Here is a 144179-nt window from a genome sequence, read left to right on the forward strand (position 1 = left end):
TCAAGCCCAAAAATCTGTGCATTTTTCAAAAGAGAGAGTCACTTTTAATAGTGTTCTGCTTCAAAGATGTCGTTTACAACTGCCAAAATGATACTTAATATTTCAATATTTAGATTTTTATTTTTTCTCTCTTTTTTAAATGCTACAGCTAATGTTTTATGGTTTTAGTATAAAGCAGGTGAAGTTGAAACAAGACATGTATGGTTGAGGTTTGCAGTTGACCTTTCTAACATTTTTAATTTGCAGAAATTCTATGTTGAATTTTATCACCAACATGTGATGGGAAAAAATACCAGAATTTCAACAATCAGTTACAAGATAGGAAAAACATCTAACCTGGCAGACTGTGCATTGAGCTGACAAGGTTGAAAGCTAAGAAAGTTGGCTGAGTGGTGTTTGCTGATTAAACATGAAAGGACAATAAATGTGTAATATTATAATGGTGATTTTATATACTCCATTTTAAAGGAGAACAGTATTTTAATGAAATCTTAATTTAAACAACAAAGAATTAATTTCTTGCCTTTTTCTTCCCTTCCTAAATTTACAGGAGCCAAATAAAATTAGAGCCTTTCTTTGAACATTTTAAAGATTTTACTACTTTTGGACTGCCTGGATACTTGCTTTTATTAATATTTTATCCTCCCTCTTCCCTTGAATTGCATTTTTCGTGGCAATGCTTTAATTAAAGGGAGCTGAGAAGCAGAAGAATTGTTCTTCAAATCTTCAATTGAAATAAAATGGGGTTTGGTGCTGTCAATGTGAGACTGAATGGTTTACTCTTGAGGTTTCATTTATATCAATTATAATTGACCATCTTGCAATTATAACATGGATAAATGTTACGGACATGTAACTGTTGTGATTTTTCATATCCAGGACTGTAGTTTGCAGAGTCTTTAATGTGGAGCTAAATAGGTATTAATATGGTGTGGTAACAGCCACCTATCCAACTCAGATTGCAACATGCCATCCTCACTAACTCCTGTATGTCCTTCTTGCAGGGGAGTTAAATGAAGGGAGCATAAATACATGTGACAAAGTCATCAGGGATTAGAAAACAGAATCCAGCAATAAATATGGTAATTAGGCAATTTGAGACTTAAAGCACAGGGTTCTTTGAAAATGCAATTTTGGGACTGAGAACCAGCACTGAAATTTTTACCATTAAGGAGAATTATGATAGAACTGAAACTTTTTAATGACATTTAAACATTTTTATTGGGAATTTAATAACTTTTCTGCTCATGCTAGGGAAATTATAATGATGAAGCTACGTATAGAGAGCTTTCTGTGCACACCCATCCTCCCTACTCTATCTAATCTCCAGCAGCTGAATTTAGACTCCTCCAACATTCTTTCTATTGCAGCATGATGATGGGGGACTGCTTAGCTAGCAATGAGAACATGGAGTTTCATGATTAACAGTAATTTTGGACAGATAACACAAACTAATTTCATGTACTTGATAATCCTCAGTAAGCTTTGCCATTTTTCAGTATTATCTTCCTCATTAATGTCTACATACATTTTTGTGGCCAGTGTTTCCCATTATGATAACATGGTAACAAAGCTAATATCTTGAAGCTTTGTAAGTAGGTGGTTCCTATTAAAGGCGGCTTGATGACTTTTTAAAGTGGAATTCGAATAAACAAAGATGCCAAGTCTAAATGCATGACAACATTAAAATTTCTTTACATCCATGAGATTTTTCTGCCATATCACTCTACTCCTCCCCACTCTCCAGTCTGCCATGAGCTGCTTAACTGCTCCTCAGCCCATGGGGAAATCTCTTGGTCTTTCAAGCAATGGCAAAGCTCAAATAAGGAATCTGTGCATGGCACCTTGGGGGAATGTATGATGTTAATTCAGTTGTGGTGATGAACCATAAATTCTATGTCACACTTGTGGAGACCTAACCAAGAAATTTGAAGACTTGCACTCTTTCAATATTTCAGAGTATGAAGGGGTGGTAGAACCTTTTTCAACTGTATCTGCAGCAGTGTTATGTTTAATTAGGGACCATTACTGATCACTAATAAAAGAATAATGAAGCAAGTCTCACTGTAACTTGCAAAATTATTAAAACTAGCCTTGAAAGCTGAGGCAGATGGAGGCAGCTGAGGCAGAGGTAGATAATGATCTATGCTGGGCATCAATTGCATTTCCCCTGGGCTTGGCTAAGCAGAATGTGAGGTGCTCCATCCTGGGGAGCTCCCCCTTTCATCATGGCAGGGCAGCTGTAGTGCCAAACATCCTTATTGTTGCAGGAACAGTAAATGCAAGTGTGATGGTATAAAATCTGTATGTGCAGGTGAGGTGTGCTGTGCTGCTTTTGAAACTGTGCAATTAAGGATGAACACTCTGAGCTGCTTCCTAGACCCTAAATCTGTGCACAGAAGGTATACAAGTACTGAAACAAAAAGGTCAGGAAGTTTTGAACCCTTTTGCCAGAGCCAGGGTAACTAGAATATCTGCCACCCTAAAATATTTCCCATGTGGTTGCAGTGTAGGAGACAGGGGGGAGAGAATTACATGCTGATAAAAGTTAATGAATACTTTGTGTATGCCTCAGAGAACAAGCCCCCTTGATTTTTAAATCTCTTCTGTGTCACTTCAGCTCCCCAGACTGATCAGTATCTCTCAGACAAGGCTTTGTCATTGGAGTGCAGCCAAAGCATATTTTGGCATAGGCAATACTAACAATCTGTTACTCTGTGGATAAATAAACATTTGCATCATTGTGTGTTTAAAAACTAATCCTGAAAGGCATTAAGTTGCATTTGCAAATGTCCTCAGTGTCAGTCTAAGTATTCCTGATGTCCTCAAGAGCATTTTCCTCAAGAGCTCCCTTTCCTGCATTGTGTGATTTCTGTCTGAGCACTGGGGGATATTCACTCTTCCTTAGCTATCTTTTTTTCTTTTTAATGTAAAAATTCCCAAACTGAGCCACGTCAGTGTCACTCAGCTATCTTTGTTGTCACTGCTTTTGTGCAAAGTTCACACAAAGCTAACAATGATCTAACTGGACAGCAAATCTACAGCTCACCTGATATTTTTGGATTTCCCTTTCACACAAGTAGTGCAGCCCAAAGCAGATGGAACAATACAGAGATAAGAAGAAATACTCATGTTGTGTATATATCTTCTGCAGCTTTACAGTGTCCAAAGGGGCAGACCAGGCTTTTCCATTAAAAAGGACCATTGACCTTAACACCTCAACACATTTCAAAGCACTAAGTAAACCCATTCATTTCTATCCTGAGTCCATGTATTGCCTTGAAATCATGGTGCCTTTTTTGATGTTTTATACTTATAGGTAAATATTTTACAGTAAGGATAACAAACCCAGAAAGACGTGAAACAACATCAATCCTGGAGCACATTTGGTTTCCTGGAATAAATCCTTGTAAGCTGGTACACTCTGATCTTGTGCTGCATTTTGTCCCTCAGTTTTAGCAGCACTGCAGTTTGGATTTCTATATCCTACTGTCTCTGTGGGACTTCAGGTTCATAAACCAGTGAATGAATTATATTCATCCATTTGTTTAGTTTTATCATCTGTGGCAGATAGGATAAGGAAAATAACTTTGTGTAATAAGGAATCTGTTACTGATGCTGTGTAAGTTTGAAATATATAAGTCATGGCTGGCCTTGTGTTCAGCTGAGCCCAGTTTGGTGTAAAGAAATCATAGAAATGCACTGATTTGTGGCATTTCTGCAGCCTGTAACTACGACCACACTTTAGGACTATTTCCTTCTTCTCAGTGCTTTCTAAAGCTTCTCCACTCTCTCTGGTGTTGTTTGCTCCCACTCAGCCACACATCTGCACCTCCTTTCTGACTGTAGAAGAGGGCAGGAGCTGCTGCAGGACCCAAGTCCCCACATGTCCCCAGGACACATGTCCCCAGCCACGTGTCTCTTGTCCCAGCTTTCCAGTGGAGCTGGATCCAGGTTGTTTTTTCCATGAGCAGCTGCACTCATCCCCCATTTGAGAAAAGGTTCTGCTTTGGAGAACAGCAGGAATGGACACAGCTAGTCCCTAGAGAGACCCTGGAGCCCAGGGAGGGCCCCATGCCATAGCAGGAGGGTATTTCTTGCAGGAACTGCGACCATGGAGAGTCCTGGCAGGATCAGCTGTCCATGAAGAGCTGTAGCCTGGGGAAGGGCTTGTACTGGAGCTCTCTTCCCTCTTGCATGCCACAGATTAATTCTTTGTGTTCGGTACCATGACAGTTATCAGTGGTGACAGGTTACTGTAGGGACCATGATGTCTCCAGTGGGAACCCCAGTGGCATTTGGGAAAAGTCTAAGGGATATTTTGAAGTTTAAATTTGGAGCCTTTTCATTCTACTTAATATTACTTAATTACCTAAAAACAGTTTTGTCACCACAGAGACCAGCTGAGCCAGAGATATAGCAAAGCGATGTTGGGGTTTGGCTATGATGCACTGAGAATTTGTAAGTGCATTGGGAACATTTGGACTGGCTTGTTAACACAGTTTTGACTCCCTGAATGAGATTTAAAGTGAACACAAGATGAGATGTTCCCATTTGACTCTACATACTGACAGAAGGTTTATTTATTTATTGATTCTAATCTATAGTTCTAGGATTCTGTGACACTGTGCCATGACTTTGCTATTGAAGGCTGGCTCATTGCTGGAAAGTCAAACCTCAAACTCCAAAACTCTAGCTCTAAAGAAGTGAAAAATGTATGTGCTAATACAATGTATTTTATAGCAATTCCTGGAATATGAGAGCTTGGAAGCACAGTGGTCTGCCTGGAGGCCAATATCCCTTCTAGTTCATATAATACAATTAATCCTGTGCTTTTACCTTGATCTCCAGGCATTACTCCAGCTACTTGTCATGAGGAGAGTAACACAATCCCTTCTAACCAAGCCCAAATCACCCAAGATTTTATAGGCTAAGACAAACACCTTGGTTGCTAACTGGAAGGTAAATGGGAAGAAGCAAGGACTGTGGGTTTCTGACTTTACCACATCTCCAATAAACCACTTCATTCAATAACCAAGCTGCATCCTGCCTTTGCTCCAGTCCCCAAGCAGTCCCAGAGCAGGGTCCCCAGTGGAGCAGATTTCAGCAGCCTCACTACTTTAGTTAAACTGGAGGAGGAGCTGGTCAGTTAAAATTAAAAAAAAAAACAACACCCACATCACATATTGCTGTGTATGACTTAGATGTTAAGGATGGGATTAGAATTTGCAAGAGCTAAGACTCTTCAATATATTTGCATATATTATGTAAATGTCCTTGAAAATATATTGACATATATTAAACATTTGAACTCTGTAATTTGTGGTGCAATCTCTTACACTGAGAGTGGTTCTGCACGAAAGCTAGTGAAGTTTAGATTGAAAATATGCATGGTAAATGTTTATATAATTAGCCAGACACAAAAAGTATAAGGCTAATTCTTTTAATTGATTAATTTCAGTTGTGTAGACCAATTCTTAGAGTAATTACTTGACAATCTTAATTGATTAGTTTACTTTTTTGAAGGCAATATTAAAGCTACCATTCCCTGGGGGATCTTCATTTCCAAGAGAAATATATAACATTTATAGCTAATGTCCTGGACATTGGCACAGCACTTGCTGTTCAGGGACAAAGCACTGCCAGCCCTGGAGGTTTTCTCACCAGCCAGTATTAAAGGTGTTCAGATGAACAGTGTGGAAAACAGCTGCCCCTGCAGAGAGTAATCCTCTAATATCCAAGTACTTGTCTGAGCCTGGAAATGGCTGAGGAAAGAGCAGGAGCTGCTGCTGCAGTGGCATGTGTGCAGAGGATGTGGAAGCATGGAAGGCAAAAGCTGTATTTTCTGCGTAGGAGCAGTCTGAGCTGCATAACTTTACTTAAAATGTAAGGTTTCAGGGAGCTTCACCAAGGAAACAACACTTTTCTCAGCGAAGTCATCAGGAAAATATTCCAACTATTTTGATGGTAGCAGCATTTTGCCTAAAATCTTTGGGTCACAGCTGCATATCTTCAAATATCAAGGCTGTGATCTGCTCCATGGGTATTTGTGTGTGTGTGTGACTATGTACTAGCTAAAGAGGCAGGATAATAAATTTCCGTTTTGCTTTTGCTGTGATTGTGTTAGGTCAAAGTTTTTTATGTCTTTAAACTAATGTTTCTGAAAACACAGAGTTCAAAAGCCAGTTCTACACAGGAAGGTTGATACTTTGTTCACAGTGGTTTTATTATTAGTGAGATTAACTCATGGATTAGAAATAGTGAACCTGCTAATTTAACTCCCCACACCACAATCTTCCTATCAAAATGCAACACTCTTGTCCCAAATACAAAGACCTTACAAGAAAGAAATTAACTTGGGAAATGTATTTATTTCAAGGAGGGGTGGGGGGGTGGTGCTTTTTTGTTTGTTTTTGGTTTGGTTTGTTTTGGTTGTTGTTTTGGTTTTTGTTTTGTTGGGGTTTTTTTTGGTTTTTTGTGGTTTTTTCATTCTCATAAGTAACAGAATAATGTACTGAAAACCAGGGAAGAAAAATCAATCCGAGGCAAAAAGCAAGCATGAAATGCTGTAGCCCAAGTGGATAAAATGAGATATAAGCAACTGAAAACAGAGACTTAGCATGGGAACCGTTAAGCAACCTTATCTCTCTGTGTTGCTAGCAGCTCCATCTGTTACACACAGTAAAAATACTGAAACCAGAAAAGCAAACACAGCAACGATCAACTTTATTTATTGAAATAAAGATGCATAAAACAACACTCCTATATCAAAATGTCCTAGAGGAAGAAAACCAATCTCACCAACATGGTTTCCCAGTACTGGAAGAACTATGAAGGGAATTGCTGGAGGCAGAGAGCTGCTTTTTGTAGGTAGTGATACACCCTGAGATACAGAGGACAGAAGGGTTTCTAACACAACAGAGGTTTTATATAATTTTTTTCAATTTGTATTTTCTATAGCTATATTAGAGACCCTGGTTATTCTGTTCTCTTTTTTTGAAATTAATTGTTCCTAAAGTATACTGGTCAAAGTGATTTACTGTTTCCCTAGGAGATTATAAAGAGAGAATCTATTTTGATGGTTAATCATTAAATGGAGTCCTTTCCACTTCCAGGAACAGAACAGCTCCTAAAAGAAACAGTGACTGAAGTGAAATGCTCTGTATTCATGCAACCTTGACTTGTAAATAAGCTGAAAGTCGTGCAAGCAATGGCAAATGAGAGTTAGGTACTCTGAATAAGCAACTGGAACCATTCTGTTTGCAAATGGTCAATTGGCCCAAATGACACCTTAGGGAACAGGATGTTATCATCTGAATGATCTAAAATATGTTTTCTGCTATACTTGCTGCAGATGACAACATTTTTTGTTCTGTGCATTCCTAGATAACTTACCTAAATTGAAAATTAATTTATGATGTCAATAATAATACAAAAGTATAATTTTTGTTGGTTTCTTTTTTCTGTAAAGAAGGAGTCAACACTGCAGTTAAATGACTGATCTAGCTCCCTTCTCCAGCAGTGTTGAAATGAGGATGCAGAAACTGTAATAAGCATTGATACTTCCATTTGCAACACCTACTGAAGATTCCTTCAATCAAGGATTTAAATCAAATGAAATCTTTGCCCAAAGCAAAAAGCTGTCCTACAAAGACAAATCTATCATTGCATTTGATTCAGGCAACTGCCCATCTTCTGATCAAACAAAAAAAACATTTTCCTTTTAACCAGTTACTTTCTCACCCAGATGTTGTTGGTGTTTGTATAACATACCACATATAATTATGCTAAATTTTATGGCATCTCCTAATCTGAAGCAATTCTAGTAATTTTTTCACAGAAATATGCATTCAAAGAAATGTATGTGACTTAAATGTTTGCAGGACTAATGCTTATGTGCTGATGTATGTATCCTTTTCCAGAGAGTTTTTAAATAGAGCCTCTGAAAAGGTCTCTGAGTTCCAGTATAACACACCAGAATATGCTGAATTACTCAGCTGCATCACCATGCATGGCAAGTGTGTGTGGATATGTATGTGTTTGTGTAATTTCCATCAAATTAAAAACAGGAAGTAAAAGGGGCGAGGCTCTGCTACACGAACAGATGCCTGACTGTGATAACCCTGCTGACCACTTCACTGACCTTTCCATGTAGAGCCCAGGTGCAGTCTTGCCATGAGTCCAGATCTCCACACCTCTGAGATGTTGCTCTGAAGGCACTCCATGCTCCTTTCAGCTCCTGGCACTGGCTCCTACTCATCACAAAACAGCTCAGATATCGTGCTGCGACTGAACCTCAGCCTGATGCCCCTGGAATGTGTTCCCAGCCTGATTCCCCTGGAATGTGTTCCCAGCCTGATGGGCTTTGAAGCTGCCTGGATGCTCACAGACAGAGCAGTGCCATGGCACATGGCCAAGCTCTGCCCACAGGGGCCCCTTCTGTTCCATGATGAGCACAGTCCTTGGTGTGGAGTTGGCCCACACCAGGGAGACGTTGCCCACAGATTGCCCTGGCAATGGTTTGGGGCCAGCACAGAGCAGCTGTTGTGGGCTTGAGCATCTTGTGCTGAGGACAGGGGCTTGGAGAGGGGGAATTAGATGTAAAATCCATATTATCTCTTTGCTTACTAGGACCAGAAGAATAGTCTCTAGAAGGTTTTATCTAGACACACAATCTGAAAGATATGAGCTCAGCTCTTTTTACATGCAGATTCTGAATCATTAAATTACAAAGCCCACTGAAAAATGAAAGTTGAGACTTTGCTTCTATAGTATGTTCCCTTCTCAGCAGCATGAATAAATGCAAACTCAGTTTTACTTTCTATTACATCATCAGCGTTTAGCTGTGCTTGCTCCTGTCATAATTCCTGCTCTGTATTTTGGAGGGAACACAGCTAATTAATGATCTTTGTTGCCAGGGCTTCACTAATCATTTTCTGCTCCAGGAAGCTGCTGGGAAATGTGAATGTGCCATGTTGCTCAGAAAGTCTTTATGCTCATGTACTGTTTGTGTTAAGTACAGTGGTTGGTCTCCAGCAGCAAAGATCTGTCTGAGCTTACATGGCTTGTGGCAGTTGCTAAAACTATTACTTTTTCTCCCCATTTCAGGTATGAAGGCGTACCTTTCTCCTGTCTTCCCATTGTGCCTGAGCTCTACAGATGACTCTACATCCCTGCTTTAAGAGTTTGTGCTATTTGTTTGATGGGGTTTTGTTTTCTTTTCCCAGATATCAGTGATGCCTGGTCACTATAAAAATGTGAGGTGTTCCTACAAATCTTCCAGGTATTCATTTAATAGAATGATTTACATAATTTCCTGCACTCACCTATGTATGGCCTGCTCCAGTTTTGTAGGGATTGGTGGGATTGGTTTAAATTTGTCTTGTGCATCCATATCAGAGAAAATGTCCCACCAGATGCTGATGAATCTATGGTGTAACTTTGATGTGATAGGAGGGAGGCAAGCAGAAAAATGATGCCTGTGACTTTGACTCCTTGTTGAACCTGTGGTGCCTGAGGGGAGACATCTCCAGTGCTGAGAAGTGCATGGGATCTGAGATGAGGTTAATCTCAACCCAAGTAAAATTTTAATTAATATTTCCTGATTTACTGCAAAATTTCAGGGTGTATGAACCCCACTTTGCATTTGCACAGACAGGCTCCTTCTCCTCAGCTGTCACATACACCACACTACATTTTACAGAACTTTTGGCCTCTACCTTCCATTTCTGTGACATCTTCAATCTGGGGACTGCCATGCTTATCAGATTTGTGGTCTTCTACCTTTATAATTCTCAGAGAGATAAAGGGTCTTTAGTTGCTCTCTTCATGAACTTGCCAGGCTTAGTGCATGGAAAAGGTTTGTAAATTGGTTTCTTTTCCACTGAGTTTGTTTTCCCGAGGACACCATTAACAGATACAGTACAATTTTTCCTTTTCTTTTATGGTGGGACAGATACCAATACAGCCACATGGATAACATCCACCTGAGTAGGAACAAGCCCATCTCTGCAGATGCCAGGTCAGCCTGGTGCTGCTGGTATGAATGGCTACTGATGAGTGAAATGCAGCACCTTTAGAGCCTCCATTACAGCTAATTAGTTTCACCACTGCTTTATTGATTGTGGTTGCTTTAATTTACAATATAGGGTACATTGACTCCTCTGCCTTTCTTTCTCAAAACAAAAAATTACCTTTTCTCCTTCCCTGTGTTATCTGAATGTAGGGACCACCCTTAGGGCAGATGCCAGTTGATGTCTGACACCTAAGGTTCTGCCCTTGATATTGATGTGATACTTGAAGAGAATTCACTTGTACAAATTCATATCAAATGAACCCTTACACAAGAGACAGAAGAACCTGGGGCATGACTCATGATTTTCAGAGCTGGTTTTATGTTTTACTTTGTTTATTGAGTCACTTTGTGTGTCCCTGAATTCTGACTGCTGCTTCTGGCATTACATACAGCATGTTTTGGTCAAGTTCTGTTTCCCTTAGTCACATAAAGCCTTTGAAGTCTTTCATCACTAACACAGTCCAGCTGCACTGAAGCATGGTCTTCAAGTAATTTCAAAATACTGATTCATGTTGGTTTTTTTGCTGTGGTATTATTCTTCTGTTTAACTTCCTCATTCTATTGTAAAATTTGACGATATCTTCAATGCTGCCCAGCTTTGGGCATACATTGCTCTGCTGAGAACTTTTACAGGTCTTGTGGACAGATGGTTCCTGGTTTCTGGGATTCCAACAAGGCACTTCATAGGGCGTTAACATTTACTGCCACAGATAGTGAGAAAATTGCTTTCTGTTTATCTTTATATATAATCTTATTTGTGAGAAAATAGTGGCTCAACCTTTTTAACCTTCTGAACTTCCGTATGCTTTCAGACAGCTGCTATATTTCACTGTCTTTCTTTTTTATAATCAACATGTTCATGAAGTGTTATCTTCTGCTCCCAAACACAATTTCATTCCTCAGACTACTGTGACTAAGTTCAAAATAGATAATATTTAATCTCTGCCCATATGAGTAACAAACAGAGTATTCATCTATCTCTGGTCACAGTGAGTGCTGGATATACAACATGAGGATTTCTTTTAAACAATGGATTCAGTTTGAGGAATGTGAAGTATCTGTTATATTCTTTTCACTCTGAAGTTCTGCTTAGGATCAGGGTAAGTAAATCATCTTTAGATTAAATGACAGAAATACTAGTAAAATGAAAAAAAAATTGAAAAGGAAAAGCATTGCTGCACAGATACAGAATTTATAGTAGGCTAGTCTTAGACTAGTCTTTTTTTTAGTGTCCAGCATTTTTTATTCTGTTTTGCCTCTCTGTATGTTTATCAAATTATACCTAAAATGTTAAGTAATGCTGCACCATAATATTGTGGCTTGTGTACACCACAGTGTGTCACAAACCAGATGCTCTACAGATGTAAATCAAGAGGGATTCAGTGACATCTGCAGAGCAGTATTGGTTTATTAATCAATATTTCAACTGGAGATCTGTCACTTCATATGTAGAGATGCATTCATACATAAAAGAACTATAGAAAGTATGTTCATTGAGTTGTCAAGTTCCTGACACTTGAAAAGGAGAGATGATAGATGAGGTATGAGTGTCCAGATGATTTCATGGAACAGCACTTTTATTTTACAATTGACAGCAGCGAGAAACAAATTCAGCAAAGATGACTTCTGCTCCATAGGTTTAATCCTGACAAGAAATGTGTGAATATGTTATATTGTGTGTGCATGCATGCAAATGTGTCTTTAGAGTGAGGATATGCATGTGCATACATGTGTGTTGTGCAATGTATATATAATATCAATTACAGTATCTGCTTCCCTTACAGCTGAACTGGGAACATGAACAGGAGCAGAAAATGTGTGAAAACAGCTGTCTCCAAAGAATCCCTCTCCTCTCCTGACTGCAGGTTGCCAGTGTTTCCTAGAGACTGCACAAGCTACAAAGTTTTGCATTATTTAAGAGAAAGGCACAAAAATCCCTCATGAGGATTCAACCTGAATGTGTTCTTTAAAGAGAGAGGTTGATGATGCTGATGCTTGATTGTACTATAAAGCTGTGCATTTTTCCATGCCAGCAGAGTATGTGCACGGAGCAGTCATTCAGTGCCTCAAAAACATCTGTGGAAAGACACCTGATTCAATTTAATCCCTAACCTTGCCTGGACTTTTGCAAGGCTTTTCATGTTGAATACAATGGGCTCTTCAACTTCTTTCCTGAAACCCTTGGCAGCTCTACCAAATACTCTATTGCCCATATCTACTGGGGGATATCAGTTACAACAAAGAATACAAAATGTACTGAAGTATTGCTACTCATCCACAAAAAGCAAACAGGGACTTGGTCTATCAGGATTCTTTAGCATTTGCTATATGCCAGGATATTCATGGTACCTCCTGGGTGGAGAGTGGAGATGGAGGAGGTGACACTGCAGCACCAAGGTAAGGATGCCCAGCACAGCACACCCACCACAGCTGCTACAGGTGCAGCTCCAGCCTAGCAGCCCTCTTATGTGTGGTGTGGTTTGACACGCTGCTGAGAAAACTGCACAGACCATTTTGGGGCTGCCAGAACCCAAACTTTACCTTGGGTGCTGAGAAGTCTCTTGGTGTCCAGGGTCTGTTTGAGGTGACTGTCACTGTCACATGTGGGTGCAGTGATGGGGTGTGTTCTGCATGGCTGTCTCCAAGACAGTGGTTCTGCTGACTAATCAGTGAGTTTCTGAAATGGTTGTTTTTGTACATTTTCTGCTTGGAGATTAAGCTGAGCAGAATGACAGCCCTTGATCTGCTCTCTGCTCAACATGAGGGAGGCAAATTAACACAGACGTGGGTGGAAGAATCAAGAACTGAAGTCTAAATCAAGAGGAAAGACAAGTTTTGAGATGGGCTGATAAGTGATACAGCAGGTTATGAGCAGCTAGGAAAGGAGGATGAAGGAGCACAAGAAAGGCCATCTTAGAATGATTAATGAGTGCTCACTTTTTTTGAGTGGGGTGGTTTTTTTGGCTTATTTGTTTGTTTGCTTGCTTGTCCCCTTTCTGCTGCATTGCTAGGACATCTCAGAACAGATGTCCAGTTCACCATGTCTGCTACTAGATTTGATGTACTAAAGTCACTGAGCACCAATGCATGACAGATCCTGTTTATGTGCTGGACTAAATATGTCCATACTTCCTAGAAACTGATTCACCCACGTGGAGAAGAAAAAACATTCACCAATACAGCAAGGATTCAAATGGGCTACAAAACTAAATTAATATCAATAGAGTGAAAGTGGCTCAGTTTGGAAAAACTGAAATACTCCAACAATCAGTTTGAAACATTAATAAAGACAGACATATGAAACCATCTTTATGGAGTAAGGGAATAAACAGAGAAGTAACTCACTAGTGACACAGAGATAAGCCACTTGCCTATCAGCTCATGATGTATTCATCAAGCCATCTCAGCTTAGATATGCTCAGTAAACCTTTTTCATCATAGAGCTTTACAACCTATGCTGTCTCTTTTGGCTGTTTTTTCAGCACCTCCTGATTTCTGAGGAGTTACAGGGAAGAATCGACTCCAGCCTGTGACCTGGCTGTTTAGATTGTAGCTAGAGGTCACCTCTATGCTTGAACAGAATCCATATCAAGTTAAATGCTCATTTTTCCCTCAGGCATCAAAGTTTTGGCATTGTAAGATAACCTGAGTTGAAAGTTCATATTGATATGAACTCATATGAGTTCATATTCATATAATAGGCAGCAAGAAAAATAAGTTTTCCCTCTACTAGAATCCCATGTTGTTTATGGACACTGGAAGTAACCACTCCACTTAGCGATAATAGCTGTGATGGCTCTTCTAACATTTAACCATAGCTAGAGTGTAAATCTAAGTTATATACACCAGGGTGAAAATTGTTGTGGTCTTCATAGATTTCCACAGCAGATACAGGCTTACTCAGCAGTAAAACAAAGCAAATAATTAATAACCTAGAGCAATCTCCTCCTGTTGGACTATATTAAAAGAATGAGGAGAACTGCAACTACTATTAGTGGAAATAGTATCTACCCATATTCCGATATTTACTCCTTGTTCTTTAGGTGACTCTGAATGCAGGATTGGACATAATCTCTGAGGCTCAGCAGCCTCCTTTGCATGAGAGGTGCGGGAATTGATTTTGGCCAGTGCTGCTTAAAAAATCACTGCCACATGGAAATTAGGGACTACGATCAGGATGTGGAGCTGACACTGCAGAGAGGATGTGTGCCACCCAAAGTTTGGTGTTCTCCTTTAGCCAACTTGCTTTGAATTTTTTGCTAGAAGATGAGGGAAGACAGGAATCATTGTAATGTAATATTAACCACATGTATAGAGATAACATGTTCAGCTACAGAGCTTTTTACTCAAGACTCTCAGCCATCACAATTTAAGGAATTCCCTTAAATCCTGTGAGCTACATTAGGTAACTGGACAACTATTTGCAGTAAGATAAGCCTGGCACTCCTGATGTTCGTGGTATTTCTTATGCAGGCAAAGACTGCAAACACAGAGTTTACCGTTTATCTCTGGTTATATTTAGTAATCTTAAAAGATGGTGAAACTCAATGATAACAGTCACACTATCAAACCATATTGTTACTAAAAGGTAAAATGTTTTGTGTTTATCTGATTGAGATGCAACAGCTCCAGCCCAAGCTTGTCTGTGACTGGAATTTACTTTCTGTGGTAAGCTTTGTAGTGACCTGCAAACAAGAGTCAAAATGCTGTTCTCCTGCATGTGGGAGGTTAAGCCTTCTTCCCTGAGCACTGTGCAGGGAGCATGCAGCTCAGTAATGCTCATGCATTTTACATTGGTATCAGCAGGGTTTCCTTTCTCCACCATGCTCAAACCAGAGCTGAAATGGCACCTCTGGGTCAGAGAGAACCAAGGGCACAGCCCAGGCTGCAAGGAAGGGATCTGCCTGCAATAAGGGCATTGCAGAAGAAAACCTGAGGCAAAATGATCCCACAGGGACGCGTAGGGAAATCCAAATGCTGATCAAGGGAAGCTCTGACCAGTCCCTTAACTGGTCTGTGGAGGGCTAGGGTCTTTGGCTCATTTCCATGAGCTAAAGATGTGACTGTGACCTGACACATCTCTCAGGTATGATATTTAGTTTGCTGAACCATGTGTTAACTACTTAACTACCACCTTCTATTCTAAACAATATAAATATTATTATAAGATGATCCTTTTGTGCCCCTTCCAAGTCAGAATATTCTGTGATTCCACGAGTCTGTGACATTATCTGATATGGTTTATTTTCAAAGCCTTTTACTAATATGAAGTAAATCAGAGTAAGTCAGACGAAACTCCTCTATGCAGTATAGTCATAAAAACAGTGAAAGAGCAGAATCATAATTTGCTCTGTCAAACTCCCATGATTGGATTTATCCAGTATAAGTATGGGTGGCAGCCTTGGATTCAGAGTGCAGCTTTCAGGGGACTGTTAGCACATGCACACAAAAATGTGAGTGCAACACTTATACTCACACAGATGTGTATACACACAGATAAATCTTTCCTTGTGTGTGTGTGACTGTGTGTCTGTGTACAGATACATATCTATAAAGAGAAAAGGAAAGAAACTGAGTACATTGAGGAAATAATTCAGCTCTCCTAAGATCCAAAATGCCCTCTGGATGTGTTTGCCTCTCTTTGCTAAGTACTGAGAAAATCTAGGCAGGCTGAAAAAAGTCTATTTTTAGTAGCACATTTCCTAGCTTCTGCTACTAATTCTAGTTAATTTACTACACTGAAAGGTGTTTGGGATTTAATTAACTTGGCTTTTAATTCTGATTGTTTGCTTTGTTCTTTCTTCCACTGTGGGAAGGGAAAACGAACTGTGGACTCTCACCTTTATTACCAATCAGTGCCCAATCACTTCCACTTTTGCATTCTCAGACACGTACACAGAGCTTCTGTGCAAGAATACAGACATTTCTCCTGAATTCAAAACTCTTTTTGTTAGCAGAAAGAACTGAATAAACAACAATTCAGGGAACCTTGTCTGCTTTGAAAAACAATATATTTTATACTGTGCCTGTTGCTTACATTTCAAACTATTCCACTTCAATTCTGCCTTTAAAACTTATTGCTTAACATATTTCTGATCTTAGTCTGGGGGATCTGCTAGTCTGAGGTCCATGCAGAACACTTCATTATTTCTACATAAAAATGGTTCTCAGTGCTGCAAGGCTGAGCCCATCAAGGGAATTCACACCGCCCAAACCTCCTTTCAACTCCAGCCAGTCCAGACTCGTTTTTACATACTTTGGCAAGACCCAAATGCAGAAGATGGTTTGTCTTTCCACAATAGGCACAGTGACACTGAGTACACAACAGGGCACCTTCTCAATCTTCTTTCTATTTCATGAATTGTTGACATTTTAACCTCTTAATTTAAAGCCTTCATCTGAGATGACTTCTTCAGGAAGGAGGAATGTTTGCCTAGTTCTGCCAAAGGCTGTTGATATTTAATACAGAAAAATTGTGTTGATAAAACATTGCTTAAAGCAGTATATACCTGTTGATAAAACTGTTGTAGTAGTACCTCTCAAAAGAACAGGAGAAACATGATTGCATTTAGTGAATATTTGACACATGAAAAAAAGAGGTGTTTAGTTGCCCCTTTTCCTAGTCTCAGGGCAGAATCAGTCACAGGAGGGCAGTGCAAGAGGCTGAAGAAAGAATTTAACCCTCTTGTTCCTTATTCATAGCACTCAGCTTGTTATTCAGAACCTGGTATGTTGGTGAGAATACATATTGAATATTTCAGTTTTGTGGAGTTTTAGCCAGGTAAATTATGTTGAATTGTATAACTGTTAATGTTTAACTGAAAAAGTCCAATATCATCCAAATCTGAGTGCTGGAATCACTCCCTGATCTCACATCAACTTTCTGTGTACAAATGGAATAATGCTGCTCACATTATCCATGGTGACACTTCCATGCAGCCACTGGACAAGACTGACTTTTCCTCAAGCCAAAATTTTAGTTCTTTGTACAGATCTGCAACTTATTTACTCCTCATTCCACTTCCCAATTTGCAGACGATCCTTCAGCAAGGGACTTGAAAGAAGAAAACCTTAATTTCAAGATTGCACTGGATTTAGTTCACATCAATATAGGATCTTTGACTCAAAGAGATTAAATACTGGGCACTGCTGTCAATAAATAATCATATCTTCCACATGCCCTTTCCTTGCCCTTCCGTTTGGCCTCTATCAGAACATACCCCTGTCTTTGGCTATGCTGTATTTTTGTTTTTCCACCAGAGATATTGAAGTGTACCTGAACAGAAATCGCTCTCAGCATTGCTTGAAACAGGTTCTGCTTGCTAAGTAAACAGTTTGTACTAGTTACCACTAGCCTAAAATGATAACAGACTTTTGAAAACTTATCTAAAGCAAAAATGGCTGCTTGAGATCAAAGTCCAGATCATGAACTTCATTCATTTTACTTTTATATACCAGGAATAATGACTCATATTCTCTGTCTCTGTTTCTTTTCATGCACCACAGTAGGATGTCTCATTTGCAGCCAAAAGGAGAATAAAGACCACTGAATGGCAAATTAAATTATTGAAATTCAGTTTCTCCGCCTTTCCTCAAATTTGCAAAACATTTTTGCTAACATAACACTTTAAAATCTACAGTATATATTTTGCCCCATTTGTAGGTGGGCTTCTTTATTAAGTCACAAAACATTAACTGCAGTATCCTATAATAATGGTCTTAAGGTTGGCAGTAAATTGGCAGGAAATTATTGTAATTTCCCTTTTTGAAAAAAAACAGGCAAAACCATCCACAAATTTGTGTTTGTGTGAAAATACCCAAATTCCTTTTTTTTTTCCCCATTTAAGGTCTCTATTTCCCACTCTAACATTACACACCACTTATTTGCATTACACATCTTGTTTTTCAGAAGCTACATATAACATTATAGTTTAAAAATATGAACCAAAAGCTTTTTACAAAATTATTAAACTCCCTCTAGAATTGCATGTCATGACACAATGTAATCAACCACCCTATTTTCATCTTTCAAAACAACATTCCAGCCTGGCACAACATTAGCCTGCAGGAAATGTATAGGACATCAGCAGAGCTGGCAGCCTGTTGGGACCATGCTTCCTCAGTTTGCTCAGTTTGCAGCTTTAACCTTTGTACTTTTGCACAAGTGCACGAGGGATTTGAAACCTCTCACGCCTTCCACAACCACATATTGTCAACCCACTGAAGTCTTTGCCTCCCTGCCTGCCAAGCCAATGGAAGAGGAAATGTAGAATGAGGAGTGGGTAAATGAGCTCAGATTTGGATGACAGGGAAGAGGAAAATGCCCTGCCTTGGGCAGGGTTAATCCTGCCTAGCCCAGCCTAGCATGACGAGCTGCGTCACGGTGACTTCCCTTGCAGCACTGAGGAGTTTGACAGCGCTGTTTGTTTAGGGCAGTGTCCAGCAGCACAGTCACACCCTGTCAGCAGCTGCAAGAGTCAGCTTTCCTTCAGTGCCAGCTCTCTGTGCAGTCCCAGGGACCAACAGTGAGAGAATCCCCTGGTGAGACAGAGCTGGAGCAACAGCAAACACTGAGATGAGGCTTTATCACCTAATAGTTCATTTTCAGACTCTTGATTCAGAAGCATTTTTTTGGGTGTAGGCTTACAAAGAAGCAGGACCTTCCACTGAGCGTCAGAGCGTTCTTTCAAGTGCACTTCCCTCCCTAAGAGACTTAACAAGTTTCCCATCAGCTCGGGGCTTACTTAGCTCTAAAACATGTTTTGCTGTAACAAAGTGGAAAACCTGAATTTGTCAAAAATGCAGTGCTTCCAGGCCTACCCACATTTCTAAGTAAGGTCTCTATTCTGTCATGGCTCTCCTGTTGCAATTTACCTTTATGTGCACGTTTTGATGCTTGCAGAGATGAATTCTGTGTCTCCAAGTGGCCTGTTTTTCAAAGGCATGCTGTGGAGACAAAGGTTGAAACCCAAAACTCTTCACAGCAGTCTGCAAGTCTGCCCCTCTCTTCAGAAGCTGTAAATGTGTCTAAAGCAAAGAGCAACAGTTCTCCCATCTGTAAATAATGGGCTTGGGTGGAATAGCTCAAATACCTGAAAAAATCCTTATTTAAAACAGAAAAGGAAATTCTGGTTCTGAGCAGTAGCCTGGAATACTTTAGGGCTGGATTAGTATGCAGGAAGCAAAGAAATGAAAAGGCAAGGGTGGTTTAAAAATGTCATTGCACAAACATGCATGCATATTCTCTCAGGCCTTGCTTGGTAGTCCAGTAATGCAGCAGGCAATCATAATGATACAATTTCATAGCTCCTCTAATCCCAGAGGATGCACAAAATGCTTGACAAACTGATGTTCTTTATAAGCAATAGTCTGTGCCTCTCCTTCTCATCTGCAAAGGAGTGGAAAAGATTACAGTACAAATATAGCAAAATCTGGTAAGCTCAGAAATATGGGGGAACAAAATATATTCCATTCAATGAATATACTAAAATTTGTATAATAAAGACATTAAGACAACTTTACACATAATTAACAGACAATCTAGAACTGTTCCATTTTGGTTTTGGGAAAGCATGTTGGTAATAGAAAACAGAAATCACCTAGAAGACACACAGGCCATTTGTACACATAAATTTCTGATTCAGAAGAGAATATGGAGGTCTCTGATCTCATTATATGGCAGAGAGAGAAAGATACATCCCTGGTAAACTTTATTTATGAACCTTGTCATTTCCCCTACTATTGACTTTGCTTTCTGCAATTTGCTTATTATCTTCTAAGTAGATTTTATTAATTAAATGACACCTTATTAGAATAATGTAAAAATTCTCCTGAAGAAGGAGTCACCACATGTGAATGATAGTTTTTATTTGGGTGGGAAAGTGAGGTTCAGCAAATTGCGTGTTGTTTCTTGTTGACACCTCTAAAGACAGGCTGCCTTTAAAGGTTTCTCATTTGGGTGATGGGATTAACTCCAAGAGTAGTCTGTCTTTTTTCATAGATAGGGAACCATGTCAGACCAAATGCATCATTTGCTTGTCTGACATCTCAGACTCACAAAGTGCTCTTCTGCAACACAAATGACCAAATCCAGTGAGCTTCTTGATTTGTATTAGAAAAATCTTAGTGCAATTCTACCAGGCCAAAAGCAGTGTTCATAAGCTTAATATGTTGATATACCTCAAAATCTTTCAGAGAACTTCTTCCAACCCTTTACAGTCTCTGGAGCAAAGCAGTCCAAAAGTCCAAGAAAGAACATCTTTTGCTTTGAAGATCTTTACACAGAACACACATCTGCTTTGCAATGTCATCATCTGTTGTTTCTGTGTGGCATATTTAGGCAAGTATCTTCAAAAGGTGTTTGCAATCTCAGTGACAATTTCTTGTGAGAAAAGAAAAAAGAACTCTTAACATGTTTTTATTGTCAGGTTAACCAGTCTATTCCAGGAATGTGAAGTAGAAGCTGAAGAGCAGTGGGTATTTCACACAGGGAGAGTGCAGGGGTGGGATGCTGGCACAGATCCCCATGCCCAAGGAGTGATGTCCGTGCAGAGGAACCTGCAAGACTGTGAGGCTGAGAGTGCTCAGCTGAGCAGTGAGCAGTGCTGGTGCCTGTGCTGGGTGGTGATTCCTCACCTAGCCCTCTCCCAGAGAAGGGCTGGGATCCCAGGTAGAGCACACACACAACAGTACAGCTCGTCAGTGGCTTAGGCTCACACCCCTAAGAAATCAGGCTAAATATATTCATCACGGGACCACCTGTGGCAGCTGCAATGTCATTTATAATTCAAGGTCTATCAGATGGTGAAGGCACAGATGCTGTGGGCATCCTCAGCACTGACAGACTGTTCATCAGTGTTAGGAATTTATAGATCTCCTACAGGTTCCGCTATCAGTTGTGTTCCTGGTTAAATGGATCAGGCAAGAAAGTACATTTCCTAAAGGAATTGCAGTTTCCTATACCTCAAAAAATTCAGTCACAGAGAAAATATCCTATTTTGATGTGGTTCCAGAAGGTGGCAGGGAGAGGAGTAGAAACTTTATAGCATAACTAGCTTGACTCAGAAGAGGGACTGTGTGCTATGTATTCAAGACTCTTTGGGGTGAAAAAACCCTAGAGAACAGCGAGGAAATGTTCTCACTCTACATGTAGAAATTGTTAAAGGTGTATAGAGTGAGACATTCTGATAATCGGTGTATTATTTGAAGAATGGTTCTTTTTATAATGCCTTTATTCCCACAACAATGCTACTGTTCCAATAGCTCTGTCAGAATTACTGAGTGGTGAATTAACCCTGATGCTGCCCTGAGAGAAGTGGAAGCTGCTGAGCTAAAGCAAAGAATGTGGAGAGACCTTTTCAAGCTGGAGAAACATCCGCTTAGTAGAGAGAAAGTGACTGAAAAAACAGGGTACGGGAGACCTAATAACAATTCCCTAAGGAAAACTGCTGGTAAGAATAATTAGCTATGAATCTAGGAAAAGCCATAACTGAACAGAGAACAGAGGATTTATTTTAGTTGTCTGGGAGGATTTTGGATGTGAACTAAAAGAATACTTTCCCTTTTTAAGCAGGTCCCTAAAAAGAGGTGGCCAGGGCTGCCTCCCAGCTCCCACTCTTCACTCTTCATAGTGGCACATTATGGGACAATTGGAGCAGTGAGTATGGAGCAGTCATTATACCAGTCACAGCTATGCTCTGCAAAGGTGACTCATGGAATATCTGGTTTCTAACACAGGCTGTGAAGGGATGTCCTTTTTTACCACGGTCAGGGAGGAGCTGACAGGCTCACCAGAGACTTCAAAAAACCTCAGCCTTTCAGTTAGCAAGGAGCTCAGTGCTCTCATGTACTCAATTTTCTCAAGGGGAATGCTATGCAATATTGCATAGAGTAGTTATAAGGCATTAGCTACCATCTCATTTACAAAAAAAAATCACTCTTTTCTCTGCTGCAGTTCACCAGTGATCAGCTACACACAATACATCCTTGATCACGTCTCAATGGAAACATATTTTTTTCATTTTGCTAGGCTATATATATAGCTTGTAGGAGGTCAGGCCAGTTAACAGCGTAATGTACTTTAAAAAGGAATGTGATTACTAGTAACTATTTTTCTCCATTAAAATCAGCAGAGAAGTTTACTTAATTCTTTGTCCTTTAATCAAAGCAGTAAAGAATTTCAACAACCTGTAAATCTGGCCACATAGAGTTACAAAATAGGGAAAATTCACAATAGTGTCATTTTTCTTTGAAACTCCTTAATCTCAGCGAAAGATATTTGAGCAAACCCGTCACAACATGCAGTGCTGTACAACTGACTGATGTTCCTGTTAGGAATTCTTGCCACAGGTTTTGCAGCAGAGGGTAAGGGCAGAGCACAATTGTGTTGAAAAGCATTGGTGCTGGTGGTTTTAAAAATCACTGCTCTTTTTTTAAAAATCCAACTTGAGTCTTTACTAGGCTGTACCATGTGACACATACAAGCTGTGTAACATTAAAATGATTAATTAGAAATATGAGTTATGCCTTGCATAGTAAAAAGAAACCACCATAAAATAATGTATACTCAGTCTGAGACTATCACAGCAGTCATGCATAAGTTCAAATCCTTTTCAGTGGGACATTGATTAATTCATTCTTTGATGAATCTAGGCCCAGGCACTCAGCAGCTTCTTCCCTTTCTCAGCATGAGTTTAGTTATGTGAAGCCAGAAATGGCCTTTGTATGTTTAGACTTTGAGAGCACATTCAGCTGGAATCCTGCCTCACACCTAGGGCTAGACCTCTGCAATAATGCAGCTCTGCTTGTTCCAGCTCTGAACAAAGACAAGTGGAACTATGGAGTTATGTTACTCACTACAAGTTGAGGAATCAGCTTTCCATGTGGCTTTATCCTCCCACCCCCTTTCCCACAGGAATAACACAATGTGAGTTAAGCTTGTGCCTTTGCCATTATCTTGCTTTAGTGGCTCAGTTCCAACACACAGCCATGTACCACCTCATTATTTATATCCTGCTAGCATCTTATTTAGTACCACAGCTTCCATCACAAATGTATAGAGATAACTGGATAAGAGATTCATTATAATTGCAGCTTCTCCGCAGGGGTCAGCACCCCCTCCCCATGAATATGATAAGGTGCTCCAAGTGCCACCTCACCTGCAAATGGTGTCTTTCCCTGAAGACTCACTTCCCACAGGCTACAAGCTGCTATTGAATTTCTGAAGTAATATTTTAATAACTTAATTTAAGATTTAACAGCTTTCTTTCCTGTGCTTTGTTGTATAATTAATCCATGTGATGGGAACTCATTAGACTTGGGGATTTGAGATGCATTTGGACACGCAAGGGCTGTAAACAGCCCTAAAACCTGTGTTAGGTGCTATCAAGGTGGGCAAATGCAGAGCTGCGTGTGGAAAAAATAAATTATTTTATCCTTAGGGGTAATCAGAAACTACTTTTTGATAGTTGGATGTGTCTTTCAATCATATCTGTAGTTTGTTATAATAGTAGTAAAACCAATTTTTGTCCACTGACATTTAAGGTGGAATCCTTGACTTCTTTGGCTGAGAACATCTTTCACAACACCTCCAAACATCTTGCATGCCTGTGTGCATGCCCATGAGCATGGGCTCTTCTGCCTCCTGAAAATATACTGCAAGCAGATACTAGAGAGACCCTCTGAGCTTGACATGGAACAGTCCACCATTGGATCTTGTCTCTTTTGCTTGCTTACTGCTGTGCTGCTGTGTTTACCACATGGAAGAGATGAGATCTGTCACTGCTATCCTGAATTGCTGAAACAACTGAAGCCTCGGCATCCCACTTCTCCAGAGTTGCTTCTCTGTAACTGCAAGACTTCCATGAGGTTTCTTGTTTCCTGCTGGTAGTGCTATTCTGCTTTGAAATGACCCAGAGAATGCAAACGGGTCTGGCCCTAAGCACAGGTTAGAGTATTTGCTCAAGTTTAACATCCAAGACCATGCTCTGGATTAGGCAGAGCAGAGGTTTGAAATCACTTTCCAGGAAAACATGGCCAGCGAGGTGCTCATTTACCTCTACGCGTGGGTGTGGGTATCTCATTCCTCCAGGTTGCAGTGAGAGCTGTGGAAGCAGCTCCAGGGGAAAGGCTGTAGCAGAGAACACCATGGCTAAGTGTGCACACCAGTCTGCCCCACTGCTGAGTATTTCCCTCTTCTGCACATCCCTTTCAAGGGTGCACTGCTTTCTTGAGAAGCTGTGGAACAAAATCATAGAAAACACAAAGACAAAACAGCAGCATGAAAGGAGTAACACCTTTGGGCATCAGGGATGTGCTCCTCACTGTGTGCAATGCTGAGCTTCCCAGCAGAGCACCTTTTCCCCACTGGACATGAGCAACAGCTCTAATGAAAGGAGAGTGCTGCCAGCTGCCTTCTTTGGGACCTGGATGAGTTGTGTGCAGAAACCTGTTTTCCACAAAGAGGATTTACATAAGTGCTGCACACATTTCCCTGCGTGCTGTCAGCGTGCCTTGATCCTTTTTTCTCTCAAGGTTCGTCTTCCTCTGTACAATTTCTGTGGTGAGCCAGGTACACTTATGTACCTCTTTTGCTCAATTAAACCTTTTCCATGCATGTGAGTCATCTATTTCATGGTCCAGAACGTACCCATTTCATTTCCTCTGCCCTCCGGTTATTGAGTTAATTAATACTTTGTAAACACCTGGAGACCTCATCACACTAACTACTGTACAAAGAACAGGGCTTGTCCCAGAATGATTCTTCTGAATAGGACAGGACAGAAGAAGCTCGGGAGAAAGGAAAAATTAGAGAGCATAGACTTTTATATGGTGCTCAATTCTTATTAGTCCCAGTTAATTTCTGCTGACTGACTAAATGCAGGCAACGAATTCTGGTTTCAACATAGGAACTGCCCACAATTCTCAGTGACCTGAGGTGACACAAATGGGCCTCACTGATCATTCCAGTTTCTAGCAAGCTCCAGACCCTTCAACAAGCTCTACCAGATCTTTCTGACCAAGGGCTGCTTCGAGTTCTTCATTTCCAATGGGCTTTGGATCCCATGTTTGGGAGAGATCTATGTGGTGGCTGGCCCTGGCACACATCCAGCAGCATGTTGTGGCTAACAGGGGCTTTCCCTTGCCCAGAAGGGGCCAGGAATTCCATTGACAGCAACAGAGATGCTCAGCAATGGTGATGTGTCACTGGCATGCAAGGAGGGAGCAGCTGCAGAGGGACCCCAAAGAGGAGGTCTGGAGGATGAGGAGGGCAGAGGTCCCCCTCAGGCAGCTGGAGCTACACTCCAGTAGTCCAGGAAAGGACCTGTGCCAGGACAGGGAGAAGGGGAAGGAGGGTGGAGTGGCCAGGAGGGGCTGGGAGGGACTCACCACAGCCCATCTCCACCCCTACATACCTTTGTGTCATGGAGAAAAGGGAGGAAAGGTTTGTTTTGATTTCTTTCTTTCTTTCTCTCCATTCAAACCTATTTTAATTGACAATACGTGTAATTTTCACCATTGTGTGTCTGGTTTGCCTGTGACAGTCATGGGTCACTAATGTCCCTGTACCAATCTCAATCCATGAGACTCTTCTCTTGCTCAGTAAGAGTGAGAGAGCAACTGGAGGATTGGGGCCCTTGCTACAGGGAGGACCCAGCAGTGCAATCTCAGGCTGCAGGGTGTTCCTGGGGCTCCTTTTCTGCAGGTCTGTGCTGATGAAGCACCTCTGTGACCAAGGGAAGGAGCTGCAGCAGGAGGTCAGCATCCTTTGGAGCTACACAGTGATGAAAAGGAGGCTGACTGGATGTTCTGGATACAAGGGGAGCCAGCTCCAGCTGAAGGAGAAAACAAATAATGGTCCATTCCTGTGTGCAAGAAGCCAAGCAGAGGTATCATAGATGATCAAGGGGTCCTTAGCAAAACTCAAATACAAAAAGCCTTCACCACGTAAGTGGTGAAAGGCTGCATTAAGAAATCTGTCTCCATAATTGGAGTTATGAAAAATAGGACTGGATTCAGCCCTGAGGGACCTGCTGTAGTTGCATGTGTCTTGAGCAAACAGGCAGATTACAGTATCTCGAGGTCTCTTCCACCACTATGGATTTGCCATTATTGTGCAAGTCTGCTGTTCTCTCTTCCCATCCCTTCCCCTCTAGCCCTTGGGCACCTTGCCTTTGGCCACAGGCACTGCCTCCTGTCTCAATGCAGAGACATTTGGAAAAAAGCACAAGGCAACCATTCTCAAACTGAAACTTGGGCATCTTCCTTTAAAACGACAATGGCAATGTTAGTGGTGGCAGCAGGATTTTATAGTGTCCTAGAGACCTGAGCAGAATTTCAGGACAGATGAAGGCTGTAAACTGATTTCCTTTTCTGCCTAGGGATGATGGGGATTCAATCTTCCCATCACTCCCAGATTTTTGTGGGGTAGACCTTCATGAGTGTTGTACTGGAAATGATCCACAGTGCACTGAAGAGGGAACTGAAGAGAAAAACTCTCTGTGTAAGTCCAGTGCTCAGAGCAACCAGCCAGGAGCACAGAGACCTCATCATAATCATATCTCAGTACTTGCATTTTATATCACCCTATTTCTAGCTCAGGTGCATTCTGACATAAAAGGGCAATGCAAATGCCCTTTTCAAGACGTTTCTTTTTGGTATCTGATGTCACATACATTCTGGAAGCAGCCATTGGGAGGGAGATCCAGCAAGCAGAATCTCCCTCTCTATGAGCACAGGCTATGAGAGAAAACATGAACTGCTTTGCTTTATGCACCTGGAGAAACTTCAGGGAAAAAAAAAAAAAAATAAAAAGGCCCATAGCCTCAAGAAAACACTATGGTGACTAAATAAACACACATGCACAAAAAACAGGTCAGCTATGAAGCTTCAGAATTCAGTGGCCTCCAGTGCTAAGTGATAACTGAGCAGGGATATTCACTTATTGATCCAGCCAATCAAATCACATTTTTTGGTTCTTCATGTTTTCAAATCTAGTATCAGACACCTGAAAATTCAGGCACTCTTGCAGTCACATAGAGCACAGCTGGGTACCTTATACATCTTTGTTACATTGCACTAAGCAACATCTTGTTCAAAGTCACTTAAGTCCACACCAGAGCTACAAATTTGATGTTATGGTAGATTCACACCTGCAGCCTTGACCCTTGAAAGCTGCTGTCTCTGATATAAAAATTTGTCTCAATTTCTCACACCTATAAGACAGCTGTCACAGAGAGCTACCACCTGCAGAAGACTAAATCTCCACCAATACTTTCAGCCAAAGTCCCACCTTGTTACAGCTAGATTTCCTCAGGATGGTTTCATTCAAAGAATTCTGTCCAGAGCTGACTCAGTCCTTTTGGTGAGATTCAAATAGCTCCTTGTGGTCAGGGTCTTGAGGACAAGTACGATTTGTAGCTCATACCAGTTTTTGCCATTGTGAATACGCATCCAGAAGGCTTTAATGGATTAAGAATTGTTACCCTATGGGTGCAGTATTTCCCCACAGCACACAACCCTTGTCACCTTGATTAAGAAATGTTCCAAAGGCTGGTGTGGGTAGAAAAATGATCTCACACCAGCCATGGATCTGCCATGAGACAAAACACACAAACTGAACAGTTGTACAGATTTCCCCAAAAACTCCCTGTGAGTTCTGTTCCCTCGTTTCTCCCTCTAGCAGACACTACATCTGTTCCTTAGCAGTTGCTGGCAGAAAAGACAAGCCCTGCTGCCAGCTAATACTATATGATCTGCTGCTGAATTAATTTTCCATTTAAAAATTAAATTATGGGCCAGATCTTCATTGGATTTAATACAGCTATCACCTTTTAGGCATCTGATGGTCTGGCCTTATACGGAGATTATTCTTCCTCTTTCTTTGAAGCAAGAACCCAACCAAATAGTTGGATTTTGATCTGATGTGTGAAGGCAGTGGAAATATTGACTGTTCTGTGTCTGATGCATCCATCATGAGAAATTACAACTTTTTTCAAAAAGCTGGAGAAAAACACACTACTCAAAAAAAACAAAGAAAAGAAAGAAAGGTTGTAAAAGACACTATAAATCTTTTATTTCTTTTGAGTTACTATGAAATGCCCTTCATTTTGAAGGAAATGGTACAATCAATGATGTATACTTCTTTCTCAGGAAAAGAAGATATTTGCACTAACAATTCAACATTTACTGACAAAAGACAGCTTACAGAAAATGCACGTGGTGGAAAAAAAAATCCTATTTGTGATTACACTTCTTATTGTGGATGATTTCATGAAGCGTTACAATGTTAAGAATTTCAAGTGTGCATTTAAAAAAAGCTTCTAATCCAGTATTAATGCAAAGGAATTTAAACCCTCTAAACCACTGGTGTTCAAAATCACCCTGATTTCTTCCTATTCACAGTTAAAGAAAAAGCCTAATCTGAAAGTCTAAGACCATGATACAATACTCCTTGCTTTATCACTGCACACTGATTTTTAAGAGTAGTCAAGCATACTCAATTAATATTCAATTTCTTACAAGTAGAAACTGCTGTTGGAAACAATGTATTTCTTACCTCTACTTAGTTACTAGTCTCTGATCTCTTATACAAAATTAAAATTTTGCTTTCAAAAATATTTGTTCCTACATGGCTGTTAGCTTTATGGTTGGTGCTGTTAATTGTCAGAAAAGCAGATGTGGGAAACCACTCGACAACACACTTCACATACCCGAGGACAGACCTTTGGTACAACTTAAGCAAAGGAGAAGAGAAAAAGAAAACCACCATTACATTCAAAATCTGAAACAGATTAATCACACAATATCACCTATTACAGTACTGAGTGGAATAGTGAAATCATATGAACAAAAGGAGTTTGCCTATGGTTTCATTTGTACAACACAATTTAAAGTTTACTTCCATAGTCTAGGGTCCTTCAGTCTGAAGAATGTATTTTTCCAAGTAAGAAAGTACAGTTTTTGAAGTAGCTTTTGGGAATTTTCCCTGCCTACTTGGCAACTGCCTACCACATTGGCCAGAGGAGTTCTAGAGTTGCTGTAATTAATACTTTGCATTCACACAGAATCAGGGATAACAAAGTAGTCTTCAGTTTATGTCTTTGTTCACTGCCACAGAAGGTGAATGTCTAAATTCTGTTTTTAAAATTACTCAATCAACAGATAATTGTACGTTTTACTACTACGCCTTTTCCAAGGCATTATTTGCATCAACCACACCAATACTCCAGGGAAATAAGAGTGCTCGTCTACATTTCCTAGCTGGAGCTACATTTACACATCTGGGGCTAAGCCTTGCCAGCTTTCACATGTGCATATTGATATTCATAGCAGTAGATATGCCCAAATGAGTAAATTTATATAGATTAATGTTTGCACAATCAAAGGGTTTTTAAAACAAATGATATTAGCTTTAAATGTTAAAAAAGCAAGGGAAAGTTCAAGCACGATGAGACAAAGATACCGGAGGAATCTGCAGATCACCAGCTTAGCTTACAACTGCTGTGTAACACACCTCTCACCAAATCAGTGCAGCTCCTGCATTTCCAGAGAGATACTGAGGCCAAAGTTTGGGCTGGGTTCTACCAGCTCTGCTTGGACAAGAGGCCCTTTGAGAAACAGCTTTCACTGCACTACTTATTCTCCCCTGTTGATTATGCAACCTCAGCAGTTCCACGCTCCCACCAGAGACATCATATTGAAATTCCAGACCCTCATTCATAAAGAAATTTAAAGATACACTTAATTCCAAGCATAAGAATAGGCTTACTGATTCTCAAGTGGCCTCAAGTAGGCATGGTCTACTCAAAACTTGAAACTCAATATAGACTCAAGTCCTTTGCTGAAGCACAAGCTCTGCAGAAGGATCACACCTGCATTTCTCTATGTTAAAGCAGATGCAGAGAAGAGCACTTTATCTATCTATTCCTCTTCTGTCTCTTTTGTGATCTATGTAAAAGTCCTGCAGTAGACATACAAAAGAGTCAGTTTTCCTGGGAGATCTTTTTTTTTTTTTCAAAATCAAGCTCCAGAAATCCCAGCTTACTCTGCAGACAGTAACCGAGCAAAGTACAGCAAAGACAAGAAACCAAGCAGTTGGGATGTGCTTCTACAGCAATTTCTGTTCTCACATCCAGGTCATTACAGGTCCATGGCTTCAAAAGCAGACTGCTTAGAAATGTGTGCAGTGGTGTTTAGTAGCACCTATTAAATAACACTGCCTAATCAACAGGTAGGGGAAAAGGACCTGCTTGTTAAAGATTCAACAGTTGCATCTTTATCTGCTGGAATAAGAAATCCCTGTAGGAAGCTAGCCTTCTTTCAGACAAAATTTTTAAAAATTCCAAGCTTTCCACCCTCTTCTATTTTTACACATAATAGAATGTCAGGGGACAATAAATTCCCAAACATAGCTTGCAGGGAAACTTTATGATTCCAAATATCAAACATCAGTATGGCAGGTGTCAGAGGAGCACAGAGGTTTTATAACACAGCAGAATGTATGCCAAACTCTGCTGTGAGGCAAGCTCCTCCTTCACTCTCTCTCCTAGCAAAGCACTGTAAGCTCTGGAATTCTTTACTAAGGCCTTGTGCCTGTGGGGGAATTTATCCCAAAAGGCATGACCGGTACAGAGAAGCACCAAGACCAGCACAAGACAAGATTTCAGTTGGTCAAAGAAGCTTTGCTCTCTATTGCCAAGCAGATTTGGTCCTTTTTTAATTAAAATTTTAAAAAAACCAAACAAACCACAAAATACAAAATAAACAAGAAAAAAAAAAGGGGGGGGTGGGGGGAAAAGAATATAAAACAAAGCCAGACTATTCAGGATATCTCAGAAAGAAAGAAATGGCTAAGTGTCATAGTTCTGATGTTTCAGACACAAAGGAAAAATATTTTCACAACTAGTTTACTGTTTAGTACCCTGTAGATACATAATATTTGACATTTATAGCAGTTTCTATACTTTATGACCTAGAATATACTTTAGATCATGAATGAAAAATAAACCCATTCAGAGAACTGGAAAATAACGTGCATAACAATTTACTTTCAAATGCAAGGTTATGAAGGTTTTTTTTTTTTAATTTCCAAAAATATCTCTAGGAAAATATTATTTTACATAGCTATATTACACAGTGAAATAAACTTTGTTATATACAAGGTTTCAGTATGAAAGAAACCACAGCTAGACATTTGCTCATGGTCTAGATAATCTGTTGTCTCATATCATTCAGAAGTACAACAGAGAAACTCTCCTTCACTCTATTTCAGACTGTCTCAATGAGCATTTCAGCTTTCAGTAGTTACTAGTAGTTGTATAAAACCTGTGTGCAGACTTCCACATATTAACCCTATCACAATCAGATGTGGGTAGATATGCTTTCAAAATAAGATTAGACATCTGCTTAACAACCACAGTAACCTGAGTATACCTCAATTGCATATTGGTGAAAAAAGCCACACTTAGTGTAGGCACCTGAGCTATAGCATTCTAAGGGAGCTTGCTATTAAACTCTGCCCTGGATTTGTGTTTCACAGGCCAAATCCTAGCTTACATATTTTAGGCAGAAAACAGGACAACACAATCCACTTGGCTTAAGTTGGCAAAGTTGCTTCATATAGTCTTAACTAATCAAAAGCTTTTATCTACCTGTTTTTAAAAAACAAACTTTGCTCCTGTCACACAGGTGGAAAGGACATGGAGTACTTTGCTATTTGTTGTATAACTGTAAACAGCTTTGGGGAAGACCATATTAGTTATGCTTCAAGTTTACATCACACTGTTAGTTTCCATTACTTAAATGAACTCAAGCTTATCTTCAAGTTCACATCATCATATTGGGTTTAAAGGGGAAGAACTTTTGAATTAGAAACTGCCTCCAAATCAGTGCTTGTTCACACACCCCAGATGCCAGGACAAAGTTCTGACAGGGCTGCCTGTGTGGGAGATCAGTTCAACAGCTGAATAAAAAAAGTTCAGGGAATATTCAGGGCAGGCAGTGCCACACTCCCCCTTCATGAGGGACTTGCATAACTTTGGAGGCATGTCCTCTCCTCTAATGCTATAGCTCAGCTGCATACCATAGAAATTAGCAAAAAAAAGGAACATGAAATCCCTAATGAAGAGGAAACTGCTTTGGAACACCCAAGCCCCTCTGCCTGTAATGTCTTCCAGCCTGTACTCCCTTCCATCACAGCTGCATTCACTGTGTTGCTGAACCTGTGGCATGCTCACAGCCAGAAGCATCCAACCAAGAGGTCACCCTCTTGAGGGACAGCTTACTCAAGACATACTCTTACACATAAGCAACCTGCCTCTACTGCCTCTGTGTGTATTACAGACATACTCAGGAGCTTTGCCACTTGCTTTAGGAGAAGTCAAGGCAGCCTGTAACGAGCCCTGGCAAGGCTCAGCACCTGCCTGTAGGAGTCCCAACACACACCAGTGTACAGAGTGTAACTGGGGTGGCAAAATTCCTTCCCTGGGACCTATCATCAACAAACACATCTTCTGTCCCCAAAGCCACATGCTGACAGCAAAGGAGAAGGTCCCCCAGCCCACCTGCAACCTCCTATCAATTAAGAAGGCACTAGGCACATCAAACCCATTTCATCAAAGTCGGTGGAGGTTTCTGCCTTACACTTTCTGGGGAACTGGTTACCAAACCCACAAAGCCTTGAACCAGGCGAGAAACAGCTCCTTGCAATACCAACAGAAGCCTCAACTGAAGAGAAACAATAGCAGAGAAGGGAAAACAATATCCTCATGTTCAGAGCTACACGGTCATGTCATGGAAGTTGTTGCCTACTTCTTAATGGCATTGAATACTATTAACTTCTGCTGATAAGCAGATGTCAAAGGCATTTAGCAGCTTGTAGGGTCAGGCCTACTGGCAGATGGTTGAGGAAAAGGCTATGTGTGAACATGGCAGAGAGGAAGGGAAAGAAGTGAGAGAGGAGAGGGGTAGAATTGCCCTGAGTTTTATCCTCTACAAATAAGTCAGGTGTTTTATCATCAAGCACTGAAGGAGTTAAGCACTAAAGCACAGACACTTAAGCAGCTTTCTCCCTTCCTTTCACATGTGATTGGAATGAAGCTGCACCGAAGCAGCCCAAAGGGCTTATAACAGCTCAATTTCGAAGCCTTCAGTTTTAATCCCCATCACCCAGGCTAAGCAGAATGGTGGTGCTGAGGCTGCTACTCCACAGCAGTCTGAGCACCTGGATGATGATGGTCTTCCTCCTCTTCTTCCTCTGCAGCCTGCAGGTGGCTGGAGAGCTCCTGGATCACAGCAGCCTTACCAATCTGGTCATTTCTCCTCTTTTCCATGATCAGATCCTCCAGGCTCTGAAACTCCAGCGTGTGGCTGCGCTTGTCCCCCAGCCGGATCTGCAGACGGTAGGGCTGCTTGCCTATGCGCAGCTCCCCGCCGATTTTAAACTCTCGCTTGCCGTATCGGCACCAGGCAGCAAAACACTCCGAGTTTCTCCAGCTCAAGTCCCGATCCTTGCAACCCACCTGCTCCAGGGCATTGCGCACCACCACGGCCGGGCTGAGGGGTTTGTAGCGGTACAGCTGGTTGGCAATGCGGCCGCGTCTGCCCTGGCTGGCATCGGTGAGGAAGCTGTTCACCACCTCCAGCCGATGGAGGTGCACAACTTGAAAATCCCCCACATAGACCACCCAGTGCGGATACTGGGCTTGGCACACAAACTCCACCAGGTCACCTGGCTTACACCTATTCAGCAGGTTCTCCGGGGTGTAGGTGCTCAGATGCCCCCCACCTCCTTCATCACCCTCCTCTAGCTGCGTATCCTCCTCTGAAAAGCTCTTCTGGTAAATACACTCATCCCGGTAATAGACTGAGCACTCCACCTCGTGCAGCTGGGGATCGTAGGGCTGCAGGGCAGGGTTCTCACCCCCCAGGTCATGCACGGAATCCTGCTGCTGCTCCAGGTCATCATCGTCATTCGAAAAGATGTAGGAGACCCCGATCCTGGGCCCTTCATCTCTGTCCATACCTGTCGGGTCGGCCGTGGGAACTTCCTTGTAGTTGAGATGGGTCAGCTTCTCCACCTGGTTCCCCATGCCCGCTGCAACGACAGACACCCGGCGGGGCCATGAGGGCGGGCGCGGCTGAGCGGCTCCCAGAGAAGCAGCGCGGGCACAGCGCGGCTCCCCCCTCCGCGGGCGTCCCGGCTCTCCCCGCTCAGCGCAGTCTCTCGCAGCGCCCCGGGGCCGCGGGAACCCGTCGGGGACGGGGGGAAGGGGAACACGAGACTTCCCTACCTGTACGGAGGAAGGCGCGGCGGCACCACCACCTGTTAGGCGGCGGCGAGCAGGAGAGAGGCGCAGGAGCCGCCGGGGAGCGGGGCAGGCGCCGAGCCACCTGTTAGAGAGGGGCTGCGAGCGCCTGGGGAGGTGGGGAGGTCCGAGCTGGGCACGGCAGGGAGCGCACCCCCCTCGCCGCCCAGGTGAGCCGCGCCGGGCCGCCGGCCAGGTGCGCCTCCCCGCCCTCCCCGGCACCGGGCGGCCGCGAACTTACCCCGGGGGCCGGCGGCTGCGCGGCGCCGGGAGCGGCTCAGGGCGAGCGGCGCGCCCGGATCATGGCCCCGGCGCGGCTGCTGCTCCCCGCGCAGCGGCAGCGCCCGAGCGCCGCGCCGCCGGCTCCGCGGCTGGGCATGAGCGCCGGAGAGGCACGGCCGAGGGGAGGGAGGGAGGCTGGATCCGCCACAGACGCCCCGGCAAGCGCTCAGCCCCCGGCATTTAAAGAGGCAGCTCTTTTTTTTTTTTTCTTCTTCTTCTTCTTTTTTTCCTTCCTTCCTTCCTCCCACACCCCCCCATCCCACCACACCCCCCAGCTTCCTCCCCCTCACCTCCCTCCGCCCCGCACCTTTTCCGTCTCTTCGCTCCTACATGCCAAGCGCTTCGCTGCCCGCCGAGGCTGGTGGCAGCGGAGGTCGGGCGCGGGGCTGTCGGCGCCGCGCAGCTCTGCGCGGGCAGCGGCGTGCAGCGCGCTCAGCCCGAATCGCACGGGCGCGGCGCCTTTAAGGGAGCGGTGCCACCGCAGCCCAGCCCGCCGGGCGTTCGGGGGGAGGCTCCGCAGCCGGAGTTTGCCCGGGACGGCGCCGAGAGGCGAAGCGGAGCCTGGGCGTGCGGCCGTGCGGACGCGCGGTGCCCGCGCAGAGGCGCGGAGCTGCCCCGGGGGAGCGCCCGCCCCGCGCAGCCCCCGCGGGAGCGCCGGGAGTGCCTCCCTGGGGCCGCGCACAGTGACGGGGAAGTTGTTAAGTGAGCACAATCAAAGCGCCCGGTGCTCCTGGGCTGACTTAACGCCTTCGAGTCCTCCATGCGCGGAGTGTGTAATTAGGTTTATTAATTTATTTTCTTTCCGACTCCAAGAGCTCTGTCTCTTTTTCAATATAGAAGATTATGATTCTTTCTCCCCTGGAAAGGCATTATGAGATCTGGTGGGAATATTTTGCTTTCTATGTTTTGGAGAACACAAAATAATATTTTGCTTTTTCATTAATGCCTAGTTAGTGTGCTAGGTGGGTTTATTTTTCATACTGTTCTAACAGACGCTGGTAAATTCACGCTGTTAAAATAGACTACAGAGATAATTTATGGGATGTAGGAGTAATGTCTTTAATTTTGTCTCATTTATTCCCTTTGTCTGTTGTCTTGTAATTTATAAGCCCAACTGCAACTGCTGTTCTGAGTATCCACTAAATAGCGGCAAATGAAGGAACAATTGTTGTGTTATCAGGGCCCTGGGCACTGCCCACAGGCTGAAAGAATACAATTTCCATCAGATTCTACATCTCTGTGGTTTCACCGACCTGCCCTCTGGGGTAAGAAGAATTGCTCCATCTGGGACTGGGGAGTCAAGCACTGCTTGGGATGGTAGGGCAAGGCAAGCAATTGCAGCAGTGACAGACAGCCAGATCAGGATCTTTTTGTTTTGGATTCTGCTGGTGGCTATGCCCATGGGAGCATTTTTTAAAATGAACCTCCCAAACACCTAGCCCTGACACAGGTTCGCTTTGGTTTGCATCCAGTGTGTTTTCAAACAGTGCACATTTATTTCACATCCCACCAAACTAGATGTACCCTGCATGGCAGGGTTGGATCAAGGCTAGTTGAACAAATGTCCAAAATGTATTGAATGTAAATGTGATGTCTGGGCACTGCATATTTCTCTCTGCAGTTCATGCCTCTATAGCTGCTGTTGGACAAAAGAGGGCCCTGCTTCATAGTTAGAACGTTGTAAAATTCCTTCACTAATTAAAGATGGGCATGTGTGAAAGTTAGAGTATCCTAAAAGGAGGAGCTAAACTGAACATAAAAGTGATTTTTTTATGTTCTCCCATTTTCATTGGCAGTGTCTCAGCACTGTATCTTACTATCTCTGGACCAGTTATACTTCATTAAATTGTTTGGCAGCCCTGTGTGCAAGGCCAAGTTTCTTTTGGAATCTTCTGCAGTGTATGGAAAGATGTGTCTCAGCAATGAGTGCATGAGTGGAAACTCAGTATGGCCCAGGCAGCCACTTGTGTGTTCGTGCACATCCACAAAGATTTGCAGCTCTCCATCACATTTTCTCTTTTTCTTGTTTGCTTCATTTCAGCTCAGTGCTTAATTTTCTGCACCTTGTCTGCTGCTTTAATCTCTTTGATATCTTTGAGTTTCCTTGCTATGGCTGCTTCATGGAATCCATACTGTCTGTTCAATCTGCTGCTTTCTAGGGTAAGAAGCCATTGGTAAGTAATTTTTGTATTGTTATCCACATCCGGTAATGGCTTACTGCACACATAGGTAAGGAACTGGGTGGAAAATCCATAAAGAATTTACAGTGCCTATATATCACTTTGACTAGTGCCTAAATTACAATGATTAAAACTTCTTCACGCATAATCTCTAAGCCTAAACGCAGCCGTGCTTGTACACATACTGAAGTCAACAGGGAAGCCCACACTGTTGAGTACGATACTTCCCTGGATTCACTCCCAGGTTCCAGTAGTTTGCTTGTTCAGATTGCAGAAGTATTTCTTCTTTGTAAATTCTCTTTTGGAGAGAAAGCTCTGCTCTAGGCAAAACACAGCTTTGCTTCTGCAGTGGGCTCATTCCAGCAGCTCCCTTATCTGAGTCCCCACGCAGACTGCAAGGAAGCAGGGTTGAGTCTACATGAGACCTGTCTCACTCAGTTCTACAAGAGCCCTCCAACATTTTCACAGCTGAATTTCACATCCATATGCTCTCAATCTATTGTTGAATTCAGCAACACATCTACAGGTTCCTGACATAAAAATACTGTTCTGATGGGTCTTAATATGGCTTGTGTGGTATTTGGTATGCCTGAAACTTTGATAGCCTCTTTTAAGGCAAAAATATCTGCCATGCTGGAGGGCTCTCTGGGAAGCCAAGGCTGCTTGGCCATATTGATGCATACAGAGGGGACCGCACCTCTTGGCTTGGAGACTGGAGGACATCTATGGAGTAAGTGACTTCCGTTAATCTATGTAGCTGCTCTTATCCAGGGGCCTTTGTAGTGCTCGTTGTGGTTGCTTTAAAATAAAGATAATTTTGAGGATTAGATGTAATTGTTATTTTGTTGTCCCAACAGTATATCATTTTGTTATTCCAACTGCAACCTTACACATATTTTACATCCAGAGATTGAAAAGGTAATATTGATTTGAAATCACAATTCATCCTTACTTAATATGAAGTGCTATGGTCACACTGTTGTTGTTATTAAAAGATATCCAGGATGAGAAAAAAAAGTCTTGATATGTGTTTATTTTTTTTCTTAGCAGTGCTTCAAGACAAGGTTTAGTGTCATATTTGGTAAGCACATTCTGTTTCACAGGCATTCAGCCAGCTGATGGCTATGACACCCTTGAATTATTTAATAGCTTCCATTTCTTTTTTGCAGTAGAGTTTTATGAGAATTGAGATAAACTATGCTCTATTGGCTTGTAAGCACTCTACATCATAGACCTAGTGAACCAGAGTGCTTAAACATGGTGGAATTAGGGACACTGGAAAAATAAACCACTTCCTAGTGAAGTCCATGGAAGTTATTCCATGGAGTTCTGTAGAAATCAATCATGTCCTTAACTGAGGTCCTTACCTGAGAGTCACTTGATGGATCGTGTCCTTCCATGACACCCATAGCTAAGTCCTCCAAGGATATTTGGGTTCAGAATAGTAACATTTCTTTTGTGACCTCTTTGTCCTCCAGTGGAAGCTGCATCCCTGAGTCAGGCAGCAAGTTCTGTAGAGCCAGGAATGCCACCTAAAATAGGATTCATCAAACCTGGCATGCCAGCACTAGATGGTAGTGAATGGGACAGAGAGTTAGGGTCCTGACAGCTGCTGGAGTATGGTGCTTCCTTTCACTTGTGTCACCCACACTCTCCCAAGGTTAAGTGCTTTAATGAGGTTGGATTTGCTCACACACAAGAGGAAACAGTGCCACGTCAATTAATAAAAAGCATTAATATTTAAGATTGCTTCATTGGGGTATGAAAGATCAAGGTTGAAGTCTCTTATCTCACTAAAGGAATTTGAACTGATATCTCCTAGGAGGGTACTGGAAGCCACCAGACTATAAGCTCTTTTTGAGCAAGTCTTGCTTTCTCTGTCCCACTGAAGCTGTTCAGTTTTGTATGGGCTCATTAAATACCCATTCAATCTGTCTGAAAGAAAAGAAAAGAATGACAACATCTCTTAGATCAGATGCAAGAAGGGGATGAGAGTGCTTTGAGGTTCTCTCCAATGAATATTCAGATGTCTCACAATCATGCAGTATCTTCATCAAAAGCCATTCAGACAGACCCACCAGAAAGATCTGAAAGTTTTGGATTTAGGATGTGGTCATCGGAGAGTTTTTTTTCATGTCTGCACTGAAGCGATTGGACCTCTGGGTCTCACATATCCTGCATGACTGATGTAACCCAGATGCTATTAGATATCAGCTCCTCTTGGTTTCAGTTGTATCAGAGCCCTGCCATACTGCTGTCTCTGCTGGGCCAGGCCTCATGAATGCAGAAGAAAGAGTTTGTGACGTGAGTTTGGGGCTTCTGTGGGAAATGTGCTGGCACTACCCAGTGGTTCTGCTTCTGTCTCCAGGGGAAATGTCAGGAATTTTGAGAACAAGAAAATTTATGTACCTCAAAATATTGAGAAATATTGTAGAATGTTGGTGTTTCCGAATCTTGAGTTTCATATTTGACATGAGACACATAATCAGCCTCTGGTGTGAGGAAGGTTTTATCTGCATTTAGCCTATAAATCTTTGATTACATTGTAGAGAGTTTGACATCTATGTGCTTCTACACATATGATCTTTGCTATTCCTTATAGTGTAGCATGGATTACCATATATTCAAGAAATGAAAGACAAACTGCATATAGGGGAGAGACCCACATCAGAGGGAAAATTCTGTTTTTTTCTAAAACTCTTACTGGAAACTTATGCCTCTGTTATCTACTTCCAACACTGTAATTTGTGACTAAATGTGTTCTGTGGCAAAATAAATTGCTGAAATTGCCAAAGCTACAGAGTTTTTAACTGAGGCATCCAAGCTGTATCTCAGAAGCTCTTCCACTGTGAGTTTTTAATTGGTGCATTTCAGCAAATGAAAATGAAGTAATTCATATGTCAGTAGGGGCCTGGATTCATAGGAATTGCTATCAAACCAACTTGAGCAGCAGGAAAAGCTTAATTAAAATGTAGTCCATTTTTGGGTTTTTTTAAACCAGAAAATAGCAACTATATTTCAAACATAAACTTAACAAGGAAGGAGGTACAGCACACACATCCTTCCAGCATGACAACTTGCAACTCTCATCTGTCTCATGCTGAGCTTCTGCCCTGGAAGCTCCTCCTGTGATGTGTCTTTTAGCAGGTCACAGGACTGCTGGCTGCCTTGGTAGCACAGTGTGTCCCTGCAGCTGGGAAGGGGTGGGACTTCTGGTGGGAGAAACTTCTGATGGTTGCTCCTGGTGTGCAGTACCTAAGCAGAAGCCATTAGTAAAGGGAAGGAGTCTTTTCTTTGGCTGTTGCCATACTGCTGATAAAACATGAAAGTATTATTGTGAGGTAAACACATCACTCTTTCCAGCAAATCTGTGATGTGACTGCAGGTAATTCAGAGAAACTGTGGTTGCCCTATCCCTGGAAGGGTTCAGGCCAGACCAGATGGGACTTCAAGCAGCCTGATCTAGTGGAAAGTGTCCCAGCCATGGCATGGGGTTGTAGCTTTAAGGTCTGTTCCAGCACAAAGCATTCTATGATTCTGTGACTGGGCTGTGTGTAAATGGAGTGGAACAGAGGAAACACGAGCAAAGCCTCCCATGGGTGGTGTCTGTGCCAGAATGTGAGGCTGGAGAGGTCAGACCGTGTGACCATACACAAGGTGGCAACACAGCTGGAAATGTGTGGGGTCTGCTCTCCAGCCCAGCTCTGGATGCTTGCTAACTTGACCCAGAAATACTGGGCATGGCTGCTCCCCACAACTGCAGATCCATGGCAAAGTACAGGAGCAATAGCTGAGAACATAATCCACCTTGTCATTCACCCATTAGACTGAGAAACAAGTTAATACTTTTTCTTCCATAGCCAATGGAAAGCAGCAGAGATGCAAAGCCTCAAACCATCTGTGAAGATGATGTTCAGGGCTTTCTGCTGGACTTGTCCCAAATCCAGCAGAGCCGGACCCAGCCCCTGGCTGGTCTCAGTGGCAGAGGCTGCAGTGCTGCAGGGGTAGCAGCTGTGGGGTTGTGCACAGCCACCTGCACAAGGAAGGCCTTGGGCTAACATGGCTCATGGTGTGTGTGTGCAGGGTGGGAAGGGGCTGGAGCACAGCTTGCCCTCCATGCAGGCCTCTCAGAAGCCTCCTGTCACATTGCTTATCTCCCACAGCCCTCACCACAGGTGGATGCACAGAATGAACCTGCATCAGCCCCAGCTGTGTTATGGATGTATGCCTGTGGAAGGAGGATTTGCTGAGCAAAACAAGGAGGGAACAGACAGCTGAAGGATCTGCTCTGGGGCATTAGTGTTGAGGCAGAGCTGGGGGGAGCTCATGGACTTCAGTTTCCATCAGCCTGAGGCAGTTTTGCACGCACCCTCATCAGAGTGAGGCACAGCAAAGCTGGATGTGAGCAGCAAGACACCCTTGAGAGCACCAAGTGTGCTTTAGCAATGAATTTGGACCTCTAATGAAATGAAATGGAAAGATCAATGCTTTCAGGGCTCTGTTCTCCATTTGTGAATAGCAGCTACTCCTGCTTGTTGCACTGAAATGCTGCAGTGATTAATAAAACCATTAGGGTCCTGAGGAGCTCAGAGTGCCTGCTAACAAGGCCCGTGGAGGGAGAGGGAGATTGCTAGGTAGGTGTCATGTTTTTCCAAGGAACAGGAGTATCCAAATTTGAATCAGCCTGCTGATGTCCACAGTGCTTGGGGTGCTTACCTGGGCCTACCTCTGGAAATGATGTACAGGAAATTCCCTGCAGCACACGCACCAAACACCTTCCAGGGAGGAGGTTTTCAGTCAGCTGCAAGCGTCCCTCTCCTGTAAATCAATCATGATGCTGCTGAGTTGTAGGCTGCAGGGGATCAGCCAAGCCCAGGCAGGCTGGAGTGACTCCTGTGGGTTCATTCATGACTGCCTGCTATCACAAACCATTTTCTACCTTACTTAAATGCACATCTTGTGACAACATCCTCGGCTTGTAGACAAATAGCAGGTACAGAGTCTGCTGTGTTAAACAATTGCTGCCCCTTGGTGGAAGGTGCATAAGCATGAGGAAATGCTGCTGTGCTTCTTCTTAAGAAAGCATCAGTATTATCCTTATCTTCCACTAAGCCCTTTCTGATAGTGCCTGTGGGAGGAAAGCAAGGAGCAGATGGTTGTTCTTTCAGTCCTGTGAACTAGTTAGATGAAAACCATATTCCTAGTAGAATCTACTGTCAAGGAAGCTTCTGGCCTGCTGGATGGCAGTGCTGGATTGGATTTATAAAGTGGTCTCTGGATAATAATGTGTGTGATAGTAATAATGACTTTCATACTTGTTAGGACTGACAGCCCTATGTGTTTGTCTTTCCCGGAGACAGATGTTCTCCCGCCTGGTTATGTGGGTTGATTCCAACTGGGGAAAGAGGACAGCATGAGCAACGTTCTGTTCATTGTTATTTCATTCTTTTTTATTATTATTTTCCCTCCTTTCCTCCCTCTTTCCTTCCCTGGGCTGTCTTTTGGGCAGGAGCCTGACAGATCTTATCAGCTGCTGCAGGGAAGCCCCTTGGCCATCTGAGTTCATCTTTCTCTGCCATCTCTCAGAGCACAGGAGGCGGCTCGGGCAGGGTTCTGAATTCATCTCAGCTCAGCAGCACTTCAAGCAGTTTGATGATGCTTTCCATCCTCACATGTGGTACCAGCTGAAGACTGGGCTTGATGCTCATGCTTACAGGCAGTGCTTCATCTCAGACAGCCTCTGTATAAGTTAAAGTTGTCAGCTCGACACCAAATCCCTTTTCTTGGCTTTTTCTATGTAACATGGTGTTCTCTTGCTCTGATTCAAGTGTTATGTGGTTCCACATGAAGGAGATAACAGCATGAGCAAAGCTGTGGGTAAAGATAAATCATCTGTAGGAGAAGATAGAAATGTTGTTTTTTGGAAGGCAGCAAGGCCACAATGCCAAGGGACCAAAACACTTACTGTAGCAAATGTCTGCAACAATCAGCTTCAATCTCTACTGCCTTAAATTCAAAGTGATTTCAATGCAAAGCCATTTTTCAGTGTACTTTTTTATCCAAATGAGCTGTATTAAAAACATTCCTCTATGGAAGACTCAGATTCTCATTTTTCACCTGACAAGTCCCTCGTTTGTTGCCATAAATTAAATCCAACTCATGGTTAACTTGAGGGGAAAATTCCAAATTACTTCAAGGGAAGAAAAATTGTGTGCATTGTGCTCTTTCAGGGATACACTAATTCAATGGTCTAATTCTACTGGGTGTCCTCTCTTTTTAACATTTACAATCTACTGATCCTAAGAGTAATCACAAAGAAGACTGTTATTTTGCTGCTATAGAATAGATCAAGCAAAACAATTCCTACAGTCTATGCCACTTCCTTGTTCAAAGTAACAGCAAAATACACATGAAGGTCATGTCTTTGGGATAGATTAATGAACTGGATCTTGGTTACAACAGAAAAAATGACAAATTAGTCTGATTTTGGGTCCTCTAAAGAAGTGCCTTCATGACTGTGCCACACAGAATAATTTTGTGTATTGATGAAACTTAGCAAGACTCACCAATCTAGTGAATATGAGTTTTTTTGTTGGATTTTGTTGTTTTTGTTGTTGTTGTTGTTGTTGTTTGATTTGGTTTGGGGTCTTTGGTTTGGTTTTGGTTTTGATTTGCCTTTTTTTTTTTTTTTCATTTCACTTTTCATCCTTGAGAAACTAAACAATTTGTGGCCTGAGTCACAGTCTCTGTTGCACTTTCTTTTATAAGTGCAGATAGGAAACATTGCCAGTTCTAGGTTTCCAGTACAGACTAATTAAAGCCATATAACAGCCAGATCTCAAGCATGTCCTTCCACGGCAGACTGTGTCCTGGGCTGTATTAATAAGTGTACCCAGAAGGTCCAGCAAAGTGGTCTTTCCCCTCTGTTCAACACTTATGAAATTGCATCTGGAGTGCTGCTTCAGTTCTGGGCGCCCAGCAGAAGGACAATGACAGAGCCAACAGACAAAAGGTGAAATCTGGAAAATTCCATTTTAAGTATTTGGTGGTTTTAGGTTTTAGTTTGTTTGTTTAATTTGTTTTGGTGTTACTTTTTTACCAAGGAAGTGGTCAAATATTTTGCCCAGAGACACTGCTTAGTCTTCATCTATGAAAGTGTTAGACTCATCTGGATCCATCCCAGAACAACCTGATCTAAGCAGACCTTGTTTGCAAAGGGTTGAATTAGATGACCTCTGCAGGTCTCTTTCAGGGCAAATTATGATTCTATGATTCTCACAGGTCACAATAAATCTGCTTATTAATAATTCCTACTGGATCCAGTGAGTATAATTTACAGCTTCTTTCAATTCCATCCCAGAGTCTGATTCAGTAAGAACTAGATAAAATCTTCTGCTCAGTTTGAAACTCTGTGAAGAGAAAAGAAATCCTTGAGGTTCTCCTTGTCTAAATATTTAAGTTCTGAATTTCCTGGACCTCAAAGGCAGAAACACTCTTCTGCTAGGAGATGTCTCTTTCTGTGGATGCCTGAGAATATAATTTTCCTTATCCTTGCAGATACACTGGGTCACCTGACCAAATGACCCCAAACTGCTCCCCTGATTCTCCCCCAGCTGTTTGGGTGTTGTAGAGCTGTGTGTGCACCCTATCCATGGTGAACAGGTGCCCAGGGGACCTTGTCACTGCCCATGGGGCTGACAGGCTGCAGCAGTCAGGGGTTCATACAGTCACAGGTTTCAATTCTTGCCCATCAGAAATTTTGGCATATTGGTACTAATGGATTTAAATCCGAAATCCGAGCTCAACACAGTACTGAAGTGTCTGCAGTGCCAGGTCTTACGAAAGACAGGCATTACAAATCCCAAATAAATGCATGCTTTAAGGCACGAGGTTGCTTCCATTCTTCACTGATCTGAAGAGGCTTGTGGGAAGGTGCTACTCCTGCAGGCAGGGCCGTGGGAGCTTGGCTCTCTAGGCTGTGGTCTCCTTGGTACTGCTGTGTTCAGTGCTTGTGATGGACAGCTGGGTGGCATCTGGGGTGAAGCCACTGAGAGCTCTGCATGTCTGGGCTCCTCTGGCTTGAAGCTGGCCTTATTCACTCCACAAAAGAGGCTTTGAAAAGTTGATTGCTTAGGTTTTAACTTTTCCAAAAAGGTTTCTCTGTTAAAAGCTTCTAGTTAGAAATACCAAACCCTGTTGTTGCTAAGATTAAGGTATTTGTTTCTTAGAAATGGTTTATAAGCAGAGACCAGCACATGGATTATTGCTCCTTCTTTAGCCAAGTGGAGCGAAGGTGCTTCAAGTAAATTTGGCTTCCAGAAGGATCAGTTTTGCATGTGATTTTGAGAATAGTTTTGGGGAAGGAAGGGTCAGACTTAATTTTTCATGTTTTTAACTCATATGGAAAAAAAAAAAAAAAAAAAGAAAAGCAGTACTTACCAATAACATATTGGGGAGATAGGCTGTTTTAAACGGAGACAGCAAAGCCGGCTACTGTGTTTCGGTAAAAATTTAGTTTTATTTTTGAATACTAATGAAAAAATGGAATGCCATCAAATGTATGGGTTTTGCTTTTCTGGAAGAGGATTTTTTTCCTCGCTTTTTTCTGTGGTTCACCACTGCCTCCCTCTCCAAGGCTAATGTCATAAGCAAAATAAAATCTGACTAATTAACAAGACCTCAGGAAGATTGTAAATAACTGTCAGGAAACAAGAATGTTTTTTGCTGTTGCTAAAAATGACCTTAACTGTGACCTGGAAAAATTGTGCTTGTAGTTTGTGAATGAAGGCAGTAACCATGCTGTGGTATTGCTGGCCTTATTATGAAATGCACATCACAGATTGTGTCTAATTGCACACGGTGGTTTTATGGTATCTCTAGCTACTGATCCAAGACTCAGATGTCAGATATCAGCACTCTTGCTATAGTTAAATGCTGTTGCCATGTAATAGGTTCTATTTATCTCTCTTCCAGCTTCCAAATTGCTGTGTCTTGGGTCAGTGGCCTAAGTTCAATTTTTGTAAATTCCTGACTGAAGTTATTAGCTCTCCTCTTTAAAAACCAGGATGAATTAATGTTGCATTATGCCCCATTCAGGGAAGTATGGCCCCAGCTTTTATCATTGCCACTGGGCTTGCATCTGCTAGGTTTCAGCAGAAGGAGATTGGTGGAATTCCTTCAGGAGGGTGTATCCATCCCTTTGCTTACATAAAGGGGAAGTTTTCTGCTGATTTTCACAGATCTTGCTGGATTGCTTTATCCCTTTGGAGGCCTGGAAGAAGATAGACATGATATGGAGAACAGATGCATCCTCATTTTTCCCAGGCTCAAATGCACATGAGCTTGAGATGTACTTACAAGAAAAATGTACAATAAAAAATGGATATTCGTGTTCCTAAAGTTTAAGAGTACAATGCTGATGCCTCAGAGAGCATCACCGCTACTTTACCATCTTTATTCCTCTTGGTCAGTCCTCCTTGTGCCTACCAGATTCCAAACATCATGATCTACTTCTGTATTGCCCTGTGGTGCCCATGCCTGGATGGAGCCTTCTGCAATGTCCTGTCTTTCACCCTCCCCTTCAACTTCATACCAATAGCAACGGTTCTTTCCACCAGTGCCACCAGAATAAGATACTGCTGAGAGGGATTGTGTGGGTCCTGTTCTGTACCTGTTTTTCAGACAATCAACACTGCATAGAGCCACTTTCAGTGTTTGGCATATATGGTGTCAGCTGCCAGGAAAAGGAATAAAGTGCTGGGCTCCTTGCTGCACTTCATTTTCATGCAGCCCTGTACTTCTTCCCATTTCCAGTTTCATAACAGTTTTTGCAGAGTGCTTTGTTCTTCCCCTATGCACTTGGAACTGGCAGTAAAATGTGGATTGTTCTCAATGTTTAGCATCAAGTCCTACATGTGGGAAGTGATTTATCAACAAGATTACAGGCTGGAGTACTGTGAAAATTGGACTCCAAGGTGCCATAATTCTTTGGAAAATGCCAGCCACGGTAGGTTTTACCTCCCAGCGGCTGTCTATTATTGATAGCCTTATTCTAATATTATGTTTATGTGGTAAGCAGTGACCAGATTCACAGCTTTATACTTATACAGATGCAGCTAATTCAAGTTTTGATCTTCATACTCATCTCTGTTCTTTCATGTCAGTCCCCTCCCTCTGCCCTCACAGTCTTTTTTCTCTATTTTTTATTTTATTTTATGCAAGAAAGCTGATATCTCTTCCCAAAAAACAAACAACAAAAAAAATCTTCTCATGTAAAGTAGTGCCATAAGAAGTCATAATCACTAAGATATTCTTCTGGAAACATGGAAATGTCAATGCCTAAAACATTCTGATGTGACAGATGAGATAGACAGGGCTAGTTGTAAAGTACTATGGAATCTTTTTGTCATTGATAGCTCATGCTGCTGCTCAATGGTAGAGGGAAAAGAATTGTAATTCTCCTGGGATATTTTTTAATTACCAGACCTATGGCAAGGGAAAGGAATAATTAGCACAAATGCCCACTTTAAGATATCCAGCCATTGGTGTTTTTTTCATGGGAGTGCTACAGGCTGTGTTACAAGATGTTCTCAGTGGGGTGATGTGGCTGCTCTTGAGCTGACAACAAGGAATGAAGTGGTATTTCAGTCTGTCTCTGCCAGCATTGCCTTCTCTTATCTTCTTGGCTCCACACCAGAGCTTGCTGGCCCATAAACATCGGTGATGCTCTTAGCTGCTAGACAGGCAGCCCACTGAACCTGGGGACCCTAAACTCCTCTGGGCAACATCAAAGGTCTCAGAGACAAAGTTAGTGGGAGGAACAAAGAAACTGAGAAATTGGACGTGTGTCTCCCATGACCCCCGTGAAACTTTGAGAAGTGCCAGACTAAATTGCTCTTTACATTTTTTTGCTTTATATCCTGTTTTATCTGCCTGTCATGACATTGTCTCTTTCCCTGAGAAACTGAAGAACAGCAGGCACTGAAAAAAATCAAAGTGGTTGAACTGCTTGGAGGCTGCAGCCAGTAGTCCCACTAAAGCTGGAGGTATGGAGACTTCTAAGACAGGCTGTTATCTAGGAGCTGCAATAAAATACCTGTGAAGTGATCAAGTGTAAAGTTTACCCATAACTGCCAGCCTGTTTTAGAATGGAATTCTTTGATATTGAGATAAGTTTCACAGACTACCCATAAATATTTTGGAACCGGCAAGTTTAGGAGGCAGCTGTGATACAAATAAAAGAAATTTTGAGGGTCATGAAGCAAGCAAAATTAGCAGAATTCCTATTGACTTTGCCAGGAACAATTTTGGTCCTTGAGTTATTTCACTGATAAATTCTCAACAAGGGTCTAGGATTTTTTTTCTTCATTCTAAGATTTTATTAATGTCCAACTAGGATGCTGTTTAATCTTCAAACAAATACCAGCACACAGAACACATCAATTGTTTGTATTCTGAGCTCTGTGTTGCACTTATTCATGGACAGGGAAATTACAATGAGAATAATCATTGTCAGAATACTAATGTGATGTAAACTAGTGTAGAGATATTTATTCAATAGAATGCAATTACCAGCAATACTCTACTTTCTGAACAGTGTGACTGTAATCCAATTTAGGCTGTTTAACCCCTGGTGATTTGTTTCCGTTTGTATTGTGATAGGCTGAAAACAGGCAGGATTGCTGGGGGCAGCAAAAGGGAGAGTAAGGGGAAATAGGACCCCATGTAATCTTAGATCTTAATGACTTTACTAAATCTACATAACCACAGGGCTGTTCTTCATGGTTGTGCTGCTAATTGAATTTTAAAATAAGGGTAGATCCTACACTTACTTTCTCCCAACATAATTTCATTTTCTGACAAATGCTTAGTCACCAATTTAAAAATCCTTTAGGACTTCAACTTGAAGTTACATTAGGACCTTGGATTTTATATAAGACAGGATTCTCAGGTACGTGGTGGAGGCAAGTGATTAAGAAGATAATCAAGGTGACTTTCATGACCAACTTCTCTTGCAGAAGTGTTCTCGACTGCAGGAGCTAGGCAGGATCCCATGGGCAAAGGGCAGTTTCTCTCCTTCAAAGAGAGGGGCATCACGGGAAGGACACAGCATGGGGACCTTGCTGCAGGCAATTTCTGAAGACTAAAAACCTTCAGCTAGATACTGGTACACTCATTAGCACAGAGGAGTCCCCCTGAAACTAGCACAGTTTCTGTGCTTCAGAAACTAGCACAGGATATCTTATCAGCACAGACAGAAGTCTTGGGAACTGATCTTTAAATAAAAGAAGTGACTAAGTGGTCTTGTTTTAGGTGCAGAGGGAGATTTTGTAGACACACAGAAATAGGTGGGGAAGACCTCTGTCCATCTGGCACCGAGTTTGCTAATGGTGATGGCAGTTTCTCCAAGACAGGCAGCATTCAAGCAGAAACTGGGTGCTGGATGGGAACCTGAGTAAGATTTCCAGCTTTAGGGCTTTTGCACTTCCATTCAGGTTTTTGTGTCATTTAAGCACCTGCCTTGGGCAAAAGATGCCAGCTGGGGCTTGCCCACTTATGCTGCTGGTTAATCTTGCAATATAAGAGGGAAGCACAAATGAGCAGGAAAGAATTGCACAGTCAGGACAGAGAGGTCCTAACTCCCAGGGATTATGCATATGGGAGGTTTGCAAAATGAGTCCCCAGCAGCCTTTCAGCTGTAAAAGCAGTGACTGAGAAACACACAGTGCAGCTACTTATTATTTTAAGTCCCAGTCAATCTCTTTATTTTTTTACTTAATTTTTAATATAATTTGTCTTGTGAGTTTTTATGGGGCATCCTCCCCAGTCATTTACTGAGAGTGCTGTGGGGATTCCTGACAACACAACTTTTTGTTGTCACCACATCAGTGAGCTAAGGAAGAAGGCAGTTGTGTTTCTCACAACAGTTCTTACCTGGGCCCAGTTGGATTTGAACTGCCATGCAATGGGAGCTTTGTACATCTGTAACAGAAGAAACACCTGCAGAGCAGACTGTCAGGTGACAAATTCCCTCTCTCTGGACTAGCTCTCATCTAAGCTGAATACTCTTTGCCAGTGTTCACAGCCCATGTTACTTTCACTGGTGTAAAATAAGGGGAATTAGAGCCTTTCTTTCCTTTTCCAGTGTCATTCCCTCTAAGCAGTCTGCTCATCTTGAACAAATTGCAGCACATGACTGCTGTGAAAATCCAGACCCTCTTTGCCACTTCTCATATCACCAAATTTTGAAAGGGCAGTGTTTTACAGTGAAGTTGAATGTTGGTTTCTATTCAATACAGATGAACTATTAAATGAATTGTAGTTCCATCATAATTCCTACAGACTGATTACATTGATTTCAGTTGATGAAGATTCTATGCACAGATTTTAAATTAATGTTTTTGGCTTTGAAGGTACCATACTGTTTTACCTGGGAGAAAAGACTGGCCTCTACCTGGATACAACCTCTTTTCAGCTGCTTGTAGAGAGTGATAAGGTCTCCCCTGAGCCTCCTTTTCTCCAGACTAAACATCCCCAGATCCCTCAGCCACTTCTCATCAGACTTGTGCTCCAGACCCTTCAGCAGTTCCCAAGTTGCCTTTCTCTGGGGGCTCCAGAACCTCAACATCTTTCTTGAAGTGAGGGCCCAAAACTGGACACAGCACTAGAACCTCACTAGTGCCAAGCACAGAGGGACAATCACTGCCCTGGTCCTGCTGGCCACACTATTGCTGATACAAGCCAGGATACCATTGGCTTTCTTGGCCACTTGGACATCATCATCATCTGCTGCCTTATGTTCAGCTGGTTCACCAATGCCCCAGGTCCTTTTCTGCTGGGCAGCTTTCCAGCCACTCTTCCCCAAGCCTGTAGTGCTGCAGGGGGTTGTTGTGATCCAAGTACAGGACTCAGCACTTGGCCTTGTTGGCCAAGTTGGGCTATTGATCCCGCCATCTTTTTTGAGTGGGAAACCTTAATTTCTAGGTGACCATCCTCAGGAACTTCTGTGGTTTCTATCACATCAATAACCCTGTGTCTTTGCTGACACATGGATCTCCATCTGAGACAGCAGACTGAGGGCCCTTGCTAGCACACTGTTCCTCAAACACTGGCACAATGCCAGGTTTATCTCTAGTGATTCTGCTTTTATCTCTTTCTGCCTTCAACTCTAGCTTAAAGCTCTTTCAGTGAGCCCTGCTATTTCCTGCACAGTTCCTTTTCCCTGTTTGAGACAAGCATACCCAATATTGCCAGCAGGCCTGGTGCCATGTAGACCAGCTCATGAACAGAAAATCCAAAATTCTGTCAGTGACAGCAGGTTCAGAGTCAGGTATTGGGCTGCTATTCTTCCTATGTCTTTCCCCATCATTCCCTGCAACTGGAGGGATGGATGAGAACACTACTTGTACATCAAATGTTCAACTGCAACCTTAATGTAATTTGCAGTGATGAATTCCTATTTTTAGAAATAAGCATGGAGACCAAAATTTTTATTTGAGGGGATACTAGGACCCGTATTTGGCACCCAGTCAGATCTCACAGTTTCACAGTCCAAGTAAATTTTACACCTGAGAAAGCCAAGTGTTCTGCAGAGGCTTAAATGGGAATGTGTGATAAAGAGCTTTTAGAGAAAGAGTTCAGTAGGCAGAAGAGAAAAGAAAAAGAAACACATTATTAATGTTTCAGATTGTCCATGTAGAAGCAAAATAAGGTGGGAGATGAAGTTTCTGTGTACTGATCATCGTTGTCAAGGTTTGAGAAGTCCTGGTGTGTCCAGGCCATATGAGGGAGCTCTCTCCACCTGCATCCAATATTTTTGTTCCAGGACAGTTCCTCCTCATGTTTTCAGTGTAGTGCTACAGAAACAGCTGCAGGGGAAGCGTTTGTCACTCATTTGGTGACAGGATTGAACATGGAAGGATCCCATATTTTTGCACCGAAAGGCTTAAAGAAATACCCCTCACCTCCTCCTCCTCCAGAAAAAGTAGCAACTGAGGAAAGTTGAGGAGGGACATAAAGATGACGAACTACTGAGAATTTTTGCACATTTATGCCTTGACACTCACCTATTTGCTGGAGTTGTGGCCATGAGTTTTGGATCTTTGCTGCTTTAGGACTGGTGCATTTGTCATCAACCTTCCCTCTAAGGCTTCATTCATAAATCACTTTTGGAGTATGAATAAGCCATGGGGATGCTTTAATAAATGGTTCCTCACATAAAGTTTTATTCCCCAATAATGATTAGCTTATTAGTAAATCCCTGATGGCATTACTAAGGAGGTCATTATCATTATCCCTGTTTTATATCTGCAGAAACTGAACCAGAGAAAGGAAAAGTCATCACTAAGTAAGATTTGTGGATACAAACTCCTGAGTCAAAGTACATGCTTTCTTCACAGGTCACAGGACTAACAGGTGCTTGAAATAAATGGTTAATGAACTAGTTAATCAAATCATTACATCAGAATGCTATAGGACAGTGATATCTTCTTAGAATATATTTAAAAGCATAAAGAATTACTTGCATTTCTGATTGGTTGTCAACATTTAGCAGCCCAAACTCTTCATAGAGGCCAACTTAAAATACACATAACTATAGAGTTCATCTTTAGGAACCTGCATAGGTTGTGTGCTGTCAGAAGTTGTGCTGTCATCCCCCAATTTGTTAAAAAGAGACTGGCTTGCCATTTACTACATTTTTTACTCAGAGGCATCCTTTTTATTCATCTTATTCCTGATCATTTTGAAAATAGTTCTAGTGCACTTGATTGTTTTAACAGTGCATTACTGGCCACAGAAAAATCTACTGCTATCTTAATATAAAGAACATCAAAATGCAAAGTAGAGTTAAAACAATGAAGGCTGCTGCAATGATTGCATCATACAAGGCAGTCTTCAAGTTCAGTGAAAGATTTGCATGCCTTTTTCTGTCAGCAACCAGAGAGGATTTCAAATATATAAGGATTCCTCTTGAAATAGAAACCTGCCATGCCCAGCTATACATGAGTGGCCTAAATACTCATTAAGGTGGAGAGAGAAGTTTAGTCAGAGAGTGCTTCATGTCTGCATTGTCTAGAATGATAGAATCATAGAATTTTGAAGGTTGGAACAGGCCTCTAAGATCATTGGTACTACAGTTAGCCTAGCACTGCTCTGTTTACCACTAAACCATGTCCCCATGTGCCACAGCACACATTTTTTAATGTTTCCAGGGATGGTAATTCCAGCACATCCTTAGGCAACTTGTTCCAGTGCTTTTCCACCCTTTGCATGGAGAAATTTTTCCTTATATCCAATCTAAACCTCCCCTGGTAAAACTTGAGGCCATTTCCTCTTGTCCTATCATTTGTTACCTGGGAAACTGACCCACATCCTGCACCTCCTGTCAGGGAGTTGTAGAGATCAATAAGGTCCCTGGGAGCCTCCTTTTCTCCAGGCTTAGGTGCACCCCCAGCTCCCCCAGCTGCTTGTCAGAGGACTTGTGCTCCAGACCCTTCATGAGCTCCATTGCTCTTCTTTGGGCATGATGATGCTGAGATTGCAGCTCCTCCAAGCAGGTTCAGGCTCTGGGAATTTACAGAAAACTTAAAATTCAGTGCAGTAAAATTAGTGTAAATTTTGTACATTCCTGAGCAATTTCTCAGTTCCTTTTGTAATGAATTGTGGGCAAAGTAGATCCTTGTGATATGTACCATGTGATTTACCTCTAATGTGCTGAGCATTGGGTTCTCCAAGCCCATCAAGAACCAAATCAAAAAATAAGTTTGAGAGACTGTAATCTGAGCTAATTGGTCTTGCTACTCAGAGTCTGAAACCACTCTTAAACTAAGTTCATATATTTGGAGACTCTTAGGATAATTCTGACACCATTTCACTTACTGACATTGTGGTGAAAGCACCCAGTCAGAAGGAGGGATTTGATGGTTTGGAATCCTTTTCCACCTGAGGAGGTTTGACTCTGTCACTTCTGAACTCCATGAAAAAGCCTTGAGCATCAGGATATAACAGAGACTAACAGGGCAGTGGGATGAGCAAAGGTGCCCTCTACATTTCACCAAGTCACAGGATAGCCAGGGATTCATTGCTGCAATAGAAAGACCAATTCAAAGTGGGCAACCTCCATTGCAGCTTGTGCTGAACTCCTCTCTGATTCCTGGATCTCTGCTTGCTGCTCTGAGATTTTTTTTTTTCCTGCTTACTGTTTTTAATCCTTCAATCCAGGCTGTCTAATGAGGAATGTGTAAAGAGCTGTGGGAACAGTGTAGGTTCTTCAGGCTGTCCCTTGCCAGCTGAATATGCAGAAAGCTCACACACCATCCATGTTGCTCAGGGGAGCTGGTTAAGGTAGGATTGTGTGTATGAAATGGGCATAGTTAATGCCTGTGAAGTAGTTTAAAACATCTAAGGGCAACTCAGACTCAAAACCTCCTGCTCCAGTGTGCTGCAGAAACCTGAAAGACCCTCTGGGGGAATTATTATCCCCCTTGGTCCAAAGACTGCCTGTAAATTGGTCCCTTCAGTGGAGTTTTTGCATGTGCAGATAGCTGGCCGCTTCCTGCAACACTGAACAAAGAAGTGCAAGGCAAATTCCAGTGCTTGGAGTGTGACATGAAGAGTTTGACGTGCTGCTGAGGAAGCCACACATCCCTATAATGACTTAAAATTCCATGCCTGGCAACCAGGTGCAGGGGGTTAATTAGGCTCATAAGCTGGGAGAGCAGGGAGACCTTTGGGAGAAGTTTGTAGACAAGCAGCAAAGCATATGACCTCATTTGAATTTTCCTATTCTATTTCCTGCAGAGATCTCAAGAGCATCCTCCGATACTGTCTGAAACTGTTTAGGTTTCACATTTGCAAACACAAGGAATCTCCATTAGATTCTAAAGCTGCTGCACATGTTTTAAAAGATCAAACTGATGATTATGAAAAGCAAATAGATCCCTCCACCTCCTTTTGTTTGTTTAGACTAATGAGTCTCTTGACTCTTGAGGCAAACAATCTGCCATTCTTCCTTTAGAGCTCTTGTGGTGATCGAGGTTGGAGCTGAAATGGGTGAGACTGGATCTGCTGGACATAAGGCTGTGCTTATGTGAGGCTTTATATTCTCCAAAAAAGGCTTCAATAGGAGTCTGAGCTGCGTCTCTGTAATCTGCAGCTCCTTTGGTTGCAGTGGGCTTTTGTACAAGTGTTTGGTTTTTCTCTCCTGTTCATAAGTTAGTGTACTGTTCTTGTCATCCCCCACCAGGTCATAGCTGTGGTGTCAGTACAGCACATTGCAGTCCTGAAGTCTTTTGGCTGGAATAGGAGAGACTTCCCCAGACTAAAAGGCAGCTAGTCTGTGCCTATGCGAAAGTCTTTGCTGGAGAGAGAAAAGATAAAAATAGGAAGGGGCCATAACTTGAAAGCCAGCAACAATCTAGCACCAAACCTTTCTCAGTCCTTTCTCCAGTTGATGCAAACCCACTGCTATTCATGGGGGTCTTTCCACTGGCCTTAACAACCGCTGGTTTCACATCAACTGCAGCTCTGGGAGAGCTAGGGAGAGGGAAGGGGGGTTACCCATCACTGTCCAGTTGCAGCATGTCACTGGAGAAGTGTAAGGGGAATCTCATTTGAGTGTGAGGATCCCTCCTGTCCCATATGCACGTTTTGCTTCTGCACATTAAAGCAGTCCTTGCTATCAAAGGGAGATGATCCCTGGTGTCAAGACAGGAACAAATAATAACCTTTACATCCATCTAGGCAGAAATCATGCTTGGAATAACTTGCTGTGAGGGTTGCAGTCAGTTTCACCATTACTGTGGTACCCATTCCTTGTGACAATGGCATCAGGAAATTCACCTTCAGCCTGTTGGGCACCCCGTGATCCCGGGCAGCCCCTTGGCCATGGGCTGCGTGCAGAGCACAGCCGTCACGCTCCCCGCGCGGCCGCCTGTTTCCATTATACTGTGAGTGAAACCAAACCTGGGGGATTTCTTCCCAGCACTCCAGACACACAACCGCACCGCAGAATACAAATGCGGCAGCCGGGCTGACGCAGGCGTGAGGAGTTCCGCCCTCAACCCCAGGGAGCAGCAACAGGCAGGCAAACCTTGGAGGGCAGGAGAGCTCATTAACTCGGTGCTTTAAATAATAGCAGTGCTGAGGGTGCTGGTGACAGTGTCCCTGTGGTGCGCATCTGTGACTGTGTGGTTTGACGACAGGCGGGGAACAGCACTTGCTTCTCCGCTCCTCAGGCAGCTGCCCTGTACAATAGCATCAAGGAGGGCATAGGAAAGAGGTTATTTATTTTTTTCTTCTCCTTGGAGATTTTGGACTGATTAAAAAGCTACTTTTGCTAGGAAAGCAACAAGGAAAGAAACCCCAGCCATACGCAGCAGGTATAAAAGAATGTTTGATTCTTCCGACAAGTACTATAAGATTTAATATCTTTGCTGCTCAACCCAATATTGTATCACAGGCATCACTGGTGTTGTGCTTCCCAGCATGCCCTAGCATTCCTTCAAGCAAACATTCGCAGTAGCAGAAAGTCCAAGAAAAGGCTTACTCCCTTGAGGATCAAGAAGAAAGCAACAGTGAAGAAAGGTATAGTAGCTATTAATATTAATGTTAAAAAAAGAGTGGGGAGAGAGGACACGGGAGCAGCAAAAAAGCTACTATTTATGGCTTTGATGTGTTCATTTTCACAGGACCAATAGCAACATGGAGAATACAGAAAGCAGATAAAGAGGAAAATGAGGAGGTGGAGGTGAGCAGGAGGCAGCTCAGAAAATTGAACAAGCTGTGGGGAGATTTTCCCGTCTCGATACTTGCACACAGCAAAGGGAGTGACTGCCATCTGCATCTCCTCCAAAAAAAAGGAAGGGAAAAAGGAGCAGAGTTGAGACTGAAAAGGAAATCCACCTTCATGCCTCTCATTTTGGCTGTGGTATGGCTGATCTACACTGAATGCCTGCTGTGGGAGGGGAGAGAAAGCTGAGAGGTATTGTTGTGTCTAAGGAGGCACAACATTAAGGCAGCATGTGAATCCTCATGCAGGGCTCTGTCCTACTGACACAGTGGGAACAGAAGGGAAGAAACTATTTTAGTCTTGTTGACGCTGCTGAAGAGTAAAAATGGAAGTAATTAGAGGCCTATTCTAGTCTCACTTAAATCTCCAAGTCTTCAGGCCAGAGTTATTTTTGTTACATTGCTTTAATGGTATTACATTGATGGTTAGACTGGGTTGGATTTTTTTCCCTACTCTGAATTTAGGAACTGAGCCAACACTTTTCTGTGGCAGTGCACTCACTTCACTGAAATTTTGCCTGTGGAAGATTGTTCAGGTCCAAGGAGGAATTTTTCTAAATCCCAAGCAGCCCCACCTGTGCTTGGACAGCTGGGTTACTGCCTTATGTTGTAGAAAGAGAAGGTTTGAATCCCAGCATTAGCTAGTTTGAAGCTAGACTGGAAATAAGAATGACTCCTTATTCTTAAGAATATCCTTAAGAATATAAGGACCTTATATTCTGCACCTGAGGAAATGTGCTTGATAAATAATAACCCTCAAGTCTTACTGTCTCCTATTTTCTCCCTGAGAAAAAACCCCAAAACTTCACTGCTTAGGAGCAAGTACAAAATACAGATCAAGAGTGGGATGGGTTTATTTGTAACAGCACTACTGCTGCCCCATCTTGTCCTCAGTAAAGTTTGCAGTGGCTGTAAACAGTGACTGGAATGGCCTTGTCCAGCTGCCATGTTCATCCTCAATTAAACTCATCTCATCCCAGCATCACTTTTAATCTTTCTGCTCCCAGGTTCCCTGGTGCAGCCACTGCAGGCTGCACCTGTGACTGTGTCTCCTTAGCTGGCACCTGTCCCATGTGGGATTAACCCACATTTGCATCCTCATGTGGCCTCCTGACCGTGCAGGGTGTCAACAGGAAGAGATTGGTCTCTTCTCAGAATAGATATGTGCAGCTTACCCAGATCTCACAGGTCACTGCAGGCAAGGCAGTGTAAAGAGCACAGAACTTGATACTTGTTTTTAAAAAAAATTAAAAATCAATGTTCCTGCCCTCACATGGCTGTTTCAGAACTACCAGTTCGTATAAGCAGAGATACGAAGTCCTCTGCTTGCAGAGTGAAGGAGACCCTCAAGCCAGTGTGCATGAGGTCTAAGCAGTCACAGAAAGCAAAGCATGGCAGGAGCTCACCATGGGAAAGTCCTTCACCACCCTTGTAAGTGGGGCTGAGTGTCACATCCCAGATACTGATAGCCTGCCCAAAACCTCTCAGTCCTTTGCTCCAGAGTAGCCCCTGAGGATCATTTCCCTGCAGACCAACTGCCCCAAGGAGGAAAAGGATGCATTTAACCAGCCCCAGTGAGAGGTACTGACTTTGTTCCTGTGCTCACTGAAAATGCCTGTGCTAGGTGGGCCACAGTACAGGTACCACAGGCTCATTTAGCAATGGGGGAAAAGCCTCTCCCTGTCTTCTCAGAAAAGCAATAAAGGACTGAACCTTTGGACCAGTCAAAGGCTCAGGTCAACAGAAAAGAGCACAGCAAGATGCCATAAGGGGAAGGATAATTTTCTGGTGTGTAGGGAGAGAAATTAGGTCAGACACTTTGAAACCTAGTCTACATGTTTTCACCTCCAAGTGGTATTAACTGGTCATACTCATTTGGAGAGACTGACTGAATGCTATAGGTGTATTTTAGACCTTATACCATTCTTGTTACTACACCCTGAATTTTCTACAATTCTTGTTTCAGTTCCTGAAAGCTGTTTTTTCAGCTATACACAGGAAAACTGCTGAACTCCTCTGGCTCTGAGCAAAAGAAGAGAATTATAGACAATGTGTCTTATAGTCAATTCACCCCTTTATTCATCTCGGCAAGGGAGTGGATTATGTTACATCTCAATGTCCCTGCTGAGCCCATTTTTTACAGTCATACAATCCCTTTAACCTCTCCAGGGATACCAGCCACCATCATGTAGGCTCATCAGACTTGATTTCTTGTGGTTGCCACTCTGTGTGCCTCACACTTCCACAGGTGTATTAGAAATAAATGACCTTGTTATTTTCCCATAGCCTACCAACCTGTCATGGTTTGATGCTGTCCCAACACCAGGCACCCACGAGAGTCACCCACTCACCCTCCCCTGCTGGGAAGCAGAGAGGGAAAAAAAAAATAATGAGGGGTCCATGAGTTGAGATAAGGACTAAGAGGGAGAAAACACTTCAAGGTCAAAACAGGCTCAACTTAAAGCTGCAAACTGAAATTTATTACTAACAGAACTAGAGGAGGATAATTAGAACTAAAATAAGCCCTTAAAACACCTTTCTCCCCCCAACCCCTCCCTCCTTTCCACTGACAGCACAGGGAGAAAAGGCATGGGGGTTTTGGTCAGTTCATGACTGAGATCTTCTGCTGCCCCAGGAGAGGAGTCCTTCCCCTGTGAGACCATGGGGTCCCTCCCATGGGAGACAGTTCTCTGTGAATTCCTTCAGCATGGCTCCAAATCTCATGAGCAGCAGTTCTCCCAAAACTGCTGCAATGTGAGTCCTTCCCACGGCACACAGTCCTTCCAGAGCTGCTGCAACGTGGGTCACTCTTCCACAGGGTGCAGTTCTTCAAGGACAGGCTGCTCCAGCCTCTGAGACTCCTCTGAGTCTCCCACTGGATCACAGCCCCCTCCAGGCACCCACCTGCTCCAGCATGGGCACCTCCCCCATGGGCTGCAGGTGGATCTCTGCATTCCTGATCCATGGGCTGCAGGGGCACAGCAGCTTCACCATGGTTTCACCATGGCCTGCAGAGCAATCCCAGCTCTGGCGCCTGGAGCACCTCCTGCCCTCCTTCTCCACTGACTGTGGTGTCACCATGTTGTTTCCCTCACATGTTCTCACCTCCTCCTCTTCTCTGACTAGAAACAGAACTATGTGACTTTGTTTTTATTTTCTTCTTAAATATGTCATCACAGAGGCATTGCCAGCCTCTCTCATTGGCTCAGTTTTGGCCAGCAGCATGTCCATCTTCAGAGCTATCAGGGCTGGTGGACATGGTGGAAGCTTCCAGCAGCTTCTCACAGGAGCCATCTTTGTGGAGCCCCTGCTACCTAAAACCAGGCCGTGCAAAACCAGCACACAACCCTATTTAATTCATCATCACAGGCACTTGCCCAGCTGTTGTGGTTTGACATGGGAAAAGAATTTTCTCGGAAGAGGTCAATCCAGTCAGGGGTCAGGTTTGGATACTGACACTTGGGGTGACCAATTGAAGGTGGACACGCCTCTGAGAACACAGAGGGGTTAAAAGCAGAATTCCCAGGAGAACTCGCTCTCTTTGATTCCGGTCATCGGAGAGTGCAGACCTCCCCTGCCCAGCCACGAGCTGGGTGGCAGAGGGGAAGCCATGTGAGGTAGGACAGGGGGTGAAGGGTCTGGAACTGAGCTGGGCCAGTTCCTGCGGAAGGGTGGAGAACGTCTGAGATGTCTTTGTTCCCCCCCCTCCCCCCCCCCCAACCTAGAGGAAAAGGGACAGAGAGCCTGCAGACATCTGGAAGTTTGCTGGCAGAGGAGAAGGAGGGGGGCGGGGGGAAGATGCCCAGCATGGGAGATGGGAGACGGAGTCCTGAGGAGTCCTGGGCCGAGATCTCAGCCGTCCGGGGAGTCCGGGACTTTTACCCTTTCCTGGGAATGAAGGCTTTGTGAAATATTACTCCTCCTCAATTTGAAGGAAAGAGAGACAGCCTGGGACCTCATATGTTAGGGAAAGAAGATTGGGGGGAGATGATGGAGTGGCTTTTGGCTGGACTCTTCTTGTTAGCCATAGACTGAACCAACTTCTCCAAGAGAGACTGCATTTTAAGGGGATGCAATGAGCCAAGAGACTCCTTCTGCAACTACCAGTTCAGGAATGAACAGAGGTCAGCGGAGGAGGGTGTGAGGATGCCCTCCGTCTTCAGAGAAGAAGAGAAGGCGATCTCTGTTCTTGGACCCTCGGCCCCAGGGGAAAATCTGGGAGACTGTAGCCCCAAAATGAGACACTGGACTGTTGTTCCTCTTGGTCCTTGGCAAAGCATCCTTAAAGGGGCCCTATGAGCAGTCTCTGTCCATGCATGGTGGTGAGAGCACTGTGACAGGGAGAGCAGAGTGTCACACTGGCTGGTGTGTCTGGGTGGTGCCATGTGTGACATGGAAACACAAGAGGTGGCAGCTGTGTTTCCTGGGGGTCTATGGTGCAAGGGAGACTTCTCTCTCCCCTGATGGACTCAGTATTGATTATGTGGAAGGGTGAAGACTTGAGGTGCAAATGTGTCTCGCTGTGGTTTGCTGGAGTTGGGTGGTGGGAGGAGGAATGTTTTGAAAGGTTTTAATTTTGAATTTGGGGTGGTTTTTTTTCTTTTCTTTTTTCTTTATAGTAGTAGTGGTAGCTTAATAAAGTTTTTTTTTCCTTTGTTATTAAACTTAGGCCTGCTTTGCTCTGTTCTCGATCACATTTCACAGCATTCAATTGATAGGTTGAATTTTCATGGGGGTGCTGGCATTGTGCCAGTGTCAAACCATGACACCAGCAAACAGTGCCACCAAGTTCCATGGCTGCCCATGTTCAAGCTCTCATTTCTGCTGTGTGTTTGAGATCAGAGGAGTGGCCCAGAATGGTGAGCCTGTCTCTGGATGTGGGAGCTTTGCCAGGCCAGGGATATCTTCAGACTCCCAGAGTTCACAGAACAGTGAATGGAGCTGCTTGATCTCTCCCAATTACTTACTCCATCAGATTAAGGCAGATTATTCCCTGTTCTGGCTTGTGAAGTTACTTTCTTGTTCTTCCAAACATGGCTCTTTATAACAAGCTAAGGAAGATTTTGAAGAAAGAAGGCAGCCAGGACACTTCTAGTCCAGGGACCTGCTGGAGTCACTTCATTAGTAGTGAGCAGTTGTCATTCCCACAGATGAAGGCTTGGGAAGTCCTGCTTTGGCTTGCTCCTTGCCCTTTCTGTAGGATGAAACTCAGCAAGATGTTTAAGCTAAAGCAGGTGAGTAATCATGTGTGTGTGTTTGCTGGCTGGGATGAATGATGAAGAAACATGCTGAAACACTTTTCTGAATCACAGCTACAGCTACATTTGAGACCCCCTTTAAAATTCACCTCTGGCTATGTTCCATTGCAGGGCTGATACAAAGTGGGCTGTTTTTCAGTACTTTGCATTAAAAGTGATCCCTCTGTACTGTCAGCAGGAAACTACAACAAAATACACACTCATCTCTATTTTGTAAAAAGTTATTTTAGATCCCCAAATATGCAAACACCAGCACACCTTGTTGGCATCAAGAATGAATTAACATAACTGATGTACGAAGGGAAATCAAAATACAGTCAGATCTAACAGACTTAGAGTCAAGAATGTAAATGACACAATTGCACATTCTTCTGTAAAATGACTTGGTTTATTCTCTTTCCATTGTAATCAAAAGTGAATTATGATCTTGAAAGGATCTATCTCTCTCAGATAACTGAAAAAAAGCTAATTAAAAAACAAAAGTCACAGATGTAATCATTGCTTAATATTGTAAGCATAACGTGACCTAATGCTATTACGAGTTCTGAACAAATTTAAATTAGGACTCCAGCTGGTAAACAGATAAATGTGATAACAACATTTTAATATTACTTGATAATTTGTTAGTAAAATAAATTTTTATTTCAGCCATTTTTAAGTATATAAAATGGGTTTTAATTTAGATTATGTTTTTCAGCACAATTAGAGGACAAAAAACCATTTCAATGAGTAGCATTTGAGAGCATCCTTCTCAGAGATGTGTTCTGTTTTTATCAGTTAAGCAATTTTGGTGATTTTTTTACACAGTTATCATCCCTTTGTATCTTGCTAGTGATTTACACCATTACCAGATCAGAAGAGTAATAAAAACACATACTTTGTACTCTGCACTGGGACAAATCACTTCTAGGTTACACTGGCCTTTTGTTGCTTTGTTATTTCTTGTCTTATTGTGCTTAAGAGAATGTAGAAAGTCATGGCTGTGATGTGGGGTCAATGGTATTTCAGAACATGTGGGAAAACTAAAGTGCAAAACCGTGAGATCCTTCCACCAGGGTAGGCATTGAAGTAGTCCTGAAAAGATGACAACCATGAGTCTGACTGGATCCCTGTGATACATAAGGATGCCAGCATGGCTTTGGAGAGTCAGGACCAGCTCCTCACTCTGCCAGACTCCCAATGAAAGGTGAAAAAAATAGTCAATTTACTGTGTCTCATTTTGCCAAAAAAAAAAAAGTACCTGGGTAATGACTTCAAGTGACTCCCCTGGAAACCAGGAGTACACAAGGAAACCACAATCCTCAATCCTGCTCAATCAATCTGATCAATCTGCTGCTTTTTTGGGGTTTTTTTGGTTGGTTTTTTTGTTGTTGTTGTTGTTGTTTTTGTTGTTTTTTTTAACATTTGATTTCAAGACAGGTGTGGAGTAGCTGCCAGGTAGGGTGGTGACAGCTTATCACCTAATCAGCACACAGTTCCCCTCTCTCGGGATTTACAACAGAGATAAAATAAATTCCACCACTGGAGGAGCATAGTGGCCTGACAGCATTGAGGGAGGAAATCCAATCCAAATTTAAGACACTGAAGGAAGGTGCAATACAGGGCTCTCCCTGCTGTGCTTTTAACCAGTCTTAACCTTGTCCTCACGGGATCACCCCTAATGTGGGAGCACTCAGCATCCACTGTCTGGCCTCTGTGCTGAGAGGACCCACTTGCCATTTAGATGACAATGATGCACATCATGTGGACACCTCTATTTCATTTGTCTTCATTTGCATGCAGCAGCCTTCCTGAGTTCAGAGCTATTTGATGGCAGAGACAACAGAAGCTGTCACTACCATGAAATAAAATCCTTGTTATCCCTCTGTGACATGATTTTTTCCCCTTCCTCCTTCAATTTATCCATTTTAAATATTCATTTTATACCCTGTAAGGTTACTTTTACTCTTGAAAGAGCAAGGGCTAAACTTTCTTCTTTTTAAAAAAGAGGAAACATTGAAATAAATCACTTTCCTCAGCAGCAATAACATACACCAAAAAGAGAACAAAATCCAGTATGAAAACATACTTTTCTTAGTTAAAAGCGCAATCATTCTTGGGACTGAAAGCTCTCCTGACTAGCTGTTGTGTCTTCTCCATTATTCACTCATATCACAGTAGCAACTGGAGGTTTGAAATGAAATACTAGATTGCATGTGCTAAGCCCTGTAAAATGCAGCAGGAGCTCTCAGTCTGCATAAGCTACAGAACACTCCAAGAAGTGGAATGTCACTGCATCCATGCAAGAGACAAAAGTGTAGAGAAACAAAGTGACTCAATTACACAGGAGGTGGCAGATGCAGTTTGTGGTGAGGTCAGGACTGAAACAATGCTCCTGAAGCATTTGTACAGCTGGGAGTTCATACTTCCTGATGAGAATTTATGTGAACCTCCCAAGACCTGCATTATCACTCTGATCCCCGAGTGACTCTCAGGGGGATTAGCGAGATGCTGTTTTCTAACTTGACATTTCCAAAATGTAAGTGCTTACCTTTGAGGCAGTTATGTGGAATTCAACAGTGTTTATGGAGAGCCAGTCAATACTATCCATAATACCTGGGGCATAATTCATCTGACCCAAATGTAAGTGCCTGCTTTAGAATAAACTGACTGATGCCTTCTGGCTGTATTGACCAGATCTCCAGCGAGTGTAACAGGAATGCAGCCAACAGACAACCTAATTTAAAGAGATGAATAACACCCCATTTCAGTCTGTGCACAGTGATGCCTTTGCAAAAGAAAATAAAAACAACTCTCCTGTCTTAACAAATGCCAATGTGTTGTTGAAGTTGGCACCCATGGTGCTGAGATCCTAAGCAGATGCAGGGATCTGAATAGACTGTAATAGAGTTAGTTAACGGGACCCAACACAAAATTGGCAAAACAATCTTTAGACTGCTGCAATCTGCATCACAGAAGCCTTTTTCTGTGTAGTGTAGGTGGGTTTTTTGTATTGTCTGCATCTGGAAATGGGCTTGGCTTTCTTAGAGCATACCATAGCAAAGCAGGCTGTCCAGACACCAGAAGAAATTCAAGAGAGCTTGAGGGTGAATGATAAGTGGAAGATATTCATCATTTTGACCATCTGGTCTGTCTGTGTCAAAGTTGCCTGGCTTCAGGTAGAATAAGGTCCATCTCTGCTGAGTGTCAATGTGGCTCCATTGAGCCTGGAGGAAATCTTATAATAGTAAGATTCTATGATACTGCCCTCAGCTGCATAATATCCCCTCAGATAAAGTGACACAGCTCAGTAGCCTCGGGCATGGGAGTGGGATCTGGTCTTTGGCACTGCCCAGAGCAAGGACAGGCCAGGTCACTGATGGAGGTCTCAGAGTGAGGTGGCTCCAGCATGGCTGTCCCAGCAGTAATTTCAGTAGGATACTGTAGAGGTTTCCTTCAGCTCTGAGTTTACTCTTTTTAGTGCTTATCCTCACCTTACTTCTCCATTGAAAGCTACTGAGGTTCATTCATATGAAGTGTATCACACATTCCTGGTGGCAGGTGATTTCTTAAGGCCTGTTTTCCACTTTGCTCTCTGCACAAGATTTCACTGATTGCTATGCAGATCAGATATTGCATATCAGATAAAATAAAACCAGCAATTCCTTCCTTCAGAAACTCTCACTTCATCTAACCTCTACTACATTGTTTATGATCAGCATTCCAACCTATTGTCTGTCTACCTTTTATCCTATTCTCATTCCCTCCTTCATGCTCCTTCTCCACTCAGAGGACGTATTTTTTTATAAAATATAGGCCTACTTTTGTTTTAATTTATCAAAATCCATTACTTTCAACCCTCCACATGCTCAATGTAGTACTTAAAGTCAGACTTTGATGATGCCAGACCTTCCTAATCCCTTCCTTCAGTTCCTTTCAGACTGCACTAACCATAATAACTTCTTCCAAACCAGCACTCCACCTTCCAGCTCTCTTTAACACTATCAGCAATATCTTCCATGACCCAATTCTCTCATACCTTTTCTCCCATATGTAACTCTTTCTTCTCTATATTTCTAATTTGTTCTCCAAAGTGCTAATTCCATTCTAGAAATGAAATATTTCTGGGTCTTCTCCTGCCCTATTCAGTTACTGTAAAGGTACAACAACAAACCTATTTTAGTAGAGTAGAAAATACAGAATATCTGTAAGAATATAGGGTATATTATTGTATAAAATATATAACTCAGCTGCAGCAGCTGTACTTGACCTCAGAAACATTGCTCTGTCTTGAATATTCTAGAATTTGTATTTTATTTTATGTGCCTCTTCAAACATTTTTATGCCTCATAAGCCCCCTGAGTACCTGTGTAACTACTCAATGACCACAAATCACAAAGTGGAAAACTCAACACAACTCCCTTATTCATTGAAGTCATCCTACTACAGATTTGCTTCCTTAGTTCAATATTTATCATAGAGTTTTTCCTTATCTTCTGGTTTCTGAAAATCCTAATTAACTGGATCTCCTTTAAACATTGTTTTATTGGCAGGGTATTCAGACAGCCCTGAAAACACCATATTAATTGATATTGTTGAAGAGCTGGCTTTTCAGTGATCAGCAACCCTTCCTTCAATTCATCCTTCCAATCTCTCAACAAGGTCATTTTTATGCTCTGGAGAATGGAATAGATCTTTTAGTATTTCTCTAGTTTAAATGCTCTGACATCAACTGATTCTCACATCAAATGTGAATGTATGCAATTATTACCATCCCTCCTTTATCAAGGGGGAAAGAAAGGGCAGCACTCCCAGAGCACTGAGAATGCCCCCAGGTTAGTGTCCCCAGGCTCTCTGTACAGAGACAAGCTCCTCCAAAAGACAACACTAGAAAAGCCTGCTGAGATGAGCCTACTAAGATGAGTCAGATAATTCAGCTGGCTAAATTAGACTCTTCAAATGAGTCAGTGGTAGCACTCCTAATGGCTTCAGAGGATGTATATTCAGCAATTAGACACAATGTGTAACTGGAGTTCTATATAATTAGCTATACAAATTGCAGCAATATACAATAGGTTGCTATGTCTTAAATAAGCAGTGAATAAGTACAGTGTGACTGGAGCTCAAGGTTATTCTTGTCTTCAATTACCTCCTACAAGAAGCCTGCAGGGCTTTGATTTCCAAAGGGAGATGAAGTTTGTCTTTGTTAAGCCTATTATAACCAGATGACAATTCTTTAGGTCTGGCTTAGTATTCAACTTAGGCACTTCTTTTCTGTCTGCCTTACATATTCCTTGGTTATTGAATCTCATTTTGTGCAGTGACATTTCTGTTTTTCTCCCTACACCTCATTTCTATTCTTCTCTAAAATCTTACAAAGCTATGATTGACAGGGAACTCCAGAGGCCAAAGCAGGGTGGCATCAATGTTGGATCAGGTCCCTCAAGCCCTTTGTGCTGCCTTGCTTTGAATATCTCCAAGGATGGAGGCTGCACAGCCTCTCTGGGTCTCTGATGTAATGTTTATCCACCCTCACTGTGAAGAACTTTTCCCTTATAGCTAATTGACATTTCTACTTTCCATTTGCTGTACCCTATGTCTGCTAGCCCTTAATCTGGATTCATCTCTTTTTTAAGCTCTCTTTGAGTAGTTGAAAATACTAACATTATTCCCCTTAGCCTTCTTTTTTGGCAGCTAAACAAGCTTGGCTTCTGAAACCTCATCTTGTCCATCATATGCTTTGGTCCCTAACCATCCAAGTAAAAAACTTGCTTTAGCTCATTGATGACTTTGTTATCCTTTGAAGCCCAAACTGAACTCAGTAGTCTGGATGTGTTCTCATCACGAGTGAAAAGCAGAGGGGGAAATCCACTTGCTCACACTCTCAGCTGTGTTTTTTGCCAATGCAGCCCTTTGTGCAGTTGACATTTCTCACTATAAAACTGGTTGGCAAAACTCAGGTTTAAATCTTTGTGCCTCAGCACCCCAGGTCTGTTCTGCAAGGATGATTCGTAGTCATCCACTCCTCAGCCTGAACTGTTGCCTTTAGTTATTCCAACCCACATGCAGATCTTTGTTTCCAGGAACAATTTCCAAACCTTGATCTTCACAGGTTCTAAGACTGCATGTCAGATCCATCACTAATGGCTGTTGGCAGAGTTCTGCTAAAGCAAATGGAACAAATAACATTTATGTAGCAAAAGATCTTGATCTCCCTTTCTGTTTAATCCTGATATTTTTTCTCTCAATATCCTCCCTATGGTATAAACATCCAATCTTCATTTCTATTCTTACTGTGCTTTTAGCTTTGATATTAACTTGTGGTAATGATTTAATTTTTACTGGTTTTTAATCTGAGATGATTGATTCAGCTTGCTTCTTTCTTTAACAGGATCTTTATTTCACACTGCATGTTGTAAATACGCTGATAAATGTGTTAATGAAATGACTGTCAGTTATACTGAAAATGAATCCTTGCAGGAGTCCTACTCAGAGTGTGTATTCATAGCTAATTCTAAAGCATAGATCTGTACAAGTTAGACTGTTTTTTGCAGTACAAAGAAACAGCAAAGAATAATTTGCTGTGAAACACAAAGGCACACATGCATAGGGATACACACACCTCAAGGAGATGGTTTAGTTAGATTCATTATAATGGTGGACAGCGTGGGCAGTTTTGTCAGTCAGTTGAGCTCTAATCAATCTGTCTAATGCCTTTCACAATATCATTTCATTAGAGGCCCAAAATAATCATTTGCTCATCTGCTCTTCAGTTGCTGGGGTTGATTTGTGTTCTTTTATTGTAGGAACTAATGTGTATCCCATAAGAGCATTTCCTATTTATTGCTTATGTGCTAAGAATATGTATTGCCTTTATTTTATAGACATTAGAGGGTGAAACCCAGTGAGGAATTTCTACAGAGTATAGTATGTAAAATAGTTACGTTCTTGTAAAGTTGAAATGGCTTGAATATTCACTGACTTATCAACCATCTTCCCCACATGAACCAGGTTAATTAACATTCTACAGAAGCCCTTTAGGCATTTTTATTGCAATTCTTCAGGCTGTATTCCACCTCTATCTAGACCTCAGTTTTCAATGAGCTTAATGGTAATTTGAATGAAGAAGTGGATAGAGCAAAAATCTGCCTTCTACTTTCAACATTCTGTGTCCATCTAGAGAGAATGGGAGCAGAGATGAAATCAGAGGGGTGAAAGTTCCCTCTGATACAGAGGAGAACATAAAAAGAGCAGAACCATGGGAAAAGCAGTGTCCAGTAAGGAAAAATGAAATCTTTAGGCCAGTGTGATCAATATTCCTGTTTCCATGTGTTGGTTGCTGTCCTTAATCAACTACATTTTTCTTCCCCTTAATAGTTCCATAATGCCGTTATAGAATCTTATACACCTTGATAATGATGTTTACATTTTCCTCTCTTTACATGCTGCATTTATTCACATCCAGTATTTATTTGTTTTCATGTTAATAGCTGTCATTATTCAAATAACACATTTCAGCTGCCTTGCTGAGACACCAGTGTTACCTCCATTAGGCACGTGGGTGTTTTGCATGCCAGACTGACTGAAGCTCTCTTTAACTTCTGTTCAGGATCCTCCACAGACTGGCTCGCTCAGATCAGAAAAGCTGTCTGAGGAGCTCATCTTAGGTTCTTTGTGGCTGAGTGGAATTAAATTACCTTTGTCCCTTCCTTTCTCCAGGTCAAAAACTGGGCCACAAAACTCACATTGTCTGAGGGAACATGGCTGACCAAGAATGAAGAGGAAGAAGCATCTGCAGCTGAATTTTGTCTCTTCTGGCTAGAACTCTTGTGAGAAAGAAGCAGGTCTGGGATGAAGGCTTTCATCTTCCTGAGAGAGGTACCACAGTTCTTATTTGTTGGGGAGGATGAATAAATATGATGGCCTGGCAAAAGATTTACAATAGCACAGCCAGGATGAAAACAATCCCCCCTACAGGTTGGACAATGCCCTTACCTACAGATAGGTCCAAAAGTCAAATGGACTGTTCTATCTCACCCCCAAAATGTATGGTTCATCCTACACCTGTAACCCTACCTTGAAACATCAAGTGCCTGTAACCCCATTGGCCCAAGTCTTGTTCCAGCCCACCTTGAAGCCCCCTGATAAGGGGTCTCTGAGGGGCCAGATGTCCTCTCGGAACCCCCACCCTCTTAGAACTTCCACCCTCTCCTGGAGCATCCTCTTGTCTCCCTCTACCCCTTGTCTCTCCCCTCCCCATTCCCTTAGGCCTTGTCACGTGCTGTGTCTGGCAGCTCCAAGCAGGACCTTTCACCATCCCTAATAAACCTGATATTCCAAGAGCAGCCTTCAGAGATCTCTCGTCTCCATTCATCCGAGCCGTCGTGCAGCACAGCGTTCCCTGCACTTATTCTCTAGGGATTTCTTTCCACCACAGTGATCTAAAATCTTCATGGGACTACACTCTGCTGAAGATGGGCACTGTGCAAAAAACAAATGTGTGAAATCTGAATCCAGGACGATCCTGATTCTTTAGCCTATTTAATGGGGCTGTGGCTGAACAGTACTGGATTCTTTTATCTATTTCCGGTGCCTGTGGCTATATTTCATGTAATGACCTTTCTGGGTGAAAAATACATGCTGTTTCTGAAACAGGCACTTCTGCTGATTGCAAGGTGGTTCCTCATCAGCTAAAACAAGGCATTCTCCCCACCATTGAGTTATTGTAGAGTGGTTTCATCATTCCCAGAAGATGCAAGAACACCATTTATACCGTCTTTGGTGGAAAAATGCCTAGGATTTGTGTTTCCACCTCCTCAGTCAGTTGTGTGACCCCAGGCTCCACTATGGAGTACATTCCTCCTGCTCTCAGCTCTACTTAATGTAGTTTGAGTTCTCCTAGTAGATTGGTTCAGGCTTTTGTTGTCCCTCTGTCCACCTCTGGATGGCATCTGAGCAAGTTAGCTCTCCACAATGAAACAGCAATGCAGTTTAGCTACTGACAAGGGCAGGCAGCAGCCCCAGTGCTCAGCCTTAACATGGGTTAAGACACGCTATGTCTTAGGTGTTTTTATTCCTTGATAGTTTTTACTGTCTGGCAGACTTAGTAGGAACAGTGACAGTCTCTCTGGTATTTTTTTCTCCTCTAGTAAGTTATGTTCCCTTGGTAATGTTAGGAGTCCTTCTCTGCCCATTCCAGTCTGAATTCAGTATTCCTGAATGTGGTTACATTCTGCATCCCACATAAATTTTAGCAGAGCTGTATATTAATACTTCAGTATCTCTCCTGATATAACCAGTCATCTGCTACCATCTCTCCTGTCACTTAAATGTCAGGAAAAAAGTATGTTTGTATGAGCAGGTCACCCAAGTCATTTTAGATTATACAGCACGATGGTAGCCGGCAGATCATAAAGGGTTTTACTAACCTTTGCAATGCTTGAACATAACTTATTTGTCTGACATGTTGCTCACAAAAAAAACCCTTAAAACTGAATTTCAGAATTTTGCTATTTACAGTACCTAATTTTTCTTCTCTCAGACGTCTTCTCTGAATCATGAGGGAATTCTCTCACTTCTACCTCTTTCCAGCTTCTCTACAGTGGTGACACAAGTTGTCATTTTTTTTCATACCTGCAGAGATTTCCTGTTTTATTTGGGCATTGAGGTTGTCTTCCACCCAGCTTCAAGGTCATCTGATGACCTTAAGATGTCTGGTTGTGAAACAATGGCACAGCAGGACTAGGGAAATGTTCATTGCCCTGTACTCAGTACTGGCGAGGCTGCACCTTGAATATGTGTCCAATTTTCTTATTGCAAGAAAGACACTGAGGGGCTGGAGTGAGTCCAGAGAAGGGCTGAGAAGGGGTCTGGAGCACAGGTCTGATGAGGAGCAGCTGAGGGAGCTTGGGGGTGTTTAGCTTGGGGAAGAGGAGGTTCAGGGAGACCTCATTGCTCTCTACATCTCCCTGAGAGGAGGCTGTGGAAAGAGGGGGGTCAGCCTCTTCTGCCAGGTAACAAGGGACAGGACAAGAGGGAGTGGTTGTATGTTGCGCCAGGCAAGATTTAGTTCAGATATTTAGAAAAAACTGAGGCTGAGACCTGAAAACTCCTGAGAATTTATATGAGAGTATAAAACATGAATGTGTTATAATTATTGCATGCCAGAAGGCTAACTGCTAGAATGATTTTCAAATAGAATTCTTGTATAAAATCTATGATGCTGCTGAAATCCTTTTTTGGAGGAATAGCAACAGTTATGTTGTACAGATTGAAATCTGGCAGGAGAAGAAGGGATTATGGCATAGAGTGAGCAACAGCAGGGAGTCAGCCATGTCAAAAGTTCATAAGCAGTATGTGATGTCAATAATTTACAAGGCACTTCCATTCCTTTTGTCTATCAACAAAACTGTTTTGAAGGTTTGCCTGGTTCACTGGTTCTGCTACACCACAAGTCTATGATATATCCTTACATATAAAATGATACTATGTCATGTATGTATCTTTACTGTGTCTCCAGTGCAATGCAGCAGGATACATTGTCTGTATTCAGCAGTGCCAGGAAGCATCCCTTGACATCATCATATCCATGGCTCTGTTACTGCCACTGAGATCTCTGAACATTTTGCCTTTTTTACTCAGCCCAGTCTTACGCATCAAGTGACAGGAGAGTAAACCTCTTTGAATATGTGTGTGTCTTTGTCAAAAATTGCTGGGGGAGGGAGCCTTCAGAATGTAAAGAAGTTTTGTTAATGGCCTAAGGCATTGGAGGTGCATCCCAGTTTGATAAGTCTCCTAGAGAGGGTTTTCAGTGAAAGGAACTGGAATGCGGGTTTGCATTGATTCCCAATGGCACAAGAGGTATGAGAGAGAATAGATTATACTTCCTATCTTTCCTTCTGAGTACAGTACTTGCATGGTGCACAAGAAGAGATATTGATGGTCTAAGGGCATGGGTCTCCCAGGACCATGTTTTTGAAAATCTTATCCGTGCTCTTTCTGGGATGAATAACTGAACAACAGAAATTATCATCTAGATATGAACTGAGAGGATAAAATGGTAAATCACCAACGTTAGGTATATTCATTTTGAAATAGGAACATGAAGAAGGGTGGTCTGATCTGTATAGACTGCCACATTCTCAGGTATTATAGGTAGTTTTAATTATGAGGACAAACTGGGGCTAGAGATCTCGAATGTGGTTCTGTGTATTTACAAACATGTACTAAGCCTGGGAGCAATCAAACATGCTTTCCAGCTTCATCTCAGCACTCCCAGACCATCCCCTGTGTTCTGAGACTCTCTCTATCCTTGTCCCAGCTTGGTCACCTTCTTCTAATTGATTAACTCAGCTTATTCAGTTTTCCTGGTTATATTCCTGTGCTGCACTCTCCTACACACACTCACACCCACACCCCTTTCCCATAATAAATAATCACTGAAACACATCAGATTAGAAAACTGAAACTTTGTGTTAGGTGGATATGTGTGTTTCCCTTCCCTTCCCTTCCCTTCCCTTCCCTTCCCTTCCCTTCCCTTCCCTTCCCTTCCCTTCCCTTCCCTTCCCTTCCCTTCCCTTCCCTTCCCTTCCCTTCCCTTCCCTTCCCTTCCCTTCCCTTCCCTTCCCTTCCCTTCCCTTCCCTTCCCTTCCCTTCCCTTCCCTTCCCTTCCCTTCCCTTCCCTTCCCTTCCCTTCCCTTCCCTTCTTTAATGAATTCTTTTTCCACAGCCATTACAACCCGCGGACTGACCCTTGGGCAGTCCCAGGGAAGGGTTCACATCTATCAGAAGCCAAACGGGATGAATTGTGCACTTGTTCAGCTATTGGAGGAGTTGGGATTGGTTCCCAGAACTGTCCCAAACTCTGCTTGTTACTCTATATGGTTGTGCCTGGTGTGACTCTTCAAGGACTCTGCTAAACTTGGTTGCCTCTACCTCTGAGGCCTGGGAGCTCTGTCCACCTCCTATGGAGTAAGAGGGAGTGACAGTGGTTTTCCCAGAGCTATTGCAACATGGCAACAGGATAAAACAGAGAGACATGAAAGGACTGTGAGGAGTTCTCTGTGTTTGGTGGAAGGGAGTACGCAGAATAGATGATCAGGCTTAAATAGCAAACACCAATTTCCCTGGAAATGAATATTCTGTCTCTGTGTACAGACATTTTATGGCATCTCTTATCTTGCCTTCTTCTGCCACACATATCCTAACAATCCTAACTTGTTTCCTATCAAAAGATTACTTTTGAAGAGTAAAAAGAATAAGGAATGTAACAGAAGGAAAAATTGTGGGGGGAGGGGTGTTTTGGGCTAGCAGGATAAAAATTACACATATTATAATCCTCTCCAGCCCTAATGGTATGATCTGTGCAGTGATTTAGCCTGGCACTGCTCTGCTTGCTGCCATAGAGCTACTGTAGCTGAGACCACATGGGGCCTGGCCTTTTGCTCCCAGCATCTGCTGGTGTGACACAGAGTGACAGCGAGGACAAAAGGAGCATCAGGCAAACGTTCAACACCTTGCTCCATTCTCACTGGCACGGTGGGCCTGGTAAATTCATGAGGAGTTTTAGGGAAGTCACAAGGAGGAGTGTCACAGGTGGTCATAGAACTGTTTAAGACACTGAGCCTTGATTTAATAGGAAGTCCAGTGTACCTGAGCGTAACTGAGACCTGGCCTGGATCTCTGTCTCTGAACCAGTCAGCACCATTTTTAGCAGTTTGTCATTTGTCAGGAGTCACTGGAACCTCAGGAGGAAGAGAGCATGCCAGCCCTGGTTCTCACAGCCCATGCAGCTGTCTCCAGCAGTGACCCGGGGCAGTCGCTGGGAGGAGAAATGTAACACCAAGCAAATAATGGGGTTTTTCTTCACCAGAACACTCAGAGCTTCCATGTGATTTAAAGTGTAAATACAGATTCGGTTTTCATTATTCCATTTGCATACGTCCACAGGAAATTTCCAACTAAAGAGCATCTTTTTTGTCAGTCAAGAGGTTAGGCTTACAAATGAGGCAAGTCTGGAAGGCCTGTCCTCCCTGCTTACTGACCTAAAACTCCCTGTGGCATTTGCCACTTTGCCATCAGTGCTCTTTCAGCTTTTTTTTTTTTTTTTTCCCTTATGCGGCATTAATTACTCTTTCACCAAACAAAAATGAGTCTCAGAGATCTCAATCTGGGTGGCTGCATATCACATTGAGAGAACCAAACTCACATGGTGCCAGAGTAAAGCTGAATTCTTTTCTAGTGATTAATTACATTTCCTAATGTATATTTCAACCCTCTTAGGCTAAGCCTTGAACTATTCCTAGTCATGCCCAAGAAGGGGATCCCCAGCTGTCGCAGGCCTCCTGACATAAGAGGTCATTAATTAAAGTGTAAATTTCTGCATGTGTATAAATATGCTCATAATCTAGCCATTCTGTAACTAAAATCCAGTGGATTTCACCAGCATATATTTGCACGTTATACTAAATGGAAAGACATACAGTACAGAGACATTCCAAACATACTGAATTGTTAGGTTTAATAATTAATTAGGCTTAATCCTTTACAGTTTGTCCAGGATGGGATTCTTCCCCCCATGTACTTATTTGTTAATAGTCTTGCTACATAACATTGTAGGCATTGCTGATGTGAGTGTTTTGAGTACAGGAAGTTCATGTTGTTTTATAAAAACTATTTTTCTGGAAACAATAGATACTATTCTTCGGCTTGGACTATCACCAGTAATTATCTCCTGGCTGCTATGCAAATATCTCATGTCCTAATTTCCACACTTGTTCATTTAACACATAAGCTCATTACAGCTGAGGTGTTTTTTTAAAGGCTCTGCAAATATCTCAAAGCAAGTTGCTCAAAAGCTTTATAAATGAGAAGTTTTCTTCACTGGCAAATTCCACTTTCTCTTGCAGACATGGTCTGCAATCCACAGGTATTTTTTCTGTAGTCTGTTCAGAATGGACTCCACAGCCAGGCACGGAGCCAATTTTGATCCATTTCTTTATTGGTTTCAACTGAATAACTTCAGATTTCAACTGGTTCCCCGGCAAACTGAGCGAGTGTCCTTTCACTCAAGTATCTGCTAAGTGCTTAGCTGCTAAGGGGAAAAGCAAGAGAAGATAGTCTTTCTTTGCATGTGACACCTGACTAGTTACCTCTCTTTGCTAAGAAAACTGAAAATTGAGAGAATGACACGTGTGTCCCCTCTCTCTCTCTCTCCGGTCCCTGTGGAGCACCAAGGGGCTCAAACTTCATCACACAACGTCTGTGCTCTCGAGGCTTGCCAAGAGTACCCCCGGCAAACTGCTTGCAGGTGCAGAACACACACACACGGAGTTGTGTGGGTATTGCAGTGTTCTGGTGCAATTCTCAAGGGTTACCTAGTCAGTCCCATAAGTTAACAGTGGTCTGTTTTGTGGACAAGTTCTGCTCCCATTTACAGGAACACAGCCCTAATGAGGCTTCACACCAGTGACCACAGCCAAAACCTGGGCTTCAGCAATGCTGCCTGCAATACAGCTTTGAGCAAAGCATGATCAGTTTTTGAGGGAAGCTGATCATAATGCTCCAGTTGGATCTTTTCAGTGTTTGGAGCACGACCTTGCTGTCCATGCAAAGAGATTAGCAGAGTTTGGCATAACACAGTGCACAGCTGGCAGCTTTTCTAACAAAGACTCACTAAGCAAAAAGAGAAAGGAAACGTAATTCACACATTCTTATCTCATTCTTTTCTCCTTCCCAACCCCTCCTTCTGCTTAAAATACCTTCACACGAGAGTCATGATGAGGGCAGCATCCCCATTGCACTGCAGGGCTGTGCACTCAAGTGTATCCGACCATTTGTCTGAGCTGCTGAAGCCCTAACAGGGACAGGAATGTGGGGGGAGGAAACTAACCCGACAGTTCCTCCAAAAAACCTCCTCCAATCACTACTGACAGGCAAACCTGCCCTTTTGCTTGTCCTGCACTCCCTCTCTGAATCAACGAGTGAAGAAATGTTAGCCAGAGGCCCCAGAAAAAACTCAGTTGCTGCCTCCTTCCCAGATCTTCTGGAATGAAGGAATGGCAAAGCTCTTGCACAGAAACTTCTTCACAGCAATGTGCATCCCACAGCCTGAATTAGGACAAGGTGGCAGATAAGTGGGAAGTAGCTTGTGTTTTCAAGGGTTTGTAACAGTCATACGACATAAAAATCTTCAGATTCTTGATTGTCTCTGCTTTCCTAAGAAGCTTGGAGAATTCAGCCATGATTGTTTCGTGCCTCACTGCAGGCAGGCTGCAGCACCAGGCAGTGGGTGCCAAGGACAATGGCCCTCCTGGACATCTCCACCTTTCAGAGATGTCAGACTGAGATATGATTCTCTTAAGCAGCTCCATGCAGGCTCAGAGGGAACTGAGGTGCTTGCATCCAGCACTGGGAGCTGTTTTGGGGTGCACCCTTTTGAGACCTGGGCTGTACCGCAGCTGCCTCAAGCTTATTCAGCACTCATGGGTTCTAAATCTAAATCCAGAGGTCATTCCCGTTCAGTTTCCACTACTCCATGAAGCAGAACCACCTCTCTGTGCCTTTGTCGACTCTAGGTGTACGACCCTGCCCCAAAGATTATCTGCCTAAATACTAAAAGCTGCTGAGATACCAGCAGCCTGGGGAAGGGGAAAGCCCATTGTCAGCAATGCCAGAAGATGCTGAAGGGCACACACAGTGCAGCTCATTTGGTTTACAACAACCCTTCTGGAAGCACAATGATCTATTGAAGAGTGACTATCTCTGCTCTTGAGTGGATCAGCACAAAGAAAGGTTAGGGCAGCACCGTTTGGTAATTGGTTTGTGTCATATAAATTGAAGCTTAGAAAGCTGGGAGGAACAAAACAAAACCACACCAGAACACACAGCAATTGAATTCCTTTAAAGAATGCATGGAATAAATACTTACCCTTCGTGCAACTCTAACAAACCTAATCAGGATTAATTTCTATGTCTGACTTGAAATTTTTTCCCTGCCAAATATCTATTTTTTTTCTGACAGATTCCCTCCTGCTATACCTATATAGCTGAGGTAGGCAGGTTTCAAAGCCAAAAGACTTTTCCTAACACAAAAATCCCCAATACAGCAAAAAAAGAAAAAAAAAAAATCTGTCTTTTAGCTCCAAACATCCCTTTCCTGATCGATTTTGAGCCCCACTAAACACATTCATGTGAAGGAAAACAAATACCAGTCTCTGTTTGTTTAATCTGTGGCAGTGAACCAGCTGAACTGATTCTCACTGTAATCTCAGGACACCAAACTGGGATTTTTCTGGGATGAAAAGCACTTCAGAGGTGTCACATTAGTCAGTTTGCACTAAACTCACAGATCAAAAATATTATAGGGTTTTGATTTCTCCCCTGAAAGACAGACTCCTTACATTGGTAAATCCAGCTGATAAATGGACCTCAGAGGAGAAAACTATCTGCATCCACCAGGGCCCACTGGTCCTGTCCTTGTTCAGGGCTGACACAGAAATACATGTACATGCATGTAAAATGTGTACAGATTGAGCAAAAGAGAGAGGCAAGTGAATGCTTAATGAAGAGCCTTTTCTGGGCAATTCATATTGGAGAAGCTTTAAGGAACTCATAAATTCCTTAATTCCAGTCCTGTGATTAGCCCACTCCTCTATGCATGCAGCAGATTTGTCCAACCTGCAGAGTTCAAGCTAATATTAAAAGAAATCATTGTGGGAAGTGAAGCCCTTTAATTAGTATAACAAATATATTCAGGAAAAAAAAAGATGCAGGGAGATTTTTTTCCTCAGACAATGCACAATTTGCCTGAGGAATTCATTACCATAAGAGATAAACTTTAAAGAGTGTCATGAAATTCAGAAACAGACTGTTTATAAAGAAGACAGTAATAGCCATTATTAATGGCCAACAGTTACTTTTGAAGGCCTCCAACCTAATCTTCATGCAAGTTGTACACTTTCTCCCCAAACACTGACAGGTAGGAACATTCCTTCGGGCAAATGTCTTGTTTCTTCCCTCTGAAACCAGTGATGCTGGCCACAGCCTTTGGTGGGATATCTGGTAAAGGGAATCACAGGGAGAGAGAGGATTGATCTCATCTGATTCCATCTCTGTAGTAACTGGTATCCAGGTTAAGCTGGCATTCTGGGTGTCCTCTCCAATGAGACACAGGTACCTGCAGGTAGTGATTAACTTGATTTCTCCTAGATGACAGGTGAGATGGACCAGCCCTTAGTGTTCTGTAATTCCCCTGACAAGAGGGGGAAGTTGGAGGTGGGAGACAACTCCAGATTACCACATCTACAGGTGAGTGTCTCCACATACATTAGATGCTGGAGCTGCACTGCAAGTGAAGATCTGGTCACTGATTTGCATCCCCAAGAGAGGACCATGCAGGTAGTGACAACATTGTCTTCACCTTCTCTTCATCTTGAGCCACCCCATTCTGTTGACATGCCTGGCAGAACTGAGGACATTTCTTGTCACAGTGACTTCTTCACAAAGGCTGGCCTCCTTCACTGAGGTTGCTGATCAGCTTTCTAACCTTAGGTGAAAAGTAACTCATCAGCTGGCAAGGCTGGGTTGATAAGGCTGGGTAGAAACATCTGCTTTAAAACATCTGTTTTAGAACATCTGCAGCCTCCCTTTGCTCAGTACCAGTTTCATCCATGGTACAGCACCAATGAGCAGAGCAGTCTAACAACCAGGAACAGCCATGAAAATTAAAAATCTGCATTGAAGGGCTTGCTTTCAGCTCTGGTTCTGATAAACACTTTCCTCCTAACCCAGCCACAAAGTCAAGCTAGCAACAACTTGAAAGGATAACATCTATCAGAACTAATAAGCACTAATCTAGCATGGAAGAGACAGCAACCAATTGAGTCGACAGGCAGAGAGAGGAACAAAGTCTGGCTACAGCACACTGTGAATCTATACAATTATAAATCATAAATTATGAAATAGCTCACTGTGGAATAAGGGTACATCCACAGTAACAATTCTAATAAATATTTGAAAGACTGCTTTGATTTGGTTAGTGTTATAAAATTTGACTACAAATCAACTCCTTATACCTGCAAAAAGAAAAAAAAAGAAAATCCTTACCTGAATCTTCTATTACTAATCAGAAAACTTCCTTCTAGAAAATAAATTTATTTAAGGAATTGGCAGTTGACTGTGTGTATGTGTTACAATTTTGAAGCTGTCAGAGCTGCACTTATTCTTACTCACTAATCATACTAGTGTACCTACAAGCTACATTTTTAAATGGTATGGATGAATAATCTCTCTGCTCTTGTAGAGGGTTTTTTATGGGTCTTCTAAGCTATGCATCTATTTTCACTTGACTTTAAAGCAATCAATATACTGGCACAAAGGCTTTGGGATAATTCATAGCAACAATCTGTAGCAACTTACAGACTGATTTGGTTCTTTTATATTGTTCTGATGAAAAAAAATATTAGAATATTCCAAATGCATAGTTACCAAAAAAAAAAAAAAAAAAAAAAAGAAGGAAAGAAGAAAGATGAAGGGGAAAAAAAGGATTCTGTGTTATGAGAACATCAGGAGATGAATTCTCTTCTCCTTAATAAGAATCTAAGCATGACCCTTTTCTTTACGTGGAGCCCTTCCAAATTTGTTCCAGGGTGGCAAGACAAGAATTTAGCCCCAGAAGTAACCCCTGCTCAATGACACATATTTCAAAGTTGCAGGGTAATGAGTACCAGTTCTTAGGTCAGTTGCTCTGGCCACAAAAAAAGACAAAGAGGGGCACAAATTCCTGCATTTGGCCTTTTTTGGTGCTCCTTTGTACTGAACCTGTAGGAGCTGCCCTGGCAAAGCGAAGCAGCTCCTTCTGGTGGTGACTGAACGTGGAGAATCTGCACAGACTCTGGAAATGGAGTCACAGCAGAGCTCTCCTCAGCCTGCTGCCAGCGGGTCACCTGGCAATTTTATGTACAGGACATTATTGCACTAAATTATTACAGGATATTATTGCACCTATTGACATCTGCCACATAGGTGGAGATTAAACATGACACAATTCTTTTCCTATTACTTCACCCATTGCAAGGCATAAATTAGTTGGTTGATAGATTTAATTGACCAACATGATCCGTAAAGAAGCAACACATTGCATCTGTGTTGGCTGGGGAATAAGGACTTTTTGTAGAGGCTCTGTTCTTGTCTACATCCCCAGCAGTCATGGCACAGTCATTTTGCAGTGTGCAGCAGGAGGAGGAGCTAGGGCTGCTTCCTGAGGTTTTATCAGGGTGAGGCAATTACTGGCCAGCACAGTGGTATCCCCGAGTGCAGTGAGGAATTAATATCAGTCCTGCTACACACATAGGCATCTGGTGTGAGGGAAAGGCTCTCTTACATCTCTAGTACATCAGACAGACATCTTTTAACTGAGTTCTCAAGGCATGGCCAAATATTCCAGCTGTGAAGAGAGCTGATTTTCTTTCTTTTGTATATGCATAGAAACCTCCTCTCTGCTTGTTCTGGAGAAGATGTGGAGCTGAGAAAGGAAGATGTGGGTCAGAGATTTGGTATTTACACACCATCCTTCAGCCTGAACTCCACTGTTGTTGTGCAGCAAAAGTAATTCTGGTCCTCTGAAGGTACATGGTAAACACTTCCTCTAAAAATGTAAAAGTAAGGGTGTTTTTTGTAAACACTGAGGAAACTCAGTATTTTAGTGCTAGTGGTGTGGGATTTCATCAAATCCTTTATTGAATTATATGATCAAAAGCACTGGCTGTCCTGTGATCTCAGAGAAAATTTGTACTGCCAAGCAGCGTCATGCATTGTGTGCATGGTCCACACAATTTATCAGACACCACAGTAGTTGACAGCAGGTGATACAGCTTTGCTTTTGCTTATTGTTATTTTTATAATTTATTTCTGATATTGGCACATCTGAGATAAAGCTCAGCTTGCTGTTCTCTGAAGGAAGAATCCTGGCATTTGCTTCAGGAATGGTAGCCAGGAGAAATAATGAGCAAAACAGAGGTGGATTGTGCCTCCTGGAACAAATGAGCTGAGTGGAGACAAGCTGGTTATTCACTGCATTGAGTAGAAGCACTTTGGGACTGAGATAAGGTGCTGGAAGGTCCCAGAGTGATTTGTAAAAAATAAGGGGTATTGTAGTGATTGATAGAACAAGAAACTGATTGATAGAACAAGAAGTAATAGGCACAAATTGAAAGAGGGGGACTTTAGGTTAGACATTAGGAATAAATTCTTTACTGTATGGGTGAGGAGTCACTGGAATAGGTTGCCCAGGGAGGCTGTGAATGCCCCAACCCTGGCAACGTTCAGGGCCAGGTTGGATAAGGCCTTGAGCAACCTGGTGTAGTGGGAGGTGTCCTTGACCATGGCAACAGGGTTGGGACTAAATGATCTTTCAGGAACCTTCTAACCTCATAAAATGCTATGATTCTATGAATCTTAAAAAACAAGGAGATATAAATTGGAAGACGAAGTTTTAGAAGGGAGAGCCAGTAAAAATTTACTGAGAGTGAGGTGGATTTGTGCAGGGCATCCTCCTTGCAACTTCTGCAGATGCTGAGCTGTGGGGCTGAATGTTGGCTTGGCAAGAGACCAATTCAGTTTCCTCCTCACAGGGAGCAAGAAGGCAAGGACAGAGAAACATGCTGATGAAACAACAGTCCTAGGGACAGGGAATAAGGATAGCAAAAAGGTGGTGTCCCACCTATCTGGGAAGCAGAGGAGTTGGTACACAGTAGAAAAGCTTTCCTGGGCACAGGGGTTACATCAACTGTAGTAGACTGATTTTTTTTTTTTTTTAATATGTTTGAGCAGTGGGAACAACTCCTGTACAAGACTTCACATCCATGCTGCTGATGTCTGGATCCCCAAGTTTCTGGAACCATGTGGCTCCACCTACCTTCCAGGATTGATCACTGACTGCTGCTAGCTGCTGAGCTGCAACTGGGAATGGTTTGGGAAGATGTTATTCTAGTGGTCCCAGATCTGAATCAGGCTGTGAACTACTGTAAAATTTGTCAGTGTAGACAACTCCATTCCAGACTGGGAATGTTTCCTGTATTGTTTATGATTCCTGAGTCTATCCTTGATTTTATATAACCAACCTCAAATGTGGACCATTATTCTTGTACATTCTCATTCTTTCTGTATGCTGTTGCTAGTTCTCTTATAAAAAAAATAGACTCAACAACTAAAATGGGCACAGAAGCAAAACACTTCCTTGGTTGATCATGCGTAGCTAATAAAGCTGGGAAAGCAATTTATTCTAAGAACACTACACATTAGAAATACCATCACTTTTTGGATTGGTCTGCTGTCCACTAGCTGGTCATGATTACTAGAAAAATCCATCAGTTAGTCACAAGCACCTGACAAATAGTTTGCATACAATAAAACTTAGCATGGGGGATTTGTCAGCTGGTTTGCACACAGAGCTCATTATTCACTGCATTGTGTGACTAGCCACTTCTAACATGTGATACAGTTCCTCCTCTTTATTTACAGAGAGAAACTGTAAACAGGAGAAACCAGATACATCTCAAGACATATACATATATGTCAGTAAAAATGCTAAATAGCTAAACTCTTATTCTATAACCACTCATTTTTGCAAATCCCCAGGTATCTTTGAAAATATCTGAATAATTAACAGTGATGACTCACAGCACATGGTCATGAACATGGCCTTCTATTTATAACAATATTTCTATATCTGTCTTCTTAATAAGAGCAGTAGCAGCTGAAAATAAATCACGGCATTAAGCACCCGCTTTGGGTAAACTCACACATGTAGAAACACTTCTCTTCATTGTTGCTGCTCTCAGTCCATGAGAAGCTCTTGGGAAGAAATATGTCATATCAAGATGTACACTTTTTAAGAGTCAACAAAGGTAGTTTGCTAGAAACATGATTATTGAAATTAATGACTTGTGTGCCTAAATTCCCTGGTAAGCCTTGAGACTAATCAGACAAGGTGGTTTTAATCTGTATACAAGTGAATAGCTAATTCTGACAGTTCAACCAAGATTCTCAACATAGACATTTTTGTTTCTCATTTTCTCTTTCTTTTACTTTTGTAATCCTTGCATGCTCTGCCTCAGCATTCAGCTTGTGTGCTAAGTAATGTGTTTTCTCATATCAGGCACTGTGGTCTTGTATCACTTTATCTCAATTTTAGGGGCAATCAGTTGAAGTTATAGAGAGATATAAGGCTTTTGCATTCCCCTACTATCAGATCCACTTTGCTGTTTATCAATTAAAGGTCAAATGCAGGTTAGAGAGAAAAAACTCTCTGAAATGCTGGTCTGATAGTATTATTACAGCTTCGGCATGGGGTTAGCAATATGTCAGCTGTGCAGCACAGTATATAGAAATGGAAAAGAAATTGTAGGTTTTGATGCTGAGAAGTAAAATGGAGCTAAAATAGGTATAGACAAATGTGTATTTCCAGTGTTTGGGGGACAAATATTCTGTTAAAAAAGGGTATTCTGATACTGCCACTTTCACTGATTTTGCTAAAAAGGGAAGACAAAGATTTGTGTAGGAGTGAAGAGGCTTTTGGCTTTGTTGCTCTTGTCAGGGCTCTGCTAGATGAAAGCATCTGGAACACCCCACATTGTTCAAAAACTTGCCATGGGGCTAATTTGCAAATCTCACTGGTCTACAGGACGGCCAGAGCCATCTGTATGAAGCACAGATGCTTCTGCTGCAGTATGGCAGGAATGCAGCCATCATGTTGTACTGGCCAAAATTCCCCCAGAAGAGGGAACCCAACCCGTGAACATGACACGAGAGGTTGTATCACATTTTCCTCTTAATCTCTGATACATTGGTGAAATCTGGACTCAAGCCCCCACCATTGCCCTAAGCCGTGAGCCGTGATGTTCGTCCTTCACCGTGGAGCTGTGCCAACAGGGCCCAGGAGCAGCTTCAAAACAGCCCTTGGAACATCAGTGACTGATCATGATGAACCCCCATCCCCCTTCTTCACACATTCCCTTCTCAGCCTTCTCAAAACACCCCAAGAAATGAGGGAGGTGTGATTTACCCTTATGAGTGCTCTGTTAGTGTGTCCCTGTCATAGTAAAGACATTGCAGTGCTTTGCAGCTCTGCCTTCAGAGATGTTACAAACTATTTCTCCTGGTCCTGTCACTGCTGTAACATTGAGCCTGGCACGGGGTTGGATATTGCCTTTCCAAGGTGTACGAGCTGATCTAAATGATTCAGTGCGTATTGGAGTGTCACAGTTTGGGTGCTCCAGGCTTTCATTCACTCCTGATCCTCAGAGAAATAAGCCATCCTGTTACTAATGGGATACAGGGAAACTCTGCCCCATGAATCACTTTCTGTTAACTGTGCAATGGGCACAAGCATAATATGAGCGAATTTCTGTTGGAATCTTCTCCAGAGGGCTCAGGCTGAAGAAATAAAGACCTTAGGAACAACAGAAGGATCTTAGATCATAGGTCAATGGTGGGGAGTGCCAGCATCAGAAAATGCTGCCTCTGTCCCTGCTTTGTACCTGCCTTGGGACTGTGACATAATTGGCTGTTGTGGCTTGACACTGGCCAAACACCAGGCACCCACAAAAGCCACTCACTTGCTCTCCCCTGCCATAGCAGGCCAGAGGAGAGAGAAATTTAATTAAGAGTTCATGAGCTGAAATAAGGACTAAGAGGGAGAAAACACTCAAAGGGAAAACCAGGCTCAACTTAGAGATAGAAAGTGAGTTTATTACTAACAAAATCAGAGGAGGATAATGAAAAGTAAAAATAAGACCTTAAAATACCTTTCTCCCCACCCCCCGCAACCCCTCCCTCCTTTTCACTGACAGCACAGGGAGAAAGGGCGTGGGGGTTTTGGTCAGTTCATCACTGAGATCTTACATGGAGAAGGTGGGAATCCAGGGGTAATACTTTTCCTTATACCACTGTGGTTTCCCATGGCATTCCTGGAGTATCCTCCCCAGGACCACCTCCCACACAGCGTGGGACATTCTTTCACAAGGTGCAGTCCTTCAAGGACAGGCTGCTCCAGCCTGGAAGCAGGGCCCTCTCCTCTGAGTCTCCCACTGGATCACAGCCCCCTCCAGGCACCCACCTGCGCTGGCATGGGCACCTCCCCCATGGGCTGCAGGTGGATCTCTGCATTCCTGATCCATGGGCTGCAGGGGCACAGCAGCTTCACCATGGTCTCACCATGGCCTGCAGCCTGGAGCACCTCCTGCTCTCCTTCTCCACTGACCATGGTGTCACTATGTTGTTGTTTCTATCACATGTTCTCACCTCCTCCTCTTTAGCTGGAATTCAAACTGCCCCACTACCTTTGTTTTGATTTCTTCTTAAATATATTATCACAGAGGCATTGCCATTCTCTAATTGACCCAGCCTTGGCCAGCAGGATGTCCATCTTCAAAGCCATCAGGGATTGGCTCTGCCAGATATGGTGGAAGCTTCCAGCAGCTTCTCACAGGGGCTACCTCTGTGTGCCCCCCCAGCTACCAAAAACCAGGCCATGCAAAACCAACACGCTGGCTTATTTTCCAGCTCTGCTGGAAAAAAAAACCCAACATTTTTTCTCAAAATTGTCCTGGCAACTCATTAAACCACCATAGCTGCTGAATCCTCCTCCTTATCATGGAACTGCTATCTCAGGCCACCCAGTCTTTTTGTCAGCCTGCTTAAATTGTGGACCAAGCAACACAACACAGAGCTAATTCCAGCAGGGATAATAGCCATGGCATTAGCAGCCCTTCACTGGTCTGCTGTGGTAGCTGGAAGAGATATTTGCTGATGATAGCTGTCTGGTTATGTGCACAGTCACTATATTACTGGTTATGTTACACAGTCACTAAGTCTGTGTAAGACTATGCATGACGTGTGTTCAGGTGGCCCTTACCTGCCTGATGGGTTTCTATGTAGTCTCTGTGCTTAGCTTTTTGGAAAAGAGGATCTGGAATCCTTAATGGATCCAGAAAAAGACTTTCCTTTTCTCAAGAGCCAGGGTTGTGGCAGGCTGTAGGAGAGTTTCAAAGCCAGTAAGAAAAGCCATGAGGACCAAATTCTGGGAAATTATTGGCAGATAATAAGTGACTGTAAAGAAATTCCTCTTCCCATGGGGTAGTTAGGGAGGAACACTTGGATTTGTGGCCCTCAGTATCAGGTAAATTCTTACAAAGTGGAGGAAAGAGAAAAACAAGGACGCTTAGGGAAGAAGCATCTGACAAGTAGGCTGGGGAATGCTAATGTGGGCAGTTTGCTGTGTAAATGGATGCCAGCTGTGTAAATCAGGATTTATCTCTGCCAATCCAGGCAAAGATGATGCCTCACTGTCAGCTTGTTTTACATTTTTTATAGGAGCAAATCAGTAAACACAACTGTACACATGGGGAAATCTTTTATCCCAGATGAAAAGTCACAGTGTACACAGCTGTACCTCAGCCCTGCCTGGTTCTTGATGCCTTTTATGTTAAAGACTGCTATAGCTTTGAAAATAACCACTTAGATTCCTAGATTTCACTTTAGAAATACCAGAACAATATCATGGACATCTATCAAAATTGTTTTAAAGAAGTCTAATGTACTAAATGGAAAACATTATCCTTCTTCAGGAATTTTGAACCACTTCTTCAATTCTTAAGCAGGGAGAAAATTTTCTCTTAGATATTACAGATGAAACTTTTAAGTCCCATCATGTTACTCTAAAGGCACTTGAAATGGAATTATTCCAAACTATTCTCAGAATTATACTAAAGGTAAAGGTGCATGGCAAGAGAGGGACCTAGAATTTTGTTTTTCTTCTTCTGAAACAATTTTTCTGCCTACTGCCTTTAGCAGTTAATCACCTAAAAGCCTTTGCTAGAAACCAGTCTTACCTTGTGTCAGGTCTACTCACAGCACTTGGGACAGTTTTCAGAGCTGGCTGATGACTGTTGTGGCAAGGTTTTGCTTTGCCTTGCATGGCAAAGCCCAATAGGGATTAAATCTATTGCACTGATTGTGTTTTGTACAGAAGCTGAAAACCAGGAACTGACTAGAGTGCCATGAAGTAAGTTATCTCTATACCAATTCTCTACCAGATATTATCATTGATGGGTATCTTTGTCCATTGTACTGATAATGACAGATGAGCAGTATTGTATAAAACTAAATCTTGTCATTTGTCAGCAAAGCTACTGGTCTTCTGCTGAGAAGCTAACAGAACATGTTGGAATTTTAAAGATGAGTTCAAATATTTACAACAGGGAATATTAAAGGATACTGAAAAAATATCTTCTCTAAAAGGGATCAGATATAAAAGCATCCATTCAGAATTGTCCAGAATAAAATTCTAAAATTCTACCTACTCTACCTCCCAACCAGCCCCATTTGGCAGATCTACTCATTAAAAAAAAAAAAAAAAAAAAAAAAAAAAAAAAAAAAAAAAAGCGCCTTTTCCATACTTTTAATAGAACAAAAGATCAGAGGTAGAAAAGATTTATCAGGTCATGCAGCCTGTCTTCCTGATAATAGAACATTGTTTTTTGAAGGTGCATTTTTTTTCTAGTGCTTTGACTAGTTTTAGAAGACCTAAATGATGGATGGTGTTTTTATCGTTAACCTTGGGAAACAGTTCCAGAATCTAACAAATCTCAGTGTCAGGCTTCTCCACATTAATGCCTCTGCTTTGTCAGTAATTTCATAGGTTTATACTTGTTGCTTTTTCTCCAAAGTGCAGGCTTTTACTGAGTTTAAGAACAGGATTAGGTATTGCAGATAAATCTTGACTATCCATCCTCATGCAGGTGGGCTGCTTCTCTGCAAAGCAGTCTCTTGGAAATCTAAGTATTTCTTCACTGAATGAGCAAAGGGAAATCCCAGTCAGGCCCTGAACTGTAAATTATTGCCATGCAAGTTGCAGAGAGCAAAGCTGCAGAGAACAACCTTGTCCATGAACCCAGTGAACTACAAAGGGAAACAAACTTGGGATGAAGCTCAGTTTCTGCAGCCGCAGTGGTTAACCAGCTTGGCATTGGAAGGGACAAGGAACACACACACTGCCAGAGATCAGCTCTTTGCTGCCAAGGTGGTAACATTTTATAGCATGGCAACCATCATGTCTAGTTGTCCTTTGCTTGTTTCTCCATTGATTTGAGCATTTTCTTATCTTTTAAGAACACTGCACATTCCAAGGGATTTGGACACTATGACAGTAAAGCCAGTCACCCTTAGTCAAAAAAGAAGACAGCCTAGAAAGGGACAGAACAGGACTGTGGAGATGGAGAATTCTGAGTGCTCTGCAGGCACCAGGAAGGCTGACAGGATCTGTTTCAGTCTGCAAACCCAACATGAAGGCAAGCACCAGGAAGAAGATGGGAGCTGCTTGGCCTCCAGGATAGCACTGCCATGAAAACAATAGGCAAGGCTGGTTGTGAATAAATTAATCAGGAAAATGGAAGTGTTCTCTTCATATGGGAAGAGGACAGAAAAACCGTTTTAAGAAGTAGTTCCATTACTTTTTGAAAGACTGTGTGATCTGTGGGAATCATAGAATCCTTAGGACTGAAAAAAACCTCTAAGATCATAGAGACATAACATTACCCTAACACTGTCAGATCCACCACTAAACCCTATCCCTAAGCACCACACCTCCATGGCTTTTCAATACTTCCAGGGATGATGACCACAACTCCCCTGGACAGCATGTTCCAATGCTTGACAACCTTTGCAGTGAAGAAAAGGTTACTTGGGACAAGACCAACTCCCACCTTGCTACAATCTCCTTTCACATAGGGGCAGAGAGAAATGGGAAGGAATACCCTGTTCAGCTAGTTAAGTTAGTTAAAGGACTGAGATTTGTAAGTTAGTTTCTGTTAACATCACCCTGATGGAACAAAGCAGAAGATTCACACTCTCTTTCACTGTTTCACAGATCAACTCATGTTGGTAAAAGCAAACTTCTGTGTGATTAAATCCATTTGATGCAAAATTTTTCCCTGTTGCTCAGGGAAACCTGAACCTTTTCACAGTACTCACCTTTCATTTAACATATAGTGTGAAACAAGATTTGTAAAGTAAAGTAAAACAGAGTTTCAAAGAGATTGTCACAAGTGAAGTAAAAGGCAATACTCGCTGTGCTTGCAGCAGGGACAGAAGATGTCAATGAAAATTATTTTACTGAAGAATACAAAAAGAAGTGCTTTGGATCCACCAGCTCATCTTATAGTAACAGTTTGCTTTGTGGTCCATGGGTTTCCCATTTCCTGTTTCATTTGTAACTTGACAGTAAGGTAACCCACTCACAAGCGGGGAGCTTCCTATAGTTTTTCTTATTATGACATTATTTGTATCTAAGACTGGGATTTGAGATGCATATTGAGGATGCCTCAGTGTAGGGAAAGGACAAGCAGGATCTCAGCTCTCCCTCCACCAGCCCCACTGCCCTAGCAATGATGCTTTGTTCACTCCCCATCACTTGAAGCATTGTTTTATGATGCAAAAGAGACTGGCATGCATGGGTACAGTGCAGTGGAAAAGCTGTGTGCTTCCACCACAGGAGGAGGAAAACATTTAACTTTGTCCTGTATCTATTGATAGTAGTGATGCTATGAGGGAAGAGCTGTGGTTGAGCATTCTTCCCATCAGATGAAGAGCCAAACCTAAATGGATTTTGCCTAGACTGAATTTTTGTGCTAAGATGACTTAGTCGACTAAACATAAATGTCTGTGGTACTTGATGAGCCCTTTGTGTCTAAGACACATCTTGGGGCTGGCCAATATAATACAGGAGAAAGCAGACACCTGTGTTTTTTAGCAGCCTGGGTTAGAAGCTGAAAGGAATATACAAGGGCATCTCAAATTGCACATATCTATATTTAGGTAACCAAATCCCACCAACATTGTCTTAATGTGCATCATACAAAGCACCAGTAGAACAGTAAAGGTGAGCTGGGAGAAATACATCACCACCAAGAGCCAAAGGGTGGTGACACAAATATAAATGTGTCTTATGTTAGAGAAACCCCAAATATATATGCTGCAGTTAATTGTATGCCAGTTCTCTCCTCATGTGTAATGTGGGTCAATATATGTGGTCTCTCCATTCTTAGAGATATGGAAAACTGGGGTACACAAGGCCCTGATAATCTGATCCAAGATATCCTGATAATCTGATCAAAGATAGCCATACATAGGGTGTATGGCCCCCTGAGGTCCCTCCCAGGCGAAGTTACTCTGTGATACTGCGATTTTTCCAAAGATGGGAAGGAGATGGAGAGGAGGATGGTATTGAAAAGGGGAAGATCTTTATCTTGGGGTAGTGCTCACATGCTATCTGCCAGACTATCACATTCAGACTGTAACCTCAGAGACCTAATGCCAGGATTTGTCTTCACTTAAAATTAATATCTGGTATAAATGGATGATGAAAATCAACTCTTGTGCCTGACATAATCCCTAAAATGCTCATATAGGCATGTGAATTTCAGCATGAGCTCTCCAACAAAAAAAAAAATTGGATAAAAGATGGTAAATAGAAGACTTATGATAAATGGTCATTTGTCATCATGGAGTGGAGTTCTGCAAGGAGATTGCTATGGCTTATTCTGCCCAACATATTTATCAATGACCTAGGAAAGAAGGATAATTTAAGACAAGAGAAACAAAGTCCAGCTTTGAAGAACTGCAAAAGGTATTGCTCTGAAAATATTATGGCACATAAATTCAGTGTGAATAAATAACACAAATGCATAAAAAATGGTCCAAAGCTTTCTGCATGAATGATGAGCTCATATGACTATACTACTCAGTAACATGATTTCTGGATACCTTGTTTACAAAGATTTTACATTCATAAACATTTTGTCAGTGCTCACACACTTGGAAAAAACAATCCAATCTAGGAGTTCTTTGTAAAGGGCTAATGAACAGAGTAGATGATAATGTGTCATGGTTTAAGCCCAGCCAGCAGCTCAGCCCCACGCAGCTGCTCTCTCACTCCTGCCTGGTGGGATGGGGAAGAGAATCAGAAGAGCAAAAGTGAGAAAAATCATGTGTTGAAATAAAGACAATTTAACATGTAAAGCAGAAGCCATATGTGCCAGCAAAGCCAAACAAGGAATTAATTTACAACTTCTCATGGGTAGTCAGGTGTTCAGCCACCCCCAGGAAAGCAGGGTGCTATCACATGTAGCAGTGACCTGGGAAGACAAATGCCATCACACTGAATTTCCTCTTCCTTCTTCTTCTTTCCCCAGCTTTATGAGTTGAGCATGACACCATGTGGTGTGGGATGTCCCTTGGGTCAGCTGGGGTCAGCTGTCCTGGCTGTGTCCCCTCCCAGCTCCTTGTGCACCCCCAGCCTCCTGCTGGTGGGGTGAGGAGCAGGAAAGGCCTTGCCTGTGTCAGCCCTGCTCAGGATAATGAAACATCCCATATTACCACACTGCTTCCAACACAAATCCAAAACACAGCCCCATGCCCTGTACTACAGAGAAAATTAACTCTACCCCAGCCAAAACCAGCACAGTGTCTCTCTATATAAATACCACATCTTAGGGTATGTTCCTGCTCCCCTGTCTCAGGGGAGCTGAAAAACTGTGAAAGGTTCAGGAAAAGGCAAAAAAGGCAACATGGATAATAAAGGTATGGAACAACTTCTCTGCAAGGAGCAATTAAGCTGATTAGGAGACTTCCAGGACTATTGAGGGATATATGATCGAGGTCTGTAAAACCATGAGTGGCCAGAAGTGGGTACATAGGTAATTATCATTCCCTGTCTCTTCCAAGAATAGGATTAGTGGGCACTGTCTGCAGCTAGAAAATGGCAAGTTCAAAGTGCACAGAAAGAGAAGGCTCTTCAGGTGCTGTGTGGCTGAGCTGTGGAGCAGCACACCACAGGCTTCTGTGGGTTCAAGAGCTGACTACCAGATCATGTGAAACCAGAGAGTAACAGAATGACTTTATGGAAGAAAAATTCATTAAGGTCTACTGAACACAAAGATGTGACTGCTCTCTCATGATTTTGTCCTGATAGTTGTTGGCAGGTAATTAAATATTTGGGGAGGTAGTAGGTTTGTCCTCATGATTAAAATGTTTCCCTAAGAAAAATCTTGACCACTTACACAGGTTGGAAACTGCTGGAAAGTGGTGATCTGACTGAGTACAGTGACTCCTTCTATCTCTTGTTCTGGTATTCCTGGAGTCCTGCAATCAAAATGCTTAGGAAAATACTTTGCAAAGATGTCCATAGCAAAGACAGTAAAGCTTATGTCTTCTCACCCCTCAAGTTTTCTTACAGAGCAAAACATGCCTAGTTTTGGAAATCGCTAGCAGAGCTTTCAGATTAAACTCATCTATATTCAGCTACCAAGCAGGCTAGAGTAAAACTTGCAATCCAGCCCAGTACAGGAGAGAGCTCAGCTGCACTGCCCTGGGGGCAGGGCAAGAAGCAGACAGTCAATTAAACCTGACAGTCAGAACAGAGCACAGCAGGTATGCTAGATAGACTTGTTATCCCTTATTACTTAAATAAAACAGGAGGGCACTTTGTATAATAAAGAAGTAGTTAATTTTAGTGCAGCTTTGTTTTCTGGCATAATATAATAATAAATAATCTGTCAAATTAGAAAATACAGATTATCCTATGCATTTTTTGTTAAGGTCAGCCCTTTTTACAATTGCAAGCCTTTTTTGTTAATATAGTTTATTACACACTGAGGTTTTTTTCCAGCAAAAGCTCTCTCTGATTGTGAAAGTGGATGCTCTCCCCTATGACTGACTTAATCTGTCCTGCTCCTCTCCAGGGTACCCCACAGGGTTCCCCCAGGGATGAAAACTGGCTTTGAATGTTACTACACTTTTCAAGCTTTACAGACAAGACACATTTCTCTCTAACTAAAAAGACCTTTTCTTGTTTTGGTTTCCTCAGCTGGAATAATCTGCAAACCTTGTAGCCAAGTGTGTTGACAAATAAAGAAAAATCATCAGATGATGAATACTCAATAAGGCTGCTGTGAACCCAACCTTGACCCAGCAAAAGCCAGGTGTGGAGATAGAAGATATTTGGGGAAGGCACCTCACACATTTACATTTTCTCTTTATATAGTGTAAATTGACCTTGAGTTTTTGAGCTTCTCCATGGAAGAACTTTTTTTTTTTTTTTTTTTTTTTGACTGAGAAGACCCCAGGATATTCTCACTGAAGGATTTAAACAATGGTAAAGAGTTTTTCTGGCTTCCTCAGTTGTGCTCTGGGACATGAGGACTAAGCTAAGTCTTTGTGGTCTCTTCCAGGCCAATTTTGTGCAGTTCAAGGATTTTTGAGATCAACCAATTCAATGTATATTTCTAAATTTAATTTGACACAAATCTGCATCTATGTCTCTTCAACACTGAATATACACTCATGGAGTCTTTCTTTCAAATAATTTCAGTTTATGTGCTTTCAATTAAAATGTTATAAAACATTTATTGCTTCTTGCTGCAAAGCACTGAGGACGTTTATATTTTAAAAGACACTCTTCATACTGAATTTGTGGTGCTTACTGCTGTATTGCTTGCAGTCTTGCCTCCAGTTCTGTATATTTGCCAGCTGTTTCCAACACAGTCCTTGGATTTCACTGAATGTTCCCATATGGATGCTTTCTGGAGCTGAACCCACTGAGCTTGAGCTGTTTGTTATTGTGGCAATATAGAGACTAGAGATGATCTGTATTCCTAAATACAATGAGCTGATGAAGAGTTTGGTGACAAAGGAATCCCAACAAAAGCAAGAAGCACAGTCCAGTGCTGGTTTTGTCACAGCATTTCCATATGGCCATATGGACTTGTATCCTAGATCCCAGTGGGGCAGTTCATGATCTCCTGCCTCAGAGGAGTTCCATGAGGATGGGCATGTCATGACCAGGTCTGGGACAGAGGTCAGGTGATGTGGGTGGTTGTGCAGCTGATCAATGCATGAGTAAAGAGTAATGCACAAAATGTGGACCCCATGATAAATGTTGTATTCCAATCTCTGTATACTGCTTGCCTTTGTCCTATTTTGAATTAGTTAGGGCCGGGTCCTCAGAAATATTTTGTCAAAGAATTCATGAGAACTTTGACAAGCTAGATTTTATATCCCAGTTTTGAAACTGTCCAAGATTGGAGCACCAAGAAGTTTCCTATTACCATCTGAGCAGCAGTTGCCTCTGGGCAGTTTTCCTTATCTCCTGTTAACAGGCCCATCGATGTCTTGCCACAGGACTCAGAGATAACACTCTCCAGGAGCCAGTTCTGTTTAACAGGGGATTAAGGCACACCTCATGACTCAGAATAACATCAGCCCATTGTGAGATGCTCTGCCCAGGGCATTCCCACCTGGATAAAACTGGGGATTTCTAGGCAGAGGCAGCCTTTCCACAGGTTTTGGAGAAGACATAGCAACCACATCTGCCATTCCAAGAGGATTACAGTCACTCCAATTTGGACTGCTACCAGCATGCTGGCCAGAGGGGTGTCAGGTTGTATTCTGACTTTGTCAGCGGTCTTCTTTTTGTATCATTGCTTGTATTTTTGTCTTTTTCCCTTTTCCCAATAAATTGTATTTCTGACTTGGAGTGTCTCACTGGTTTTGCTTTCAAACCAGAACAGAAACCTTGCCACCTAAACACCTTTGAGTCTGACCCTTCACTGGAGATAAATAACAACAAAGAGACCCTTTTCCATAGACAACTAAACCTTTGACCATTCTGGGATCCTGCTCAGCTCTTTTCTGACAGACACCATGAACTTCAGCCACAAGTCCCCTGTGAAGATCCATTTACACACAAGATTCTGTAAAACTGCAGCTACAAGCATCAGTTGTCTTGAAAATGCTTTTGTTACTTCTAACTGTCATTTTCTTGCCAAACCCACACCCTGAACTATCCCATCTAATTATACTCACTGGCCATCTTTCCCTTTTTTATTGGCAATATTTTTCTTGTTAATTGTGCATGCTTGTTTTTAAAGAATGGTGCCTGCTTTTCCTTATGTGACTCTGCAAGGAATATTTCTGTATCCTGGGTAGTTTCTATGACATGTTTACGTCTTTCTGGTTACTGTGAAAAATGCAAGACATATTATGTACTGCAGAAAACCAGGCTGGCACTTTGCAGTTTTAACATTGTGCCTTATTGTACAGTTAAAATAAATGTTCTTGGTATCAGCTTTATTACTTCTATTAGTTAGTCTAATGTCTGAATTTGCAGGAGTTCTTCCAGCAGGATGTTAAAGGGAAATCACCAGCTGTTCAGCATAGCCCCCCCACTCAATAGCACCGAGGGAGAAATCATGGACTCTACAGAGAAACACAGGGTGCTCCTCTGGGGCTGTGTTTGGTCTCTGAAGTCAATCTCTTCTCTCCCAGGAAAGATATATACAGCTGTATATATATATATGTATATACAGCTGAACAAGCCACCTGGGGTCCCTTCACAGACTCAGTGGTGTTTATGATGCAGTTCACTTCTGTGAACTATACTGTGTTTGGTTAGATGAATCACATCAAATATCTGTTGACAGTGCTGACTAAATCTCCACTAACCATTCACAGACCAGACACTACCTGAGACAGACACTTTTGTCAGACACACTGAATTTTAGGCCAGGTGAGTTCTACAAAACAAGTGGACTTTGATTTACATAAAGATTCACTAAAGATTCCCTTTGATCCAGTTGTCCCTGGCTCTCTTTGATTCTGATTTTCACTGAAGATACTGGAATCATCTCTAATTGATCAGAGGAACTCTGCTCTTTGTGTCTCTTGGTGAAACTAATTTCACAGAATCACAGAACCACAGAACATGCTGAGTTGGAAAGGTCCCACAAGACTCATCAAGTCCAACTCCTGTTCCTGCCCAGGACCATCCCCAAGAGTCATATGATGTGCCTGAGAGCTTTGTTCAAATGCTTCTTGAGCTCTGTTAGCCTTGGTACTGTGACCACTTCCCTGGGGAACCTGTTCCAGTGCCCAGCCACCCTCTGGGTGAAGAATATTTTTTTAATACTCAACCTAAACATCCCCTGATACTACTTCAGGTCCTGTCACTGGTCCCAAGAGTGAAGAGATCAGTGTCTGCCCCTCCTCTTCCCCTCAGGATGAAGCTTTAGACTGAGATTAGATCTCCTCTCAGTCTCCTTCAGGCTGAATATACCAAGTAGCCTCAGCCACTCCTCACATGGTTCCCCTCAAAACCCTTCACCATCTTTATTGTCCTCCTTTGGACAGTCCCTAACACTTCAATGTTTTTCTTACATTGTGTCACCCAAAACTGCACACAGGACTGCAGGTGAGGCCACTCCAGTGCAGAGCAGAGCAGCACAATCCCCTCCCTTGCCTGGCTGATGCTGTCCCTGATGTCCCCCAGGACAGGGCAGCCCTCCTGGCTGCCAGGGCACTGCTGGCTCATGTTTAACTCTTCACAGACCAGGACCCCCAGGTCCCGCTTCATGGCTCTGCTTTCCAGCCTCTCATTCCTCAGTCTGTGCACACATCCAGGATTGCCCCATCCCAGTGCAGAATCCAGAACTTCCCCTTGTTGAACTTCATATGGGTGGTGATCAGTCACCTGATTTGTGAGGTGTCTCTGCAGGGCCTCTGTGCCTTCGAGGGAATCAGCAGCTCCTCCCATTTTTGCATCATCTGTGAACTTGTGTCGCCCCTTTCAGTCCTGGCTATCAGTGCTGAGCAATGTGCTGAGGGAGGGAGGTGGGTTCACTGTTTAACCCAGTGCACATCTGCGCTCCCAGGTCTGAGATACTTCCCAGAGAGAAAAAGGTAGCTGCTCTGGTGTTAGTTCAGGAACAGGTCTGATTGATAAGCAGCAATTTGTATTTTTAACTGACATCACTGGAGGCACCCAGCAAACAGGCCCTAGTATTGAAAACAAAATATTATCTTTGCCCATACAGAGTAGTTTCTGAGCCTAGGTTCAGCTAAGCATTTTTGCAAAGAAATTATTTTGTTAATTCTATCATTTTACCTAGGTATTAATCAGATTCTATGCTCAGATGAGATTTTTTAGTCACTGTAATGCACTGGCCCAGGACAGCTTAGCTCAGACACCCATGTTTGATCTGCAGCAAAATTGTTCTTTTCATTCACTTTCCCAGCTGGGTTGCCTATGGCACAAAGGGTCAAGGGATTTGGGATAATTGTCTTTGGATCATTCAGGATCAAAGCACAGATTCTAGCTGGTTCCAATTTTCTTCCACCCACATTGTAAGAGATCACAGAACCTTTGGCTTCCAGTTCCCCATAAATGCAATAGGCAGCAAAACATGCCAGTTCTTTTGGGCAGACACCAGCAGATTGAGGAGCAAGAAAAACTTAGAAGTATGAAGGGCAGGGTGCTTCAATCTTCCCAAAGGGAAGAAGCAAGAAGAAACAGGAGATACAATGAGTGCTTCCTGGATGAGCCACTGGAGAACAGGGTGTTTGTCTGTGGTGCCAGGGAAGGTATAGAAGGACAGGATGTGCTGATTGATGTTATGAAGGTGAGGAGCCAAACTCTGCTTTGATTTACACAGTCTCAACTTGTGTTTATGAAGGATTCTAAGCAGAGGAGTGGGTGTCACACCCCAGCTTATTTTATTATGTAATTCCAGGTAAAATGTTCCTCTTCTGTCATTTGTGGAAAAGCCAAGAGAGTATCTCAGTGTCCCTGAAGTAACCATTGTCACTAAGGCACTATGGGACTGTCACTGGATTGTGGTAGGTGATACCCCTATTTATTTCATTAGATTATGTAGTACAAGCACTAAAAGAACTTAATGTTCTGAACATTGCAATGTTCACATTATGCCCAAAGAAGGATCAAGTGTAGAACACTGAGAGGGCAGAGTATCTTCATGAAGAGGATAGAACATCTAATCCTTTCTAAGTATAAACCAAGCCAGAAGTTTTCAAAAAATCAGGGACAGAAAATTTAGTGACTGTTATAACCGGTCTAATTTCTGCCGTATTCTACTTTATAAATTACATTTTCTGTCTGATTTGAGAGACAGTTTAGCTTTTTTGCAGTGTTCAGCTTCTAGGATCCTTGATAGATCTGAATCAGACACCTACTCATGATTGTAAAGAAATATCTCCTTTCCAAACCATAACAGTAACTTGCTGGCTTAATTTCTTGTAGATTTTGAGGAAAGCTTTCTTCTCCGCTTTCTCAGCTAAGAGCATTGACCATGGGCTCTAGAGATATTTCCCATTCTTTTCTTGATGTTTAGATAATTTATGTGAGGAGCAATTTAAATAGTAAAGTGTTGAGGCAGGATGGGAATGAAGAGACTCTGAGTCAGAAGGTGAGAGAATAGAACTCTGATTTATTTCAAAATACATCACTCTTTTATACAGAGCTTCGTGCAGACCAAGTTTATTGGTTTCTGAAGTGAAAACATCTCACACTATTGGTGTGCAGTGAATGACGTACAGGAGCAAAACCTAACTATAAACAATGTGAACAACAAGAGAGATAAAGAACTTATTTACATTCTTTCTCAGTACTTTCTCAGGCTTCTGCCTAGTTAGAAATTTTCCGTTTTCTCTTTGACTGAATCTGAGACCTACAGTAAAGAACTCTCCAAAATGTCATATTCAGCAGGTTCTGGATCTGCTATGGGCAGTATAAAAGCATCTCTCCATCTCTCTGGACTTCTGTAAGGCCTCTGGCACAGTGCCTCACAACATCTTTCTCTCTAAATTGGAAAGAGAGGGATTTGGTGGGTGCAGCATTTGGTGGATGAGGAATTGGTAGGATAGTCCCATCCAGAGGTAGTGGTCAGTATGTCCCTCAAGGATCTGCACAGGGATCAGTGTTACTCGGTACCTTCATCAGTGACACAGACAGTGGGATCAAGTGCACCCTCAGCAAATTTGCAGGGGACACCAAGCTGAGGGTGCAGTTGACACACCTGAGGGATGGAATGACAGAAGGATTTGGACAAGCTCAGGAAGTGGAGCCATATGAACCTCATGAGGCTTGACAAGGCCAGGTGCAAGGTCCTGCAAGTGGGTCTGACCAGCCCCTAGTACAATACAGGCTGGAGGATGAAGGGATTGAGAGCTGCTTGTGAAGAAGGACTTGGATTTACTGGTCAAGGAAAAGCTGGACATGAGCCAGCAATGTACTTTTGTAGCCCAGAAAGCCAAACATGTCCTGGACTGCATCAAAAGCCTCATGGGCAGCAGGTTGAGGGAGGTGATCCTGGCCTTCTACTCTGTTCTTATGAGATCCCATCTGGAGTGCTGCGTTCAGTTCTGGGGTGCCCAGTGCAAGAAAGACATGCAGGGAGTTTGGAGGTGGGCCATGAAGATGACCAGAGGGCTGTGAGGAAAGGCTGAGGGATTTGGGACTGTTCAACTCTATCTGGGTTGGAGAAGGCTCACATAGCAGCCTTTTAGCACTTAAAAGTATCTTACAGGAAAGATGGGGACAGACTTCTTACTAGGGCTTGTTGTGCTAGAACAAGGGGCAATGGCTTGAAAGTGAAAGAGGGTAGGTTTGGACTAGACAAAAGGAAGGCATTTTATATGATGAGGGCAGTGAAACAGTGGAACATTCCCAGGGAGGTGGTAGGTGCCCCATCCCAGGAAGCACTCAAGTTCAGGCTAGACAGGATTCTGAGGAATGTGAGTGAGTTGAAGATGTCCCTGCTCATTGTCAGGGACGTGAAACTAGACAACCATTAAATATTCCTTCCAACCCAACCATTCTATGATTTTGTGGTTCTAAGATTTTGATTCAAGGTCTCATCCAGAGCAAAAAGAAAAGATCTGAGATCCCAGTAAGAGCTCAAATACATTAAGTTTCATCTGCAGGGCAGAAAGTCCTGCATGCCAGCCTTTCAGAGAGGACTAATTCAGTGTTTTATGGAAATAGTAGTGGAGCTGTCTAAAGCCAGGGAGGTCAGAGGAAGGAGATATTCATCTCTGTTTTATTGTGAGGATGTGGGTGGAACCATAAACATTCAGCAGCAAAAAAGGGCAGGGAATTTCAGTTCTTCCTGGGTGGGCAGCAGCTGCATGGAGACTTCAAGTACCTAATAAATACTTGAAATAGGTGAATGTGGATTAATATGTTGTCCTTTCCAAAGATTTTAGAAGGCATGCTGAGACTTGTCCACACCAGCGGAGGGGGGTGATACCAAACACACTACAATTCCAAAGCACAGAAGGATTTTTCCAGGGAATAAGGTAAAATGTTACTAGAGTGGCCTGTATGAACTCTCAGAGCCTCTATGTATTTGGTCTAGAATATATACTGAATATATAAGTATTTCTTATATTTCCTGTATTTAGTTACTCAATTTACAAAAAGAGCCCTCTTTCTGAGGTAGTGTGTATTTCTCTGATCCTTGACAAAATATAAAAGTAGAAAGACCAATAACAATGCAAGAAAAACAATCATTAAAATAATATTATTCTATAAGTTCAGTAGAAGCTTGCAGTAAAATTTGTCAGTGGGAAATTATGCCTTTTTTATTAAGTCCAAACCAGTTCTCCTGTCCCAGTTGATGATCTGCCCTTGTTTCAAACCAATTAAGCTGGAGCTAATCTCTCTGTTGATTTGAGACATGCTGTCTTTGTTACTTATAGCTCCTTTTGTGCACAAAGTTGTAATCGATTTTTTTTGTAACCTACATCTGTATTGGAGAATAATCATCCTTGTACAAGCACAGAAGAACCAGACAACTTTGAACTTAGTTCAGGGCCAAGTGAAGGAAAACCAAAAGCTTCTCATTGAGTTCACTGCATATTAGATCAGGTTGTCACTGTCTACATTCAGCCAAGGACACAAAGTAGCTAATTTAAGGCCTATATTGTGAATAGGATGGAAAGGACAATGAACATGTAGTACACATTCCATTTAGCACTTGCCCTTGGTAAAAGGTGGCTGGAAAACTTTGTTGAGGAAGACATTTAGGTTCATCATTACCTGACTTTAAAGGAGTTTGCAGAAGTGTGTTTTTTTGGTTTTTGTTTTGTTTTGTTTTGTTTTTGGTTTTTTTTGTTTGTTTGTTTTTTGTTTTTTTTTTGTTCAGTTGTTGTTTTTTTTTTTTTTTTCCTCTCTTTTTCCCTGGGAAGCCGATAGAGTACCAGAAGATACAAGCAAAAAAAAAAAAAAAAAAAAAAAAAAAAAAAAAAAAAAAAATTCAAATCAAACCCAACCAACCAAAGAAACCTCCAATATCCAAACAAAAACCCAAACCAACTAACCAAAAAACAAACAAAAAAGGAAAAAATAGGTTGGGAGCTGAGTGAGAACGACAAATAAATTAAACTCACTATGAGTAACTCCAAATACTGCTGCATTTGGATGTACCTGCTGAGAGATATATCTGCTCTTAGAAAAACTCTAGGATATTTTTGGCTGGAAAGCTACACAACCCCATGAACGAAACAGTTAAACAGTGAGGTAAAGCACACTTAGAGGACTCGCTCTACAAACACCCTTGTGAAAGAGCACTGCTCTGAGTTGCCAACTCCTCTAACAGGGAGCCAGCCCTGAAGCTGAACTGATGGTAATGCATCACCACCGTGTGGTCATTGCCAGCAAAACAAACTCGAGCTGATGTTTCAAAACTATGGAGCTGTGGTTATTGTGGTGACAAGCACCTTACAGCTCTTGGCCACCAACATTGCTCTGATGTGAACCTGTAATAGACATAAAATGATTGTCTCTGTTTCTGGGAATAGAAGGATTATCTTTCTCAAAGCAGATCTTGCACTTTAGAGGGAAGTACTGCAGAGTATAGCAAAGGATAACACTGCTTTGGTTATAGCTTTCCTGGAGAGTTTTTTTGTTTTGGTTTGGTTTTTTGGTGTTTTTTGTTTGTTTGTTTATTTGTATTTTGCTTTTTGGGATTTTGGTTGGTGGTTTTGGGCTTTTTTCTTTTTTTTTTTTTTTTTTTTTTATGGAATGGAGGTCCCTCTGAGGTATTTAGGACAGTTTGGGATGTTTCCGCTTTCATTAGGACTGTGTGCAAAGCAACACCTTAAAAAACCCTTGTCTGAAACAGCATGGAGGTCACTGTACAGAAGGCTGCACACTCTGTTTTTTTGTTTGAATAACAGAAGGAACCTCATTCCATATTCTGCTTTCGCCCTAATATTGTTTTCATCCCTACTCAGATAATAGGAACTTTCCAGAAGGAAAGTCCTTCTTTATAATAACTTTCTACAACATCGACTTCTGCCAGAGATCTCTCTTGTGATTAGTAAGTGCAGAGGGATGAGATTATTCTGATCTTTGGTGAAGTGCTCTGGTTGGGCCTTAATTGTTGCAGTCCTTGTCTTATTCTTCCCCTTCTCACAAACACAAACTCTTTCTGTTGAGTTATAGTGAACTCCTGAATGTGGTCCTTAGTATTGGGCACAAGTCAGGTCCTATGAGGGGTGGCCAAGGGACCTGGGGGTATTTAGCCTGTGGGAAATGAGGGTCAGGGGAAGCCACGTTGCTGTCTGCAGCTCACTGGAAGGAGGTTGTAGCCAGGTGGGGGTCAGTCTCTTCTCTCATGTAACAAGTGACATGAAACAAGGACAAGAGGACATGGCCTCAAGCTGCACTAAGGCAGGTTCAGGCTGGAATATCAGAAGAAATTTCATCCCAGAAAGGGTTGTTAAGCAGTGGAATGGTTAATGGAAGTAGTGGAGTCACCATCTGTCATGGTTTAGGAATGGTATTCCCCAATTTAGTGTTCCCACTGAAACACTTCCCTGCTCCCACCTCCTGCTCCCTCTGAGGTGGGAGAGACAGAGGAGAACCAGAAGCACAAAAGGAAAAGATCACAGGTTGTGATTAAAATAATTTACTATACCCAGCAAAGGAAATAAGAAAACAAACAGTAAAAGCAAAATATTCACAACAGAGGGTACATGATGGATGAATGATTCACACAAGTGCTCTCTATGTGGAACTCAGTGGTAGCCAGAGCCCAGGCCTCACCACCAACCCACCAAAGACATGAGGTGGTGTAGAACAGCCTCTGGGGCCTGGCCATGCCCTTTCTGGCTACTGCAAAAAAAAAAAAAAAAACAAAAACAAAAACCTGTCCTGGCCAGAGCAAGGACAGCATCCGTGGAGGTGTTCAACAAATGACTGGACATGGCACTTAGTGCCATAGTCTAGTTGACAAGATCTAGTTGACAAGGTAGTGATCAGTCAAAGGTTGGACTTGATGATCTCAAAGTTCTTTTCCAACCTAAGTAACTCTGTGATTTTTTGGTTTTGGTAAATAACTTTTATATGGTGGATCCAGATGTGTATGCAAGCAGACTAAGGCAGCTATTGCTGTATTTCAGACAGTGCATTTTATACGAGACTCTAAGCAAAGACCCTGAAGGAAAAGCACTTTGAGATGCAGGAGAACTATGCAGGAATATTTTTTTACCTTCTGAAATACTAATCATTTGTGCAGGAGTATACCAGCAAGGAGGAAATAGGTAACAATTCTCCAGGAATATATTCAATCTCACCGAGAAGATGCCCCTGCTTAAATTATTTATCTGGTATTTTAACAGCTCATCACTCCAGAAAGTATTTTCTTCTCATCTTCATCAGTTTAATCCTTAAAGGTGCTGAAGAAGCATTAGATTTTCACATGCCTGAGTGTGGAACTATAATGAAGCTTTTCTCAGCTCTAAAGCCTAAAATCTCTTTCTCTTTGCAGCAGTAGTACAATGTAATCAAAGTGCTGATGCATGGACAGAAAGCTCTTTGAAGGGCATTATTACCTTAGTTATTTTCATCTAAGTGACCCTCCTGGGAGGGTGCTCCATTGTGACACCAAGAACTTCTCTCCAACTCTCTGAATTGTAATCCATGGTGCCTGTAGATACCAGATATTCGTTTGGGGTATAAATTATATGGGCCAGAAGCTAGGATGCTGCTTTTGTTCATGGTCTCCCCACAGCCTTCATCTGGGTCAGAGGTTAAATGTAAATCCCATGGAAGCCTACCAAGACTCAGTCTATCAAAAATTAATCTCTCTTCTGGGATACTTTCCAGTCTGTATATTGATTTTTTTGGGAAGTTATGAATCTGATGAACTACTGTGCAGTAATTGGCTTTCACAGTAATTGTGGCATTTAGGACCAGGATGTTTGGGTAAGAGCTGTCAAACTGGATCCATATCTTCCACAGCAGGCTCTCTGAAAAAAAAAAAAAAAAAAAAAAAAAAAAAAAAAAGGGGCAAGAAATAAGGCATGAAGTCGTGGTGTAATTGTATAGTACAAAAATGTTGGAGTGGGAGTAGAAGCATTTTGCCTCTGGTATCTCTTCTGGTGCTACAGGGATACTGCAATAATTTAATTGGTCAGGGTTTTAAAAAGAGTGTTGTGAGACAAGGAAGTGAGGAATCATAAATGTTATTTGAAGTCTGAATAATAATGCTTTTCTTGACAGACTCAAGAACTTGAAGAGTTTTCCTTCCTTAGTTTACCTAAAGGGAGATTGAGAGTCCTGACAGAGCGTCCTTCTAAAGGACTCAGTCAGGGGAACACCTTAACTGATGCAGAGGCAAGAAGATGAGAGCAACATTGCACTGCAAAGAGCTTTCTGTCCATGTACTGCAAATACCACAGCAAGAGACATGGTTACTGTGTGATCAGTTCTCAGGAAAGAAAAGCACCAGGTTTGGAATTTTATTTTGTAGAAAAAAGCATAGCAATAATTAATGGGTGAGTGAAAATACAAGGTGAATTCAAAGGATAATTAGCTAAGTGTTTTTAATATCTGAGATTTGCTGCTGTAATGAGCTGAAGAGAACAGTGGACCTATCAAACCCTAATACCTTCATATCCAAGTTGATACTCTTTCTAGGAGACAGCTAGATGCCAAACAGAAACCAGTAGAAAAATTCAAGGGCAGATGGGAAGAAAAATCAATCTTTGGGTGCCAGATGAAAAGAAATTGCATATCCTAGCTTTAAATTGTTTTTTATTAGTACTTGAATATTCTAGGGAAGGTTTTCAACATAAAGCATTTTGAGCAATGTCAAGCTTTTATAATATTCATAAATGCCAAAATAAACACCACATTTTTTTCTTCTGTCTTGTGATTTTCAGGAGAAGAGTTAGTTATATCTGAGTTAGAGATAAGAGTTAGAAATATCTGATTAAGCCTCAGGGGACATACACCTTGATTATTGTTTCAGGCACAGGTCACTCTCTCACATACTTTTTCTCACATTCAGCAGTGAAAAGGCAGACAAAATCTGGAAGACCTGCAGAGCAATAGATCTCTAAGTCAAACTTCTGACTACCTTCTCTCTTGCCTCTATGAGCAATTTGTCTCTTCCTCCTTCCACCATGGATGATATGAAATCCCCAAACTCAAGGCCTATCATGCTCCTGTAGATCTTGATGGATCCATTCCTAAGTTACAGGACTAGCTTATCTTTATCCCCCCACCAAAATCATGTGGCAATTAATTTCAACATTTAGTGGGGGTGGGGCATATGAGAAGGAGGATGACTTTTTGCTTTTAAACCTGTGGCTAAAAAGCAGTTAGTCCCTCAATTTCTTGTGTTATGAAAGCCAGCAGAGTCTCAGCTGTTCTCTTCACATTTTCCATGACTCCGTGTGTCTTTGACTATTCAATTGTTTCTTGTATGGAAACTCTTCTGTGTTGCTGATCATTTCTGCCATGCTTCCCAGCATGTTTTCTACTTCTAACATGAGTTGCTGAGCTGAGTCTACCAGAGACAATGACAGCTCTAGACACACCAAAGAATTTGAACATAATGTCATGATGATATTTGTTTAATCTGCTCCTTTGTTCAGTGATTCAATTTGCTTTTTTCAGAGTCACTGCATGAACAATTACTGCAAGATAACTTTTCTCAGTGGTAAAATCTGATTTAGAGGCTATCACTTTATCTAGATAGAGTTGTGTTTGGTTTTGTTTCTGTTCATAACTTTAGGTTTGTCTTTGCCGAATTACATTGTTACATTATCACTCAGCTGCTTTACTTCTTGTGATTCTTCCACAGCTCTTCCAAGGTTATTGATTTTAACCAACATGTGAACAGTCAGTGTCCATCCTGCCTGGGGACATAAGGTGCACAGAAACTTGCAGCTTCCTGCATTGCTCACTGCCGCGCTCCCGCCCCGGTTCCCTTTGTCTCAGCCCCGGCTAGCTCGGGCATGTACCTTATCAAAACTCTCAGGATACCCTGATAGGGCTTAGAGAATCATTGGAGAAAATACCACCAGCTTGGAGTGAGAGAGCACCAGAAGAAGGAAAAGCTGAAAATTATAAATAGTTCTGGTTTTCCCTAGTTTTCCATTTTTCTCAGGTATTTGGCCTGATGAGTGGTCAGTTGTGTTCCTCTTTCAGGTTAACACTCATGATCTGACTCCAGAAGGTGAATGGTTGAATGATTACAGGGAGCACTGATCTGCTCACTTCACTCCACTAAATTCTGAAACTTTAAGGAATATACTCAGTAGTTAACAAAATTCACCTGCACAAAAGGCATGCACATGTTATGCACTGCCCAGTTCTTGTTTTGGTCACTGCAGATGGAGCCTGCATGTCCCCACCATTGCACCAGAAGAGTTTTCTGGCATCTCAGACAGGGCAAACAGACATAATTTCTGATGTGGCAGAGCTAAGAGGGTGGCTGTGTCTTCACAGTCCTCATCCAGATCTCACTTATTTGAATTCACAAGGTATTTAAGCCTCTAGAAAGCCCAGATGATAAACAATATAAATTAGCTAGTATAAGAGAGAGATCCCATCAGTCAAGACAACCAGCTAAACTAGCGTTTGAAAATAGGACTATTCCAGTTGAACTGAGCTTGCCAGCGATGACAGTGACCGTTTTGGGGTTGTGGTCACTGGATCATTTTGGTTAAAAGCATCCTTGCCATTAGAGGGCACCAAATGACTTTACAATCTGCCTCTCTCCCACGAGTCTGGGATTTGTACCCAGCCCATGCAGACTGAGCCCTCCCGAGCCACAGCGCAAGAGGTTTTGGTGTCATACTTTTTATGTCTCAGCGTCCTCCACTCGACTGTTTTGGCCCCAAAGCCTGCCTGGGTCGTTGGCAAGTTTTCCAAACTGTCACATTTCTGAATGGAAGATGCACAGCCTCCTTGTGGCAAGGAGAATACAGGGAAAATCTTATGTACATACACTTCTTCCCCTGTCAGGCATTTAGCCTTTGGGAATAGAAGATACACTGTAGAAACAGCAATAAACCTGTAAGGTTTGAAGGGAATGTCACCTGTTTAAAAGATAAATAGGCTGAAAAGCATGGAATGGAGAACAGCTGTTAGGACACTGCTTTATTGCTGTTATCCAGTTCTTCTTCTCAGCTACCTTTTACATTTGCTGGTATTTGTCTGCTTTGCCTTGGTCACATTACTCTTGGGTACCTTTTTCTGTGTCTATTGTTCTGATCACTTTACACCTTGTAGTTTCATCCTGAATAAAAATCAGCTTCAGTCAGATTATGGCTACAGGGATTGCTAAAGGAAAGGGCTAGACAGGACAGAGGAACCTCTGATGAAAACTTTTCCTTCTGGACTATAGCTGAGGATCTTGGGCTAAAATTCAGTCAAAGCCTTGACCTACAATTGGGGTTAGGACAAAGCCTAGAGCTGAAGTTGGGAGCGGGCTGCAGAGGGGCTGCTGGAGGATGTTCAATTTGCTAAGCATCTTCTGACAAGTGATACATAGGCTCCTGTTAATATTTAATAGAAAAAAAAAGTATGCTTCAGTCTTTAGGGAAAGTGGAACAAGGCCAAGCAATTAGTCAGACTGCTGGGAACCTGGAGTAGCTCTGCTAAAATTAAATGAGTTGCTGTGGCTGTGATTTACTCTATTTCACAGCCTTTTAATTCTGTTCAGTTTGGCAGGGCTATCCCAGATCTATACTGGGGTGAGAGGTCCTTTGACTTTGTTCTGAGAGCAAAATCTGGTGCAGCTAAATATAAGGACAGCTATTTTATTATGGAACAGAGTTCTACAACCTCTAAATTATGTCACTTGCTGTGGATCTTCACTGTAAGTTCTTAAATATTTGAATAACAAGATATTTCTGAAACAGTTCTGACTGCCTGTGAGGATCAAAGTGTGATATTGACATTAGTATTCTTTGAAGGGGAGAACTCATCACAGTGTTTGGGAGCTTTTTCCTTTGCTTTGCTTCTTGTGCTTGTGTGAGATAAAGCAGTGCCAACTTCTTTGAAAACGGAGAAGAAGAAAGAGAACCAGCACTTGCATGAACATCTCTCAAAAAGTCCGAAGAATTTTGGGTAATCCCAGCTGAATTTGCAGTGCTGAAAAATATCTTTTCAGGGAAGGACCAGATTTCCTCTTAAAACTGCAACCAACAATGTATAGAGCAGGCAAAACAAAACTACGGGATACAAAAGTTTTAGGAATGAGTTATGTGCATCTGAGTGCAAGGAATGAAGGAAATTTACATTTTAGATTTTAATAACAAGAATCCAAATGACAAGTTTTACCCTTGAGTATAAAAAATAGATCTATCTAGAAAGTATCCTTTTTATTGTGTATAAATGAAAGTGAGACACTTAGGTGGGATTTATATCTGCCAGTTTTAGGTGCCTACAATGCATATGTGTGTGGATGAGGTGTCTAAACACCTCTGAAATTCAGTAGAGATCCAGTCAATAAAATCAATTGCATTCAGGATGTGATCCACTGGATCAGATGCGAGTGTGTTTTACTTTGCAAATACACTCTAAATTATATCAAGTAACTCACCACTGACTAAAAGCTGCTTAGGCAGTGAACATAAACACAGATGCTTGCACTGGAAACACTCACGTCCAGTCTGAGGAATGCTTTTAGCATCTCTGAAGCTGCTTATTTGGAAGAAATAACAAACCATCAATATTAGAAAATGTGTTGAGCACTTCTTCTACATCAGTTTAACAATACAGTAATAATTGTCAAAAACTTTGCTAGGAAATTGTTACTAAGGATTCTGTGGTTGGTGGATAGACGTCTCAAAAATGCAGTTTAAATACAGGACAGCATTCAAGTCAAAAACACTGACAAAGGACAGGGTCCCCCTTGTATGGCTCTGGTCAGCTCTGAGACCTGAGTAGTAAGTGGGGGAAGAGGAAAAAAAATTCCTGAATAAGGAGTTTGAATTGAATTGGTAGGTCTGGGCTGTGTGTCTGACATCTTCATTCTCTTTCCTAGACACCACCGAAAAAAACCCTAATGAACAGATATGTCTTCAGCAGAATTACATTGCTGAAACTCAGGTTAATTCAAATGCCTAAACATCCAGAGTAAACATGTAAACATTTCCATGTATTATACCATTTACCTGTCAAGACTAAGAATGGGAATTGAAATGCTGGCATTTTGAAAGTCACACATCAGGTGAGGAGTCCAGCACTGTGACTTCAAACTCTTAGTCTCCTAAATTACAATGCTACACCTAGAAAACCCTTCCCCTCCCTTCTCCCCAAAAAAACTCCAAAACCAATAAAAACAGAATAAAAACAAACCAACAAACAAAAAACAACCAAACCCCCCCCCCCCAAAAAAAAAAAAAGCCACACAAAAACCAAAAACCCCACAATCATTCTGGTTTAATCCTAACACTATTTCAAGATGGAAAGACAACCTGGCTGCATGGTCCTTGTGCTCACAAAAAGAGTTCATAATGCTTTTTATTCCTCTCAAAAGGAGGCAAAGTTCTGCAAGCAGTCACTTGTTCAGCTTGTCAGGCAGTCCAAGTTCTCTGTTTTGCTATTTTTTAACCCTTGCCTTTTCCAGTACTTTTGCCTACCCACACAGATGTTGTCAATAGACATGACAGCTGATTTCAGAGAGGAGGATGAGATCTGTCAATCAGTACCTCGAAGCATTCCTTCTGAAGCAAGCAAGATAAACTCTTTTCAAGGTATCTCAGGTTTACTTGTTCTTGGGAGGATGACGACTGCACTTTTTCTAATTGTGTGGATTCCACTTTGAGGGAAAAGTTGTGCTGAATGCAAAAAAGCCCAGAACTGTTCAGTCATGTATTGTTCCATTCCACCTCTTGTAAATCCCACAGGCTAGGGAAGATGTATCTGTTGTCTTGGTCACGTGCAGATGCAGATCAAATATTCTTCGGCCAATTGACATCCATGGCTTGGCTCACTTTAGGGCTAGGAATTTCAGAAAAAGCCCTTTGGAGTTTACTTCTATCCAAGTGACTCTGATAATAAAGGCTGAGATTTGGATCTTAGAAAGTGAAGGCTAGTTCAAAGAACTGTTTTAAAAATGTATTGTCAAAACCAGCTTCTAAAACTTAAAACAATATGATGAGGCATATGAGGAATCTATTTTATACAAATGCTCAGTACCTGTAATTTTTATTGACATCTTTAAATTAATTTCTGGAGTTGTGTAACGAAAATCAGACACTGTGTAACAAACAAAAAAATCACCAAACCCCCTCCATAAAAAACCAAAAATAACTAAAAAACTCCCAAACAAGCCAAACCAAACCAAACCAAACCAAACCAAACCAAACCAAACCAAACCAACCCAACCAAAAAAAAAAAAAAGTTGAAGATCTTCTCAGCAATTCACTATCCTAATCTTACATACATCTCACTGCTTCAGGATGGGATTATGTGGCTTCACAATCAATGGGTTTGAGCTAGGGTCATATTATTAGCCTATGAACTAATGACTCCCAACCCATGTCACATTAGGATGAGGAAGAACACAATAAACTCAGTTTTCTGACACACTTCTAAGATCTTGTTGCACATTGGAGAAACCTTAGAGTTAACAGCATCTTGGAAAGGTGCTTGTTCCCCTTCTGACCCCCATGATGTCTGTTTTTTTCCTGATGCACACTCTCTGTATAAGTGTGCTTGGCTGTTATTTGAATTTCTGTGGAACATGCAAGGACCTGTGGCATTCGTGGTTCCCCTGCTGGTAGCCCCAGCACAGGCTTGGAAGAGGATTGCCTTCTTGCCATACAGCTGCTATGGAATCACTCTGACCTCAGGATAAGGAAAGTTGAAACAAATAAATATTAGAAAAAAAACCATACATATAAAATATATATTTCTATTCTACCACACCCCACATAGACAACATAATTTCAGAAGTGATAAAGAAATCACAGCAATCAATCAAGGCAGCTCTCACTCCTGCTCTTCATATGTTAAATCTTCCTGCATTTTATTTCTTTTTATCCAATTTTCTCTCTGTGGTTTTTGTAGTAGAGGGTAGGAATAAATTTATAGCAGGGTTAAAATTGCTTCTTTTAGGCAATGCACTATTGCACTGTGCTTTGTTCAGATCACCTCCAACAGGCCATCAGTCTGTGCCCCCTGGGAGGCTGAAGCGGGAGGCACTGGAAGTGGGCAGCTCCTCTGGGACATCCTGCAGGCAGGGTCTCTGGGAAAGGCACTCTGCTCTCCTGGCTTGCCCAGAGCCTACATACACATGCATATTCATGACTGGCTATTCTTTCAGGCAAAAGAGAAAATTTCTTTAGAAAATTGCAGCAGGAGAACAGGGCTGTGCTTTCAAGTATTTTGTCTTTCCCAAAAGAAAATAGCTGATGCCATGAAAAGTTTTGTGAAGCCATAAATGCACTCAACTGTGCTGTAATGTTTCATGGAGGGGGAATTTTCTTTCCCAGCCCAGCTGCTGAAGAGTTTGTGCCTCCAGGCTCCATGAGGAATTGAGAAATAAGACCAAGCATCATGCTAATTGTTATCATTTTTCCCCCCCTTTTGCAACAATCTGGGACACAGAGATTCCCCCGTGTGGCAGAGCACTCCTTCCTTCCTCCAGTTGGAAATCACATGTGCAGACACAGGTACACAAACACACACTTTTGAAACTCATCTCTCCTTCAAGACATTTTTATGAGGAAATGTTTTGGAGGAAAGTGTCCACACCTACCTACACACGACAGCCTGATCAATGTTTTGTAAAGGGCATTGCAGTCAGCCTGGGACTAATGCTGACTCTAATAAGGTAAGACTATATAAATGAACACACACCTCTGTAAGTTTCTGCTTTCTGTTTATATATATATTTATTATTACTCTTTTCCTTTTTCTCCTTTTTTACTTTTAATTTTTTTTTTTTTTCCACCAGCAAAATGCTTCACTCAGTAAAAAGTGATCTGATATGGAAGCTAGGAAATTTGTAATTTTCCTCTTTTGACCAAGACATCTCAGAAGATGAGGAGAAATTTCAGATCTTCTTTTCCCTGAAATGTTTAGGTTATCTAGTCTGATGTTCAGCCATTGACAAAGAAAACAAAACCTTCTTGTGTTTAGGAGCAAGTGTATAATTTTTGTAATAGGCAATTAATTAGGTACTTACATGCAAATAAGTAAAGATAATTTTCCTAAATTCAGCTGACTTGTATTATTTGGCCTGAAGATATAACTAGTGATGTTTTCAAGAGTCTCTTCAACATTTCGTATAAATCCTTAATTATTTTTAATGGCTTTTTGTAGGGAAGATGTTCTACTTCAGGACCAGTACTAACCTTCCATCCTGTCTTTTCCCTTGCTTTTTTTCATAGTTTTAACTTCTTACCCTGAATTCTCCATTGTCTCTGGATGTAGAGGAATGGTCAGATCAATGAAAGACATTTTTAGTAACATTTTTTTTTAGTTTCTATGTTCCTGTAATTCATGGGTGATGAGGCTGGGAAGATCAAAATGTTTCTTTTTTGCTTTCTCCATTTTTTTTTTCATTTGTCATGTTGATCCCACTGTCCTTTAGAGACTTCAAAGATCTGCAGTACCACGGAGCCCAGAAATTGAATTATCTTCCTTGCTTTTCACCATCACCCAATGTATCCTTACTACTGGAAAGGGCAACAAGAGGTTCTCCTTTCTTTTTGGCCTTTTTGTGGAAAGCAGCACTGTTTTGCCTGGATACAGCCTTTGCAGTGGTGTGCTGATTTCTTATCTGTGTCCCTGGGCTCGCCCCAGGAGCTGACCTCGCCAGGCACCGTGAGACACAGCCCACAGCTTCATGGGCTGCTCTTCCCTGCACACAGGGCCTGTGGGATCTGAGAAAGCTGCCCCACGGGATTTCACCTTAGGCCATCAAGACCTCTTCTTTTTTTATCATGAGAATGACCTTGGAGCTGAAAGACACATTCCAGGCAAGGCTCCTGATACTGAGGAACTGGTCTCTAGTGAGAGAAAGGAATTTGTTGTTGCGTAACTAGAGTGTCCTTTGCAAGCTGAGACTTACTGCTCTGGGGTGGTGTGTTCTGAGGCTTTCACATTCCTCTGCTGATTTTCACACCTAAGAACAAGACAGAAGCAACTGTCTCTTGCCCCCAGGATTTCCATCTACAGTAGGGTGTTGACTGTATATGGGAATAAGTTTTAAAATGGGAAGACTTTAAAATGAACAGCCATCTGCTAGATTGTCTTGATCCTGACTCTCATGAAATTGAGTTATCTTTTTCTACATGTTCCAGCAGTGATTGAGGCAGTTCAATTACAGAACCAAGTGTTATGAAATTGGTCTAAAGAGAGAAACAAATAGGGATGAGAAGTATTTTTCTTATCTGATTTATAGTATCTTGAACTCACTCATTTGTCATGGTATCAACAATTCCTATAACTTACCTAGGATAAAACACAGTAAAATATTTAATAATGAAAATGGGTCCTTTGCTAAGCCAGTATCTGTCACTGTGATCTGAGTTGAGTGTGTCATTGCAACAGCAAGAGGCCAGGGGCTCTGTTGTCTACAGCCCGCGTTGCACTGAACCCTGCTAGGAACCATCCCTGTCCCCTTCTCTGCCCTGTAGTGAACAGGTGATTTTGCTTGGAATGACTGAGGTTGGAATGAAGGATTCAGCCAGGATGGCCATGGATGTGCCCAAAACAAAACAGACAAACAAACAAAAAAAAACAGCAACACCCCTTCCCTCCCCCCCAACACCCTGTTTTCAAGAATGATAGAAATGTATTCGTCTGGTGCCTGAAAAAAAATACTACTTACTTGCTTTTGCGAGATGACAGGGGAAGCAGATGCATCAATGTCTCTTCAGGTGTCTACAAGAGGTGTGGAAAGATACATTCAAATATACAGGAAAAAGAAAATTACCGTGGAGACCTGTGAGGATGGGTTTTGGATAGCTCTTACTTCTATAAACACTGGAGCTGGAATGGAACAAATCCCTTATCTTTCAGTAGTTGAGGAACAGCCCCATTAAAAGGCTGTGATCTACAGCCAGTGAGGTCAGCAGGAGCTTTGGTCAGGCCCTTGCAAACTTTGCTTTTTACCTACAATTACAACAAAAAAAAAGCACAGGCATCTCTGCCGGGGTTCTCTAAGGATGTTATCCAAGGAGCAGGAATGGCTGCACTGTGGTAGTACAGGTGTATGTTTTTTGATTGCCAGAGGGTAAATTCATGCAAGTGTAAAATATTTTTATTAATAAATTTTTCCATCTAGTTACCATCTAGTGTCTGGTTCAGAAGCTTTAGGGTTTGGGTTTGTTGGATTTTTGGTTTTGGTGTTTTGTTTTGTTTTTTTTTTTTTTTGTTGTTGTTGGGTTTTTTTTTGGGAGGGTTGTTGATTTTATTGGGTTGTTTTAAACTGCAATTAGGAAATTGAATAATCTTTGCATGAGATTTCTTGCTTGAGAAGGCCAACATGCTACAGGATTTGTATATTCCATCACTAGTATAAATTGACTGTCAGCTTGGTGGCAAGAGGATATAAAAAAGTAGTTGGATATCTACCTAGTCATACCATTGTGAGGATATCAAATGTTCTGAAAACTAGTAACAAAACTGTTTGATCCAAATTTTGGTGTAATCAGCAGAAAAACTGTTAGATTCTGATGGACAGAATGGACATTATTATTTATTATTAATTATGGACAGAATCCATAATTAATTTTTCTCTAATTTTTGAATTTCTTCTTTTTCCAATTTCCACCTTGTCCAGAGAGAAAATTTCTCAATAGTAGCAAAAAGTTGCATTTCTTTTAAATACATGTGGGACAGAAATTTCAGTAGTTTGACTATTTCTTACCTATAGACCAAAACTACTCACCCAAAGTGACCCTTTATAGTTTTTTTCAGAGCTAAACATTTTAAACTGGTTGGATAAAATTCATTTATGAATCAAGTTGACAGGACTAAGGAATAATCCCAAGGCCCTGTGCTAAACAGTTCCTATATAGTCCTCTACAGATATCTATAGAATGTGCTGCAGGGGTGTGACTAAATACACTGTACAATTAACTGCTGGACCACACTGGTTTTCACTATTATAGATTTTTCTATGGCTTTGTCCTCTTTTTCAGCTCCTGTAGAATAGTTAAAGCAATCTTAGCCCCATTAGCACCAAAAGTTACCATTTTTTAATTCTTCTATCTTTGCTGCCATTTGTGCTACTCCTGAGAATTCTCCTACAGCTGAGACAGCAATGAGATAAAAAAATATACATCCTTCTCTGATTATAATAATTTTCAGGATAACTGTGTCTTTACATCCATAGTTCCACCGCCTGATGTTGTTTGGGGTTTGTTGTTTTTTTTTTTTTTTCCTTTTTTCCCTTTTTGAAGAGAATTTTAATTATCTGGTATATTTATATAGCTCTGTGGGTATCAGCAACTTTTGTGGACTGGTAGGAGTGAATCTGCATAAAGAAACAGCTGTTACTAAAGGTCCTATGTCCATGTTATTAATTTTTCAGGGTTTTTCTACTCTGAGCTAGCTCTAATCTGGTTTTGCAGAACACTTTGTGGTGCAGTGCAATGAGGTATGCTCCTGAAGCAAGCTTCCCACTCCAGTTTTGTCTGACAGGAATCTGGCTCATGGTCTCCGAGACAGATTTGTGATGGGAACCAAAGCATCATAAGTGGGGTTATGTGAGATTTGCTTCAAAAATGCATTCTTGATCCAAACTAAAGTGCAGATGTAGATACATCCTGAGTGATATGCTGGAAAGATTTGGAAGGATGTCAGGCTGTACACAGCTAATACCCAGGATGGAGCACTGTCTTCAACAGCTTGTAGTGCTGGAGGGAACAGACAGAAGTTTTATGCCCAATGGTGGGATCTGAGAAGCCACAAGGCATCCTAGGTGTTCACAGCAATGAAGCCCTTGGTGAGCCAAAGATGCTAATTTATTTCCTTCTCCCCTGAAAATGCAGTCCCTGTTTCAAAAGTTCTGCTAACAAACCACAGAAAACACGTGGTTACAGAAAGAAGCTCTGCTGGGAGATGCCTGTGCTGTGTTTTCAGCTAGTTGGGCAAATGTCTTACATGTCTAATGCATGGTTAGACAATGTGATTTAATAAGAACTCAGCCTCACAGGAGGAGACCATTCAGAAATAGTAACTGGCATGTACAGCAGCTGCACTCTGCTTTTCAGTAATTTTTTCCACCATTTTAATGAATGTTTTATGTTATCTTTTCTTGCTGCTCAATTGTCCTAGCTCCTGTTACTGAACACAAGGGCCGCCTTTCACAACCTGTATCACTCCACACTGACATAATATACTTATAATTCTGGAAATTCCAAGGCATATATACACTTCACGGTAACTCCCAGGCAACTAAGCCCTCTTGGAGCTAGCAATTTTACTGTATTTCATTCCACAAAGGAAATCCTACTCCCAAAGGAAGCAGTAAGCTCTGGCCACCCCTATAGCTGATAACAAACCAAGACTTTCATCACATTTTTTTGACCCATTCTTGGCTTTCAGGAATAACAACAGCTGCTGAAAGCAATACAGTTTTTAGTTGTGCTTTTTTACCTTCCCCCCTAGCAAGCATCCTTATGAGAGGCTGAGAGATTAAATAGCCTTGGGGTAAATCTATCTCCAACAGCTGTTGCCTCCAGCATTCTTGACTGTCAGTGACTTCATTGAAAACGTATGAGTGATCTTTCAGCATGTTCACAAGTGGAGAAACGTGTCAACTGGGAAATCTCTTTACCCCCAGCCCCATCTTCATGAATGTACATGGATGGTTGAATAGTTTCTCAAAATTCCCAGTGGTTCCATGACATTTCTTTCTTTATCTCCTTGGTTTTGTTTGTTAATCTTTCTTTAATGCAAAGATAGCTCTAAAAGGGATGAGCATGAATTATGTTTTGTCAGTCTGAATATTCCCTTTGAGGGCCATTTGTTTGGATATGTAAATCAGTTTTCATAATGTAAGAGGCTAGGGCAGAACTGACTTGATGAGGACTGAAGTTAGGAATGTGGACTGAAAACCAAACAGAAAACTGCAGACCACTACAGGCAGCTCCCATTTCTCACTGGTGCAGGTAGCTTTTACTTTGCTGGCTGCTCTGCACCATCCCCATTCCTGAGCACTGAAGATGCAGATAGCACATGGCCCCTGTCCCCTCCTCCCAGCACTGCTGGCATGTGTCCACCCCACACTGTGTCCAAGGCTGTGGGAACACCTCCAGCCCATGGTCCAGCCCTGCTTCCGCATGCACAGGCAGCACTGGCACAGCTGCTCCCACCCTGGCAGTAGGGACAGGAGGGGTCATGGGGCTGGTTCTTAGCAAAAATGAAAGGTTTGCCTAAGTTTGATCGTTTGATTCACAAATCTGCTCTGAAGCAGAGATGTCTAGGTAGTCTGATCAATTTTTTTTGTTGTTGTTGCTCTAGTCACCCTAGTACCTACACTAGCAGCTGCATACTTTGTGTGTACCTGAAAGCTGCCCCTGATTCCATTTATACCTTTATCAAACTCCATCTTAAGTTTATCCCCATTTTTCATATTGAGGAGCCTGATAAAAAAATTTACTCCTTTGAGACTGGAAAATGGCTTCTACTTTCTAACTAAATATATCTAGGCATAATTTGCAAGCATTTGTTGATATGATAAATGTGATCTTTTAGCTTAAGAGGCTTTTGTCCACCTGTTTTTTAGTGCTGGCTTTTGTGCATCCATGAATTTTGGTGCATCTATCACTCTTGCATTTTATCTTCACCTGTGACAGTCTGCTCTGAATAGAGCTGCTGTGGTAAGTTAGATCTGCAGGCTGGGACTGAATAGGACTTTTCATGCTTGTGAATTTCTGGCCCAACAAACGGTTTCTTTGGACTTGAACTGTAACCTCAAAATTACATTTAGATCAATAGTCTGAGCTTTCATTTATATTTTGAACTTCTGATTTCCTCTATCTGGGAAGCAGTGAAAAAACCCTTAGAACAGAATAAACTAGACATTTCAAATTGACAGAAGTATTCTCACTTAGTCATGGAGTTGCTTCTTTCTTTTGTTAAGGTGAAAGTCACTTTGTTTGAAATGCTCCATGAGACACTTGCTTTTACTCAAATGCAGCATTCAGCACCTATTCCCATCTGAATTCATGAGAAAGTAAAGAGCCTTTGGCTGTGTCTCACTTACCAAGCCACATAACTTGCCACTGATATTCTGTGTCTGAAATCCTGGTCTCACCTCCACTGGCAGTGAAACATTGATTACCTTCAAAACAGTATTTCATACTGCAGGCTTAACTGATGAACACTGTGAGGTAATTATATCTCATAAAAATGCCCAGTCCTTTTCACTAGAATCATAACTCAATTAAGGATTTGAAGGATTATTATATCTTCTAAAGCACTTGAAAATCAGACCAGAGCTTTTCTTCCATTTTAGATTTAGGGAACTGTTGTGTCTAGTTTTGGGGAGAGTGTGTCTACCAGTCCTTCCATAATATTTGACCGAACTAAACTTCCAGATGTGCAAAGTTTTTGTCACCTCCAAAGGCAACTCCTCTGGAATCACTGGATTATCACATCACACAGAAACCAGTGCAGGGTTTGGCAGCTGTATGAAGAGTGTTGAACCAGAGTGGATCTCTGATGTCTCTGCTGAGGATTTACCAGGCTCTTAATGCTTATCATGCTTCTGCACAGGAGTGAGGCTTGCATGCTGGACAGAATTCAGATTTGAAAGCTGGAAAATTTCCCTTGAAATCTCATTTATTTTCTACTGAAGTGTGATGCTGAAATGAAAAAAAATTAAAAAAAAAGATCAATGAGAGAGACCTGTGCTGTATTAACTGACCTTTATAAGAAGATCTGGGGTTTTCTAAAGCATTAATAAGGAGAGATCATCTGTGTTAATTTATACTTCCAGTGCACAAAACTGTCCAACCATCTCCTACACAGTTCTTCAAAAGTAGCCTGAAGGGATAAAAGTACCCTGAAGTCTAAACTTTTATGAATAGATGTCTTATGCTGTAAGGCAGAAGAATTATTATGAGTAAATGATGTAGCTGAAGGAAAGGACAATTCCATGCATTTATATAATATGATTGCAGTGAAATTTTGCAGCAAACAGTATTTATTATGCATAGGAATGTACCTGATCCCCCTGTAGCCAAACTCTCATCCCTGATGATATCTATTCATTGTATCATAGTTAGTGCGTAAAGAGAAGTAGAGAGCTGAATTGCCTGGCTTGAGGTCATGCTGCTGATCAGGGGATGTCAGAGTTATTTATAAGAAGCACAAAGAGCTGCCCATTATGTTCTCACAGCACAAAGAGCTCCAAAGGGACTTACAGCTTGCAAGTTTTACACTCTTCATTTTGTTAAGCCTAGGGTTTGAAAATTTTGTCCTTGGTATATACATTTACTTTTCATATATTACAGTGAGAACAGGAAGAGACATTTACAAACTGTAGAAAATATGTGCAATGGTTTTTCATATCAGAGATTTTAATTTTTGTGTTTGACACCAATTAAAAAGCAAAGGTGAAGTCTTTGTGGAAAAGAGATATCTTACCTCCGTGGTTCAAATGAACTGTCTGCAGTATATCAGCAAACAGTGCTCTTCTCAAGTACTTTCATGAATGTCAAGGTGACAATGTCTTTCACCCAATTAATCCCACAACTCCAATTTGACTGTGCTCCCACTCAAAAGACCTCAGGCCAGCAGGCCAGATTTCTTCTAGTAATTAGCCTTTAACCTTCCCAGTCTTTGCTTTTTCAATTGCCACTGGCTCTATGTCAGGCAGGAGTTTTATGCTTCTTTTAAAGCCTGTTTCACAATGGCTCTTGCTTGACCTTTGGAGTATGTGAATTTATAAGGAAATTGTTTGAGAGAGCCTTTTTAACAGCTATTTAAGAAAGTGCTGGAAATTCCCTAGAAACACAACTTAATGCTTGCCTATATGTCCAGATGTGTTTCTGTCCTCCTGACCACTTTAGATTTTGTATTTTCTTTATGAAGTACAGAAAAGTATAAATCTGCCAGCAATTGGTGTAGTCAGTCTGTATATATTAGAAGCAAACAGTGGTTATTTTACAAAGTCAGAGATAACATGGTGCTGTTCTGTATGCTCAACCCTAACTACCCACTACTGTGCCCACATTGTAAATTAAACTGTATATATGGAGAACATTCTTCTGTATCAGACAGAACCAGAAAAATCCAACCATGTGTCCTGCACACTCCATCAAGAACAGTTTCCTTCATTATCAATGGATACCAGCAGAAGTGAATGTCTGGGGATGCAGTGACTTTTCAAAGGCCACGGTCAGCACCATAACAAAGTCCCAGATAACCATCAGATTCAATGGTGTATAAAAATCATTTAGGTCTCCTGGGTCTAGGAGCAACCATTCAGGAATCACAGAATCATCAAGGTTGGAAGAGACCTCCAAGATTATCTTGTCCAACTGTCAAACCAGCACCACCATAATCGCTTCTAAACTGATCCCAAGTGCCACATCCAGACAAGCCTTGAGCACTTCCAGAGACAGTGCTCAAACACCCTGGGCAACTTATTTCAATGCCTAATCAGTCTCTCAGTGATTTATTTTTTAATACTATCCAATCTGAACTGCCCCCTGCTTCAACTTAAGGTCATCTCCTCTCATCCTTTCCCTTGAGATATGGCAGAAGGGCCTGATACAGCCTAATTTCAGAGTGTTGTAGGAGAGTGATAAAGTCTCTCCCGAACCTCTTCTTCTCCAAACTAAACACCCCCAGCTCCCTCAGCAGCTCCTCATCAGTCTTGTGCTCCAGACCCTTCACCAGCCTTGTTGCCCTTCTTTGGACATCCTCCAGCATCTCAATGTCCTTTTTGAAGTGAGTGACCAAAAAGCACAGTACTCAAGGAATGTAAGTAGTCTGGCATTTCAACCCCAGAGAAACACTGTTTGAAAGAATTCCAGAATGATAAAGTATCTCTTAGATTTTTGTTTCATTTGGCAGGGTCTAGAGGCAGTTCTGAAGGTTGCTCGATGAAGCTGCTGAATATAGAGGTGAATGGAGATTTCCAGAAAGATGACTGAGAATCCTTGGTATCCAGCTGATCTGAATTTATTTGAATGTGGAGAGCTGATGACAAAATTGGTGCTTCCACAGTTCCCTAACACATTCATGGTTTCTGGTCTATAAGTGTTCCCTGTATTTTGTGTCCTCTAAATGACACAGCTAAGAGTTAAAATAAATACAAGTGTGTATGAAGAGCAGAGGGCTTTATACTTGTGGAGCTTATATGAAATGCTCAAATAAGATTTTTTTAAATCACTGAAAATTTCATCATGCCTGAATTCAGCCTACACAGAAATCCCCACAAATTTTATATGGAAACTCTTGTAGGAAGAACCCTGGACCCTCTGATCTATTGTCAAAATGCCCTTCTGGGGCTGGCAGAATTCCTAAAGACAGCAGTGCTTATCAATGACCTCCCTGTAAGCATTGGGAAGATGCTATCAGATCCTCCCAATGCCTCCTTTTTCCCAGACTGAACAAGCCTCTTTTCACAGGTCAAACACTCCAGCTTGTAGTTATCTTGCTTTCTGCAGAAGGTCCCGAGTTCTGCTCATGGTTGTGTCCTGGCTGCAGACCTAATCCATGCAAAGTCATGTATTTTTCTCAGCTCAGTAGAATTGTATTATCAGCTGTAGGTGACTGCATAGAGTTTTGGAAGGACTTTTTCCAGACAACCAATAATCACTAGTAGATATCAATTATATTTTGACATGACAGAGATTCTGATCCTGAAAAAATCAGAGCTGATCACCATAGGGGAAACATAACTAAAGAAAAAGTAATGAACAAAGCAGCTGTTGCAACATGCATTTGTCCATAAAGTCCTTAGGTTGCACTCAACCTTTAGCGATTAGTGATTAAACGAATTGATTGGCACTTAGTTTTTCTGCTCTGAATGACAGGTATGCTTAGCTTAACAATATGATAATAATAAAAATTAAAACCAGTTCTTGCAAACTACTCCTGTCACTCACAGAAAGATTCAGAATGATCTGCATAGTTTTGGAAATTATTTCATTCCCTGAAGGATTTGAAATGGAGCTGAGCAAAATCTACTCTGTATTTTGTGAAGGAACTGCTGAAACTAAACTACTAAAAAATGGTGGCAAGCAAGAATTAAATTAAGTTCTATAACTGCAGATAAGTATCTATAACATAAGTCTTTTTAATATCTTCAAAGACTACCCATTTTCTTAGTTAGTGTGTCTGTTTTTAATGACTCACATTTCAAAGCAACAATAAAGCATATATTTGGGTGCTTTTAATGATTTTTTTCTTTCAATTCCAGTGAAAAATGTGCATAAGAAGCATTTAATTTGCTCAGAAATAAATTTGTTGTCCTTGAGTTTTATTTGTCTTCCTTAATACCATTTCAGAGGTTTGCAGGTTATCATTAGATGTGTTTTGCCCCTAATAGGTAAGTTCTTTGAGTTTGGTGTCATATATCTGATAAAATGGACAAAATTAACTTGTCCTAGATAAATCTGTTTTAACAAGCTTGGCAAGCTTAAATTAACCAAAATATTCCAATTTCTAAATGTATATTCCTGAATAGAAGAGTGAAGATGAAGCTCTCATATTTTCAGAAACCTCACTTTCTTTTTTACTTTTTTTTCTATCCCAGTGCTGTATTTCTTCTCCTACTATGGGACAGGCAAAGGAAGGAAAATAAATGAGGCAGCATCTCAAATTGAAAATCTCTCCCATAAATATGTTTCTCTCTATTCTTTGTTTCACCAGTAATGGACTTGGGTGGAATTATTTACAAGGTGCCCAGTTCACCTCAATATAACCACAGACATTATTTAGACAGCGGCATAATTGTGAATAGCATTTTCAGAGAAGTAAAGGTCACTGTCTCTAGCAAAGCACTTCTCACCTAAATTAAGATGTGAAAAGGGAAGTTATCAGCCTTCAGCTGATCCTTGACTAGAAAAGTGAAGCCGTACTTTCAGACACACTCACAGCTCCTGCCTCTGCTTTTACAGGAAAAACAGGGAGAGGGAAATGCATCTTGGAGAAGGAACATTGTATGGCCAGCTGGAGTGGAGATGCTAAGGCACAGGAACAGCGTGAGGCAAAGGTTGTTTAGCACGTTAACAATGGGTAGATTCTGTGTGACTGCAGCATGGCTAAGCCAGAACTGCTGAGCCCCGCTGCTAGCTCAGGGCAAGCCAGCTGCCCTCCCCTATGATTTGGATGCCACAAGCCCATGCTAAAGCCCAATTTGCCATAACCCCGCTTCTGTGGGTGAGTTTGCTCAGAGCGTCTTACAAGTTGGGCTTTGGAAAGCACTCTATACAAATTCATTTCTCTTGAATTGACTCATCTTTTTAAAGACTATTTGGATCAACATCATCACTTTCAGGAAGTTTATTTTTTTTTCCAGAGTAATTGCTAATGTCTAGAATGTCTTAATGGTCCTTTGTAGTTATTAGCTTATGAATCAATACAATCAGGATCTTTCTGCCAAATTCCTTCCTGGTTCAGAAACAGCACAATCTCATTAAAGCCAATGAGTTTCCACGGGGAATCTATCAGGAACAGTTTTGGCCTTGAGTTCTCATATTAAGTAGAAAGCAGTGCCTAGAGCAATGCCTCTTGGCAGAGTCCAGCATTCCATCAAAGAAACAGACAATTAGCAAATGATTAGTATTCACAAACCAAGAGAAGCTGCCACAAATTATTTTCTAATAGGCTACAATGACCTTATTGGGGTAGATTTTTGCTGGACTGACAGTTCCAGCAGTCAGGCAGATTGTGCTGGGGACCATTTTCTCTTGATTTGTCAGAGATAAATCCTTCACAGGAGGATGACAGTGCCTTTACTTAGGGCAGCAAGAGGCACACAAGGGCTGGATGATGTGACAGCTGGGCATGAGAAAGTGCCCAGGACCCAAATAGTCTGTTATCATGTGGCCTATGGGGTGGGTCCTTCTGTTCAAGCATTTTCTGTTGTGAATGGATGATTCTCTTTATCCAGTAATCAAAAGGCTTCTTATATAATATAAAGTGCAGAGTGGACCCTAAAGGAACTTAGGCCTTGCAATGCTTGGCAAAGTGATTAGTGCATGGGGAAGTAGTCCAGAGTAGTCCAGAAGAACTGGAACTCAGGACTCCTCAGCCAAGCAAGTTCTCACAAGACTGTGCAGCCAGACTTATTTTTGCTTACTTTGCCTCACCTAAAATTCTTGAATTCTCTTCCATACAGTGGTCCAGTTTTAACAAGAAACATGAATAATATGTCATCTCCAGAAAAACTGTGAGTGTGAGGCCAACAGGGATCTGTTGTCTTAAGAAAAACTATGCCATAAAAACAAGGGTAAGGAGAACTTCTTCTCTGATGGCACTTACCTTGAAGGCCAAGCTGCAGGCTACAATACATCCAAGGTCCTTCTGGACTCCAGGGCAGCATGAACATGAGTTCATGTAGGAAAGCCAAGTCATGTACACAGGTACTGGGACTTGAATCTCCATGCTGGTCCTTAGCATGGTTTTTATGCACCTACTCTGTTCTGGACTTGTGAGAGTTGGCATGAGGCCTCTTGTGTATCAGCTGGAGACCAGGGAATATTTAGTTATATGTATATGTAATTTTGGTGCTGAAGATGAATAGGCTGAATAAACCACTGAAAGCTTTCTGCTGACTGTCAAAATAACATAATGGGTCAGCTGAGACCAGAGAGTTAGTTTTAGGTGGATAAAGCTGCCATCAATTATTGTGGAGGCTGATTTGGTGTCATGAGATAATTGGTAGGCAGCAGCCACAGCCCCACAGCAGCCACAGTGCTGTCAGATTTGTGTTCAGTCACAGATTTAAACTCTGGCAAGAAGTAATAGCCTGCCATGGAGCACTTTAAATTTCTCTAAAGGAGTTCCCCAGAAGCACATTCCTGGCACAGTGTTTGATAGCAAAACTGGACCCTCTGGTGCAAGACAACAATGCAGAAATCTCAAGCAACTATCAGAGAGCAGTTGGAGCTCAGTATCCAGGAGGAAGATGTGCAGGATAGAAAGAACTAATGGAGAAACCTGAGTAATATTTTGCAAATCAGAGCTAACACAAAAATATAGCAATGAAAATCAGAAAATTTACACACAGCTCTTCCCTGAAGTCACTTGAGCTTCTCCAGGAAGTGAAAAGTAAAGTTTTTACTGTGTTTGGTAGCTCAATTGCTTTGAAAGGGCATCATGGTTGATTCCATTTCTTTAAAGTCCTATGGATAAACCAGAAGACAGAGATTTGTGGTTTAAATCCAGTTGGAAACTCAGCCCCATACAGCTGCTCGCTCACTTTCCCCTCAAAGGGATGGGGTAGAGAATCAAAAAAGTGAGAGAACTCATGGGTTGATTTAAAGACAACTTTATGGGTGAAGTAAAAACAGTATGCACAAAACAAGGAATTGATTCACTCCTTCCCATGGGCAGGCACATGTTCACCCACCCTTAGGAAAAACAGGGCTCCATCATGCATAACGGTGTTCTGGGGAAAAAAATACTCTGAAAATCACTCCAAAAATTCTCTCATTATTTCTTCTTTCCCAGCTTTATATGATTCCATACAGTATGGAATATCCCTTGGGTCAGTTGGGGTCAACTATCCCAACTGTGCCTCCTCCCAGCTCCTTGTGCACTCCCAGCCTCATCACTGGTGGGGTGGGTGAGGAGCAGAAAAGACCTTGACTGTGTCAGCCCTGCTGGGCAGTATCAGAAACATCCCTGTGTAATCTAACTGTTTCCAGCACAATTCTAAAGTACAACACCATGCCAGGTACTATGGAGAAAATGAACTCTATCCTGGCCCAAAGCAGTACCCAGAGGCACTTTGAGGATGCTGCAAGCCCATGATCAGATTCTGTTAAACTGAAGGAAGCAGCCTTGGCTTGCTGGTATACTGCTTTCCTTCCCTAGGCTGGTAGCTGAAAACCTACCCAGGAGCAAGCATGAACATGGAAAGGAGCAGAAAATACTAGAGAAAATATTACTTCTTCACCTGGAAGTCTGCATCCAGCAGTAGTGAGACATGGCAAAAATGGCAGTGGGGAGAGGCAGAGATTGGTTTCAGAAGTTATCACAGGAGTGGAAAACCCACACATGGGAATTGGAGGGATAGATTTACAAAGGATTTAATGCAGAATCTTCCTGTAGGGTTTGAAGGAGCACATAGAGACCCTTGGAGAAAGGAGGATGTCAGAATAACATATAGTCAAAAAGTATATGGAATAAAATGAAAATGGGTGCTATTTCTTACCACCATTATTAGCCAACAGTATACAGATGACAAAATAACAATTTTGTGTTGTAATGAATGCTACAGAGAGAGTTTCAGCATCATGTGACAGCACCAACCCTAACAAAATTAAAATAAATACATACATAAATAGATCTTTTCTTAAAACTGTGTGCTTGAAATTAAGCACCTGAATCCATCCTCAGGAATTTGCATTACCTGGAATTTTTATACCCATGTTCAAAAATACTAGTCTAAAATTATTTAATAGTAGATGACAGATGATTCTGCTAGAGAGGACAAGAGTTCTCATTGAGATATCAAGCTGTTCCAGGTTAAAGAGGGATTTATTTAGGGACAGAATCAGCCAGATGTGTGGCACATGTATTGCCTAACAGCTATAGCACAAACTGTCATCAGTACATGCTGTTGTAGTTTGCTGTTAGCTCACCACCTCTAACCCACTGCCCATTACCAGCACAGCCTTTTTGCCCTCAAGGCTGGGGCAAATAGAGTCATCCCAAATTGCACTCCAGTTGTCTGAGCCTCAGGGTATTCAGGGATTAAGCAGTGAAGGGGAGGCACTTGAAGTTTATAGACAAGTGGCACTACATAAAAACAAAGTATTTGCAAAAATGGAGACTGTCACAACATTGACTGGTGCCAGATCAGCTGTTCTTGGGCTGTGCAAGTACTGTCCCTCTGAGTTCTTCCAGACACAAGCAGGGCATAACAGCTTGAGGATAAGCTTCCCTTTGTTACTCAATGACCTTACCCGGCAATTCAAAGGGATCTGAAATATCTATATTCTGTTCTTTATACAAAGTGTTCACATCCTTCCTAATTACTACCTATTCCCACAAGCATCTTAACTTCCTTTTCTTAATAACCTTCTAGATTTCAGCAAATAGACACTGAAACAATGGCTGCTGCTGCTTTGTGCTAGGTGCAGTATAAAAATAGAATAGGAGAGAAACTTTTCTTTGAAGACATCAAGATCTAAACAGATTGAAATAAATTGTGGAAGGGGAAACACTGGGCAAGAGGATGAAGTGATTAATGCTTAATTACAAAATCAGTCAATGGGAGAGAAAGGAAAAGGATGTGCAGATTCCTCCCCTTAGGGAACAAGTAGTTTATCATTTCACTTGCCTTATTTCTGTTACCAATTCTGATGAACACATTTTCCCTTCTTTCCCCAGAACAAGTGCACCTACCCAACATGCCAACAGTTCCATAGTATTTTCTGCCTGAGAGGAGAAGACTGACTCTTCCTTCTTTCCCCTCAGGTTGTGCTGTGCAGCTGTGATACCAGTTCTTTAATCATAGTGACAAGCAGAGAGGCTCTATGCAAATGCAAGCAAATAGCATTTGACATTTATATGAAGATGATAAAGACAAACATTGGGGGCTGTTTTGAGGGTGGAGATTGTTTACACTACTAGTACAAGAGAACATGGAAATTTAACCAAGCAAAACTCCAAAGTCTGAGCTGACATGAGTTCAAAGATGGAATGACCTTGCTGGCTAAGTGGATGTTCCACAGGCTGTTTAAATACATTAAAACTGAAGTGCAGCATCTGGCTTAATATCACTCTTGCCAGGATACACCTGCCTTTATCTGCCTCCTTCTACCATATTTTCAAACAGATTTTTTGCATCATATTAAACTTGTATTGATATTTTTGTTTGTCAGTTCCCCCATGAGAATTTAGAGAGACACAGAGAAGTTATGAATAGCTACCTTTTGGGAACTTCAGAACATCTGTGGCTTGATCTAAATTCTACCAAAGGAGTTTTCTTTTGACTTCAGCAGGGACCACCTTATCCTATTTATGCAGCATCTAACACAACTGTAGACAAATCTCAGAGGAAATATATAGACACTCCTGTAATAGCATAGCAATAATAAAATAATATTATCTATAACAGTACTAGCTATATGGATATGGGTTTTCCAGCTGCTCTTCTTCTGTGGATGTTCCAATTTCTAACTTGAATTTGAGGCAGAGAAGCAGAATACTAGAGGAATGTTTGCACAAGCCATTTTGATGAAGCATGATTAATTTCCCCATCAACAGATAAAGCCTTTCTGTTTCAATCTTTCTTCAGAGACAGTTGCAATGTATCCACCTATAATTGCAATACTGTCCTCCAGCTGGAGGCACAAGAATAAGCCTCTCACCAAGACTCTCAGTTTTAAAAGTGAAGCCTGCAGGCACTCTGGGTCTTGTGTATACAAAAGTAAGATAACTCCGTTTGTTACAGTTTGTAGTTTTTGACTGGAATTTTCCTAGATTGTTTTATTTTTGCTATCAGAGATGAGAGAAGAACTTAATTATGAATCCTATGTCATCTTTGTGTTTAGAATTTCACCTGTTCTTTTCCAACTTACTTTGTTAAACTTTCTTAGCATCTTATGTATAATTTTCTGCAGAGATTTTTGGATTACCTGGGAAATAATTAGATGTTATCACTTACTTGATGTTTAGATCCTAGTTGTGTTGCAGGGTCCTTTACCAGAAAGTATTTCTTTTTTCAGGGGATTGATAGAACAATTGGAAAAGTCTGGAAAAATTCTGTCTTTTTTTGTCAAAACCAGTGAAGTAAGCTATGGATGGATATTCATGTAAGGATATTATAATCCTCAATATTTTATGTAAACAAGTCAGGATTTATCATCATAAGAGTCACAAGGTGTGAACTGTGTTAGCTGATCTGTAGGAAACCTTTATGCTATTTCTAACCATCTATATGTCCAAGTTTCCCTTCCTGTCAGTCTTCCATACCTTGTTTCTGAATGCCCTACACAACTTAGGATGAAAAATAACTGCTGCAAAAATGATAATGTTGTAACAGAGACAGCAAATCTTATTCATTTTTTTAAGTCCATCTGTTACCATAAAGTGGACTTTTAATTAAGAGGACTTATCACTCATTGCCTGGAACACACATCAGCATGGCCCTTGGGTGAACACTCCTCTGGCATTTAATTGTCTCCTCTCCTTTTCTCTGGTGCCCACTGAGAGTGGGTACAGGTGTTTTCTGAGCACACACTGTATTATTTCTTTTACCTGTCCATATGTTACAGGCCTATGAGAATGTGCCACCATCCACAAGCAAGGGATAGGTCTGGTGTTTGTTGGAGAAGGGGAAGAAAGGCAAGTGTAACTCCAGACTTCCCTGCCCAGCCTTTCTCTTGCTTTCCTGTGAAACTGTGACAAAACATAGGTCCTCCACTTTACACCTAAACTCCTCCATTTTAATACCTAAGCAGAGCCGAGTGCATATCAGGGAGCTACAGTTTATCATCCAAGGAATCTCTCTTCAGTCAGTGCTTAAGTCCTGGCCACCACGGAGTGTAAACTGGCTGGCAAAATCTGTCCTGGCATTCAGATGAGGTCCCTCATTATGTGTGTGGAGTTGCTAGCTAAGAAAACAGATCTATAATTTAATGAATACAGTACATGTCTCATCAAACACTATGGATTCTGATTTTCTGAGGTACATTGAAGTATTGTGTTGTCTGCATTGATTGCACAGGAAAGACACTGTATCAAACTGGAAGGCAACTCAATGGTTTACAGCACCCTAACACTTGAGGACAATAACAGGACAATGACTCATGGCCCAGAGTTAATGCTGAGGCTGTGAGTTAATACATTGAAGGACTATAAAGGGATAAAAGCAACTGACAATATAAAGTCAGTCATTCCAAGATAACACTTACCTTTTCTCATAGAAAGCTACTTCAAGAAAGCAATTCAATCCATCTTGATTAAGGGAGGTGAAATAAATCACACTGCAGATGTTCCTCACATTCTCTTTAAAATAGTGGGAACCTTAACAATGAGCTGTAATTAGACAACCAACTTTAAGGTATTAGATCTCATGAAGAAGGATAATAAAAATAATACTTATTTGAAGACTATTGAGTTTATTGTTGTCAACGTGGCAAATTTTCTGATCACACTAAGATGTGTCAAGTCATTACAGGGAAGGGATGCCATCCAGAGGGAACTGCACAGGTTGGAGAGGTGGGCCTGTGTGAACCTCATGAAATTCAACACCAAGTGCAAGGTCCTACACCTGGGTCATGGCAATCCCAAACTGGGTGGAGAATGGACTGAGAGCTACCCTGGGGAAAAGGGTTGGGGGTGTTGGTTGGTAAAAAGCTCAAGAAGACTCAATACTGCACTTTGGGCTGGATCAAAAAGTGTGCCCAGAAGGTCAAGAGGGGTGGTTCTGCCCCTCTGCTCTGTCCTTGTGACACCCTGGAGTCCTGCATCCACCTCCTGGGCCCCTAACACGAGAAAGACATGGACTTGTTCTCAGAGGAGGGACACTAAGTCGATCACAGGACAGGAGCCCTTCTCGTGACAGGATGAGAGAGTTGGGCTGTTCATCCTGGAGAAGAGAAGGCTCTGGGGAGACCTTATGGAACTTTCCTGTACCTGAAGGTAGGCCTACAAGAAGGCTGGAGAGCAACTTTTCACAGTGTAGTGATAGGACAAGGGGAAATGGCCTTAAGCTGAAGAAGGGCAGGTTTAGATTAGATATTAGGAAGAAATTCTTTACCGTGAGGGTGGTGAGGCACTGGAACAGGTTGCCCAGAGAGTTTGTGGAGTCCCCCTCCCTGAAGAGGTTCAAGACCAGGCTGAGACATGTGATGTAGTGGAAGGTTCCCTGCCCATGACAGGGAGTTTGGATCTTTAAGATCCATTCCAACCCAAAACATTCAGCTATTATACAATATTCAATATGAGGAAAGGTCAGCCACCCATTCAAGTAGAGCACATGTAAGTTCAAGCAAAGTAACAATTACAACTACAGGTAGTCCATTCAATATATGTTTTGCTGTGGCTGTGTGACTAAGGAAGATTCTTTCAAGGTTACAGCTTCAAAATACTTTTTTAGATCACTGACCCAGAAGAGCTTTGCAATGTCTCTAAAGTAGCTGTTGCAATCTGTTACAGTACATAACTTAGGGAAACTTTAGTTCACAAATCAATGTTCCAATAAAGTCAAACAACTCCTTTCTTAGTTGTCATAGTTTATTGTATCAAGGCCCTACTTAATGTAGTTTTAGTTGCTGTGTCATTGATCCAATTGATTGGAATGGCTTCTCTTGAGCTCTTAATTTACACAGAGTCTTTGTGGAGGAGAGGTATTCATCCTGGGCACTGGAATATAGAGTAAAGAGCAATTTTAGTTAGTCAGAAAAGTTATTTATTCAGTGTTTTTTACATCTGATTTCAATGACTCTGGGATCACATTTGTGGGTTAAAACCAGTTGCAGCTTCACTGTAGGTAGAAGCACTATTGGTTGTTGGACTAATATAAATAACGTCAGGAGTAAATGTTGAGTCTTATGTGCAAAAAGGATTCTATTAACTGTGACTTTCCCTACACAGGGATATATCAGACACAGACCATAATTGTTCTGTTCTGCTCTGATGGACCAGAGCAGCTGCAAAAGAAGTTTATCCAATTCCCTAAAGCAGGGAGGTAACTTCCAGTGTTGTTGGCTTTAACTTGCCTTGTCAAGTGCCTTCTGTCAGAAATGAGACAGGCTAGGGGGTGGAAAAGTGACCTGTGGCTGTTTGGCCCTTGTATCTCCCAGGTTTATCTTGGATGTGGGTTGTGGCTGGAGTGGCAGGAGGATGTAGTAAGCCATTTATAACAAACTTGTTCTTCACTGTGTTATTTTAGACATTCTAACTGTGATTAGACAGTGAAATCAAAATCCTTTGGGCCTTTGGGGTACTCTGGATTTAATTGACTTACTGTTGTCATCACTTCAGAAGCAGGTGAAAGCTCTAGGAAAGATCCCACAAATTGTTTTATTTCCATCAGATAAAGAAAAATCTTAGATGCAAACATGTACAAATAGTGCCTTATATTATTCCTAAAAGGACCAATTATTTGAACAGTTTGGCTGTGTGGAAATGGATATGAGCTATAGATACTCTAAGAATCTTGTGATATGACTCATCTCACCTATTTTAAGCAATCTGCAAGTTCTGTGTCCATTTTATTTCTCATCTAGACACCCTACATGCCTTGGGATATAGGTAGCTATGGTTGGTGACCAGAAACTCTCTGGAAATGTCTCTTTTCTGTGCACTTATGACAGAGGGAGAGTAGAAATCTATTTTTTTACCCTTCATTCAAAAGTAAATGATAGATTTTCATAATTCAAGCTAAAGAGATGATTCTAGAAGCAGACAGAAACATATTGCATTTAAAATAATTTGCTTCTCATTCTCTGGTAAAAGACAATGTGTGGAGGCACAAAAAATATGTTTTAGCCCAATGCTATAAAAAACTTCACACAAATTTCAGATAACTTTCAAAAATATGCAAGGCAGAATATTAGAAAACCCAAAATTCCTCACATCTTTGTTGACTAGATAATGAAAAAAAAATACTTCTATTTAGATTTTGAGTTTAGTACTTTAGCTAAATTCCCTGCAACAATCTGTGGGCCCAGGCCTAACTTAGGCAGAATTCAAAGATAATTTATACTTAATTCTTGGTCTGTAAGACTTTTTAATAACTTAAAAATCTTCTCAATAGCAGCAGAATGTTATAAAAGGAAAACCTGTAACAAAAGCTATATCCTCTAGGGATGGCCCAGTGCTTACAGGATAAATTTGTTGCAGGTAGCAAACAAACATGAAATTAAACCAAGTGCATATGTTAATTACTTGGCTAGCCCTGTGAATGTCCTGAGAACAATGAGAGAAAGGAAATTGGGAAAGAGATAACATAGTCTCCTTTCATATAATTAATAAACCAAGAGGAAAAAATAGAAACATATGAAGAATATTTTCCGCATAGACACTCGATGAAATCTTTCTAGCACCTACAGAAGTATTGAGGAGGTGACAGGACACACAGCATCCACTGAGGCCCGTTCTCCTCATGGCATGCCAAGCACAAGGGTAAGAGCACTACAGAATAGTCTGAATAATGGGCTCCTCCCTGAAATACATCAGCCATTACTCACTGGAGCTCAGAAGCTTCTACTTTGTGCTCTAGAATGTTCCCTGTTTTGGTTCTCATGCCTTTGTGATACAAAACATCCCTCAAGATGTGCTACTTCAGGGCATGCTTTTCCTGGAGACAAAAAAAGAAGTAGAGAAAATCTTGGGAGGTTGATTTGGCTGCCTTTCTGAAGGCAAGTCAGCTGCCAGACTTTCATTGTTACTCAACTGATATTTCAATAAGGATTATATTTATTGTGAATATGTGAAGAAGATGAAGGCAATGACTCTTGAACTAGATTGGGTCAGAACAGAAAAAGAAGATCTTTTCATTCAGATAGCTCTGAAACACAAGGCTGTTGTTAGCAGCATATTATTATTATTATTATTATTATTATTATTATTATTATGTAATTTAATTTTTTTTTTTCATTAAAGAAATCCAAGGGACAATAGAGCCAGGAAGACAATGGACACAATGAACACATGTGTGAAAGAATGTTATAAGAAAGAAAAACAACACAATACTGGAAAGACATTTGTTGAACATTTTCCTTCACAGGTTTTGGAGGGCCAGCAAAGCAAAACATTGAAGATTTACACTAGTGAAGGCTAGAGTTTCCTTAGTCTTTTAGTCCTGGTGAACTTGATGTGCAACTTGACATTCATGTTTAGTCTATGGTTTTATCTGAACACTAAAATCATAGAAGATAGAGTCTAAGCTCTTCATGGCAGAGACTGACTTTGCTTTATATAGCAACTACAAAATTAGATATTATTGCAACAGCAATAGTAGCTTTGACACAGCATGTGCCAATTTGCTTTCCCAAAATCATGGCATTTTTAGAAGTTCTATACAAGTTCAAAACAAATTCTAGCAGATGTTTCAATTCGTTTCAGATTTTGACCCTTTAGGGTTTACTCTAATCATATTTCCTAACTTTATGTGATAATTTCAAGACCAATACATTGAATTTCTTTCACTTTATTTTATGACTGACAACTACAATTCTTACTGTATTTACAAGAGTCCAGGATATATGCTCTTGAGCAAAATGCCAACATCATGAAACAGCAAATACTGGCAATTATGTCTTGGGAAAGCAGAATATGACAACTCCTCACCTTCAAATGACTATATATAAATGTACATTGCAAAGAGGAAGTGTTAACTGGTTCTAAATACCAAGATGAGTTCAATGCTATGATTTTGTGCCAGCCTTAAAGGAAAGATCCACTCACTATATAACATTTAATCAAGTACAAATGGTTTCGTGCTATTCTTTCTTCCTCGTTTTCTGTCTCCTTCCTTTATGCCTTGGGGATACTTTCCTCCTCTGCAAGAATATTAAAGTAAATATATATTCTCAGATTTCAGACAGCAGTAATTACAGAATAGAAAGATCAAATTTCCACAGCTTGTAATTTTCATTACTTCATCCCTTGCTCAGTGATGTGAGTAGACAAGCTCCAAGAAACAGCTGAAGCCTGGTGTGGAGGACTGATTTTACCATGAGAAGAGGAGGGGGGATTAAGTGGGGTGTAAAGGGCTTGAGAACAGATTCAAATGCACAGAAGAGGTGGAGAGAGACAGAAGGAACGATACTGCAGAGAGGGACAATTTTTGACATAAATCCACAGAATTAACTTATCTTTTGATCACCAGTCCCTTGAGAACCTCAGTTAAAGTGGTTGTAGAAGAGAAATTTGGTGGTGAAACAGCCCCCTCCCTTATCCCATTTGAGGCGGTGTAGGGTGTCCTGCTCTCCTCTTCCCAAATGTGACAGTGTTATTTCTCAGACAGAAATCTCAGAACTGGGATCAGCAGAATTTTATATACATGCATTTGAAAATGAACAGAAATAAAAAGACAATAGTCATCCATCTATATGCTCCTGAAATCCCAGAACCCTCACTCTTTTGAATTCAGCAGGGTTGGAATTTCCATGGATTTCCATGTGGTCATCTGCAAGGATCAGATGGGATTAGATAGTGAGGAGACATTTAAATCCTTGGTTCCTTCATTCCCATTGACAGTCTGTGAAGAGGAGTGATCCCATTAGATCTCTGCCTGCTTCAAGGTGTTCCCTACTTCCTCTGTGAAAGTGGGAGAAAAATGCACACAGGAGAGTTACTGTAGGAGGATGAGCCTAATTATGAGCATAGTCGTCTGTGGCCTCAATCTTCCCCACTCATTTGGCAGTCCAAAATAACAATGCACCACACTACATTTAAATCCCCAGAGACACTGAAGAGAAAGGCAACAGTTTTGAGGGTTCTCATCAAAATAAGTGCAAAATATAATTCAACTTAGTTGAAAACTCTCCATATGAATTTATATTGGATTTTTAACTGCCTGGGAGTCCTCAATTCTAGACCTTAAAGTCCCTCATCACAGATGCTGACAAGCAAAGGAAAATGTAAAACAAAAAAGCCTGCAGCTTGATAAGTATTTTCATGCAGAGAAACCCAGTGTTTGGACATGAGAGTCCTACAGAAGCATCAGTCAAGGTGCCCTCCTGATGGAGGGTTTAAAAAACAAGGTATAATTTGCTGCAGTCCCATGTAAGGCTACATGATACTCATCTGGAATTTGTAATGAGCAGAGCTCACCTCCAGCAAATTCCATTCCATTAAACACCAGTGGGCCCCACAGCACCACTGATGGCCTCAAACATCCTTGTTCCATCTTCTCCCTTACTCCCCATAATGGAGGCTTCCTTCCCTTCATGTTGAGTTGGTTTGTTAGCAGCTGTGTTGGCTGGTTTGGCTGAGGCGGTTTTCATCCCTGATCTACATCATACATGATAAGCAGGATGGAATTTGCCAGCATATCAGCTGTAGTTTGCAATTAGTTTGTCACTCTCTCCAGGTCCAGTCTTGCTGTTAAAAACTATTCAGAGTTCACAGAGAAAAAGAAAACACAACCCTTTTCTATATTCCATAGTCACAGTAAATCCCTGACCTCAGTTGCCCACACTATCTTCTGTTTAAGATCTTGGCCCACCAGCAGTGAGTGTTCATGTGTTTATTTACAGTCACAGGTGAAGCTGACATCCATTGTGTCATGCAGGACTGTCAGGTCTCATGAGGTGCACACTAAGATCCATTTGACTGTTGCCTATGTGGGAAGATGGGAGGTGTCACTTTAATTCATGTGTAAGATGTGCTCTCTCCGACAGAAAGCTGGATCATAACTTGTAGACAGCTCAAGGTACTGAGCTGCTGCTGGACATCTGACACTTTAAAGAACCTTGTACTTAGGAGCCCTGTAGTAGAACCACCCTGTACCTCACTGCAAGCTCCCACATGAGCCCATGTAGCAGGCACCCTGTGTCTCGGGATGCAATTTAGTTCCTGCTCTGATACATCTTATCACCTCTTTAATCAACCTGATGTCTCTAGCAGTCACCTGGTGACTTCAATACAAGAAGAAACCTATTTGAAATTTAAACAGATGGACGGAACTAAGAGTCAAACCAACATGAAAGCAGCAAGGGCTGGATTGAGCAGTGGAGGGCAGGATGGGGGAGGAATACCTGAGCTGGTATCCCCAGCTCAGGTATCCCGTGTCACACCATGGTGTCAGGTTCTAGCAGGCTTCTCCTGCATAGTGACTTCCACTCTGTAAGAAAGATGGGGACAAACTTTTCAGCAGGGTCTGTTGCAACAGGACAAGGGACAATGGTTTTAAACTGAAGGAGGGATGTTTTAGGTTAGTTTTAAAGAAGTTTTACACAATGAGGATGGTAAAACACAGGCACAGGTTGCAAGAGTAGTGGTAGGTGCCCCATACCTGGAAATATTCAAGGTCAGGTTGGACAAAGCTCTGAGCAGCCTCATCTGTGAGAGATGTCCCTCTGCACATGGCAGGAGGGGTGGACTACATGATCTAAAATGTTTCCTACCAAACCAAGCCATTCTAAGATTCATTTTGAGAGACATAAATAGGGGGAGTTGTTGTGAATGAATGTTCTATGCTGTGATTTTTCCAGTATTTTATTTAAATGCATCAACTTGCCTTGAGTGCCAACTCCACAGCTGCTAAACTCTAACTGATTTGGGAGGATCACTAGCTTTGAGAAGGAGAGATAAATATGCTAATGCAGTGGCATCACTTAAAGAGCTTTTGAAATTCTTACAAGTCTTTGCCTGTCCTTTCCAAAGAGAGGGGGAAGAGGAAAAATAAACAGATAAAGGGACCTAGGTAGGGAAATTCTGCTCCCCTTTTCCTTCGTGAAGCCCTTGGCTGGAGCAAAGCTGGGCAGGAGGGTTAACGGGGCACCAAGACCCCCGGGAGCTGGAGGGCACCGCCTCTGCACACCGCCTGCCCGGGATGCTGCGGGGACAGCGGGGACAGCCCCGCAGCCTCCATCGGCCGAGAGCTCCTCTGCCTGCCCCAGCGGGGACCCAGCGGGGACCCAGCGGGGACCCAGCGGGCTGTGCCGGGTCGCGGGAAGCCGCTGGATGGCGGCGTGGCCCCGCTGGATGGCGGCTGGTCCCGCTGGATCGCGGCTGGTCCCGCTGGATGCCGGCTGGTCCCGCTGGATGCCAGCTGGTCCCGGTGGATGCCGCCCGGCCCCGCTAGATGCCGCCCGGCCCCGCTGGATGCCGCCCGGCCCCGCTGGATGCCGCCCGGCCCCGCTGGATGCCGCCCGGCCCCTCTGGATGCCGCCCTGGTCCCGCTGGATGCCGCCCGGCCCCGCTGGATGCCGCCCGGCCCCTCTGGATGCCGCCCTGGTCCCGCTGGATGCCGCCCGGCCCCGCTGGATGCCGGCTGGTCCCGCTGGATGCCGCCCGGCCCCGCTGGATGCCGGCTGGTCCCGCTGGATCGCGGCTGGTCCCGCTGGATGCCGGCTGGCCCCGCTGGATGCCGCCCGGCCCCGCTGGATGCCGCCCGGCCCCAGCGGGCACCGCCGGTCCCGCCGCGCTCCGCCCGCAGCGCCCCGCGCACGGGGCAGCGGGAGGGGGGCAGTGCGCGGGCAAGGCGCAAGTTAGTGTTTTCCTTCGCCAGAGTCCTCCCTAAAAGCGGAATGAAAAGTGCTCTCTTTTTCTTTTTTTTCTTTTTTCTTTTTTCTTTTTTTTTTCTTTTTTTCTTTTTTTCTTTTTTCTTTTTTTCTTTTTTTCTTTTTTTCTTTTTTCTTTTTTTTTCTTTTTTTTTCTTTTTTTTTTTTTTTCTTTTCTCTTTTTTTTAAGTACCCGGTGGTAAGTACCATGATACAACAGAGCCAGCGTTTAGCGGATCTTTGGTCACTGTGGTCACTGCACCCCCAAGAGTCTCCTGTAGCTGCTTCCTCATAACTCACAGCCCCTGACCAGGCTCTGGGTGTGAGGGATCCTGACACCCACGAGAAAATATACATTTTCTTCCAAACCGTGCTATGAGGACTTTTCTAACATAACTCTATGATTCTATGGAACAGAGAGCCAGGGCTGCTAAAGAAACATGTCCTGCTTGTAGAAACCCAGCAGGTCCAAGTCTGCTTCTTATGCTTGGGGCAAGAGAGAAAAAAGAGGACAGACAGGCCTTTCTTTAACCTTTTCCCTTCCTCTTGCTCCTAGGCAGCCTGGGGCTGTCCAGATCTCAGAGCAGCTTTGAGAAGAGATTAACCAGAGCACTCTGGGCTGCAATTGCAGCTTCCTCCACCTCCAGCCTTCCTCTAGGCTTTCCCAGTCAAAGTGGGACAAAGCTATCCAACATCAGCCCTGTTCTGGGTCTCTTTGTTCCCTGCAACAGGAGCACTGTGCTCGGCTGGCCCTGCACTGGGACATGTTTGCTGCACTTCATCCCCTTCTTCTGTCACTGACATGTTCTGCTCAAGAGTGACCACAACTCAACCTATTGTCCCAGATCAAAGAGCAAACCTGTTTTGCTTCAGGGAGAGACCAGCAGCCATCAGAACTTGGATATATTTTGTCCTGACCCTGCCCTTTAGATTGGCATTAAGAGGGCCAGCTTGATCTTCCTCACCCATGCCCTTGCCCACCATCTTCTTGAGCTGTTTCTGTCCCCTTGGGAAGGTCACCTTATGTTGCCAAAGCTGCATAAAGGGGCTTTAGTGGAGTTTGAAAGTCAATCCAAATTATCCAGTAATTACCACTTGTGCTTATAACAACATGAAGGAATGAACTCCTTTGCCCCTGGGCAGCAGTCCGGCCTACCCTTGCTTTCTCATCTGCTCCCACCCTCCGGTTTATCAGAAGTGGCTGCCAAAAGCAGGATCACACAGGAGCCATCCCAAATTTCCCCCTTGTACTCTGAGAGCTGGGGGAATGTGTCTTGCAGCAGCTGCTTATATCCATGGGCATTAAACTTAATTAACTGCAGTCTCAGAGGGCAGAAGCTGGAGCAATGGAGCAATGGATCAACCTATTCCCTGCTGTGTTGATACCTCCCCATGGTCAAATCATCTGATTTATATGGTTCTCTTTTCACTTCTTGCACAGACAGATGACCCATGACAGTGCTGAATGAGGAAATGACCACATGAATTCCCGTGTCTTGCATCATTCAGGTCAGATCTGATAGCCAGAGCCACCCTTCTGGCCTTAAACTTGCAGAGGCTTTGTTAAAAGAGCTCTGAGGCCTTTGCACACCTTAGCATTGGTCACCTGGCTTGTGCCTACTGCCAGGAGAGATGGAGTTGACAAAATTGACCACATATTGACCTGAATAAAATGGGATTAGTAACAGCACAGATGAGAAGGCTGGCACAGCCATCATCTCCAGCAACTGAATGCAAACCTCATTTTAGAGGCAGAAGGCAGAGCTATCTGCTGTCAAATCATAGGGAAAGATTCACTGAAGAGTGAATGACTGACCTGAGTGGGGAAAAAAGAAATAAATCTCTGCAGCACAAGCACTCAAGGACTGGGACTGCATCGTTGAGATGGAGCAGGTCCTGAAACAGGAGAGAGGCAATGGAATAGAGGGGCAGTGCTGTAAATGCAGGAGGCACAGGAGGAGGTGCCAGGAATGAGCAGTATCTGGAGGAGGAGGATTTGGCTGTGTGAATCTCACTTTTGGCACATGAGTCTTGGCAGGTCTTGTGGGGGAGCTGAATGCTGCCTGTGTATGACATATCTGAGGACAGTGCTTGGCTCTAGTAAAAATCTTCCAGGGTGTGGCTCAAACACTTCTCTCCTATAAAAATGCAAAAGCACTCAAAATTGCTTTATCTGGATGCTCTGCAGTATCTTCTGCCTCAAAATGCCAGAAATACCCTCGAGGGATAATGAAAACTGAAAGGAGAATACTACAGCTTTTTAAAAAGTACAGCTTAGAGTGGCAGCTAAAATCTTCTACCCACAGCCAGCAGTGTAAGGTGCCTGTGTGCTTGTTCTGTAAAGCAGCTATAAAGTCATGGAAGAGTGAACAAACAAACAGAGGGAGCATGTTAGACTCCAGGACTGCAAGCTCCAACAGGTTCCCAGCCCAATGAGACAGCTTGCTGAACAAGGGATATTCAAAGTTTCAGCCTTCTCAGTACCCTTGTTGTAGCTGTTTCAAATGAAAGGCTTGCAGTGATTTTTAAGCTGTGAGACATTTACTATTTGGGGAGGATCCCTCTCCCCCTTCCCTGACCCAGCATGGCTGTATAAAGAGACAGGCCCAGAATTAGGAGGGCCCTTTCTATTTTATTCCGTGGCTCTGCTCCACTCATGCCAACTGAGTTGCTTGCATTAAAAATAGCTCTCCATGAAAGCTATAATAGGTTACACTTGACATCTGGATCCCCATGTTCCCTTGCCATCAAAATTTCTAAAGTTTTGCTTAAAAGAGCCTGATAAAGTTTCCCATCTTTGGCATTGTGTTCTTAGGGGATGAATGACTGGAAATCAGAGCTGAGAGCTGGCTCAAGCCTGTACTACAATAGTAGGGAAATTAAGAAACATTTAAAGACTGAGTCTGAGCAGGGGGAAATGGCTCTGGGTGTTTCTGTATGGCTGCTAATATCAACAATCAGTTACTGACTTGAATTCTTATGATGTACTGTTTAAATTGAAGCACATTAGAGTGATGGCTTATGGTGACATTGTCACCCACCTTCTGTACTTCCCCATCATACTCACCAATGCCCAAGTTCAGCATCCCAGAATAGTGAGTCTTACAGGAACGTGTGGCTGTTCCTTCATTCTGGGCATAGTTCAGATTTCTAAGTGAGAGTCTTTACTCACTTAAGTGAGGAGTAACTAATTTCTGAAGCCTTTAAATTTTGTTTATAACTTCTCATTGTTTATCTATTGAAGGAAAAGTGCATATGTACAAAGGTGGATTTTAAGCGATTTCTAGGTGAAAATTGAGTCCCATGCAGAGTTTTAGACGCTGCTAGGTGGATAAGAGTGAGTAGAAGGTGTGCAATGCAACCTGTGAATTGGATCCTAGGTGGAATCCAGGCATGTGCATCCTTAGGTGGTTGTGAGGCAGGGCTATTTGCCATTTCAGGGGTCAAATGCTTTAGCATTACAGAATGCAGTGACAAAGATGCTATATCATCTTCAGTTATTTTCGTTTTCTATGATTCTCTATGATAGTTTGCAAGATAAAGATTTTCTGATGTTTCCAGTGGCATCAGCTGAGCAAAGGGATAAATGGTGATTTAGAATGAAAACCAGGCAAAAATCCAGTGCTAATTTTGTTTTTTTTTTTCATTGTTGTTGTTGTTTTTTCTTTTTGTCCTATTTGGAAGAGAAACAAAAAGTAAATTAGTGGCGTCAAAAATAACTGCATCCTCCTGGAACCTCAGCTCAACATACTGAGTCAAATTCCCCTAGGTATAATACATTAAAGTATGTCCTGATTTGCTTATCAAAACAAAGAATGAGTATGCACACGCCAGGGGTGGGATGCTGAGTGGTGAAGGTGTCCTGCTGTAGAATGGAAATTATGAGTGTGAGTCTTGCAGCCAAAGGCCACTCTCCTCTCCAGTTGTTCCTGCTCTTGCAGGCTAGAAGAGTTCAAACAAGCCAAATGCTGTGCTAGTCACATTGCTCTCCTGACTCCTCCTGGTGCACAATAATGCTTCTAGCCTGGATATAGACTTGAGACCTTTGCTGAGGAGCCTGACCTAACATGAATAAAACAGCCCTGAGCTGCCCAGAGCTGTCATCTCCTTCTTTCCTGTGGTGTGAAATCAGTCCTGCTTGTGCCTGGCACGCACAGATCTTGAGCCTTTGCCCTTCCCTAACACAGAATTGTTCTACACTCACATACCTCCTTTTTTAAAAATTTCCTCTGCTCCTGCTTCTGTGCCTGGTCCTGGCAAAACACAAAGCAAGCACAGAGCTGTGAACAGCCATTTGGGCAGAAGCCACGGGAAGAGAAACCTGTGCTTCCAAATCTCTGCTGGATTTCTGCATCTGTGGCACTTACACAGGCCATTCAATTCACCATAATGTGTGGGACAAAACTGTTCCAACTTACCCTTTTCCATATAATGTAATTTTATAGAATGAAATGCTGCTCCTCTTTGTAATGGTTCCTGGAACACTGCTGTTTGCCATATACTACAAACTCTCTGATCTTTTTTCTTATCACAAATAATCCATGGAGTTGTTGTTATAACATTCCCACTTTCTACTTCACCACTGACCCAGCCTGGTAATTACAACACCACGGAGTCTCTCTTGGGTTTGGTAATAGGTGTCATGTGCTTGAGTGATGAGTAGCCACAGCTGTTGTGTTTCATTTTATTTATTTAACCTGAACTCATGTGAATTCAGTAACATCTAATCTACTGAGCACTGAATGAATCATACAGAACAGTTTGTAAAAATCCTGGCTATAGCTTCAGAGTATGCAAGCCATTTTCCTGGAAGAAGTTGTGTAGA

The 144179-nt window shown here is 42.1% G+C and overlaps 1 protein-coding gene and 2 long non-coding RNA genes across 6 annotated transcripts in view; 1 reads left to right on the forward strand and 2 right to left on the reverse strand.

The window, feature by feature from the left end:
• Window positions 1-28121: 28121 nt before the first annotated feature.
• On the reverse strand, window positions 28122-35111 carry LRATD2 (LRAT domain containing 2). Of its 3 annotated transcripts, none has more exons than XM_085572562.1 (2): window positions 34970-35111; window positions 28122-34169 (listed from the first exon to the last, which is right to left on the reverse strand). In XM_085572562.1, the coding sequence occupies exon 2, from the start codon at window positions 34162-34164 to the stop codon at window positions 33274-33276; it is 891 nt and encodes a 296-aa protein (XP_085428688.1). In that variant the 5' UTR covers window positions 34165-34169; window positions 34970-35111; the 3' UTR covers window positions 28122-33273. The 3 variants fall into 3 exon arrangements, with proteins under 3 accessions (XP_085428688.1, XP_021398025.1, XP_021398024.1); XM_021542350.4 differs by lacking the exon at window positions 34970-35111 and adding an exon at window positions 34622-34748; XM_021542349.4 differs by lacking the exon at window positions 34970-35111 and adding an exon at window positions 34366-34556.
• Window positions 35112-35260: 149 nt separating this feature from the next.
• On the forward strand, window positions 35261-98649 carry LOC146768464 (uncharacterized). Of its 2 annotated transcripts, XR_014953051.1 has the most exons (4): window positions 35261-60247; window positions 69587-69745; window positions 81353-81492; window positions 82697-98649. It is a non-coding gene; the product is annotated as an uncharacterized LOC146768464 (long non-coding RNA). The 2 variants fall into 2 exon arrangements; XR_014953050.1 differs by having other exon boundaries at window positions 35261-69745.
• Window positions 98650-142982: 44333 nt separating this feature from the next.
• LOC146768465 (uncharacterized) overlaps window positions 142983-144179 on the reverse strand; it is a 2469-nt gene continuing 1272 nt past the window's right edge. The window contains exons 1-2 of the long non-coding RNA XR_014953052.1: window positions 143773-144179; window positions 142983-143027 (exon numbers count right to left, since the gene is read on the reverse strand). The exon at window positions 143773-144179 is cut by the window's right edge and continues 1272 nt beyond it. This is a non-coding gene — a long non-coding RNA (uncharacterized LOC146768465). The remainder of the gene's footprint in view (window positions 143028-143772) is intronic.

Source organism: Lonchura striata, chromosome 2, assembly GCF_050655825.1.
Source record: "Lonchura striata isolate lonStrDom1 chromosome 2, ASM5065582v1, whole genome shotgun sequence".
NCBI lineage: Eukaryota > Metazoa > Chordata > Aves > Passeriformes > Estrildidae > Lonchura > Lonchura striata.

Coding starts and splice junctions, on each gene's coding strand:
- LRATD2 (XM_085572562.1), bottom strand. CDS start 34,164: ATGGGGAACCAGGTGGAGAAGCTGACCCATCTCAACTACAAGGAAGTT.